The following is a 144,179-nucleotide window of genomic DNA, read 5'->3' as shown; positions in this document are numbered from 1 at the left end:
GCAGATCCTAATGGTGTAAAGAAAGCCCCAGGGTACGAGCAGTGGCACCTGATATAAGCTTTCAAGCTCCCCCTCATTTTTTTTTTTTCTACAATGGTCATAAACTTAACACTGCTTTACTGCGCTGGTTCTAAGGCACAGATCTTTCAATTACTACTATTCATTGTTTATGAATCCATTCAGGAAACATTTATGAAGTGCTTACTTGTATCTGACTGGGAGTGTGGGAATAAGAATACTAAAACATGGCTCTTGCCCGTGAGAGGCCATGGTCTGTTGGGAAACAGAAGTGGAGGCAAAGAATTAAAACACAATTAAAAACAAAACAAAAAAGACATGACAATAGGGATGAGGGCAAACGAGAGGGAGTGGAGACAGACTTCTTCAATTCAAACCAGGTCCCAATGTCTATATGTTTTTGCCTTTTTAAAAAATGTATTTTAATGTTTATTCATTTTTGAGAGAGAGAGAGAGAGAGAGTGAGCGAGTGGGGCAGGAGCAGAGAGAGAGGGAGACACAGAATTCGAAGCAGGCTCCAGGCTCCGAGCTGTCAGCACAGAGCCTGAGGCGGGGCTCGAGCTCACAAGCTGTGAGATCATGACCTGAGCGGAAGTTGGCCGTTTAACCCACTGAGCCACCCAGGCGCCCCAGTCCCAATGTCTCTTAAGCTGTGGGACCTGGCTCTCCAAGTGTCATTTTCCTCATCTGTAATAGCGCCTACTTTGCGGGGTTGCTGTTAAGATTAAGTAAGATAGTGTATGAAAAGCCCTGGGCATCGTGCGTGGCCCATAGAAAGCACTAAATAACTGTTTGCTAGAGCCCTTGTTCTTCGTGTTCAGTTTTTGTCCACTGTAAAATGAGGGTGGTAATTGCACCCATCTCATAGGGTTCCTTTGAGACTCGGATCATGAAATACATAGAAGGTGCTGAACACCGACACCCACTGTGCCTGGCAGAGGAAGCGCTCAGCAATTGTTAGCTCCGGTTCTCACTTTGTATAAAGTAAAAAAGAAGGGAACATAGAAAAGTATACAGGCATAATGTAGTAATGCCTACGGCTGTCTGTGAAGCACATCAAAAGGTCAGAGGAGTCAGGCAGACGAATAAAGGTCTGAAGAGATGGAAACAAATATAACAAAATCTTAATTGTAGAATCTGGATGGTGGGTACCTACGGGGAGGATCACTGGCCCATTTTTTTCAACTTTTCTGTATGTTTGACATTTTTCCTAATACAATGCGGGAAGAATAAAAGGGAGTGACTGAATGTTTGGATGATCTTTGATGTGGAATATGAGCAAGGAAATTGTGCACAAGGAACAAAAGACCTGGGGTGACCTGCTCGCTGTTGGCCCTTCTCTGCCTTGAGGAGACCAGGTGCCAAGGCTCAGAAACAGGAGGAAGGAGATAACCGCTGGGGGACCGCGAGTACTTCTGAGCTGAGCGGAGGGCAGAGGTTGTAGTGGCTAAGAGTATAGACATCAATTAGACATCCAATTCCAGCCCTGTACTCACTAGCTTTGTAACTTGCCAGAAGTAGCTTCTGTGTGCTTTGATTCTTTATCAACAAAAATGCAGATAACTGTCTATTTTATAAGATTTCTTTGAATGTTAGATGAGCCAGTTTCATCATCATCATCGTCACCATTTTCTTCATAGGAAAGCTTGTGCTCTCAGAACGCTTCAAGGCTTGGAGTCTTTACGGCTCCACCTCAACCCTTGTTGAATGAGACGCTTCTAGAGAGACTCTGTTGGAGGAAGGAGGGGAGGGGAGGAGGAAGGATCAGAGTAGGTGAAGTTAATCGTAGGAGGAAGAATTCAATGAGAGCCTGGGGTCTAAGGAAGACAGATGCTCAGGTACTAGTCAGATAGATGAACTCAAGAGGCCCGGGCTGATCGCTTGATCAGAGTCATGCACTTGGCTTCTAATGATATATTTAAAATGCTAGTGAAATTATAATCCTGTTGTAGTTCCTTTGGAGGCTCGTTCATCAACCTGGGCAGTGCGTGTGGCTGGAAGGTAGCCAGCATCATCCCCTGGCTCCCGCCTCCATATGACTCAGCACAAATCAGACACTTTAATAGCTTCGATTCCAAGTTTGAACTTGCTCCCAAATGAAAGCCCCCCCCCTCCCCCTCACCATTCTCTCCCTACCTTCACAACCTACTCCCCACTTTCAATTTATCAGCTAGTAAATTCTGAGTTGAACTTGGAGCCAGAGTTTCATTTAGGTTTGGCAAAGGCTCAACTTCTTCCAAGAAAAGAAAAAAAAAAAATGAGGGAAGGGTGGGAGAGGTTTAAAAAAAAAGTCCAGCTAAACAAAAAGGACTCATGGAAACAGCCCTGCTACATTAAGTAACTCAGTGCAGAGAGCAGTGCTTTTTGATACATTAAGTGTGAGTGAATTTGAAGGTGTTTGAAATGGTCTGAATATGCAGCTGGGGTTACCAACCAAGCCCAGATGGGTTCCTGGTTGGAAAGGTTATGGGGTCACCAGTCATTAGCTGGTGACTTCAGAACTGGAGAGCAGACTTGAAGGTGACCGTGGCACCCACACTCATTTTTAGTCTGGATCGTGTGGCTGCTGGCCATGTGACATCCCTGTGCTTGTGCATCACAGAAGACCTGTTGACCTAACACTCTGCCTTGCTGGATCTACCAGTCCCCCGAAGAGCCAGGAAAATTTCCATCAGTGTATAGCATCCTGAGTTATAGGAAAAGACATGAATAACTCAACCTCACTCATAATGGAAAAATGCAAACCAAATCATCAGACTGGAAAGAGTTCAATGCTGTCCATCAGCTTCGGAAAAAAATGTTTTTAAAATTCAATAGCATCTACTGCTGGAAATGGTATAGAAAAATGGCCGCTGCCTTACATTATAGGTAGGAACGCAAAGGATATTACCTTTGTGGAAGGAAATGTGGCAGTGTTTTTCTCCACTTCCTACATCCTCCCCCCTTGATTCACTTATTCATTCCACTTTCTCTCCATGGGGAGTTTCTGCTACATTTTACCCAACAATTACTCCAGTTCTGGAGTCCCCACTTGCCTCCAATTCCTCACCTTACCCAAAATAGAAAAAAAAGGAAGAAGCTGCAGGGATTGTGTACCTGTATATATCGCTTTATGGACATATATGAGGATTCCTTTGCTATGTCTCTCACTTCCCTATCTCTATCTCTGTCATCTCTAAATCATTACTTCTACATCCACATCTACACTTACGTCTGTATCTATATCCAGGTAAAGTCATAGTGTGAATGTGTTTAATTTGATTAAATGGTGCAGCAATTTGACAATAAGACCTCAAATTAAAAATTATACATACTCTTTGACTTGGCACTGTTAAAAATGTGCCCTATGGATATATTTCCTTATGTTTACCAAGATTAGCATATAAGGATATTCAGAGAAACACCATTCATATTCACAAGATTTTGGAAAGCGCTGGAGTGCCAGGGGAATATATATTTAGTAGTGTCCCTTTACTCTGTAGAGAGGGAGAGCTCACAGTCTCTGGGGAGCCAATTCATGCATTGAATCCTGATCCCAGCATTTACTGGCTGTGTATCTTGCACAGGTACTTATCTTCCTATGTCCCAGCTTTCTCAATGGTTTAAGGGGGACAAGGGCACATGTTTGTATCAATCAAAGTCCCAGCAAGAAACAAGCTCGACACTCAGTTGAGTAGTTTAAAGAGAGTTTAATAGATAGGACTATTTTCAAAGGTGTAGAGAGAGTAAAGGAAGCCATCAAGGACAATTCAGGGCTGGCCAAAGTGGAGAGCCATTGACACCACCCACCCTGAATTAATGAGAGAAGGGGACAGCCTCTGAAATGCACGGAGAGCTCTGTGGCAAAGGCCACCTGACTGGTGCTGTGGCCTGCACTCTGAGAATGGAGCAATACCAGATGACCATTAGGGGAGACCACATACTAGGGGACTAAGTACCCAACCGCTCTCTTCACTGTCCCTCCTATCTCTTCAGATGCCACCCAGTAGCTGAATCCAACTGGAAGTCAGAAGCAAAGGAGCCCTTGATGCTCTTCCTACAGATCAAATCCTTGGTGTAAGGATAAGAAAACAGAGAGGGTTGGGGAGGGGGCTGGGCAGACAGAAGAGACTCAGCAAAACACTTAATGTGGGCTTGGGGAAAATGAAATGAATAAATATAAGCAAGTGCTTAGAACAGTGAGTGGCACATCATAAATGCTTAATGGAGTTGTTATTATTGCTGTTTTATTGATATTAGTATTAATTCCCTGATTAAAACCATTGGGTTAGATCCAGACAGGCTGCAGTGGGCTTAGACCTCCAAGACATACACCAATGAAAAAGCAGGATGTGGCTACGTGTAAGAAGTAGGTATCCCTTGGGGTGACGGGGTGGTTCGCTCAGTTAAGCTTCACACTCTTTATTTTAGCTCAGGTCATAGTCTCATGGTTGTGAGTTGGAGCCCTGCCTCAGGCTCTGCAGGGCTGCTTAAGATACTCTGTCTCCCCCTCCTTCTGTTCCTCTTCTGCTTGCGTGCACGTGCACTCTCTCTCTCAAAATAAAAAATAAAAAATGAAGTAGGTATCTCTTTGTGTAAAAGATTCTTTAAAAATTGGTTAATGCTATTCAGAGTCTTTCTGGTTCCCTACAACTTTGAGTATTATTTGTTCTAGTTCTGTGAAAAATGTTGTAGGTATTTTGAGACGGATTGCATTGAATCTGTAGATTGCTTTGGGTAGTATGGACATTTTAACAACATTAATTCTCCCAGTCCCTGAGCATGAGATATCTTTCCATTTGTTTATGCTGTCTTCAATTTCATCAACGTCTGGTAGTTTTCAGAGTATAGGTCTTTCAACGCCTTGGTTAAGTTTTTTTTCCCAGGTATGTTATTCTTTTTGGTACAATTGTAAATGAAGTTGTTTTCTTAACTTCTCTTTCTACGACTTCATTATTAGCATATAGAAACACATATCAAACTCATCACCCAAAAAGCAAATAATCCAGTGAAGAAATGGGCAAAAGACATGAACAGACACTTTTCCAAAGAAGGCATCCATTTGGCCAACAAACACATGAAAAGATGCTCAACATCTCTCATCATCAGGGAAGTAACAATCAAAACCACAATGAGGTACCACCTCACACGTGTCAGAATGGCTAAAATTAACAACTCAGGAAATGACAGATGTTGGCAAGGATGCGGAGAAAGACGAACACTTTTGCACTGCTGGTGGGATGCAAACTGGTGCAGCCATTCTGGCAAAAAGTATGGAGGTTCCTCAAAAAATTAAAAATAGACCTACCCTATGATCCAGCAATCTCACTACTAAGTATTTATCTAAAGGATACAAAAATGCTGGTTGGAAGGCCACATTCACCCCAATGTTTATAGCAGTACTTTAATAATAGCCAAATTATGGAAAGAGCCCAAATGCCCATTGGCTGACAAATGGATGAAGAGAATATATATATATATATATATATATATATATATATATATATTCATCTGCATATATCTGTATATCTGTGTATATATATATATATATATATATATATATATACACAGATGAACATGGGGAAGGGAAGGAAAAATAAGGTAAAAACAGAGGGAGGCAAACCATAAGAGACTTTTAAGTACAGAGAACAAACTGAAGGTTGCTCGAGGGGTGTTGGGTGGGGGGATGAACTAAATGGGTAATGGGCATTAAGGAGGACACTTATTGGAATGAGCGCTGGGTGTTATATGTAAGTGATGAATGACTAAATTATACTCCTGAAAACTTAAAAAAAAAGACAAAAATAAAAACAAAACAAAACAAAACAAACAGCATACTTCTTTGTAAGTAATCCTTGGGTCAAGGAGAAAGTCTCAAAGGAGATTAAAAAAATTACATGGCAGCCTTGTTCACAGAAGCCAAACCTGGAAATGACTCGTTTGTCCTTCACCGGCTACATGGTTAAATAGACTTAAGTAATCCACACCATAGGCTACTTCTCAGCCATAAAGAAAAGAAAGTATGGATATGCAACTACTTGAATGAACTTCAAGGAACAATGTTAAGTAAAAAAAAAGCTAATCTCAAAAGTTATGTAGTATATTATTGAGTTGAAACACTATTTTTTGAAATAATAAAATTATAGAGGTGGAGAATAAATTAGTAGTTGCAGGGGAAAAAAGGAACCCTACCAATTTCTGAGTATCATTTTTGCATCCTGCAACTTTGCTGAATTTGCTTATTTCCTCTAGTAGTTCTTTTTTTTTTTTCTTTTGGTGGGTTTTCTGTGTGTAGTATCATGTCATCTGCAAATAGTATATAACCAAATATTTGTTTTTAAAAAATTGGTTAATGGCCATTGTCTCTGCAGAGAGGGTCTGAAGATTCCATGGGAGTGGGAAGAGGCTTTCACTTTTCATTTTCTACCTTCTGTCATAATGTTTACACTTTCAAACCATGCACATGCATTACTTGTATTTTGGAAAATGTCAAAGATGTTACCTGCATGGTGTGTTCATGGTACCTAGCTTTCTTTTTTCACTGACATTTTTAAGTTTAAGAATGAAGTACTCACTGAGAAGCACATTGTGCTAGAATACTGTAAGTATCAAAATTGGCCTAAAATAGTATTTTTGAGAATGTGAAGCATCTGGTGTGCTCATTATTTATTACTGAAAGGTCACCTTGGCTTCATCTTCCCTCCTTTTCTTAGTTTTAGAATCTATGCTTGGAACGAATGACTTCCAACAGTCTTAATACAAAGGGGACTTCATTCCACAAAGCAAGTTCTTGCTGAGTGGTAAGATTATATATATCATATAAGATTTATACATGTGTATACACACACACACACATATATACACATATACATATACACACACATATATATACACATATATAAATCTTAAATGATACCTTATAGTACATACATTTATAGACACTTTATAGCTAAATAAATTATTTCTCTGGGATTTTAAGGATGTGTAAATGTGTATTTTATGGATATGTACAATTTTTTTCTCTCAGTATGGCACAAGTGTGCCATAAAGTGTATGCAACTTGACTTTGAAATCACACTGCCTTGATGATAATTCTGGCTCTGCACTTACCAGCTCATAACTGTGGGCAAGTTACTTAAGAAATTTTTTTAATGTTTATTTATTTCTGAGAGAGAGAGAGAGAGGGAGAGACAGAGAGAGAGAGAGAGAGAGAGATTGCACGAGCAGGGGAGGGGCAGAGAGAGAGGGAGGTACAGAATCTGAGGCAGACTCCAGGCTTTGAGTTTGAGCACAGAGCCTGACGCGGGGCTTGAACTCATGAACTGTGAGATCATGACCTGAGCTGAAGTCGGACACCCACCCAGGCACCCCTTAAATCACTTAGATCCTCTACACCTTAGTGTTCTTACTTCTGGAATGGTGATTGCCACCTATTTCACAGAGAGTTTGGAGGATAACATGAGATAATCATGCTTGGCATTTTAGTAATCACTCAATATATGGTGGAAGTTATTTACTGTTACAAGTGACAGTCCAAACCTGCTTTGTCTAGTGAAGAATTTTGTTTTATTGCAATCCAGTTTCTCTAACTCACCTACCAAAGGTTTCCCTGATTGGGAAAGGGATGGACTGTGTAGAAGTCAGTATCTTCAGACACGCAGCCCTACAGACTTCTGAGATCTTTGAGCTCAACTGTCCTTCTCACGTTGGCCTTTTCATTTACACCAATGAGGAATACAATGTCCGTGGAAGTTCACTGATCATCCAAGCTCACAAGGCTGTGACTTTAAAACCCGATGTCCTGGCTTCCAGCGAGGTACCCTTGAAGTATTGCAGCATGCAGAATGGAGCAGACTCCAGCAGGCCATGACTGTGACCCAGATGTCACCTTACTTGCTCCTCGCAAATAAGATAATCCTCTTTGTAGCAGAAACCCAGGTTTTCAACTCAGATGCTTCATGGATTCTTTGAAACTGGCATCACTATTCATTGTCACTCTTTTTAAATCATATTGTCCAAAAGACCGGGCATTTTTAGTGTCTTCTGAGCTGGGCCTCAAGCCCCATCGCCCTGAAGGGAATTCTGCTGTGGTGTGGTCTCCAGGATAAAGGAAGCGTTATCTGAACCAATGTCACGACTGTAATTGTCACAGAGACTTTGGCAGATGCAGAGCCCTGGGCATCACTTCAAGCTAAATGACTTAAAATAAAAGTCCCTGCCTTCTAGAGCCTGGTATGTTTTTGGTTCAGTTTTAAAGAATTTCTCATCTTTAGAGCTGTCTGGAATGAAATAGCAAGTTTCTCCTCTTTGAAAATATTTAATCAGAGACTGACATACCCCTTGACATAAATATTGTAGAGGAGTTAGATGATCTCAAAGTCCTTCATTCTAGGGCAAGGCATTATCTTTTCCATTAACCACCAAAGAGGTGACTAAATGAAGGGAACCCCCCATAGAGTTAGGGGAAATTTCATCAAATTTCCCATACTACAAATTGTTTCTGTGACAGGAAACCAATGTGGTGAATAGGACTAAACCTTGGACTTGGTGTTAGGACATCTGGCCAGGATCTATCCCCCCACCAAGTAGCTTTCATGCTAGGTGATTCTGCTCTCTGGGTCTGTTTCCTCACCTATCTCATCAAAGGATGGGGTCCTAGAGGCGCTCAATTTCCTTGTGTTGAGGGCTTGGTTGGGAATTGGTAATTGGCCAGAAAACAAAGTTCAAACATCTGTATGAGATGAACATATGGCAGGTCTATGGGGAAAGAATAGAACCCACCGAACTTTCAGTGGTGAGCGTGTCATTATTCACTTATGCTCCTGGCTGAGAGAAGCACAGATTCGGGAATGAAATGGAAGGGGCCTTGAAACTTGCACCAGTACTGCTCAACTCGGTCATGGAGGCCTGTCCACCAAATGAAAGCTCTGGTGTTTGCAGCTTGTGCTTCAGACCACAGTAAAGAGAATGTCCATGTTTTAAATTCCCAGGAGCCTTGGCTTCTGCAGGCTAGGAAGATACTTCAGCTTCCATCTATGCTAGGACTGCCAAAACAAAAGTACCTCAGGCTGAGTGGCTTAAATGACAGAGATTGTTTGTCTTACAGTTCTATATAGGCCAGGAGTCTGAGGTCAAGGAGTCTTCAGGATTGCTTCCTTCTGAGGGCTATTAGTACAGAATCTCCCCCAAGCCTCTCTTCTTAGCTTGTAGATGGCATCTTCTTTCCATGTCTCTTCACATTGCCTTCCCTCTATATGTGCTTCTGTGTCCAAACTTCCCCTTTTTATAAGGACTCCAGTCATATTGGATTAGGGCCCACCCCAATGACTTCACTTTAACTTGATTACTTCTATAATGACCCTATCTCCAAATGAGGTCACCTACTGAGGTGCTGAAAGTTAGGACTTCAACACATGAATGGGAGGAGTACAATTCTCCTCGTAACACAATCCTTACAACCGCACTCACTCCACTGCACATCGTAGGTCATGTCACAGTTGGCAGGATGGGGAATTGGTAGTGAGTCATGAAAATGACCACGTTCTCCTTTAGGCCCATCCATCTCATTTAGCCTCATTCCTCCATTCATTCTCCCCGGTTATTTAAACCCGTCTTTGTTTCTTTTTTTTAAATTTTTTTTTTTTCTCAACGTTTTTATTTATTTTTGGGACAGAGAGAGACAGAGCATGAACGGGGGAGGGGCAGAGAGAGAGGGAGACACAGAATCGGAAACAGGCTCCAGGCTCTGAACCATCAGCCCAGAGCCTGACGCGGGGCTTGAACCCATGGACCGCGAGATCGTGACCTGGCTGAAGTCGGACGCTTAACTGACTGCGCCACCCAGGCGCCCCAAACCCGTCTTTGTTTCTTATATCAATATTCCCTTTGATTTGGTGAGTGGTGTGTTTGTGTGTGCGTGTGTTTGTGTGAGAGACACTAGCACATGGCTCCTCTCAGTGCTCCTGCTCAGTAGAGAGGTGGATCATTTGCCGGTAGGCTGTATATGGGTCCAATTCTAACCACATAGCTAGCTTTGGGCTCTTGTCTCAGGGTTTCTCTGGCTGCAATGTTGACATGCGAACAGTAAATCTCTGACTTCCTGGGGTGAAGCAGCAACCTCACATCCACACCAACAGGAAAACAAACTCAGGGTAAATCAAGTCTCATCTCAGTAATTATCTCACCATGCATTTATGTTGGATTGGGTCCCCCCTCCTACCATGATAGCCATCATCTCCATTCTGGACTCCAATGACCCACTTTGCCGTTGACTTCATCCTGGAATCCCATCAGGAGGATGGGAGGAGGAAAGTCTGCTGCTGTGTCTTCTGGCAGCAAAGGCTGGGGCCACTGGACTTGGTGGTGTTTAGGGTGGAGAGACTGCCTGCCTGATCAATGTCCAGCAGTCCAAGGACATCAGCAGCGAATGGCTTCCACGCCTGTGTTCCCAGTATCTTCTTGACCTTCCTTTGGGTTCATCTGCCAAAATTAATCCATGATCTTATTCACCTTGTGGCTGGCTAAGTATTTAAGCTCACTGGGAAACAGTAATTTATCCCCATACCCCCTAAAACAGTTCCAACTTCACGTGTTGAATCTTTACAAAGTATGTGAATGAAGCAGAAGCAGAAGCAGCTGATTTTGAAGAGGCAAGAACTCATGCAGGGAAGGCTAATAGCCTGATTCTCATCTTTAGGGACTCACTACATGAAGAGAAAGACTTTAACTCCTAGCTCCCAGTTGAGATCCCATTCCAGCAGACAACCCCACTGTCTAACGTGACTCAACTCTATAAAGCTGCTGGATGAACGTTCTAACGCTGGTAGATGAATATTCCATTATCCACTCTTCAGATCTGTTAACCACGATAACACTGGACCTTCCCAATTTCCAGGGTTGGAGAGAGCTTTCTCATTCGAATGCGGCGTGGGTGGGTCTGGCTGGGGAATGCTGGTAATTAACAGCATGAGTTTTACCTATGATCTGGAAGCAAGCAAACAACATAAGCAAATATGAGATGGACGCATGGAGGCATAAGGAAATGGTCAGAAACTCGGGATTCTCCATCCTCTGAAGATAATTGAGTTGGTAGGAAACGGACCAATTTCAGAGTTAACGCTAATAATAAGTCACATTTATCGGGCATATATTACATGCCATGCATTGTGCTGCGTGCTTGTACTTGTTCCCATTGAATTCTAACAAAAATCTTTGGCAGGGACAATTTCTAGAAGTGGGGAAGATCAAATGTGCTACTGTGTATAAAAGTGCTTAGAAATGATGAATTGTCATAAAGCCACAAAGATTCAGTACATGTTAAATGACCCATGAAATTCCTTTCAGTCTAAGACTTACGTAGCGAAATAGTAGATTCCTGAAAGATATGTGATACAGCCTTATCATGTACCACAAAGCGTCACCCAAAGAAGTGACATCAGCTTATTAGAGACGGAGAGAAATGCTGTGTGACCTACTCAGGGAACCACAATAATGTAGAACCTTCCTTCTAAAACCATGAGGGCACTCGGGTCAAATAGGTTGGCGACCAACCAAGACATACACAGTGTCACCCATAGCCCTGGTTGAAAAGAAGCCAGGTTTTGCACTGTCTTTTGATGAGTGGCTTTGCTTGGGAGTATAAAATTTCCAAGGTTTGATCTCTGCTGGACTCTGTTTTCATATCAGTGGAATGGGGATAATGTTTCACATTTATACTGATGCATTAAATGAGTTGATGTATTTGAACACATCTATCAAAGTGCTGACATACAGGAAGTAATAAAAATAATAATTAAACACCCACTGTTCTAGCCTGGCTGGGAAATGAAGACTCAGAATGGGTAGGGTTCATGCAGGCTGACACATTCTATAAAATGGGTGGTGGTTAAAGGAAGTGAGTCCAGAGGCATGGAGTATACAGGCCCTTTGGGCAAGAGCCTTGTTTGTTCTTATTCATACAATGCCACCCACCTTGTCAGTCATTTACTCTTTGTTGGCAATTGTTTTTTCTAGAGTGTGGAGGTATGTGAAGGAGTTTGTGTGGGGACACCGGATGGTTGTCTTTAATCCCATTGAGAAATATTCAGCTAGAGAGGCTAGGACTGAAGCTGGGGACATTCAATCAGCTATATGAATGAACACCTCAGGTAAATAGCTGTGGTGTTAAAACAGAGGCTTAGGAATTTGACAGACCTGTGTGTTTGTGGGCCAACTCCTGAACTTCTCTGATCTTAAGCTTCAATAATTAGGTGTGGTAATTCATGTAAAGCACTAGGCCAGTGTGTAATCGATGTTCCATATCATTATTTTCAAGGCAGCTTTATATACATCATCCTAAATTATTTCACTTGAAAGTAAGGTGACCAGGGTAGGAACTAGAGACAGAGATTCCCAGGTGAATCGGTTTCTTAGTACCGTCAGCTCTGTGTTCTAGTTGTGGCTCTGGCAACAACCCAGTCAAGCCACTGTTGGTTTGCCTTCTGATCTCTGATGGAATGACACTAAATCATCTTCATGCGGTGCAGTTCAAATGACTGCACAATCACATGTGTTTGTGAAGTGGGAGATGAACTCTGTCCATATTTGGAAGTTGAGGTGTGGGGCAGAAAGAGTGGAGAGGTGAGATTTAGATAATATGGCCACCATTCAGTCACAGGTTCTTTTGAAGGATTGGCTGGTGAGTTCTGGAAGACGGATCATCCCCAGCACTTCGGCTTCAGAGTTGCGGACGCAGGCTCCCAGATGAAGGAATTCTTGGCTCTTTCCCGTGGCCTGACTTCCCTGCACAAAGTTGGGGGCGGTGTGGGAGGGGGGCGGTTGAGGGGAGGTCTGGCAGGGGCAAGATGAAGGGGATGAATGGAGATATGGAGCTAGGTAGCTTGGGTAACTGCTGGTGACTGAGTTCTTGTTGGCTACAGCTCATCACGGCTAAAGCCCCAGACACCCCAGATGGAGGTTGGCTTTGGTCTGAGAAGTTTCCTTATACACAGTTTCCCCCATTTAAACTTAGTGCGAGGGAGCCTGATCCACAATGCCACTGTACTCTGAGGGCTTCTGGTCCCAGCCCCGAGCCTGCCTCGGCAACCTCACTATGGATCAGAGGGAGTGGGCGGGTCCCACACTTGGGGGGAGGTAACATCAGCAGAAGCACCTGGGATAAACTTGCCTGTTCATTGGCTCAAGCTCCCCATTAAACAAGTTCTCAGGCAATGCTGTTTGTCCTGTCCTCCCTGTGCTCAGTGTCCAAACTCCAAAGGTTTGACTGCAGGAAGCCAAATGTAGCCACACTGGCTCAGTCCATAATAGCAGGCTTTTTAATTTTATGTGTATTCAATGTGTCTAGTTGGATGACTTGTTTAGGACAGAGTGCTATACTTTAAAATAACACTCTTCTAACAGCAAGGATCCTGTACCTCAGGGTTATCCTCCAGAACTTGGAATTGTTCCATAGGTACATGTCCTACTCTGCCTATTTGGTGGGTTATTAGGTTATTACTCAAAATCTCTCTCTCTTTTTTTTTTCCTTTCTTTTTTTTTTTTTTTTTTTTTTGGTAGGGGAGGGGGCAGAGAGAACCTGGTCAGAGAGACAAAGCCTGATTTCAGGGGCTCTGACAAACCTTTATTCTTTGTCACAAAACAGTCTGAGATTTTGTCCTAGAAATGGCAACCGGTAGAAATTCTTTTCTTAAGCTTGAGGCTTTGTTCCCGGGAACATGCTAGAAAAGCTCTATAGGAAAGGACACACACTGCTTCTTATCTCTCAGTTACAGTTTAATAAGGATGAATATCAGCTTTTACAGAAAATTAATTTTGCCAGGGGAGGGATGAGGGTTATTTGACTGGGTCGGCAGGGAAAGAGTGGGGGGGTTGCGGCTGGGAAGTGGGGTTCCCTTTAAGAAGACAGGGGAGGGTCACCTGGCTCAGTCGGTTAAGCGTCCGACTTCAGCTCAGGTCATGATCTCAGGGTTTGTGAGTTTGCGCCCTGCATCTGGCTCTGTGCTGACAGCTCAGAGCCTGGAGCCTGTTTCGGATTCTGTGTCCCCCTCTTCCTCTCTGCCCCTGCCCCACTCATGCTCTGTCTCTCTCTGTCTCTCAAAAATAAATTCATAAAAACGTTAAAAAAATTTTAAAGGACAGGGGAACAAAAATAACTCTGCAACAATGGGGTGCTTGGGTGGCTCAGTTGCCTGAGCATCCAACTCTTGATTTTGGCGCAGGTCATGATCCCAGGGTCATAGGATCCGGTCCTGCATCAGACTCCATGCTCAGCATGGGATTCTCTCTCTCTCTCTCTCTCTCTGTCTCCCTCTGCCCCCTCCTCCATTCACATGTGGTCCCTCTCTAAACAATAAAAATGAAACAACAAAAGAAAACTCTGCAATGATACAGAAGCAAAACTTTCATTTTTCATAATTTGGAGGAAAATCTATCCTGCTGGTGAGGATCTGGGAACACTAAGGTGCACTGTATTCTCTGCTTCTCTTCAGCCGAGTCTTTGTGGAAGGGTGCAGCCCCAGTTCTCAGGCATTATAAAACGAACACGTGTCAAAAATTTTATATAGCTCAGTAATTAATGAGGAAACCAGCAAGGTGTTACTACTGGTTTAAAGGAGAAGTCAAAGTACTCCACAAATACAGACCATGCAGAATGCTAAAATCAGTAATAAATGGTGACATTTCCCGAACTTGCCCAATCTTGAATGAAACACCCTATCAACAAAAGCCTCTAGAGCCTTCTCTACTGACTGCAGGGTTTGATGTTATCTCCAATAGTACAGCTTCTAGTTTTTTTGTGTGTGTGTTTTTTTAAATGTGTATTTATTTTTGAGACAGAGACAGAGCATGAACGGGGGAGGGTCAGAGAGAGAGGGAGACACAGAATGGGAAACAGGCTCCAGGCTCTGAGCTGTCAGCAGAGAGCCGGACGCGGGGCTCGAACTCACGGACCGCAAGATCACGACCTGAGCCGAAGTCGGACGCTTAACCGACTGAGCCACCTAGGCGCCCCAGCTTCTGGTTTTCGAAAGCAGTAATAAAAACTTGATTCTGGTGTGGTTAATTGCAGGGAATTGTTACAATGAGGGTTTCCCAGGGTTGACTTGCAATCCTCCAGCTAATTCCTGTAGAGGGGAAGGCCCTGCCTTGGAAATGATTACAGAGATGCAGAGATCTTTCTTCTTCCCTGATGTCCTGTGTGATCTAAGGAGATCCACATCTCCGTTTCCTGTTCCCGTGAAAACGGATGATGATACCAGCTTTGACTTACTTTTCCAAAAAGCTTTGCATCAAAGCCAGGAAAATGACCGTCAAGTGAATTTAAACGACCCCCTGCCCAGCACCCCGGCACACAGAAGTTGCTTAATTGAGCTCTGGCTAACGCACCCAAGTAAGGGAGGGGAAGACCTTCCGTGGTCCTGCTCAACCTGATTGGTGGAATCCTCCTCAATGCGCACAAACATCCTTGTCATTTCTCCTGGCAACCCTCTCCATGCTGTTTGTTTGCAGTGACATGACACACTGGCGCCTGGAGACAGGGCAGGGCGGGGAAGGCTTTGGACTCTGCTCAAGCCATTGCCCTCCCCACCCCCGCAAAGCTTTGTCCTCAAGCTCTGTCTCTGGGGCCCGTGGATCAGATTGCTTGCTTCCAGGTGCCAGAGAGACACTTTTCTGTTTGCTCTCCCACCCAGGCTGCCCTCGGTTTGTCCTTCCTCTATGTGGGGGTGGCTAGTGACAGAGGCTGTTTAGAAAGGAACCTTTCTTCTTTCTACCCTCTCTTTCTTCCCCCGACCCCCTCAAATTGCGCGAACATTTTGGCTTCTTGCCCTCCCTTGGGGCTCGCGTTGGAGATTTGAATCTGCTCTTGTTCCCTGGAAGTAACCCAGAAGTTCAAGTAGAAGTGCAGTCTTCACAGGTGAGCTGTTCATGGTGCATAAGCAGGAATGCATAGAGCTGGCTGTGTTGCTGATAGATTCTCTTTTGAGCCTGGCCCAGTGCAGCCTATAGTCTCCCCAATATGTGTAGCCTCATCTATGGAGCTTTGCCACTGGCTTATTTTCTACTCCTCCCAGGCATAAGGTATTACCGAATTTGAGCACCTCTTACGCCCAAACAGCTGGCAAAGATTCCGCATCTTGCTGTTAACCCCTCTGGCCTATGCCTCCTTCCTAAGGTATGTTCTTTTTGAAAAGGGAACTTACTGGCCATTGAGATGGCAGAACATCTACGATAGTGAGGGAATTTTATGTTGCAAGTGGATAGAAACCCAGCTCAAACCAGTTTCAGCAAAAACAGGAAGGTAACGCCTCACATAGCTGAGAAGTCCAGGGGCGTCGATGAATGCAGAGATTCAAAAGCCAGCATCAAGACCAAGGCTTCCTGCTGCTCAGGTTGCCATATTTAGCAAAGAAAACTACAGGACACTCAGTGGAACTGAATTTCGGAGAATAACAAGCAATTTCTTGGTATAGGTTTGTCCTCTATTGCTTCCTATATTTGGTCTGGCCACCTCTCCCTGGCACATGATGTCAGCTTTCTCCTCCTGCTCATGTTGGGATTACTCTGAGGCAGGCCCTAGTGATGAGGTGATTGAATAGCTGTTGGAAGCCCTACACTCACATCTCAGAGCTTAGGAACCGTGGAGGAAGGACCCCCTTTCCCCCAAGGTTCTAGCGCAAAACCCAGATTTATCTCCTTGATCTAGCTTGGGTCTTGTGTCCATCTCAGAAGTACGCACTCTTTCCAAGGGAATAAAACCCTGGCTAGGTCTGGGGCATGTGTCTACTTCTACTACTGGGGTATCAATATAGCCACCTATGAACCACTTGGACTCAGAGTTGGTAGGAGAGTCCCTCAGAGGAAAACCGGAGGGCTGTTACTAGAAGAAATAAATGCGAGCCAGATATCAACTCTGTGGTCCAGTGGTGGGCATGCACTTCGTCAAGGCTCCTTGGAACCTCTCACCATCACACTTTGGCTTCTTAGGGTCTGATGCAGATCACAGAGGAGTGGGCCATGGTTTTCTCCCCACAGGATGAGTGTGGAGAATGGATGGCAATCTAGGTTGCTCCTGAACCGACAGCAATGACAGTAGAAAAACATTTCTTTAGTACCTTCACTGCATAGCCTGTGATACCCAGAATGCGTCCTACATAAAGATAAAAAGGAAGGTATTGCTGATGTCCATGAACTTACCTTCTAGTGGCGGATATCATCATGTTGTACTTTGTTCTAAAGTCTCAGGGGCGCCTGAATTGCTCAGTCAGTTGAGCGTCCGACTTCGGCTCAGGTCATGATCTTGCAGTTCGTGAGTTCGAGCCCCGTGTCGGGCTCTGTGCTGACAGCTTGGAGCCTGAAACCTGCTTCGGATTCTGTGTCTCCCTCTCTCTGCCCCTTTCCTGCTCATGTTCTGTCTCTCTCTGTCTCTCAAAAAATGAATAAACGTTAAAAAAAAATTTAAAGTTTCATAATACTTTCTTTGTTTCTATATATAAGTCATTATGAGTATGTAAAGACGGGATGAATTAATTCCACATAAAGCTTGCTGGAGAAGATGCATTTAGGCTGGGTCTTAGAGAACTGGTAGAGTTTAGCCAGGTAGATATGGAAGAAAGAAAGAGGAAAAATTCCAAACAGATGAACTAAGAGAAGCAAACCTGTTAACCTCATGTTGCTGCTAGCCCGCAGGAGATGGCCTTGCCTTCCAGACTTCACTCAGGGACAGACAGACATTAAGGAATCCCAGGAAAATGAGTGCTTGGTCACTCTGAGCAAGCTAATAACTTGGCATTCCTTCAAATACTTGTTCATAGTTAATTGAAAAGAGAAGACTGAGTGATGGCACAGGGGGGTGGGGGTGGGTGGTGAGTATTAGGAAAAGAGGGACCCCAGCTGGGGACACTCAGCTCCTTTTCTATTATCCTTGGTAGTTCCATTCTGGCTCCAAACCTGCATAGTCCCCTCAGCAAAGGAAAGACCCGCAGTTAAGCGGACTCACCTTCCTTAATTTTCAAATATTGCACAATATTAAGGTTGCAAATATTAAGGTTACTTAAGTCTAGCCCTGGGAGGAAGGAGGGTTTTAGCTCTTTGGCCCTAGGAGACTTAATAAACCCTCTCCATATACCTTTTTCTTGAGGTATGCTCCGATAATTTTTATTTTCTCACATTGCCCGGATATCTTATTCCCCTGGCGATATTTAGTGTGATGACCTGCCTCTTCTTCCAAATCTGACACGACTCCAGAGGGTTGAAAATTGGAAAACATTTTGCCCCTGCAGTCCACAGCTGCCTGAGCGTGCTGCTCAGAGGGATCTGAGTGTATGTTGCTGGCTTCCTAAGGCAAGGACCGCAGAGAGTGTGAGGTTTTCCCATGGAGAGGCCATTGAGGGCAGCAGTAGAGGCTGGGAGCACGGACAGTGTACCAGTCAGGTGAGATGCCCGAATACTCCATTCACCCTATGCTGAGCGGCCTTGGAAATGCCGAAGAATTGAGAGGCCATTGTTCACCTGGCGATGCTTTTCTAAGGACTTCCATCTTCAAGGATGGACATTCCTTTGATGGTAGGACAGGTATCCAGGCCTCGAGCCCCCGGCCTTTTCTACTCATAGACTGCACTAATCCCTGGCCCCAAAGTCTCTCTTTCACTCATGCCTCCTATTGATATCGGCCTGATCAGGATTCTGACATGAAAAGCTCTGAATTAAATTTTGCCCCCCAAATGTTCTCGGTTCAAGTGTGTGTCCTTGGGCTATTTTTAGAAGACAGATTCCCCTGTGTTATAGTGAGGATCCCCCAAAGAAATAAGCCGGACTATGTGGCTCTAAAAAAAAAAAAAAAAAAAAGATAGCAATAACCAACAGCAACAACAACAACAAAAAACTGTCCAGAGAAATAATCAGTTTTGACTCATTGTAGGGCCAAGTTATACTTTTGACACAATGATTAGACATTGAATTAAACTAGACAAGAAAAAAAAGCAACGTAATGGAATAATACAGAATGGAATGGAAGAATAGATCGAAATGGTGTTGTATCACAGTCCTGTCCCCAAGAGAAATCGTCCCTACCCTCCTGTGGGAAAATTGAGACATATTCTCCACCAGGGAGGAAATGGACCAAACTTAACTTTATTTTAGGGCTGAACCATCAAGTTAGTCTTTGTGGACAAACTCAAGGTCTTCTTGGCCCCCAAAACCCTATCATCCCATGGAGCGAGTGTTTATTTGTATCCCTGCCCTTCACCACATGGACGCATCACTCCTTTTATCTTGGGATTTCCTTCTCCAGAGTGGGTTTGTCCTTTGTCTCTCAGCTACGGGGTGCCAAAAACAATAGCTCAGCCTAAAATTTGTCTTTTATTTGTTCTCTTTCTCCTCATCTCTCTTGAAAGGCCCTATTTTCTTAACATTTTAACAAGAAGTGCTCCTCAAGGAGCCTTAAAGGCACATTAAGTGAAAGAAGCTGGTCTGAAAAGGCTGCATATGGTATGATTCCAACTATATGACCTTCTGGAAAAGACAAACCTATAGAGAAAGTAAAAAGATCAGTGGTTTGGGGGTAGGGGAGAGGACAGTATAAATCCGTGGAGCATAGGGAATTTTTAGGACACTGAAAATATTCTGTATGCTATCATGATGGTGGGTGCACAACATTACGCGTTTGTCAACCCGTAGTCTGTATAATACAAAGAGCAAATCCTAACGTAAACTACGGTCTATAGTCAACCATAATGGATTGCTATCGCCAAATGTACCACATTAATGCAAAGATGTTCAAAACAAGGGAAACTATGCCTGGTAGGGAGGAATTTATGGGAACTCTCGGTACTTTCTATTCAATTTTTTGACAAACTTAAAACTACTCTTTTAAAAAGTTCATTAATTTAAAAAGAAAAGAAAAAGGTTTTCTTACCCTGTGTATTTTCCCCCTAGTTCCCCTCTCTCTGAGTCTCCCTTCAGGAATGTTTGAGTTGAAAGGACTTAGATTTACTGAGAGCCAAATTTAGATCTCCAAATACCCCTGCCTCCTCAGCACTTCAAATTATTTCATCAAAACAAAACACAAATTTATGTTTCTGTGCTAATCACAAATAATTGGCACATATTCGCTCAAAACATGAAGCGGAGTCTTGGGCGAACTTCAAGTTAACAAGATGTTCTTGCTCCCTTTAATTCTGTTCTTTCAGATCATAACGTCTTGGTCCTTCCTTTCCCTGTGCCTTCTCGCTGACATAAACACTGCCCCTAAGAAATTAATGCAAGGTGCTTGTGAGCAGGGATCCTGCATGTAACTTTACAAAGGTCCTTTAGTCTTGGCCTGATTGGGAAGAACTTTATCACATCCCTTGCTGACCTCTCCTGACCATCTTAGCATGACTCATAAGAGCCAACTGGGAAATCCACTGAGTTTGACTTGACGGAGTGGTTCATTATCTTAAAAACTCTGGTCACACGTATCTGGGATGATCCCTGAAGACTCTCCAGATATTTATTTAATGAGAGCAGCAAACCCAAACAGAGAACTCTGTGGTTACAAAAAGAATTTTAAACAAAGTTCTTGAGTAGTGTTTGACCCCTCTCTTCTATAAACAGGCCCTCTCTGTCATCACGCTGGCTATTCCACAGGGGCCGGAGGTATCTGTCTTGAGACACTGAAATCACGGGGTACTGTACTTCCTCAAGACAGAGAAAATAGCCCCAGACCTCAGGGATGGAGGCTCACAGGCAAATGTTTAGTGGGGCTGTCCTGGGAGCCAGAATATTGTCATTTCCCCACTTTTGAGTCCCAAAGGTAGGGTTCCAGTCTGAGAAGTAGAGAAGGAAGACTCTTTTTGGGCCCAACAATGTGTCAGGCACCATGTTAGGCATTTTATATGAGCCAGTCCCTTTAGTCTTGGAGGTGGGTATTAGGTTTCCTCAGTTTATAGATGAGGAGAATGATGGGTGGGGAGAGAAAGGAACACATCCAAGATGAAATGGCAAAATCATCCCTCTAGGGCAATGCTATCCAATGGTAATGGAACACAAGTCACGAATGGGAGCCACAGGTATGATTTTAAATTTTTCAGCAGCCATGTTTTCTTCAAAATTAAAGTAGTTGGCTGAAATTAATTTTAATAATATATTTATTTAGCCTGATACGTCCAAAATATCATCTAATATCATTAATATCATATCATAATTGTTAATGAGGTTATTCCCCCTTTTTTGGTTGTATAGAGTCTACAGAATCTGGTGTGTATTTTACTCTTAACAGTCATCTCAATTCAGACCAGTCACATTTCAAGTCACCTGAGGATCAGAGCCTCTATATCAGTGCATTCTAGATCTTTTGTTTTTATCTTTGGGTCCAGCAGCAACGCGCTAGGTCTGTTTCGCCCCAGCCCTCCACTGACTTGTGTTTTAACATGATGTCCTTGGCTTACAGTGAAGAGCACAGCTGTATGCTCCCTACAGCCTTACGTTACATAAAGGAAATCTTTCATTGTTGTTCTTCTGAGCTGATATGCCTCTTTCTTTTCCATAATGGGCATTTTGTAGCTGATTCTGTGTTTTGTTTTGCATTGGCTACCAGGAGGTTCAGGGCCAAACTGGACACGATTTTAACTATAGATGGATTAGTGATTTAGTCGGGCAAAACAATAACATATAAATATTTTGGACTTCATGAATGTGCATAATATGCTCACAGTAAAGTTTTCTTTTTGGTAATGGACTGTATCTGTTTCCCTGCCCAGGCAAAAGGTGTTTTATATAATTTAATATGTGAACAGCCCTGGGGAATCTGCTGCTAAGTTATGAGACATAAGCATGGATAATTTTTTTATTTTAATTTACTTGTGAGGCTTTTAGCAGGCTTTTTCTTTCTTGGAAACTCTTACACTATGCTTCCAAACTTAAGTAAACCATGGAGTACTATTCTCACTTTCCTTTGTGGGATATAAAGAAATACAGAAAAGAGAGAATAAGATTTTTCTGAATGGTAGCGAGACTTTCTTACCTTTGTAGAAATGATATATAGCTAAAGATCTCTTTCTGCTTCTCCCCAACTTCGGTGAAATTTGCAGGGGTCTGGTACCATTCACTCTATTTCATGAAGCCAAGACAGAGAGGTCCTCACAGCTGGTTCTGTTGTGTTGCTGGCTCTCTAAAAGGCATTTGCAAATGACTATCAAGGGTAAGATGGGTCTGAGCCTTTTAAGTATTTGGGGTCATCCAGTGTAATCTCTTTATTTTACAGATGAGGAAACCATGGGCACATCCACTTGCAGGGATAGTGACATTTGCAATGGTGTCATCTTTCCTATTTTTCAAGGAGTGGGTGCATTAATGGACCCTTCAAGAGGAAAGGAAGGCCATCTCAGAGACACAGGAATTCATGGGATGCTTCTTAGCATCCAGACTCCAAACTTGATCACTTGAGCTTGAGTGCTTTTTAATTCCTTAATGGCGTCACCCTGTCAACTGAAGCCCAAGCCCTCACCACTTAAAGTAAGTTCGTTTCTGCCTAAGAGTCATTATGCTTTTGGTTTATGCCATCTTCGATGGTTTGGACCACCATCTGGAATTGGAGTGATTGTGTACATATGTATATGTACCAGGCATCCACCAAGGCCATGCTGGTGGGCACACAGACAAATAAGATAAGCTTACATTCCCTACTTTTAAGTATGCAACGAAACTCTTCCTCTACGTCCTTTTCCCACTCGACCACAAAGTCTTTTTCGATCTTAGTCTCCTCCATCTTATGAAATCTGCCATACTGCAATCAGGGACATTGGCCCAAACCAGGGGGGTCATCCTTGATTCCAAACTGTCCCTTGCCAACATCCCAGATTCTCATCGAATTGCCATTCCTGTGTTTCCAGCTCCGAAATACGGCTCACTCTATTTCTCTCCATCTGCACTGCCATCAAGTTGGGCTGACGCCATCACCTCTGTCTGAACTCCTAGAATGTCCTGGTTCCACTCTGTCTCCTCTATAATCCATTCTTCGTAAAGCAGCCAGCAAGAACTCGTAAAGACCAAATCGTATTATGTTACCTCTCTGCTGAAAGCCCCTTAACGAAGTTTGGGGTACGTGCCTACTCTTGGGGATGGCCTATGGCGTCTAGCCCCTTCCCACCTCAGCAGCCCCATCTCACTCTACTCCTTTCTTCACTAGCAGAACTCTGGCCACACTGGGCCCCTTTCATCCCCTCGGTTCATTGTCTGTAATTAACCTTACTGCGCTTCTGTATAAACAGTGAGATGTACCTGTTAACTGAGTGTACAGGTCAGCTTCCATCCAGGCTCCAGGGGGAGTTAGATGATATTTAAGTCACCCTAATAAAGAATCCAAGCTCCAGAAATGGCTTCAGCAAGTGCTTTAAATATCAATTTCTAAATCTGCGTTAGATGGTATATTAATTAATGTTACAAATCATTTTTCATTGAGGAAATAAGTGATAGTCATTTATTTATCTTTTGCGTGAATAAAATGTGAGAACCCAACAGGCCCAGCAACTCAGAACTTTCTGAGTGACATCTGTGGTCTGGAACTCCATTTGGCCTTGTGTGCCTCTACTTGCTGGATGACCTTGACAGTACATCCTGCTGTCAGAATATTGTTGCCTCTACCTCAGGTTCACATTACAGACAAGGTACTTGTGGGAGCCCTGAAGAACAGAACAGGTTGTATGGCTGTCTTTCTATGTGCTCACTAATAAACATTTGAACATCTGGTGGAATTTGGTCCGAGGCTCGCTTCCATTGCAGTGTGCCACCTGGCACATGGTTGTGGAAGAGCCATGTGGTTAACCTCCTACTCTGATTATCCAAAGATTATGATAGTTAGGAACAGCCAGATTGGCTTGGGATGAGTTCCTGCCACCCCACAAAAGGCAGAGATCTTTAACACCTCGGGAACTTCCATTACAATTCTCTTTGCCAGGAATGCTCTCCTTCCACGTCTCCCTTGATGGTCATCTAATTTAGCTAGTTGAAACACATTTTGGTTTTTCAGAGTGGCCGTCCTTGGCCACTCTTTCTATGTACGTCCCCCTGTGTCAGTCACCCACCTGATTGCTCTGTGCTCCTTTCCATTCCACTGTGAACCACAGGGAGTGGACTCTGGCTAGATTTGGCCAATGGGGGGCACTAATTGCATACCGGAGGGGGGGATAATGGGAGAACCCAAGGCATTTTTCTCTCTTGCTCTATCTGAGTTGGCATCTCCAGTAGATTGGCCCTCACTTCCAATTCTTACTTCCATGGAGAAATGACCCTTCTATGATTTTAGCTTCTTTCCATTGTGTATACAACCGATTCCTTGTATTGAATCCCCTCTGATTATGATATCTGGATGGCTTCCACTCCCTGATTGAGCTGTCTTCTATTCTACCCTGTAATAGCATATTATGTCACCCTGCTTTGTTTTTTCTCCATGGTGTCTTTCACAAGTTATAATTATTTACTTGTTTATTTGCTTATTACTATCTCATCTATTTCCCACATCAGACTACTATCTCCATGAGAAAAGATTCTAAGATGTGGTTACAGCATATCCTCAAAGTCTTCAGAATCCTAGGTGCTCAATAATAATTTATTAAGAGAACAAATAAACCTAGTGCCTGGGTTTTAAATCTTGGATCCATGGGGCGCCTGGGTGGCTCAGTTGGTTAAGAACCTGACTCTTGATTTCAGCTCAGGTCATGATCTCATGGTTCGTGAGTTCAAGCCCCACGTTGAGCTCTGCGTTGACAGTGTGGAGCCTGCTTGGGATTCTCTCTCTGCCCCTTTCCTGCTCTTGCGTACTCTCACTCTCTCAAAATAACTAAATATAAAATCTTGGATCCATGAGCCACTCAGAGGACCCATAGATGAGTTTCAGGTAATAAGTAAAACTTTGACACTGAATGCAAATGTCTGCATGAATTTGTTTGTGTGTTCACCCTTCATTGACAAGAGGTCATAACTTTCATTAGAGTTTCAGCATAGTAAGACATGAAAGTTAAAAGGCAGCGCATCTAGAGGGAGGGATAGAGAAATGTGCCATGGTTATTAGAGTTTTACCATATTGATATTAACAAAAGCACATGGGAGCACAGAGGAGGACTGAGAGCTCCTCTTTCTAGTTGTTGAAGCCAAAAACTTAGGAGTCATCCCTGACATCTTATTTTCCCTTAGTTTTCACATCTAATCCACCGCAATTGTATCAGTTGGCTCTACCTTCAATCCACATCCAGATTTCAGCCTCCACCATCATCACTCTGGCCCAAGCCACCATCATCTCTTTCCTGGACAGATCCAAAATGACTCCTGTCTGCTGCTGCAGGCTTTCCCCTTAAATAGTCTATTCTCAACACGGCATCTTGGTCTGACGGAAGGCAGATCATGTTAGAGGTTGCTCCAAATTCTCCAACAGCTCCCATCTTACACAGAATTAAAGCCAAAGGCCTACCAAAGCCCTCCGTGATGCAGTTTCTTGCTGTCTCTGTCTCTTTCTATCTGTCTCTCTCTGTCTCTCACTTCCTACCTAACTCCTCCATGGTCCAAACAATCTGCCTAGTTGGTCTTTCTTCTCCTACCATAGGCAAGGCTTTTGCTCTGGCTGTTTCCCCTGATGACATGCTCTTCTCCCATACAACTTCTTTTTTGTTCCTTCATCTCTTTCAGCTTTCTGACCACACGACAAATAATAGCCCTATACCCCCATCTCTCTAGTCCGCTCATTCTGCTTCACTTTTACTCAGAGCATGAATACATACATTCCATGGTCATCAAACACATCAGAGATCATCACCTAACTCAATACAGATCACATCTTGCACAACAGGGATTGCCATCTAACACAGCAGGGATCCCCCTTGAACACACCAGGGACCGCCTGCTAACACAACAGGGATTACCTGCTAACACAACACAGTAGGAATCACTGTCTAACACAACAGGGGACACCATCTAACACAACAGGGACCGTTATCTAACAGCATGAATCCCCATCTAACAAAACATACATTATCTCATAAGGCAGCAGGGGTCACCATCTTACCCAGCACAGATCCCTATATAACACAACGCAGACACCATCTAATATAGCGTGGATCGCCGTCTATTTATTTACTTGTTTATGTATCATCAAACTTTCCCAGTGAGATATAAGCTGCTAACAGGGCAAAGACTTTGTTCAATTCAAGCTTGGGACAGCTTGAATGGAACAGTGCCTGGCACATGGTAAGTTCTCCATACATATTTGTTGAATGACTGTGGTGGGTCATAGAACCCTAAAAGATAAGTCTGATGCGGAAGGGCAAAGAACGTTGGGTGACTGCGAAGGAGAAAGGTAAGTGACAGGCATCTGTCAAGGCTGGGTTGGGATATGGTTCTCTCTTTGTGAATATGTTTTAGTTTCAGAATTTTTCATTCACCCATTCATGGGGAAATTCACCCACTTCCCCTCTCCAAAGGTCTGTCCTGGATAAATTCATAGCTAGAGGGTCTACCTCATGTGGAGAATTGGCTCAATTTTTGTTTGTTTATTTATGTATTTATTTATTTATTTATTTATTTATTTATTTATTTATTTTTGCTTAGTCCATGGATATAAGTGGCAGAGGTCAACTACTGGCTTAAAGGAAGTCAGGCTGGAGAGTCCAGTTAGCTATTGCTGTTTCAGGGTGAGTTCTTGACATCACTGACAAATTGGTGACTAATGCAACAGGTGACTGGGTTAGGGGACAGGAATTGATGGCAGAAGTTGAGCACAGTTAAAAGGACATGCATGTATCTTACATGTGTAAGAGCGAGAGGGAATGAGAGGGAGACTGAAGGGAAACAAGACCTGACTGAACAGTGGAGGAGTTTCAGGTCATCCAAAAACTCTTGTCCAACCTCTCCATCTGTCGTCCTGAAATGCCGGTGAGATTGACTTCAAGGAACACAGTCAACTTTTGTTTTTGGAGACTGCAGGGTAAATATTACAGATCTGGAACTGCTGGCTCACAACTTCAAAGCCTTAAATAAAGCTGCTGGACGATTTGGAAGCCACCTGGCAGGAAATTTAACTTTTGCAGTTTGGGGTATTTTTTTCCTTCCCATTCCTTCATTCCTACCTGCCTCCCCCCCTCCTCCCCAGCTCCAAATTAGCTATTTGGATGCCATAGATGCAGTTTATAGCTGGGTGCCAGCCAAGGTCATGTGGCTCACTATAAGAAGTGAATGCCAGCTGTGTTTCAGACAGAATCTTCAAGGCCAGAGGTGGAGGGAGGGGGATCTGGGCTTCCTGATACTTGATTTTCCTCTCTCTTTTGTACACACACACACACACACACACACACACACACACACGTTATTTCTTTCTACTTTTAATTTCCTGCTTTTAGAAAGAATGGTGTGGTAACTTTCTGCCCCTCTTCTATCTGGATCCAGTCCTTCTGTCTTGGCCCCCTCTCCATGGATGCACTAACTTTATACTTGAAAGAGGAAAACATTGTCAGTAGGGAATCAAAGAAACAACAATAATAAATAGACCAGAGGGGTGTCCAAAATTTAACAAGGGCTTTTGAAACTTAACTTCACACTCTGGACGGAAGCAATAAGTATAATAAACTGTGAGAACCCAATTCAAACAAATATGTGATTACAATGATCAGGAATCATATAAACACGGTTCTGATTCATGAGTTTGCTAATATTGTCACTGTTTTCAACGCTAAAACTAAGTGTGAGACTTCCCTCTGGAGTATTATGTGTAGCAATAAGCTATGTCTATGTACCCATCTATAGCTATATAAATAAATACATATTTACTCTATTTCTCTAATGGCTCAATGTTTGCACTCTGTGGTCAGTTTACATTCCACAAGCATGTACCTTGGTGTGACCCACAGTTAGTCTTGGTTTCTGCCTTCTAAATGCTTAAAATCAACTCTGTTCTTTATGGTGTTGACCACTGTACCACAAAATTCTGAAACATCATCCCATTAAAATCTGTCTAATATGAAAAAAATAAAAGCAAAGAATAGGCTTAAGATATGCATCCTAATTAGCTTAATGGAGACCCTCCTTGTGTATCATCATAAACATCATATTTGACCTGAAGTACCTGGTCCATACCTTGGCTCCTTTAAAACCTGAAAATATTTTATTCAAGCAGTGGATTTATAAATGTGAAACATTACCTCACCAAGCATTTTTTTTGGGTGTCTGATATGTACCAGGAATGGTGTCAGACTCTCAGGATACAGAGTTAATGAAATGGTCTTTGCCTCAAGGAATTCACAGTGCCACGGCGATTCAGGTAACAATAATCCAAAGCAATAGGTGCTGTGATACAAGGATAAGGTGGGAACCACCAGGAAGTATACCTGAGCTCCAAGATATTCTCCAGGAAAGGGATCCTGGGAGAGTTAGCCAGGTGAAGACGAGGCAGTGGGAGGACAGAGACAGTGTGTTCAGAGAGTGGGGTGTGCAAAGGCGCAGTCTGCCTGGAAAGACATTGTGCCATTGGGACTGTTGTGCCTACTGTCTCCAGGGTGAGGGTGTGAGGAGATTCAAGGGAAGCTGGCTGACAAGATGCTGAATGAGAAACAACATCTTAATGGGTTAAAAGCAAAGGAATGAAGGAGGAAGGAAGGGAGGAAGGAAGGAAAAAATAAAAGAAAGAAAGAAAGAAAGAAGAAAGAAAGAAAGAAAGAAAGAAAGAAAGAAAGAAAGAAAAAGGAAGGAAGGAAGGAAGGAAGGAAGGAAGGAAGGAAGGAAGGAAAAGAATTCAGGTACAATGTGATCCAAAGGCCACACTTAGATTTCAGAAAAATCTTTTCTTCCTTAACTCTAGCCCACCATCATTTCAAGAATTGGGCCCATGTTTTACCAGCTATGAATATAGCTCCTGAAGAAATCACTTCTTAAATTAGATTCTGTAGAATAATAAGCACCAATTAAATGCAGAGCCCAGATCAAAGAGAATAGTTGAGTATAACATACCTTAATTTTCAGAGATATAATCAATGTTGTCACTACCAGATGTTTATTGCTTCATTAGGGTTGGTCAACTTTTAAGGATTGGCAGGTTTTAAAAACTCTTGGCAATGTAATGCTAAGAGATGGTGGTCTTTGCGGACTCCAAGGCAAGCCCTAGAGTGGGAGGTCATCTTGGTTTCTGGCCCTTGCAATATTAGATGGTAGAAAACGAAGGAACTCTTTCAGGCATGATCTCCGTGAGAGACCATGTTTCCAGGCTAGGGATGGAGAAAGTAGTTTGGATCCAGTCTGAAGGTTTGACTTGGGGCTGAGCGGACACCTTTGGAGCTGATGGGTGGAATCCCGGCTCCCCTACTTACTCCTCAAGGCTCCTTTTCTGTGTCTCTATCTCCCATCTGTCATATAAGGACACTTAACCACAGTCTACCGCTTATGGCAATGTGAGAACCAAATATGCATGCTAGTGTGTGTCCAACACTTAGACCCATGCCTGCAGGGTGAGAGGTATAAAGGAAAGAATACAGTCAGAGAGGCAGGGGGTTGGTTGGTCCCCATGACCTATTGGTGATCCACTCGGTGTGAAACCGTGGCTCTCTAAGCAGAGCCAGGGGCTTGTCCTTGGTACGGGAGTCTTTGGCTGTATCTCTGCTGAGCCCCCTGCCCTGCCCAGGGGAGGCACACGAAGCAAAACTTAGCCTCTGGGAAAACTGCATCCTTGCCAAGGCTGGAAGAGTTCTCTGTGCCACTCTGTTTCCCATTGGTTTTGGATTTTCTTCTCCAGTCCAAGTGCATTTGTGTTGTTCTCCAAGTCTGACTGAGGCTTGAGGGGATTCCATGTAACCCCTGGGCTGGTTTCCTGTGTTCCAAACATGTGCACGCACACGCATGCACATGCACACGCGTGCACACGCATGCTCACACTTCATTCTCACCGGGGTCCCCGGAGGTGAAAAGCCTACTTTAGAAGGTGCCAAGTTGAGGCTCTGAGGAGCCCGGAGATTTCTCCATGAGTACAATGGCTCGATTGTGCAGGCTTGTCTCAGTCCTGTGGCAGGTCGGCAGGCCGGCTCAAAGCTCATCTTAAATAGCCACTTCAGACCTTAAACCCAAACACCACGGCTTCACTCCTGGAACCAGGTCTGTTTTCCTAGAATATCTGGTTACAGCATTTTAAAAATGAGCAATCTCATTATCAATAGTGTTTCTGAGAACCCAGCATTCTTTAAGAAAATGTTAGCTCTCCGGGGCTGGCAAGGGCTGTAGGCAGACGGCTCGCCTGCCTCCCCTCCCTCAGGCAGCATCCAGCCAAACCCAACAGGCTGGCTTAGCAAAAATGAACACCAGGACTCCATTCCAGCTGAGGAGCTGGGGTCCTGGGTGACAGGGGGAGGGAGCGGGATCTCCTTCCCCCAGAAGTCTTAAAGAACAAGAGAGACTTTTTACTTGTGCCGAGTCAGCATCACATTAGCAGCAGGAACATTGGAGTCGAACCTGGGTTTTGTTTGCCATCTATAGTACATACAGTTGGGTAACCTCCAACAGAGGTATTGACATTCTCCGAGCCGCAGTTTTTCATCTGTGAGATCATGATTATTATGAGGACCAAATGACATAATGGATGGAAAAGTGCCTTCCAAATTAGAAAGCCTTCTGCATTTAAAATGACCCTATTCCTCCTAATATGGTCTTTCGTTGTTTTATACATATGTGTATACGTATGTGTATGTGTATACAAGTGTGTGTGTGTGTGAACACGTGGAACTTTCTTATCCCCTTCAACTAGGTTACAAACTCTTAAGAGTTTTGAAGGACAAAAATTAATTTGAAAAATGTTTAACATTAAAACTTTTGACATAATGCAGGGCAGAGTGAGCATAAAATAAATGTATGCAGGATGATTACATCATGTAGTTCATCATCTCCTATTTAAGAAGATAAGGAGGTATGCAGTGAGTTTTTTAAAAATCCCTATCTATCTATCTATCTATCTATCATCTATCTATCATCATCATCTATCCGACTGTCATGTCCGTCGATCATGTGTATGTTTCTTTATCTTCAACATCTGAGTATCTTCTTCGAGAAGACGAGCTCCCAAAGGTTCCATGTGTTTGAGTCAGCTCAGTGGCTTGCACAGAGCATGGCATCTTCACTGGGAGATACCACTCAAAAGCCCTCCTCTTTGCTACCTGTGACTTTAGGCACATTACCTAACCTCTCTGAGCTTCAGATATGATGTCGGTAAATTGGGTCAATGTCACCCTCACTGAGTTGTGGTGAGGATGGAACGAGATAGTGTATGCAAAGCATCTATCATCATGCCTGGCCCTTATTACCTATTCAATCCAAGTTTGACATCCTACCAACATGGCTAATGGGGAAGGAGGTGGGAAGGGATGACTCATGCAGCAGAGGTCCGAGGGTGAGAGACAATGCCCCTTGGAGGTCTTCCTTACAGTACAGCCAAGCCCCATGCTGCCATAGGCTTAAGGGTACAAAGAGGATGAAATCAGAGTTTTGAGACTAAGTACATACTCCCATTGCGATGAGAGCCCTATGGTCGCTCAAGACTGACCTCTCAGGAGACCCACCCAAGAGGTATCAATGGTCCTGCCCAAGGAAACAGTTGAGGTTCTGACTCTAGGCAGGTGAGGAACAGAGATGAGAAGTGGGGAACTCATCATGAGCATCCTCTCTTTCTCCATTCTCTCCCAAGGTCATCCCACCCACCAAGTCTCAAGGCTTTAGGCATCACGTATGTGCTGACTACTGCCAAATTTGTATTTCCACTCCGGACATGTCTCCCAAACTTGAGGCTTATGAATTTAGTTGTCTACTTCATGTTTCTCCTTGTATGTCTATTTCATATCTGTATCTATATCTGTATCATCTATATCTAGACAGATATTGATATGGATTATAGGAAAAAAATACAGATAGCAACTTAAAAAGGGCAAAGCTCAGCTTCTGCTCTTCCTTCCTCTCTTTCTGTATAATTATCTCCTAATATCCCTTAGATCTCATGATTGAGTCTGTGGCTTACGACGTCATTTAAAAAGAAAAAGAAGAAGCATGAATAGAGCAATATATCTGAGGTTTCAGGGCCCGTGGTAAGCAGAGGAAACAGAATAAAACAAAGGATGGTCTCTGCCCTCAAAGTGCTCCCTAAGTAGTAGGGTTAGACAGTACATTGTCCTAAAAGTATTTTGTGTTAAGGCTCCGTGTTGCGGTACCTGGTGTGGAATAGAAAGGGCAGGGAGACGTTCACACACAGTGATACTGAGGAGATGATCTTTCGGGCTGCTGCTTGAAGGATAATGCGGAGGTTGTTGTTTGTGGGTATTGTCACGTTACTCTTTTCAATTAGTTATTCTCGGGCTATTTGAGAAGAGGACACATACCCATCTCGTCGATCAGCTTTGGCCACGTGACTGGCATTTGCCAAATGGAACGTGAGCAGAATTGTTGTCCACGTCCGAGGAGAAGCCTTAAAAGGAATCGCCAGGTTGTGTTGCCCTTTTCCTTCTTTTGCAAGAATAGCATGTTCCTGGGAGGGGCTTCTCCTCAGCCTGGATCTTGGAATGCAGAAGATCCATGGAAAAGAGCTGCAGCCAGCATGAAGGTCAGTGAGAAATAACACTCTGTTGTTGTAAGCCACCAAGATTTTTGCGTAGTTTATTGCTGCCGCGTAAATGACTAAAGCTGACTAATAAAAAATGTTGGTACCAGAACTGGAGTGCAACAGAAAACCCACAGTTGTGTGCCATTGGCTTTCGGGTTAAGCGTTCCAGCAGCAAGGAAACTTCTTGGTGTCTGGTGTTATTCACTGGAGAAACATTTGGTAAAATTGTTGCTTGCGGTATCTTGGAAGGCAGATTAGGGATCCTGTATGAGAGCTAAGTCTATGTAAAAATTCTGTGTGACAAACCACCGCAAGGCTCAGGGTACGCAGAAGCAAACGTTTCTTTATTTTTTTGTTCGTGTACCTGCAAGTCGTCTAAAGTTCAGCTGGTCGAAAACTGGGTCTGGCTGGGCCTGCTGCCAGCATTATATAGAGCTTTTCTACCTTCACCTGCTTCTCCAACTCCTTGGAGCAGTGGCTAACAGGCATGTGCTTCTTGGGATGAAAGATAGGAGCAGAGAGATGCATCCCTCCCATGGAGTGGGTCGGAGAGACAGTGGATATTTGCTAAACCATGACCTGATCTACCATAGTATCCAATGAACTTGTGGCTTTAAGTGAGTAAGTGGGAAAGAACATGGAGATTGTAGTCATGTGTGCTGTTTTATTTGTGGTCCAACAGTAAGTAGATGCTTTCCTTGGGCAAGCCACAATTTCTCTAAATCTCATTTAAAAACAGTGAAAAGCAAACCGTAGTTTTTGCAAGGAATGGAAATTCTAGCTAGCTCAAATAAAGGTAGTGATCGGGTAATGGTGTTTCTCATCAGAAAATTTTGTGGAGTCCAAGGTAAACTTAACTCTGACTGGGACTTAGGACAGAGGAGGAGGCAGCTCAGGGGGCCCTCTGTGCCCTGCAGATCTTCAGGTGATTGTTGTACAATTAATTTTTAACTTAGCTGAACCCCAAGTGTCTGTTTCTCTTCTATTGAACCTTAGTTACGTGTTTGTTTGTGTATAGACACACATGTATTACAATCTTACGTATACACAACACTCTCAACTCTTTATATGATATAGGAATAAAATTCATTTTGCTCCTTGGAGGGAGGGAGGTATAAAAAGAGAGCTGTTCAACACTCAAGTCTTCAGTAGAGTTAACTAAAAATATGGTGCTTGGTACAAGAATAGTTTTTCCTAAAAAATTGTCAAGTGGTGGCATTTCAAGTTTGGATTGGTGTGAGGCAAAACAGAAGTTGTATTCAGCTGGAGATTAGGGGACCATGAATACATAAACCCTGAGAAAATAATTGATGCTATATAGGAAGCTTTGAGTTTGGGGGGAATTTGAATCAAGCTTGCCGAAATCTGATTAGCTGTATCCCAGATCCAGGTTATCAGGGTCCTTATTCCAGGTCCTTCACTTCAGAAGGCTCCTTTCTGGCTCTCCTCCAGCTGGGACCTTCCATTTGGAGTAAGGAGTTTTCAGAGTCAGTGGTATGCACATCTGGGACACATGCCCTTCATGGGACTCTGGAGTCTCCTGGCCAAATGGTTTCAAGTCAGCTCCCTAGGCCTTCACAGGTCTCTTGCCTGGGACTCTCTCGAGAGTGGATCACCCCACCAGTATGTGTACTTTTAGGCCAAAGGAGTGGCTAAGGAGATTAGTTAACAGGGATGTCAATGTAAGTTGAGTGTTGGACCTTAGGGTGACTACATTCATACATGTGAGCCCCTCTTGGTGCCGGACGGAGCCTGGGAAGGGCTTAGACAGAAGCCCCCATTGGTGCTTTCACTCCAGACCCTGCAAATCTGAGAGGGAGGCTTATATGTGAAGGACACGGAGGAACCAGATGACATCCCATGTGGTATAATTTGAGGAGCATTGCAAACCCTGGTCTATAATACAGGGTATGCTTTAGGCAAGGCTGCCCTGAGAATTAACCACAAACCTCCTTCCTAACTGGTATGGTAATAAGGCAGCAAGAAAAATCCAGCTACAATTTTAATTTTCAAAAGCTCATTATGCATTATGGTCTTGTAAGAAAAATATTCCATATGCGGCCATCTGTAAAGTGAAATAGGCAAGACTTGGTTCTCAGACAAGGCAGTAATTTCTCCATTTGGAATGCTAGCAATGTTCTCTCCTTGGAAAGTTTATAGAGCTTATATCCTGCCTGTTCGCCTTTAATAAAGAAATGTTAAATATTTTAAAATAAACTTTCTTTAATAGGCTAGAAATACATATCCTCCCAGTCTTTTGCTTCTTTAAACTTCCCGAGGGCTATAAAATCCCCTGGGTTGGGCTGAGTGCCATGCCAGGGTGTGCCCACCTCACTTAGATTTGGGGGTTCTCTCTGGTTTATGGGGCTGCAGCTGGGGTGGGGAGAAGATTCCAGGCATCACTGCTCATTTATTTGAGTCTGTCATCTATCCACATTCTTCCCCCTGCCTGACGGAGTGAGCCGAATGCTTTCCAGCTTCTGTGCTTTCTTTCCTTGGCCTGAAGGGACATAAACTCCCCTCTATGTGTCCACCATCCACACAGGACTCTTCCCATAAAATGAGTGTTTAACATCTTATCCCCACTATACTTTCTTCTTCAGGATTCCACTGTTGAACGTAGACAGGAAAGGGCACTGGGCTTGGAACCAGATGACCAAGGTTGCAAATCCATGACCCTTCATTGACTAACTGGTGATGTTGGGAAAATCAGTTGAAATGCTCCTATTAGAAGGAAGCCAGGCATTCATTTATTCATTAAAAATTACTTACCCAGGACTACTATATGTTAGGAGAAGAGGCATCAGAAAAACAAAGATGAAGCACCCAGGTAAACAGAGAGCGTTTTCTTGCAATTTCTTGTTAGTAACACCTACCTTGTCTTTCTCCCAGGTGAGTAGTGGGGGTCAAAGGTGGGGCTGTTCTAACTGCTCTACAGAAACAAGCCATCAATTGTGGTGGAATAGGAGAGCAGAAAAAAAAAGACCTTATTTCAAATTTCTTCACATAGTTGGTGTGCAGTAACCGCCTGAGCCAAGTGAATCTACCTTTCCGGTATTTGTAACTGTTGTTTATTTTTGTAATCTCACCCAGAGAACTTCCTTTAAAAATACATGCAGGAGTACGGAGAGGTTGAAGCGAATTACAATAAAGTTTGTTTTGAGGATTTGAAAATGGGATCCCCTGGGATATTTCAAAACCGGTCTCAGGACCTCGGTCTTGGAATAAGGGGATGGTTTTTCACATTCAGGGGGAGGAAAGCAGTGGGGGATCTCCAGTCTAACAACAGAGATCATTGTCTACGGGTGGGGCAACATCATCAAGACTTAAAATGGGAATAATCTGAATACAAATCATGACATAGAAAAAAGATTTTTCCGTCTCTACAAACTCCATGAGCCATTGATTGGAGTCACAGATACTCTCTTCTCTCAGCAGAGATGTATTAAGACCATATGTGAAGATAAATATTCTGGTTGGAGCAAGATAGGGAAACAAAAAGCGAAGAGCACATCAGTGGGGTACCTCGTGAACTGCGGTGTTTCCACCCACAGTAAAGAATACTCAGAACCACAGGAGGTTTAGATCCTGTTCGCCCTTTCATTTGCTCATTTATTCGACAAATATTTATCGAGAGCCTGCTGTGGGCTGGGAATTCGGGAGGAAGCAAAATCTGGCGTGGTCCCTGATTTCATGTGTGTTAGGAAAGGACACTGACATTAGTCAAATAATCACACACACCATCTTGCATTGTAGCGGCGATGATTGCTAGGATGATGGAGCCCATGATACAAAGGAGGCCACGCCGAAGAGATTTGACTTCATAAGGGAAGACACAGTAGGCTCGGCAGAGGAAACGATGCTTGACCTCTGTTCCCATCGTCATGTCTCTTTTTCTGTCCCTTCTGCCCTTCCCTTCCATCTTTTACGGATCCTTGCGACTACACTAGGCCCACTTGGATAACTCAGAATAATCTTCCCGTCTCAAGGTCCTTAACTGAATCACATCGGCAAAGTCCTCTTTGTTACATAAAATAAAAGAGTCATAGGTTTGGGGCATTAGTACGTGGACTAGCTTTGGGGAGTCATGAATCTGCCCACAACACCAGAGCATCTGTATTTAAACCCGAGGAGGAATGAGAGAGTAAGTGTATATGAAAAGCCATTTTCAGCTTTAAGTGACTGGGGATCATAGCTTAACTGCATCAGGCTCAGCCAAAGAAAAGTGTAGGGAAGGTAGGCTCTCAGCAGGAACAGTACTAAGCAAATGAGATACAGAGCCCAGAACTTAATGCCTGAATAAAATGTTTATGGTGTATAAGGCTGGTCCGCTCTAAAGGCAAATAAAATTCTTGATAATCCAAGGGATTTGCGAATGGAGTTGAAAGCACATGGGTTCTGGCACTATGCCTTGCCATGTATATAGCAGGGCTGTCTGTGACAATCCCGAGGTGTTATTTCTCCAAATGCATCAACCCTGCCCTTGAAGGGAGTCTGGTTTCCTGCTCCTTTGAAGATTCCAAGTGTGCACTGTTTATTAACATCCCGATCCACCCCTCACACATACCTCTTTCCAAAGGAATTGACAGTTTAATCATGTTGTATGTTTCCCTAGTAGGAGTTTTCCAGTTCTAGTTTCCCAATTTGCTCTTATAGTCATTTTTTTCTTCCCTCCTCACCTTCCTCTAGCATAAAACATAAATGCACCCCTGCCATCCCTATGCCTGGTGGAAAACTCAAGGGCCTTTAGGAATAGAAATCAAGGGAGAGTAGAAAAGAGATTCCACTCCACACCTCCTGTGCCTGGTGGGCTCAGTGGCAGCTTCTGTTGGCAGTGCTTGGCCAATACTGACCCAAGGCCACCTTCCCCTGCACTGAGAGAGCCCAGGTCCTCTCCGGTTCGATACAGAACACCTTCCTTAGGGGTCAGGGCTATTTGAAGGTGGAGAGAAGTAGAGGATTCTATAAACAGGCAGGACCTTCTCTGGAAGTCTTCTCAAACCAGACAGAGACAGCAATGAAGGAGCACGATGAGGGGGTTCAATCCACGGTGGTCAGGGTCTCCCTGAATTCACTGTAGAACCAGAGGTCTAATGACCCTCCCCCTCAAAGACCCTTTCCTCTTCTGTCTCCCTTTGGAGATTCCACATATTAGCATTGACTGATTTATTCCTCAGGGGGAAGGAAAAATTAGGAAGTCTGAATATGAGCTCAAATCCTCTGAGTGTCTGCCTTCTCACTTGCAGAGTTTAGTGGAGGCTGAGGCTTCTTCTCTTTGCCACCCCTTTGCAGGGTATGGGGGAGAGACCCCTCGCATTCTCCTGACCTGCAAGAGGCAGATAATCACGTCCTGTTGCGGGAGAGATGATATGTGATAAGGTATGCAAAGCACTGACAAGAGGCCTGGCATCCAATAAGCTTTTAATAAGTGTTCACCAAGGGGCAGGATGATAATGATGATGATGATGATGATGATAGTGGTGATGATAGTGGTGATAATGATGATGGTGATAATGATGATTCCCCAATTGCTCTAACTCTCTCTACCAGTTGGGTTCTCAAGCTTCAAAGCGGGGGGGGGGGCACTTAAAAAAAACCTCTTACTCCTTTTTCCTAACTTTGTTGTATTGATGAATAAAATTCTAGCAACTTATTCTGCCCCTTAATTAATGGGTCTACACATACCATTTTTCTCAAATTTAGCTTTGATTCTTTGCTACTCCTGTCTTGGTTGGTCTCCATCGGTGATCATCTCCAAGTGACTGGTTGCTGTGCAATGCTGCCTTTTGGTTATGATCCTCGAGGGAGTAACTTGGGAGAGAGAATTCTCTAGCTTCCAGTTCCTTAGATCGCATTCCTCCCAAAGCGTTCTTGCAAAGTGTGAACTGTGAACCATGTTGCTCAGTTCTGGCTTAAATCATCAGGTACATGTTTCCCTTCTCCTCTTGGGTTAGACAGGTCAAAATGGGTTGTGAAGACGACCTGTTAAATGTTCTCCTTCCCCGCCCCGCAAATAGCCAAGTTGATTAGAGACAGACCAGCATCTCAGATGTTCCTGAAGACCCCTTCATGACCCTTCTGCTTTTTCATGCCTTTCCCCCACAGAGCCCTTTCCTGTCTCCCTCAGAGAGTCTAAAATGCTCATTTACAAGACTCACGGAGGGAAGGGGAAAAAAGAACACCAAGATGATGGTTCATTGTTCATTGCAGCCCCTGACAACAGATCTCCCAGCTTCCCTTCTTTGCAGCCCATAAACTGCTCTGTAAAAATTAAAAAGCGTGAATTTACAGGGCCCAAGAGGAGCTAGGAGGTAAAGACCCGTCTTCAACCAATGGGTCAGGCATACTGATGAAGCAGGAATATGAGGTCTTGCCAATTTCTGGCCAATAAAATATCTTCCCTGCCTTCCCAGATCCTTGACCTTCTCTTTCCCACGCAAAACTAAGTGGAGACACAAATGAAGGGGAAAGGTCAACAAAAAAGCAGCAAAACAAAGCAAAATACCCCAGCATTCCCTGGCCTTGTAGGGAAATAGTTGGGTCACAATGGCCTACCTCCTGGGCCCTCCTTTATTCCTCTGTGGATCCATTGGCCATCCTGCCTGCTGAAGTACCTTCTGATTTTCCATCTCAGGGAAGCCTAGGTTGGTCACTAACATAGACTGTTACCCAAATAGGTCCAGCTGAAAATAGAAGCCTAAGGTCCTGGGGAAATAGGGGCAATTGAGTGAATCCTATGGGGTGATAGAAGAGACACAGGAAGAGGCTTGGGAGATATGGCTGGACTTGTGAATGGCAAGAAACATCTTTGAGTCTCAGCTTCCTCATCCCTAAAAGGAAGACAGTGGGAGCTGGAATAGATCTTGAGATTTCTTCATCTGATATCCTCTAGTTCTTAAGCAGGTCTGGAACCCAGGGAAGATGTAGTAGTAGGGATTGGCATGGTGAACAAATGGGACAATACGGGACTGAATCTCTGAGCTTTTGCTCAACCTTCTGTATGACACTGTTACCTGCATGTTGCCCATTTATCTAACTCTGGCCTGGATTACACTGACTTGTGTTCACATGGCTGGAATCCTTCCAATTCTCTGAGTTTGAGACAAAGAGTGAGAGCAAGAGTGGGAAACAGAGAAGGGGAAAGAGATCAACGAAGAACAAGCTTGGGTTGGGTAAGAGGGATAACTCTTATGGAGGTACCAAATACTGGGACAGACAGAGCTATGATAACATTCCTTGGTTCTCATTTGAGGACAGTAAGTATCTTCTCTGTAATTTAAGGATGCAGCCAGTAACTGACCCCACACAAATTTCCCAAAGAGGCAATGACTTTGAATTACCATCAGTCATCTTGTGGCATGCTGTACATATGGGGCTTAAAGGTGGAGGAAATTCAGATGAGTTACTATTTGGGTAATGAGTTGCTGCACAATTGTCTGCCAAAACCTGAAACTGGCAAAAACAATATGCCATATCCTTGATTAGAATCACTGGAACACAAGGCAGTCATCAGTTAAGCCATCGGGTGGGCTCAGGCTGAAACTGGGAGCTAAACGTTCAAGGTTCATCCAGACCAAGATGCAGAGGTAGAACAGGAATAGTTCCAAATGAACTTTTCAGGGAAAGAAACAGTCAAGATAGCCTTCTAGAGATGTACAGACTCTAGGACGCTGTGACAATGAGAGACATGCCTGAGCTAGAAAATAGGCTAGTTTCCTCCATTGAACTAGACAATCTCCAAGGTCCAGAAAATAGTAGTTTATTTAAGGACACATAACTGGTTAATTGATGGGTTGAAATCCATACCCAAGTTCCTTCACTCCTTTGTCAATAGGTAACAAGTGTACCTGTTCTGGGTCAATCTCCCAACACCTGCCCAATTCTCTTCCCAGTGGATCATGATAACTTGATTCCTATGGAATGCTCAAAATTGGCAAAACCACACACTTCTTTCCTTGCCAGACCTTTCTTCTTTATGTGAAGATAATGGGATGGAGAAAAAAAGCATAGATGATAGATGTTTTCCATTTGGAATGAGAGTCAGGACCATGAGTTAGGGATGATGTCTTTGTAAGTTTTCTACGAATACTCCCAAAGTAGCCTGGGCTGCTTCACCTAGGCCCCCTTTACCAGCAAAGCAGCTTGGGGGGGTGCTCTGCAGGGAATCAGGGTACGTCTCAGAGCCAAGGGGACATACTCAGAGGGGATGAGCAAGTCTGAGCCTTGGAGAAGTGACTCAGAAGAGCAAACCTTTGCTAATGCCCAGTAAGTCAAAGCCCTTCTATAAATAGTATTTATTGCTTCTGTGGTACAGTCTTGAGTTTAGTGGTTATGTTTTTTTTTTTTTTTTCTTGCTCAGCTTCTTCCTTGGTCGTATATGACTTTTGCACTCAAAATGGGCTTTGGAGCTTCCAATATATACATCTGTGTGTATGTGCATGTAAGTCTTTCAACGGAGGGGGTCCTAGCCTTGTTATTTAGGGTAGATGGGGCTCGATGAGGTCAGCTGGGTTTTGGAGAGTTCAGGTCAAGGCTCCAACTGGCAGGGAGCAGTCACATCCTCCAAGCTTACGAGCCAAGTGCGTGCTCTCCTGAAAGTCACTGAGCTGAAGATAAACATATTGTCTGTAACAGCTTTTTCACTCGATGTCTTTTCTTCCCTGTTCCACACTTCAAGTTCCTTTGCCTCACTTCTGTATTCTTCTGGGTCTTTCAGAACAAATATTGAAGTAGGGGGGGAAAAAAGCAAACTGTTCTTTTCCCTCCACGCTTCCCATCCTTTCTGAGTGACTCACTTCAACTGGAACAATTAATCTTAATCAGGATGGTATGACAGTAAAACGAAGACATCCACAGCAAAGCCCCTCCGTGCCAGATACCTGATGAAGCAACCAGCTCTTTCCTCTGGGTTGCAGTGGGGGCAACGTGGAACTCTTTGGTTGCTTTAAAAATAGCATTTTGCAAAATTAGAGCTGCCCATATCTGCAGGATGGGCAGCAGGTCCAGGGTTGTGAAATGCCTGTGCTAACCACCAACTGTGAGCAGGCACTTTTAAGAGTGTTGGCTGGAAGGTGATACAGGCCACTGGGCCCAAATGATCAACTCCGCCTTCTCTGGGGGGAGACTGAGGACAAATCATTCCTCATGTTTGCACTCGTGTTTTCCTCTGAAGAACTCAGAGCTTCCGCGCATGTATTCTTAACCATTATCCTCATTTTCTGACAGGTACAATTACTCATCTCCTCTGCTCTCCTCTGTCCAACTCCTGTGTTGTTTTTCTCTGCATGGGTCACACTTTCCAACAAGCCAAGGCTACACCTGGTACCCTAGAAAGGCTGTGGTGAACAGAGAGTACTTCTCACAGACCGCTTAGCGAGTCCCGGAATGACCAGGAGGAATCACTTCTTCACCTTAAGAATGTGGTCACATCTTTTAATTTGCAATTAGCTGGTCAAGGCCTCATTAACAGGAAGACTACTATTCCTCTCTTGAGGTCCAAGAACTCCAGGGACATAGTCCAAAGTGCACAATCTTGCTTCCAGATACAGGGCTGAGAAAAAACTGGAGTGTACTGTCTACCCAATTATAGATGTGGTGCCTTTCTTAAAAGCTCTCCTGGTACAAACTGATTCTCTGCATTCTGTGCCCTTGGGGACCCAGGTATGAACACAGGCCACAAGTAGTGTTGAGGCCACACAGGGGCACGCAGGTTCCAGCCACAGTGACTCATGATGTCGGAAAGGCTGTATTAGAAGTGGTGAGGTGATGGCCTTTAGAGTTTCTTTATACCCTTTCCCCAAAGCAGTGGGGAAATATGCCTGCTGGCCTTTATATTCACAAAACTAAGGGAAGTCTAGTTATTGTCCCTATGATCTGCTCTCCAGCGTCTTGCTACCTTCTCTTCCAGAAAGAGTTTGACCTAATGATTTTCTATGTTCTGCCTCATCATACACACTCTTGTACTGGGAAGAAAAAGAAGATAGCCTTTGGTTGAATTGTGCTGTGTTGCATCCAACAGCCTTTGGTTATATTAACAAGTCATTGGCTGGAGAACGGAAGTCGTGATGTAAGATCAAACTCCCCTGCCATCCCTCCATATTGGGATTGTGTCAGTTCAGGACTGAGTTGATAACAACCTTCTCCAAAGTCTATTTTCATCCATAACACAGACGTTTCTTGAGCACCAACACTATGCCTGGCACTCATTAGGGATGTTGTGGTACAAGATAGAAAACATCGAAGGTATCTGCAGTGAGTATGTAGTCAAAAAGTTGGGGGTACGTCCATAAGCAACCATGATATACAGTAAAAAGTGATACGTTTGAGTAGCCTTGAAAACAGTGTCAGATGTAAAAACTATTGTCCTGCTTTTTTTTCATGGGGAGTGCAAACCCATGAAAGGAGGAAGGAAAAGAGAACAATTCCAAGAGGGTGTTCACCGACCAGGGCACTGCTTGGTAACAACTGTAATTGTTCAGTTGCGTAGGACTGTCTTCCCAGAAGTCTATGAACTACTGGGTCTCAGGAAAGTACGTGATGGATTGGGAAAGGAGAATGGAGAGCTTGTTCACAGCTTCTTGTCTCCGATTGGTCAGAACTTTGCTGCAGGAGGCATTAACTCCCTGCACTTACAGTGTGTATGTCTCATGTAACCCCCCATTAGGTTGAATGCCTCAGTAGCAATGGGGATATACCAAAATGGAAGGTGAGGGGTTCAAAACTTGAAGGACACGAAGGAAGTCTGTGTTCATATGTGGTTGGTCAGAGGCCATACAGGGCTGCTTGCCTCAGTGACAACAAGGGCCCCTGAGGCACCTGAGAACTGGGCAAATCTGAGGTGATGCATGATGGGAACTTGGTCCAGTAACAGAAGTAAGGTTTACATGAAGTGCTTTGGGGATTCAGAGAAAGAATTGTTTCTTAGAAGTGAGGTGGGGGACTGGGAGTTGAGGGAAGATTTTGGAAAAGGTGGACTCTGAGTGACTGTAGATGGCTGAGATGGGGGGTTAGAGTCATGTGGGATGGGGCTGGGTGGAGACATCCCGGAAAGAGGACACGATGATTACAAGGGCAACAAGGGCAGCACTGAGAATGAGTAGATAACAGGGCCCCACTTAGCCAGGGGATGGGGTATGTGAGGGATGTTAAGGGGTAAGACTGAGAATGTAGTTGCAGCCAGCTGGTAGGGCCAGGGGGAGGAGCTTTGATTGGAATCTTCTGACAATGGGACCCACTGGTGCTGTTGCAATAAAAGTTTTGCTTCAGGAATCTGAGTCCCTCTTCTTCGCTAATTCTGTTCCCTATAGTCAGCCACTTGTGCACATACTGGCATTTTGAACAAGAACATGATGGACAGGAGTTTTGGAATTCCAAACATCTATGGGACATACTTAGAAGCTCAGTATGCTGTCTTTCCCACTTGTCAAAGGAATACATTGAGACTTGCAATGCATCGTAGTCATTGAGATTCTTACTTTTACTGGTTCTTGTAATTGGAGGCCAACGGGTAGATCTGGCTCAGTCACGGGCTGATGCTGAGCTCAGATACGTGCGCGGCACTCTGTGCACTCCGCTTCTTAACCGTTCACCCACCCTCCTGTCCTGGCGCAGATAAGGGTCATCAGTGGTTCTGGGTTTACCAAGTTCCCGAATTCACAGTGATTGGAGGAATAGAATGTCCCATAAAAATAAAAAATAAAAAAATTAAAAGGACGGATTCTAGCTAGAACATGTGGAAATGAAAGACAAGGGTTGTCAATCCCCAGGATCAGAAATGTATTGGCTTTGTTGAACTTAGAACCTAATTCTCAACTAAGCTGTCTCTGAGAATCACTGATGGAGAGCTCAGGGGTGGGAAATAGCCATTACTACCTGTTTTTGTAAAGGTCCGTGGACGAGATAGCTTAGATTAAGGTCTGGACTCACTGAAAGAAGTCCCGTTTGTTGTGTGTGTGTGTGTGTGTGTGTGTGTGTGTGTGTGTGTGTGTGTGTTTAAAGAGATCCTAGCTTTTTAAAGGAGATCCAGACACTGTATATGCAGTGTCGCCTACTTCAGCCTTTTTTTCTCCTGGGGAACTGAATTGGGAAGCTTTCCCTCTGCATATTCCATGAGGGGAACCCGGGACTGGAACGTGGCCTTCACTCCCCAGCCTTCTGAAAGGGAGCTGGGGTCCTTGTATCTGAGGGGATGACTTACAGAAATAATTGTCATAGACAATGAAAGATGGTGTGTACCCATTTTGGGTTTTTGTTGCTTTCTTTCTCTCCCCTACTTGAATTAACATGAAGTCAAAACCAGATCTTAGAGCAGAATTGGCTGCCACATAATTTAGACATGTTTGCATAACATTCCAAAAATAATTCAATAAGAATAGGTTTTTCTTGGAAGTTATCACTGCCTGGCAAATGAGAGCCCAAACACAACAACTCTGTGCTAAAAAGGCATGAGACCCAGCAAATGGAAACGACAGTGGCAGTGGGAGAGGAAACCCGACAGCCAGTCGACTTTCATTATCCATGATGATGTGAAGCAGAAATAGAAAACATGAGGCAGGAGCAGGGACAGACACAGCCTGCATTTCAGACTCCCTGTTTCATCCAGGGCTCGGCCACAGCTGACAGGCCAAAGTGGCAAGAGAAGGGCATTTTAGGTCTCCCAGAAATGGTTCTGAGAAATTCCCTCATGCTGTATTTTTCTGAATCTTCGGCTAACGATTTTTTTTTCCTTTTGGGATCTGATGGAGAAGATCCACAGTTTCTGAAAATCATAAAACTGACATGAACATATAGAAACTATAAACAGTAATTTATGAAGACAGGGACAGACTGTAAACCTAAAACAGACGATCTGGAATGATTTCAGGCTCTTCCATTCTCATGGGGACACGCAATGTCTCCCCTTTTATTTTATTAAGTTGATTTTAAGTTATTTATTGAGAGAGAGAGAGAGAGAGAGAGAGAGAGAGATCCCAAACAGAATCCACGCTGTCAGCACACAGCCCAATATGGGGCCCGAACTCATGAACTGTGAGATCACGACCTGAGCCAAAACCAAGAGTTGGACCTTAACCCACTGAGCCACCCAGGTGCCCCTGTCTCCCCTTTTAAAATGAGGGAGGATGATAGGTAGCTCTGATCACAGTGAGAATCGTTTTTAGGGTAGTACTTCACAGCTTCAGGACATTGAAAACATCCACACAATGTATACAGGAGACCTCAGGTGTAACTCCGGTCCCTTCACAGATGTGGGTTCCTTAGGTACCACCGCTGGTAGACTACAAGTTAAAGTCCTTGTAGGGCAGATGATGTGCTCTGACCACCTGCCTGGGGGTCGGTGTGACCTTTGGACGTTTCCGCACTCGGGACCTTAGTGACTGTGAATGCTGTGGACAAAGCTACTAGGTCTCTGCTACCTTCATGTTGGTGTCCCCAAGCGTCTTCTCTTCACACTCTTCCCCATCTCCCTGGTCACCTCCTACATGCGGTGGTGGTACATGTGTTCCACAGATGCATGGCCTGGAATTCATATCTTTCACCTAGATTTCTCTTCTGACTCTCGTTGTCTATTTCAGGTCGCCATAACAGAATATCACAGACTGGGTCGCTTCAGTAATAGACACGTCTTTCTCACAGTTCTGGAGGCTGAAAGTTTGTGATGATCAGGGTGCAGGCAGATTTGGTGAGGGACTTCCACCTGGCTTGCAGATGGCCACCTTGTTACCGTGTCCTCACATGGAAGTGAAAGGAACCTCTGGTGTCTCTTCCTCTTCTTATCTGGGCACTAATCCATATGGGGGCGCCCCTATCGTGACCTCTTCGAAATCAAATTGCCTCCCAAAGCCCCCCCACCCCTGCCGCCCAATACCATCACACTGTGGGTCAGCGACTCAACAGATGGATTTGGGGGGATCACGAACATTCAGTCCATAACACAGAGTGAATGATTCTCTTATCACTTTAGCTGCCTGCTCAAGCCGGGCACCCAGAAGGCATCCTTGCCTTCTCTCTCTCCTTCACTGCTTCACTGCTTTAAATATACCAAGGTCATTCTGGCTTCTGTCATTCCTCAAATGCGATGGTGACATCACTGCCACCACCCTAGTCCAGGTTCCTGTTCTCTTGTTCTGGGCTATGGCCACAACCATCGTATTGGTCTTACTGTCTCCAATCTGTTCCCTTCTAATTCCTTCTCCATGCTGTAGCCAACGTGATTTTTCTAAAAGGCAAATCCCAACATGTCTTTTTTTCTACTTCATGCTCTTCACTGGCTTCCCCTTGCCCTCAGGATAAAGTTTACATTCTTTAACATTATTTACAAGCCTTACCTCCTCAGCTTTCCCCACCCCTGCCCTCCCCCTTATTTAGTGCCTTACATGCCCTGTGGTCTCTGCGAGACAACAACCTGAATCTTCATACAGGATGAACAATCTAGTCTGTGCCTTTGCCAGGCACTTGCCCCTCCTTCAGTTAACTTTTACTTCCTACAGGAAGCCTGCCTGGATTCTCAGTCTTGTTTAACTCCAAAGAGGAATCTCCTAGTTTCAAAGTAGAACCAATACCAGGTTCTTTTCCTCCGAGTGGCTTTTCTACAGAGAGGGGAGATGCATCAGGTCTGAACAAAACAAAAAGTGTCATTACTCACCTCTGGTGGACCCAGCGAAGGGGGATTGAGAATCCCTAGCCCATGGGAGAGGAGATTTAGACTGCTGGACAGAATGCAACCACTCAAGGGTACGGGCATATGAGATCTCAGCGCTTGTAGGTTGCCATAGGGTTTGGGGTCCAACTTGCCTAGCTGGGGGAGTTTCAGCAGGCTCACCAGTAGGTTCTGTCAGCTGTAGTAGCAATGGCATAAACAATGAGTGCATATGCTCCGTGACAGGAGCAGAGGCCCCTCTCAGATGCTAAACTCTTCCAGAGCAGCTAGGATTCATGAACTAAGTCACCGTTTGCAAATAATCACACTCTTAAATATTATACTGCTAAAGCCAATCATGTTCTAATACATTCAAAGGTAGTATTTGGGCTACTACACTCTAAGACAGATACATCATCTTGTCTATAACTGAAGGCTATGGTTTTTACTTGATTTAGAGAATATTCTGGGGACCAGAAAGGGTCTCATCACAAGGTAGCATTTTCCTGAGACAAAGGTCCTGAAAGGGAGGATTTTTCTGGAGAGTCCTATGAAGTAACCTTCTTAGGTGGAGTTAAATACACCTTCCTGTTCTGGGGTGCTGTGTATCCCCATACTTTTCCCATCATATCTCTTGACTCCATGCCAAAGTGGCTTATTTCATACTTCTCACTCCCATCGGACTCAAAACTCTGTAAGTGTAGGGACCTCCCATGACTTTTTCAGTGCTATGTCTCTAGTCCCTGAGACGAACTATGTGCTTAGTAAATTATGGTTGAAGAAGTACATTTTCTTTTGCTGCTGCTCAGGACACTGGCGGGAATGAGGAATGTGGCCTCTGTAAGTACACCGACTTCTTCCGAATCAAACTGATCCGTGCTTTTATTTCAAGGCAGAGTGTTCTGTTAGGGAGGCTGCTCTGTCTTTGGGTTAAGAGTAACAAACAGAAAGAAGCTTGCCATTGTACCAACCATAAAACAAGGGGGGAGGGAAACAGAGAGAGGTGACATTAGAACCCAATAAAGCAAGGAGAACCTCATGTGTAGGGTCAGAGGGGCTGCAAGTAGGGTGGCAGACAATTGATCGGTTTCTCTCGTGTCACCTCAGGTCTCACCAGCAATTAGACTGATGGAATATGTTCCAAATCCACATACCTCATGTCCCTGAGACTCTGGTGGTCTTGATGAATAACCTCCATTGTGAGTCAGGCTGAAGGCACTGCCCCGTCTGAATATAAATCATGCCTTCTCTCCCTTCACCCATTCTACCCATCTCACTCCCAGTCCTAACCCTTCCACTCCCTTTCATGCCACAAACTATTAGGAAGACATTAAGTAAATCATCCCAGTATGAGTAGGACTGCAGGAGAAACACCTCATTCATAACCACCTCACCACTCCCTTTGCAAAAAGCAGGGTGAAACGAAGACTCTTGGGTCCTTTGGAAAAATTCAGCATCTGGGAAACATGAGCTTGGAAAGACTATGTTTCTTTATCTCCCAATCTTCAGCAGGATGGATGACCACACTGTGAATGGGCAGGGTGCAGCGTTGGGGAGACCATACCTTGCTGTCCTCACTTGGCACTGCTAGGTACCCCTAAGATGGACTATGGTGTTTGGTAAGGGGGAGGAGAAAGACCCACAGTAAACTAAGGCACACCTTAAGATCTTGTGGCTCTAGATCCAGACTACCAAAGTTCGAATCCCGCTTGCACCACAGCCTAGCTATACGGTCCTGAGCAAGTTTCTCAACTCTTGTGAGCATCATTTTATTTCCTGAAAAATAAGGATAATAATTTCACCTAAGTAAAGGTGTGATTGGGTATATTGAGTAAACTGATGTAAGAAGAGGACTTAACAGAAGGCATAGCACCTAAAAGTCCTCAGGAAAAACAGATATCATTAATATTGATTCTTCGTAAATCATTTAAGGTAGCATGATTAAATGAAATTAATATGAAGATTTTTTATAGAAATATTGAGAGAAAATACAGGGGCGCCTGGGTGGCTCAGTAGGTTAAGCCTCTGACTTCGGCTCAGGTCATGATCTCACAGTCTGTGAGTTCGAGCCCCACGTCAGGCTGACAGCTCAGAGCCTTGGAGCCTGCTTCGGATTCTGTCTCCCTCGCTCTCTGCCCCTCCCCCGCTCGTGCTCTGTCTCTCTCAAAAAATAAATAAAAAACAACAAAAAAAAATTAAAAAAATAAATAAATAAAAGAAAATACAACTTCCAGGAAATTTCCTGATTGTATCAAGACACCTGAGGTTATACTCAAGATACACAATTTGCTTCTCTTTGTTATGAAAGGGCTTAATTGGAAAGTTTTTGAAGCCTTGAGTCAAATCCTCTCCCAACTCTATTTATCTGTCTGTCTCTCTTTATCTATCCATCCATCCATCCATACAACATCCATTTATCCATCCATCCATCCATCCATCCATCCATCCACCTTCTGTCATCTATCACCTGTCTATCATCCTCTATATGAATAATTTTGTAGCTATAGATAATAAAACTGAAGATCTAGGAGAACACTCTAAGCTGTGGAACCAGAATCAAAACCTAGAACCCAGGGTTTCTGTTCTTTTATCCTTTGCTGTTTATGCCGATACTCACAGTTCACAGCGAACTTCCGAGGCGCACAGGTGGGGATGGCTATTTCCATTCCGAAACCGAGAAAACAGAAGTTTGGATAAGTAAAGTGAGTTGACTTGACGGTCATGGTGGCACGAGTCTTTCAGCGGTTGAAGAGCTCGGATGTATCAGTGGCCTGACAAAGTGCAAGGAACATTGCATTCTAGCAAGGGGAGGGGGGTTGAAAGCAACGAACGAGGAGGGACCTGTGATGGTCTGTCCACGGGTATCCTGAACATCCAAGAACAGTGCCTGGCACTGAACAGACAGTCCGTAAGTACTTACCAAACAATTCTATGTAAATAAACAAATATTAAACATAGGAAGAAGCCAATTGAAAGAAACGTTTTTAGTTTTTAATTTTAAAACTCATAAAAAAGCATTTACATTACTGGTTTGTCTCCATTAGCATGTTATACTAGTCCTCTTATATTCTTCAAAGGTAATATTTATCGTTTCTATTATTTATAGAAGTAACAAAAATTGGTAAAACCCAAAAGGCATAAGAAAAATTACACTCCATACCTCAGAGATAATAATATACTCATCTTTTCAATATGAAAAAATCTCTTCTCCCCTAGATTCTGTGTTATCAGCCCTCACATGCTTCTGAAATAAAATCAGCCCTACCTTTCTGAGGTTCACCATCAGAGGGTTGATTTACCATCACAATTTCCATTCCATCCTCTGTGGGGAGGATCCTTGAGTATCCAGTTTGAGTTTCACCCTTTCCCTCAAGCTCTGGTTCATCATTTTGGTGCTTGACATGTCAGCCTCGATGTCTTTTTGCTGAGAAGAAATGGAAGAAATTCTCTTCTCTTAATCTGGCATGCTTATTTCAGTGAAAGACCTCACCATCTTCCCAGGCACTCCATCCAGAAACTTCCATCATTAGTGACCCTCTCTCCCTTTGACTCAGTGCATCCAATCAGTCACCAGATCCTGCGAATTATATCTCCTTGTTTCAGTCCCTATCTGTCCCTTTCTTTCTTTTTGTAATTTGAGCGCGCGCGCGAGAGAGAGAGAATGAGCGAGGTAGAGGCACAGAGGGAGAGAATCTCAAGCAGGCTCCACTCCTTGCTCAGCATGGAGCCCAATACACAGCTCGATCCCACGATCCTGGGATCATGACCTGAGCAGAAATCAAGAGTCCGACCTGCAACTAACCGAACATGCAGGCATCCCCCTCTCTGGCCCTGTCTGAGACTAGTGCAATCATCTCCACTTTATACACTGTTGTTTGAGGAACCATCTGGAAGCTCAGCTGACACCACCTTTCTTCACTGTCCATGGTTTCCCGTCACCTGAAAAATAATTGGAGAACATCAAGACCTCAGTATCTGACCTGAACTGTTTTACTAATTTCCTCCAACTCTCCTGTACATGACGATACCAGCATTTCCAAATTTTCAAGACACGCTTAACTCTTCTCTGCCTCCGTGTTTTGCTCATGCTGCTTCCTCAGCCAAGAGGCTACCTTTCTGCTCTTTTTCCTCCTGAAATTTCTGAGCTTGGATAGAAAAGAATGGTGCAATATACAAACATTGCCTCTATGTCTACTCAAGTATCCAGAACAGGAATTACTGTCTATCCCCTGAGCCCTCAAAACATCATATTTTCATATGCTCCTTTCACATCCAAAGATGTATCGCCATTTTATTTTATTTTTTTTCTGAAGTTTATGTATTTATTTTGAGAAAGAGAGAGAGAGAGCACATGAGCAAGGGAGGAGCAGAGGGATCGGGACAGAGACAGCATCCCAAGCAGGTTCCATGCTGACCTGACATGGGGCTCGATCCTACGAACTGTGAGATCATGACCTGAGCCAAAATCAAGAATCAGATGCTTAACCGACTGAGTCGCCCAGACACACGATGTATCACCATTTTAGACGAATATACTTTGTCCAGCCTAATAGCTGTGAGTCCCTTAAGATTTACACCTGGTAGGGGCACCTGGGTGACTCAGTCAGTTGAGCATCTGACTTCAGCTCAGGTCGTGATCTCACAGTTCATGAGTTTGAGCCCCACATCAGGCTCGCTGCTGTCAGCACAGAGCCCGCTTCAGACCATCTTTCCCCCTGCCTTTCTGCCCCTCCCTCCTTCTCCCTCCCCCCCCAAACATACTCTCTCTCTCTGTGTATCTCTCTCAAAAATGAATAAACATAAAAAAAAAGATGGGCATGAGGTAAATGTTGTAGAGGAACCAAAGGCCAAATTTTACACCTGTAGCAGAATATTGGTTTTTACCCCGTCTCCTCTTTTCCCTCCATTTTCTTCCTTCCTGAAGGTGGTCTTTGCAAAGATATAGTAGGTGTTAACATAGCAATTCATCAAAGTTATCCTCTGAGAAGCAAAGTTTATCAGCTTAAGGACTGGTTCTAATAGTTCAGCACTGCGGCAGGGGTGGGGTGGGGGAGTGGGGGCAGAGCATGAACATGGAACTCATGAGAAAATGGAAATCAAGAGGTTCTATGGGAAACAAGGACACTTAAGGTGAGGTGTGGTGACTGTGATGTCATGAATATAGTTTCTAACGCTATGCACTGGTGGGTGTTTCCCCTAAGGATGGGGGAAATCACCTACTGATGGGTATTTCCTCTAATTCTCATGAGCCGTGCATTGGGCAGCCGTTGGAGACTGATTGTCTGCTGGTAAAGCTGGAACTGGGGTTTTTGTGTTCTCTGAACCATTTAGAAGTATGTCTACCTAAAAAGTCACAGAAATCCTATTCAAAGATGTAACGATTTACTTTTCTCACATAGCAAGAAATCCAGAAGTAGGCACACCAAAAGCAGGTGTAGCAAGAAACACAGAGGTGGGCATACTATGGGTCTGAGATCCATCAGGAACACAGGCTCTTTCTCTGTTTCATTCCTCCATTTCCAGCACATAACTTTTGCCTTCCTGGTCACAGGGTGTCTGTCGCATCTCCCAACTCCACATCTGTGTTTTAGGCTTGAAGAAGGCTAAGTGCCAACAGGTTTTACTTGAGGCTTTAACTATTTATTCAGACATTCATTTATACCATGTTGGCCGGATTTGTGTCACGTGGATAAGCCAGGCTGGACGATGACTAAGAAAATCAAGTAGTTAGCTATCTAGCCTCTTTTATAGAGGCCAGCGAGTGAGGAGTTAGTTAGAAATGATTTTTAAGTGAGCCAAACTATTTTGGTTACTATACCCTCTGACCCTCCTCTACCACACTATTATGGTCTTTGGAAACAGTAACGTGCATTTAGATTACATATTAAAACTGCATAGTAAAAACTGGATTGTGGGACATGTATGTATGTATGTATGTATGCATGTATGTATATCTTTGCATCCTTTCTGTAACACTAGGTGTTTTACTTGTGAACCCATTGGTATATACTATGATAATTCTATTTCTATCAACTTTTCTCACACATTAAAAATAAGGACATAACTGGGGCACCTGGGTGGCTCAGTCGGTTGAGCGTCCGACTTCGGCTCAGGTCATGATCTCACGGTTCATGAGTTCGAGCCCCACATCGGGCTCTGTGCTGGCGGCTCGGAGCCTGGAGCCTGCTTCAGATTCTGTCTCTCTCTCTCTCTCTCTGCCCCTCTCCCTTCATACTCTGTCTCTCAAAAATGAATAAACGTTAAAAAAAAATAAGGACGTAAGAATTTGGCTTTAATCGATCCAGCTCTGGAGACCCTAAAGGAATTATCCCCGGTCCAGCGAGAGACTGTAGAGGCTGAAGGAACACTGTCAAGGAATACAAAAGCCCTGCTGTGTAGACTAAGCACCATCTCTTTTTTGAACAAATGGAGAAGATATTATTTAGGATTTAATTTCTGTAGTCTTTAATTTAAGAATATTGTCCTTTTAAAAAAAAAAGGATGTTGTCCTTCAGTTTCTTTGAGTTATGATGTAAAGGGGGATTTGAATTTTTGACTTTAACTGCTCCCTGGCAGTTTAATACTGGGAGGCAGTTCAAATTCAAGTTTGAGTTACTTTTATTCTGCTGTCATCATATTTTGGATTGTATTGCTGTTAAGTTTTGTTGTGTTGTATTGGGCATCTTGGCAACTAACAACCTGAGATGGGACATAGACAGGGAAATGGATTTCAAGTCCTGGGTATTTAATTAAGATGCCATTCATACCCATTTGAGAATGTTCCAGAACGAAAGTAAAACTTTCCTCCATGATCCAGGGAGTCTACTAGGAGAGACCTCACAAAGCAGGGAATAGAACTTCTCTAAGGGACCTTGAGGGAACAGTCTAACTCCTGGTGGAGCACAAGTTCCATTACAACCAATGGTTTAAAAGAACAAAATCTTGAGAGTGTTGGAGGAAACATGCTCCATTCTTCATGTTTTCAAAAAGGGGAGAACGTTTCTACCTCACTACTCAGAAGGGAAAAGTAAGGGTGCATTCTACTTTCCTTCTCTACCTTTGTCTTAAGTGATGTGTGATTGGGTTTTAGGATTTAGAAACCTGTGGCCCAGTCCCTTCTGAGTTTTCTTTTTCATGGGATGTTGCCCTTTATTACTGAGCTCATGAAGGCCAGGAGCCAGGCAGGACTAACTACTAGAAGTTGTCCAGAAGACAGATTTCTCTTGACTGTTGGGGCCTGGTGGCTATGAGAGAGTGAGTATGAGGAAGGGACTCTTCTCAGCAGACCCTCACAATCCACTAAGAATAGGTCCTAAGGTCTAGATCTGAGAACTGAGAAGTATTGAGAAGGTCAGTTGTGGCCATGGATCCAGGCCATAGTTTCCAGAGGAGTTTTATTAGCCACCAGGCTGATGTTTTTCTCTCCCCATAGTCTAAATTCTGTGTCTAAGTTTCAGTTGGTGCCAACGTGAAATGGAAGAGATGACATTAACTATCATCTCTAAATCCCCAACAAATATTAGCAGGAGAAACATTTGTTGGTTCAGTAGAACATTCTCCCGGAAGGATCTGACCGATCACACTTCCAGGGTGAAGTCTGGGTGAATTCTGTAGGGGATGGATAGAGTTGCACAAAGACGGGCTGGGTCCTTAGGGAAAGGAAGGAGGGACACTTGAGAAAGATGGGATTTCAGGTTGTCCCTGGGGAAAGACTCCGTGTAGACTGACTCAGGAAAAAGCAGAGGAAGGTTTTGTACTGGGTCTGGAGGTACCTGCCATTTGTGAATGTCTCATCATAACATTTCTTTTCTGATGCTGTATTGGACCTTCGTAGCTTTCCAAGTATCATGAGAATTACTAAAGGGATGCATATATGTGAGACATTTAAGAAATACCTATTGAATACATTAAATGAAGATGGGGCTCTCTGTTTCATAGAATTAAATAAGAAATCCGGCACACTAAAGGGATACATGAAGAAAAACAAAAACAAAAATAAAACAAAAAAGACAAAACAAAATCCCGTCTCTCCAAGCTAAAGATTATAGATAGGACGCACACCAACACTTAGCAGGAATAAGCAGGTGTGGAAGGAGGAACCACTAGTAGGAAATGATTGGAAGGAAGGAAGAGAGGGAGGAAAGAAAGAAAAGAAAAGATTATGTATGCATGTACAGTATTCAGTGGCTATATTATGCTATCAAGCTGACCTGACTCCTTTATATTAAATGATACTTTCATATTAAAGTCTTTCTTGCAAATTGATTCACTGTCACTTCAAACTAAGCCTGAGGACAATACCCTAGAATGACCCTAGGTGAGACTGCAAATAAAGGAAAATTCAAAGTATTTTCTCTGTGTTAAATGGAAAATTGTTAGGGTCACAGATGGCAGGATGAAGGATGGAAAACAGAAACAAATCTAATCAGGAAATGCGAAAGCTAAGGTTTTAGCAAATTAACTCACCCTGATGACTCATCCCAGATGTATTACGTTTTCACATTTTACAGCCTCTTCATTGAAAATACTAAATACCATCTGTCTCCAGCAGATGAGTTAATGTTGGTCTTCAAACCGTAAAGTTCACATTTCCTAATTCTTTTGTTTGGAAATAAATAACCTTTACGTTGCAATGGCATGGTCTTGGGAATGTAGTTTCTTTGCCCAGTTGGGAGGAAGAAATACAACAATTACCAAACTGAGATCTCAGGCTGTGAACTGTGCTGTGGGTCAAAGTTTGGCTCTATGTACAAGCTGCCTCAACTGGATCTGTCCCTGGGATTCTTTTTAAGAGTACGTTCCTTGCCTTTTCAGCCAAATCTCAAGTCTTCATTAAAGTTGAGCCCACATGCAAAGCAGGAAATGGGAAATACTGGCCCAGTCCAATCATGATCCTTGGAAAGTGCTTTCAAAGGGCAAGCAATGGCCCTTCCATTTATCCCTACCCTTTTCCTCAACAATACTGGGGGTTTTTTTGTTTGTTTGTTTGTTTAAAAGTGGAAAAGTACTATTTGATTTGCATGAGTATATTTGGCTTTGTACATTTTGGGTGCTTCAAGTAGGAATGGGGAAAGGTATAAAGAGAATTCCCCAAAAATCTTTTTCATACAAGTATAAGAAGGATGAGATGCACGTGGGTGGCTCAGTCAGTTAGGCATCTGACTTTGGTTTCGGCTCAGGTCATGATCTCACAGTTCATGAGTTTGAGTCCCATGTCAGACTCTGGGCTAACAGTATAGAATCTGCTTCTGATCCTCTGTCTCCTTCTCTCTGCCCTTCCCCTGTTCTCTCTAAATAAATAAGTAAATAAATAAATAAATAAGCTTTAAAAAAAATAAAGAAGCTGCCCTTAAAAAAAAAAAGAAGAAGAAGGATGATAAAACACAATTGAAGGGAAAAGAGGCTGGCTGTGCTCTTGGGATTCCAGAAACCCAACTACAGACACAAAGTTACACCATGAATTTAATGGGGTTAATGACTGGATCTCATTCTAAGATTCAATTCTGGTTCCAGGCTAGTCACTAACTTGCCAGTGACCGTGTGCAGGTACCCTCCTGCCCTGGGCCCCGGGTTTCCCTTCTTCAAGTCCTGGGGTAGGACTAAGATGGCAGAAGGCAATCTATGATCACACTGAAGCAGAATGCTTGAGTCCAAAGGGAATGAATTTATGTACAGACACATGTTTTTGGGTAAGCTGTGTCAGCAGCCCAAAGACAAATGCTCTGAGATCATTTAGGATTTTTCTTTGTCCTAGGCTCTCTGCACTTGAATTCTGGCATTCCAGGCCTCCCCAGATCGGGCCCCAGTTTACCTTTCCAATTTCTGTTGCCACTTTGTTCCTGTGCATGGACTTTTTCTGCAAATACCTGCTGTGTTCCTTTCCCTACTGTTTATGCGGCTCTCTTTACTATTCTCTACCTCTCTCTAAATCCCACTTCATCCCCTAATCACAAATGCATTTTTCAGTATGTCCTTTCTGACATTCCCCTTGCTTAACCTTGTCTAACAATTTGATAAGACTTATCTTCCTATAACCCAGGGTTTCTGAACCTCAGCACCATTGACATTTTGGACCAATACTATTTTGTTGTAGGAGACTGTCCTCTTCATTGTAGGATGTCAGTAGCATTCCTGACCCCTACCCACTAGACGTGAGTAACGCCCTTTCACCCCATCTCCCAATCGTGACGATTGTTTCCAGAGATTGCCAAATATCTTCTGGGCTTGCAAAATCACCTTTGGTTGAGAATCACTGCTGTAACCCTTCAGCCTCCTTGTGGTATTAATGAGTTCAAAGTCATGAAGAACTGAATTTGAAAGCTGGCTCTGTCACTTCTTACTCTGTGACCTTGGGAAAATTACTTAACCTCTCTGGACTTCAGTTTTCTTATGTACAATGTGAGGATATATGTCAACATATAGTACTGGCATCGGGAGTAGAATTTAGTGATTCATCTCTCCCCTACGACACCCAGGGCTCATCCCAACAAATGCTCTCCCCAGTGTCCATCACCCATTTAGCCCCCCCACCCCCACCCCCACCAGTCCCTCGGGCAACCTTTCATTTGTTCTCTACAGTGAAGACTTTCTTACGATTTGGGGCACCTGGGTGGCTCAGTCGGTTAAGCGACGGTCTTCGGTTCAAGTCATGATCTCCATGGTTTGTGAGCTCGAGCTCCACTTCAGGTGAGTTCCAGAGCTGCTTTGGGCTCTGTGCTGACAGTTGGGAGCCCGCGCGGGGTTCTCTGTCTCTCACCCTCTCTCTCTCTGCCCCTCGCTCATGTACTCCCCCTCTGAAACAACAACAACAAGACATTTAGAGAAGTCTCTTCCGGTTTGCCTCCCTCTCTGTTTTTATCTTATTTTATTTTTCCTTCCCTTCCCTGAAGTTCATCTCTTTCTGAAATTCCACCTACGAGTGAAATCATACAGTATTTATCTTTCTCTGACTGACTATCCTGGTACCATTTAAACCACCTTCCATCTTCACTGGCTGCAGGGCCAACCTGGCTTGGGACAGTCTTCTTCACCGTCCCCACTGTAGGGAAGTAATTCTAGCAAGTAGACAGCAAAACCGTATTTACAGAAATTTTCATTAAGCGTTTCCTCCTCAGCAGGGAGGTGAGTGAGGTAGCCTGAGGGCCATCTCACACTGAGCTTTCTTCTGGTGCAAGATGCTGAGATGATGTCAACGATGACAGCTGGAACTCAGGTACACTCCTGTACTTAAGACCCCCTGCGCCCTCTGGTTTTCCATGTTGATGATTGGGTTTGGGCCATGTTAACGCAGACTCAGCCACGGGCAATATCGTATCTTTTACTCAAGTAGACTGCTTCAATTTTATTCAAATGCACATAGTATGACAACAAAGAGTCACGCTATTATCATTAACACAAGTCACCAGATACTTCAGGCTCTCCACCTTCCGGGGGAATGGTAGGATTGCGCTTCCTGGTGCTCTGCGGCTTGGGGTGGCGTCACGTGACTAGTGCTGGCCAATGCGTTCTGAGTATAAGTGATGGCCGTCACTTCCGTGCTAAAGCATTGAGTGGCTTGTATGTAACCATTCGGGGCTCTTTCCCTCTGCTATAGTGACCGGCAGCGCTCCAGATGGCCATTGCTTCAGGGAGATGGATCCGGTGGGGAGGAGGAGATGGGACAGAACTTACACCCAAGACACTAGGGAGGTGTAGCATGAATACGAAATAGACGTTTGTTGTGTTAAGCCACTGATATGGGGGGGGTGGGGGGTGGGTTCGGCAGGATTGTACCACAGCACAACTTTGCCCATATTGAATGATGCATACCATGTAGCTTAAGGTCTAACACTGCCTGGGCACCTTCTATGTGCCATGTGCTATGTTAAACTTTCAGAGAAAGATACGAAATTATCAATCCCAGAACTTAGAACCTAGCCATCTCTCCCATTCCAATGAAATCCCCGAAACAGCTCCAAATTCTGGAAAGCATAATTCAAAATCTTTTATTTTTACTCTCCCATTTACTTCTAATTTCCGCTGACCACACTGTAGTTGCCTAGATATTAGAGGGTCTGGAAGATCTTCTGTTCTCAGTGTGCATCTACCCTAATGCATCCAGATGCAAGAGAGCATGTGTTTAAAGATGACAGAAGCCCTGGGGCACATCCAGACCGCTGGTGTCGGGAACCTCGCATTATACCTCTATTTGCATAATGATACCTTACTAGGACACAGTGATTTTTATTTACTTCAAGGCACTGTCATATAAATTATCTCACTCAATGGGCTGGTAGTTTTAATCTGACTGACTTGGTTTTCATTACAAAAGGAAAGGTCACACAGCTCGCTGGTAGTGAAGAGCTAGAATCCTTCCAGATTTTTTTTTTTTCACTCGACGCCAGCTACCGTAACCCAGGGCAAATGGAAAATGTGGAAAATATGTACAGGTTTCATGCTTTGACACTTACCACGTACCTCTCAACAGATCGTCCTGCTTGACTTGCACAAAGTAAATAGTGTCTATGAGTGGGGAAAAAAAAAAAAAAAAGGAAAGAAAAGCGAAGGCCATCATGTCTTATCTTAGTATTTGGAGTTTGTTCATCTTAAAGCTGACCTTTAACCCCCATCTTGCAATCAAATGATAGCCCAATCCGATCTCTTATAAAATTCATGACCAAAGTGTCCATGTTCATGCTTTTGTTATAAAATTGAAGAGCTCACTTCAGATATTTATAATAGAATTTTGACTTACTCTGCTTCAGTCATTTGAAAAACCGGCCCATGCATTGCCAAACAATTTTTTCTTCGTTTTTGCATTCTTCCTTTTTTCCTTGCTCTGTCCCTCTGTTCCTGCTCATCTGTTTCCTTCCTGCTTCTCTCCTCCTCTTCACTCCTGTTATCCACATCAAGGTCCCTAAATAGTTTTCTGGGCCACAGCAGGATTTGGGTTCGGAAACGTGAGCTGAGCCAATCTCCCACTTAGCAACAGGGTCCCTTTCACAGAATTCTTGACAGAAGTATTTGGCCACTGTTTCAAGTGTGCAGTGCTCCTTCGTTCCCAAAAGAGCTCATTCTAATGATTGATCGTTTTTGTAATTACATAGTTTTCCAGCTTTTAATATTAGCGAGATCGGAAAAAGCATACAGGCTGTTCTGTGTGAGACTTTCAGCTGCCTGGTAACTTCACCATGTTATTTTCCAGGAGTCCACGGGCAGAGTGAGGAGCTCATGTGTCTCCCCCTCCTAGGCAATGGCTCTCTGATGTTTGGAAGCCACAAAGGCTCAGTGTCTGAGACCACTCTTGAGGGCTTTGGTATGCATTCTGAGTTTCAATAAACTAAAGTGATGTGGGCCCTAAATTGAGTGCGGTGTGCAAGAGAGGGCAAGTCTCAAACCCTGGGAAAAGGACAGTTGGCGGCTGTTCTAGGAGATTCCCTGCTTCCCCCAAAAGAGTGCTTTTGATGACCTATGAACTCCATACACTTCTGCTCACCGGCCTGCCAATATGCCTGGTCTCTCCACATCAGTGCTTCTGCTCATGCTGTTCCCTGTGCCTGTAACTTTCCAAAGCTTCTCCTGAACTACCAACCTGAACTTTTCTGCCTTATATCCAAACGGTGATATTTTTTTAAGCTTATTTTTATTTATTTTGAGAGAGAGTGCAAGCAGGGGAGGGGCACAGAGAGAGGGTGATAGAAACCCAAGCAGGCTTTGTGCTGTCCCGGGGCTCGAACTCACAAATCATGAGATCGTGACCTGAGCCGAAATCAAGAGTTGGATGCTTAAGTAACTGAGCCACCCGGGGGAAGGAGGGGGGGCTGTCGTAGAATTGATATTCTTGTCTCCACTCCCTGCCAATCTCTTAGTAATACAAAATTCTTGTCAACATGAGGGCAAGAACTAGATATGACTTATGTTTTTAAATCCTTACCCAGCACCCAACCCAGTGCCTTGGGCTCAGAACGGGTCTGCAGTACCTGGAAAGACGGTCCCTGTGCAATTTATGGCCTGATTTATTCAAGGTGAGGTCGCTCAGATAGGAATTTCACTCGAAGAAGTAAGTCCAGCCCATCACTCACTGTGACAAAACCACAGCTCATGAATCAGCCCGGACATGTTGTCCTTCCAGAGCAGAAATGTTTAGGCGGGCAAGCCAAGCTGCCTGGCCGAGCAGGTGCCATGCGGGCTGCTGAGGAGGGGCCGGGAGGAAGTCATTGCTCGAACTTCCCCGAATCGTTTAGGTCACAGACTTGCCAATGCATTGGCTTAAAAGGCAAACTATCAAACGACCAAAAACTAACATGCCCGGGCCTAAATCCGATCCTTCCCCAGACAGACAGGCACACTTGACTGCAAGCCATGCCCAGCCTGTGCCCCTGGGATGACCTCAGAGGGCAGGGCCAGGGACAAAATCCTGCCTAGGGAGGAAGAGAGCTTCGTAAACAGTCCCCCTCCATTCGCGAGTGACACCGACGTAATGAAAGGGTGACAGTTACCTTCGTCTCTTGGCTCTGGCGACAGCCAGGGAGGAAAGCAGGGCAGGACGGACAGAAATGAGGGTAGGCACGTTGCTGGTGTGCAGGACATTCTCAGGCGGGTTGGGGTGGGTGTAGTTGCCGGGACAGTCAAGGCAGCCCTGACCTGACAGTTTCCCTGCTCAGTCCCTGAGAAAATGCCACTGGGCCACGTGCGAAGGTCGAGTGGGCAAGACGCTGTCGACATCCCCGTGCAATATCATCGTGTCACTGAAGGAGTTTTTGGTTTCGTTTAAAACATTTTTTTTCGTTATTATTATTATTTTTTTATTTTTTTATTTTTTTTAATTTTTTTTTCAACGTTTATTTATTTTTGAGACAGAGAGAGACAGAGCATGAACGGGGGAGGGGCAGAGAGAGAGGGAGACACAGAATCGGAAACAGGCTCCAGGCTCTGAGCCATCAGCCCAGAGCCCGACGCGGGGCTCAAACTCACGGACCGCGAGATCGTGACCTGGCTGAAGTCAGACGCTTAACCAACTGCGCCACCCAGGAGCCCCTTGTTATTATTTTTTTAAATATTTCCTTCTGAGAGAGAGCGTGAGCAGGGGAGGGACAGAGAGAGGGGAACGGAGGATTCGAAGCAGGCTCCGCGGTGACAGCAGCAGGCCTCACGTGGGGCTCCAACTCGTGAACCGCGAGATCATGACCTGAGCCCAAGTCGGCTGCTCAACCTACTGGGCCACCCAGGTGCCCTCGTGTTTTTGTTTTTGTTTTTGTTTTTGTTTTTTAATGACAGTTGTCTGCTTAAATAATTTCTGGAAAAAGAAAGCTGTGCCAGGATGTGGAGTCTCAGCAGCCCCACCTGACGGTGCGGGGGGCGGGGAAGCTGTGTGCCCGCCTCCCGCTCAGCTCCATCATCTCTCATTCTCCCTTGCAGAAAATTCTAAACCCACAAGTAGCACATGATGATATGTTAGCTTATTGTATAACTGTCCGTAATTACACAATTCACATAATAGCTTAATCTTTTAGTAGTTCGAGATAAGCCTTTTTCTCCCTAAACTGTTGCCAATGTCTAGAAGGCTTTCTCTGGTTCTTCAGTGCCCCATCATGGTTGACATAATTCTGGGCACTACCCAGTGGATATTGGTGAACAGGTTCATTAAACAGCTTTCTTATCTGACGTTGATAGAATTCTGTAATTTATATTAAACCGTGACACTAACAAGTCTCCTAAGAGCTGATAGCCAAATTGGGAAGGAGCATTAGCGTGTAACTCTCTCTGTACACGTACAGGGACAGGCGCGGTGGTGCGGTTACAAAGATGTGCACCAGTGGCTCAGGGCACTGCATTTGTCCAACCCCTGAGGGCATGGCCAGTGGTTAACGTAAGCACAGTATTAATAAGAACTCACGCTTACTGAGCACTTACTACGTGCCAGACGTGTCCTAAGCTTGGTCCTCAGAACAAACCCTGTCATTATCCCTGTGTCAGAGATGAGAAAGTCTGAGGAGAGTTGAGCCTGCTGGCTACCTTGGAATGGCAGGTCCGTCTTCGAACGCAGGGAGCCTGGATTCTAAAGCAGGCTTTTAATCACTGAGCTGTACAAGAAAAATATGTTCACTCACATTTACATCATATCTCTTCATCTGGTTTTTTTGTTTTTTTGCTTTTTGAAAGAATTAGTTTTTATTTTAAAGTAATACATACTCATTAAAAATAAAAATAAATTGTAGCCCCATCAGCAATGATAATCAGAACAACACTGATGGCTACTCTATTTTTGTCATGTAATTTATTGTCAAATTGGCTAACATACAGTGTGTGAAGTGTGCTCTTGGTTTTGGGGGTACGTTCCCGTGGTTCATCGCTTACATACAGGGCCCAGTGCTTATCCCAACAAGTGCCCTCCTCAAGGCCCATCATCCATTTTTCCCCTCTCTCCCACCACACCATCAACCCTCAGTTTGTTCTCTGTATTTAAGAGTCTCTTATGGTTTGCCTCCCTCCCTCTAATCATGCCGTTTGCAGCAACGTGGATGGAACTGGAAGGTATTAGCTGAGTGAAATAAGTCCGTCAGAGAAAGACAGATATCATACGTTTTCACTCATATGTGGATCTTGAGAAACTTAACAGAAGACCATGGGGGAAGGGAAGGGGAAAAATAGTCTTCATCTGTTTTAAAATAGATATGGGAAAAATTATTTTTATTCTATTGCTGTGCGGGGAGGTTTTCTTATATTTTGTTCTCTAAACTGTAACGTTAGGCCAAGCACGGGGCTGTTGTTGGCCCTCAGTTTGGCATATAGAGCTACTGATGGGCAGTTTGGATCCATGCATGCAGAGATCATCCTTGGGAAGGGATATAATGATTCAAGATGAAATGAGGCTAATGTACTGCTCTTGGGAAAACATGACATGCGCTCACGATGAAAGAGTAGACATGACCATGATTAATGAAATAATAATCACCTTTAGGCTTAAAAGTAAAACCTGATCAGTAAGACCTGATTCTTGGAGTACAAGTGTCTTCATCTGAGGAGAGCTGGAAGGACCCCTTGGCCTGAGGTACATGATCAGGAAAACGGTTTCATCTTAGGGTTACAGTTATGTTTGATCAATTTATCTGTCATTTCCAGAGAGCTTCTGAGGCTTTCTTCTTTCTGTCTTTGTACTTTCGATTGGTTTTCATCAGAGGCAAGATGCTGATTCAGTTTCTAGTCTGAATTTATTCAGCTGGGGCAAAGAGTCAGGGGTAGGGTTACATTTACATTTTTATCACTGTCTCCTAAGCCTGAATAATTGATCATGTTCTTTCTAGCCCCCTTTCCCTCTTCATTCTACAGAACCAGAGTGAAGTTCTTGCTTTGGGAATCACATTTATTTGATTAACGATATGCCTGCCATTTCTCATGGACTTCATACACCTTCTCTTCTCCATCAGGGTGAAGTTTGGGGAGTTGCTTCTCAGCCTTTTGGCTAAAATAAACGTAGGGCAAAGTTTGAAGGAAAACTTTTTTTTTTTTTCCTACTGATTGATTCATGTTAGATTTGTCAGAAATTTCTTTGTATGGGTTCCCTTTCGAAGTGTGGGGATTCTGCAATGAATTAACTGGTAACTAAATGAAGGATTGTGGAGTACAAATCTGATATGTTCCTTATAAATCATTTTTTTTAATGAAGAGATCAAAAAATGACAGTAAACTCCAGAAACATAATCCAATAGACTTCTGCATGGGGACTTCTTTCTTGGATAATTTCACTTTTCAAAAGCGGAAATAAAGAGTGCCTGGGCGGCTCCATTCAGGATCCAACTCTTGATTTGGGCTCAGGTTATGATTTCATTGTTCAAGCCCCACATGGGGCTCTGTGCTGACTGTGAGAAGCCTGCTTGGGATTCTCTGACTTCCTCTCTCTCTCTGCCCCTCCCCCACTCTCTCTCTCAAAATAAATAAACTGTGTTTTTTTTTTTTTTTAAGTGGAAGTAATGGTCCTTATATAATCAACAAATTATTTTCATGGAAATCAATGCTTCTCACTGTGCCAAACCTGAGACCTGAGACCTTATAGCTTATATATACACAGACGTGCCCAGGCTCACACTGGTGTAATAGACCTGAATGAAATTACTGTATCCTTTGGTCAATTAAGAAACAGGAATGAGTACACATGGGTACACACACACACACACACACACACACACACAGCTCAAGCCAAGACATTTAGCGTATGGCATTAGAAACACGTGAAAGGCTTCCTCAAACTACAACAACAAGAAAATCGCTGTTTAATTTATTATTTTGTGAAAAAATTCACCTTAGGTTCATTAACAAACAATCGCTTTTGAATATTTTAAATGAGTGTTGAATTACCAAAACCTGGACCTACTTTAGGGTGAAAGTTTATCAGGATTTATGACCCTAAGGGGGTACTAAAATATTCAGCTGAATTTAGCTCCTGTGTTTCCTTCCCCACCTCTCCCCCCACCCCCCCCACCCCCCCCCACCCCCAGGGAACAACTTCTCCAGAGGCACTGAAGCCTGGAGCGCATGTGGTGACAGAGATTCTCACTTCCCACCTCTAACAGGTTTCCAGGTGTGAAATTATAATCCTTTCTGGGGGTGATTAATAAATGGCCAACAATGGTACGGTGGTTAGTGTAGCCATCAGCTGGGCTAGGCTACAGTGCCTAGAGGTTTGGTCAAACACCAGTATAGATGTGGATGGATGTGATGAACATTTAAATCAGTAGATTTTGAGTAAAGGAGATGACCCTCCATAATGTGGGTGGGCCTCATCCAATCAGTTGAAGGTCTTAAGAGCAAAGACTGAGTTTTCCCAAAAAAGAAACAGGTCTTCCTGAAGACTGCAGAGTAGAAGCTCTGCCTGAGTTTCCCCACCTGCCGTCTGTCTTGAGGAATTCAGGCTCAAGATGGCAATATCAACTTTTTACCTGAACTTCCCGCCTGCCAGCCCCCACTTCAGATTTTGTATATGCCGACCACCATAATTATGTGAGCAATTTTTGAAAATCTCTTTCTCCCTTCCACCTTTCCTCCCTCCATTCTGATGTCTCCCTCTTTCTCTGTCTGTCTTCTATCTTCTATTAGTTCTGTCTCTTTGGAGGACCTTGACCAATACAAATGGCAATCAGTCCTCCTACTCACTCCCCAGGGAAGGGACATCCCAGCCCGGTATAGCCTGCATTCCCTGTAACAAAAAAACGTTCGTGCATTTTCTGTGGTCAGAACCAAGCTGCAATTTTTGGCAGCTGGTTTGTAATGGTACATTGTCATTTCCTCGACTCCTGACATCCTTGGACTCAATTCACAGGCCACCTCTTCCATGAAACCTCCCCTGAGTACACTCCCCTCCTCCCCCCCTCCTGAGGCTGTGATAGGCTCTGTTCTTGTACATTCCCATGACCCCTTCCATGTATATATCTCTTCCGCCATGTTTAGCACTCTGCATTGTAATTTTTTTTAACATGTATTTTTTTCTCTCAGTAATCTGAGCTCTGTAAGACTGGGGTTGGATTTCATTTATCTTTGTATCCCTGGTGGATAGAGCATAGCATCTTCATGGTGTGAGTGTGCGTATGTGTCGCTAAATAAATGGATGAAAAGACAGCTTTGTATGAATCATTCCACATTATCTCTAGAAGATTCTCTCTATATCCTAGGGTGCCCGGAAAGAGTATAGACATGAAGTCAAGCACTTCTCTCCTCTGTTCTAATTCCCTCACCTTCTAATCTTGGGCAAGTCTACAATGTCTTTGGCATCTTTCCTCATCTGTAAAACAGAAATGATAAGCGACACCTCCTTTGTGTTGTATTGTCATGAGGACTAGATGAGATTCTAGTAAGGAAGAGGCGTCTTTTCTCCCCCATATCACCAAGCATTTGCTCCAGCACCCTCGCTCTAAGCTCTCTGGAGGTGTATTTTCGGAACGTACCCGTCGTCTCTGGCTATCCCCCTGACCTCCCTCATCCCCCTTCCCTTGTTAAGAGGAGAGTGTGACCACATTGGGCCCCGACTTAGCTCTTGTTCAGGATAATCCCTCCCTCTCTCGCTCAGTCTCACCAGCTCAGTGCAGGCAGTGTCTAATTTTAGAGGCTGGGGAATTATTTGATATTTGCTCTCTGAGATTCCCCCTCAATTAGTGTTTCTCAACTAGCAGTGATTTTCTTCCTAGGGGACATTTAGCAATGTCTGGAGATATTTTTGATTGCCACAACTGGGGTGGCTGGAAGGATATTGGCGTCTAGTGGGTAGAGGCTGAAGACGCTATTCAACAACCAGTGCATTGAAGGCAAAGGGCATCCCTTGGCAACAAAGAATTATCTGGTCCTCAGTGTCAACAGTACTAGAGTTGAGAAACCCAATTCTAAGTAACAGAGAATGGACACTTCCCTCTTCAATACATAAAGGAAGACCCAAGTCACAACTGTATGTCGGAAGAAGGTTCTCCTGCCTCTCAACATTAATACATTTCTCCATCCATCTTCCCACTTCCCTTCCAGACTAGACTACTATTTACTTATTCTCACTCTACACTAACGTGATTTTTTTTAACGTATATTAATATAAATATGAGTTTCAGACGGAGGCTGGGCCACAGTAGAGATTTATTAGCGTCAGGAGGTCACGTAGAATAAGAAATGAAGTGACACGCTCTCCACACCTTCCAGCTCTATTAGGGGATGGAGACTTTCAGCGACACAGCATGTCTCCACCCAGGCTGCCCTGCCCTGCTGTCAGTCCCTGCTCTGCCACACACAGGCTGTGTGATGTTGCCCCAGTTACCTAACCCCTCTGTGTTTTGGTTTCCTCACTACGCAGTGGGAATAGCACCTGCCTCATAGAGTTGTAGAGATAAGTGACAGAAAACAAGGAAGCAGCTGTCCTTCCCCCAGCTCGGCAACTTTCCAGTTATGTGATTCTGGACAAGTAATTTACCCTTTTTAGGTCTGAAGTGCTTCACCTATAAGATGCAAATGTTAATAGTACCTGTTTCACAGGGATGCTGTAAGCATAACATGGGGTCACCTATGGAGCATGCTCTCGTGCATAGTGAACCGTTGCTAAACTGTGATAGTCCCTCTTCCTCGAACAGCTGCTGCACGGGGGCAGCGAGATGAAGCCTGGTGATTGCTCACTGGGTGAAAGGTATGGATTGGTCCAGGGGGACCCAATGATCATCCATGGAGGTCACTGTCCGGACTTGCTCTCATCCCATCTGGGCCCAACATGGTAAGGAGGAGCCATCCGTAGAAAATGGGGTTGCAGTTAAGCGAGAGTAATTTCAGTAACAGAACTTTCTTTTTAATGTTTTAATGTTTATTTATTTATTTTTTTTTAATTTATTTTTTTTTCAACGTTTATTTATTTTTGGGGACAGAGAGAGACAGAGCATGAACGGGGGAGGGGCAGAGAGAGAGGGAGACACAGAATCGGAAACAGGCTCCAGGCTCTGAGCCATCAGCCCAGAGCCCGACGCGGGGCTTGAACTCACGGACCGCGAGATCATGACCTGGCTGAAGTCGGACGCTTAACCGACTGCGCCACCCAGGCGCCCCAAATGTTTATTTATTTTTGAGAGAGAGAGAGAGAGAGAGATGGAGAGAGAGAGAGAGAGAGAGAGAATGAGTGGGGGAGGGACAGAGAGAGACAGACACAGAATCGGAAGGAGGCTCCAGGCTCCGAGCTGTCAGCACAGAGCCCAACGTGGGGCTCGAACTCACAAGCCATGAGATTATGACTTGAGCCAAAGTCAGATGCTTAACGGACTGAGCCACCCAGGCGCCCCAGTACTTAAACTTCTTTCTTTTTTTTTTTTTTTTTTAATTTTTTTTTCAACGCTTATTTATTTTTGGGACAGAGAGAGACAGAGCATGAACGGGGGAGGGGCAGAGAGAGAGGGAGACACAGAATCGGAAACAGGCTCCAGGCTCTGAGCCATCAGCCCAGAGCCTGATGCAGGGCTCGAACTCACGGACCGCGAGATCGTGACCTGGCTGAAGTCGGACCCTTAACCGACTGCGCCACCCAGGCGCCCCTAAACTTCTTTCTTAAAGCTGAGGAGAAGCACAGGCCATCGAGAAAAGAATTCCTTCTCCCGTTCCCACTACCAGCAACACATTTACATTCCCTTATTCCAGTGATGCTCTTCGAGTTCAGTTTGGGAGACTGGCTTAGTAACAGAGTCAACATTGGTGGTAATTTGGGGAATAATCTCTCTTTCAATTGGCAATAACTACTTCTAAGCTAAACCCCTGGGGCCATGGTCCTGTCACAGAGGGGCCAAGGTCCGAGTGATGTTTACCGTGGCCTTGTGGGTAAAATCTGAGCTGCAGCCTACCCTAGGGCAGTGATGTGAATTGTGTCTAATTGGTTGGGGGGAACAGCTGGGGGTCATTAATCTGTCTTTGGGTTTAGGCTTGCCCCAGGGCCATGCTAGGCAAATTAAAGACTAATTCCATAGATAAATGACATCAAGAGAATATCCTCCTTGCCTGGTAACTTTTGTCAATAAGACCTGCTCTGTATCAAGGAAGAAAATGAATGGGATGAGCTCCAGAATTATATTTTTATTAAGGGATTATTATTAGTGCTAACAATTCACAGAGCGTCATGCCTTACGTTATGTTGGGGGTATGTGAAATCTGTGGGGTGGTGGAAATTAATCAGAAAGCATCTAAACCGCTAGAAAGAAAAGGAGGTATTACGAGTAGGTCCCATTTCAGAACCAAAACACACCCTCCATAGCATGCAAAAGCCCAGTGTGCTTCGTGGGACCTCTGGAGCAAAATAAACCAAGACACAATAAAGATGACCAGCCAGATTTGAAAAAGATGCAAATGGAATATGAGAATTAAAAAAAAAAAAAAGTTTCCAAAATTAAATGCCCGATGTATGGGAAAATAGCATATTAAGCACCAACTTAGACATTATTACTGAACTGAAAGAATGTATGGGCAAAGTACCCAGAATGCCACACAAGGGAAAGTCTGGGAGGGTGAAGAGAGAAGAAGATAGAATGAGGAAGTGGCGAGGGAGTGGAGGAAAAAAACAGAAGTCTAATACCAACAGAGCCAAAATTAGTGAACAGGGGGATAGTGGAAGCGAGTGCAATTATATCAGTAATCTCAATGCTCTGACCGGGCAAAACCCAACATTTAAAAGGCAGAGACTCTGGGGCGCCTGGGTGGCGCAGTCGGTTAAGCGTCCGACTTCAGCCAGGTCACGATCTCGCGGTCCGTGAGTTCGAGCCCCGCGTCGGGCTCTGGGCTGATGGCTCAGAGCCTGGAGCCTGTTTCCGATTCTGTGTCTCCCTCTCTCTCTGCCCCTCCCCCGTTCATGCTCTGTCTCTCTCTGTCCCAAAAATAAATAAACGTTAAAAAAAAAAATTAAAAAAATAAAAGGCAGAGACTCTGATTACTGGGGTTAAAGAAGTATCCAGTCATGCTCTTTACAGGAAACAGAAGGGGATGGAATGCCTAAAAAAAGAAAGAATGAAAAATGAAAGAATGGGAAAAGACAGGGAAGAAAAAAAATACCAGAAGAAAACTCTGGTAACCATCAAAAGCAAAAGGTATTGTAACCATTTGAGAAATAATCATTTAAAATGTTTGCATGGTTGAATTTGTTGATCTATAGTGTTGTGTGTCTTTTTTAAAACAACTTTATCGAGATGTCTTTAGCATATAAGAAGTGTATAAACTGAAGGTATACAACTGCATAGAGAGAGTTAAAAAATTACCACAATCAAGCTAAATAGTGTGCCCATCGTCTCTACACAATTACTACTGTGTGTAGGGGGTGGGGGGGGGTGTGTTGTGAAAACGTAAGGTCTATTCTGTTAACAAATTTCAAATATACAACACTGTTGCTAACTGTTGTCACTTTGCTGTCCATTTGATCTCCAAAAGATACTGTTAAAATTAAGACCAGTCACAGACTTGGAGATGATTTGCCACACACATAACCTCTTCCAAACTGATGGATATTTTCAGCTTGGAGGACACAGTCCATTGGGAGAATAGGAAATATCTTATTTTAATATCTAACTCCATAATATCCATAAGCATAGCTGTATATTTGCAAAATGTATATAAATGACACCATATTTTATTTATTATTCTGCAAATAAAAAGGCCTTATTAGTGATAGAAAGGGTTACTTAATTTCATAAGAGTTGTTAAATACCAATTATAAATTTGTAAACAGTTAGCTGTGCTTAACATAAAGAAAAGAAATTTGATGTACCTGGAGAAAAGTGCAAATCTCCTGTCTGCACGGGAAATTTCAACACACATTTGTCAATTACTATAAGTCAAGAAATAAAGTAATATTAATAGTGACTATGGTTAGCATATTAATAAATGAATATTGAATCAACAAGCTTGACTTAATAACATATAGAGAAGTCTTATCCAGAAAGGCATAACATAATCCATTTGAAGCACATTTGGAACATTTATGTTTTTGAAAGTTTAATTATTTATTTTAAAGGAGAGAGAGACAGTGTGTATGGGAGGGGCAGGGACAGGAAGGGAGAGAGAGAATCCCAAACAGGCTCCTGCTGTCAGTGAAGAGCCTGACACAGGGCTCGAACTCACAAACCAGGAGATAATGACCTGAGGCAAAATTAAGAGTCAGATGCTTAACAGATGGAGTCACCCAGGCACCCCTGAATGTGGAACACTTATAGACTGACCATATTCTAGGCTATGTGAGTCTCTACAGATGTCCCACACTTAGATAGTTACAGGGAATGTTCTCTGACAAAGTGAAATTAAAATAGCCATCATTAACAAAAAGATGAATTAAAATATAGCCATATATTTGTTAATTTAAAAAGTTCTAGGAGCGCCTGGGTGGCTCAGTCGGTTAAGCGGCCGACTTCGGCTCAGGTCATGATCTCACGGTCCGTGGGTTCGAGCCCCGCGTCGGGCTCTGTGCTGACAGCTCAGAGCCTGGAGCCTGTTTCAGATTCTGTGTCGCCCTCTCTCTGACCCTCCCCCGTTCATGCTCTGTCTCTCTCTGTCTCAAAAATAAATAAATGTTAAAAAAAATAAAAATAAAAAGTTCTAAATATGAAATGGGTCAAAAAAAGTAATGAAAGCATTTTAAAAATGTTATTGCTAATTGTACAATGGAATACTACTTGGCAATGAGAAAGAATGAAATGCTGCCATTTGCCACGATGTGGATGGAACTGGAGGGTATTTTGTTAAGTGAAATAAGTCAGTCATAGAAAGGCCGGTATATGTTTTCACTCATATGTGGAACTTGATAAACTTAACAAAAGACCATGGGGGAAGGTAAGGGGAAAAAATAGTTTCAAATAGAGAGGGAGGGAGGCAAACCATGAGAGCCTCTTAAATACGGAGAATAAACTGAGGGTTGACGGAGGGGCGGGGGGAGAGGAGAAAATGGGTGATGGGCATTGAGGAGGGCACTTGTTGGGATGAGCACTGGGTGTTGTAAGTAGTGATGAATCACGGGAATCTACCCCCCAAACCAAGAGCACACTGTATACGCTGTGTGTTAGCTAACTTGACAATAAATTATATTAAACAAATATTTACAACTAAATGAGAATATATAACTTTTAAAAGTTCAGTGAAAATAGTACTAAGAAGGAAATTATAGCCTCGTCTAATTATATTCGACAATAAGATGAAAAATTACTCTTTAGTAACTGAAAAATAATGAGCTGACAATCCAAATTAAGACATTAAAAAATAAAACAAAATAAATCTCAGGAATTAGAAGTAAGGAAATAATAAAGAGAAGAATATAAATTAACAAGATGGCAAACAAATGAAATGAACAAATGAAATAGACCAACAAAGCAAAACTTGTCTTTCATTAATGTTTTCGGAGAAACAACTTCTGCCAAGATTGACTGAGAAAGAGATAGCACAAATAAAAACACGGGGCATGAAAAAGAAACATAACTGTAGACACAGCAGAGGTATAAAAAACAAGAAAGTGGCATAAAAATTTTGTGGCAATACATTTGGAAACCTACATGAAATAACAAATCCCTCCTAAAAAAAAAAAAACCCTCAAAACTGACTCAATAAAAAAATAGAAAACCTCCAGGGTTCTATAAAAATTAATGAAATTCAATCTGTAGTTAACAATAATCCTGTGAAGGAAACAATAAGTGCAAATTATTTTATAGGCTAGTGTTTTGCAAGACGTAATTTAAAATCATTAACAATGAGTATAGTGTGTGTCCTACGCAATCATGTTCAATGCTGGTCATGAACAGTCAGAACACCAGGCCACTGTGCTCTTACCTGAATGTCAGCACAAAACTTCCAAGAAAATGAGCATTCTAACGTTCCAAAAACTCTTTAGAGATTAGAGAAACTTTTCCTCAGATCACTCTATGAGGTCAATATAATTTTGATTCCAAAATTGGGCAAGGACAGAAAGAAAAAGGAAAAGTACAGGTCAGTCTCACTCACAAACATGCATGTAACATTGTTAAATAAAACATTAGCAAACTAAACTGAATAGTAGGTAAAATTAGGATACACTGTAATGATTTTCAGTGTGTTCTACAAAACAATAGCGGTTTCACACTAGAAATCTATAAACCTTATGAGCTGAAGGTAGAAAAAAAATTTATATATATATCATCTCTATAGATGCCAAAAAATCATTTGATGAAATCCAACACATATTTTATAGATTTGAATATATATTGAAACGTGTATTTTATATATGCTTATGTATAGATGTCTATAGATAATTATATGTTATATAAATATCCTTATATAATTTTGTAAGTATATTCTTAAACTAAAATGCATATATGATATATACTTATATAAATGTACATTTAGATATAGATAGTGTATATATATGAATATAAATACATATATTTACATACATATATACTTACATGTGAATAGAGGTATAGATACATATCATTATAGCTCCTTCTTCTATCTAAATTTTAGAATAAAGTTGCCAAGTTTCTAAAGAATCAGTTAGGACTATTTTAATGGGAATTATTCTGAATGTAAAATCACTAAATATGGAAGTAATTTTAGCTTTATGATACTTAGGCTCTCCATTCATATAGATCTTTTTTTCTGTTAAAAAACTGAAAATATAATGGAAACTATTTTTATTTTCCCTATCCTTAAGATAGAGATCACAGAAAGGTTAACCACAAAGAAATGATTGTATATCTAACTACAATAAAAATTAAAATTTCTTAGGGTGCCTGGGTAGCTCAATTGGTTGAGTGTCTTGATTTTGGCTCAGCTCACGATTCACAATTTGTGACATTGAGCTCTGTGTGGTCAGGCTCCACACTCATAGCAGAGCTTGCTTGGGATTCTCTCCCTCTCTCTCCGCCCCTCCCTTGCTCTCTCTGTCTCTTCCAAGGACGCGTGCATGCTCTCATGTGCTCTCTCTCTCTCTCTCTCTCTCAAAATAAATGAATAAAGATTAAAAAAATTAAAATTTCACTGTATTAAAAGATATTATAAAGAAAGCGAAAAACAAGTCATATATTATGAGAAGATATTTTATTGGCCCAAGAATTAACAATGCCCTTACATATATGGGCAGCTCCAGCAGATTAGCAAGAAAACTATAAACAATAGAAAAACAAGCTAATCATTTAAATCAGCATTTCACAGAAGAAAATGTAAGTTGCAAATAAAAACATAAAAATATAAAATGTTTGTTCTTATTCATAAACAAGAAAATACAAACGAAGATCAAAATTAAATACCCTTTAAAGCTTCTCAACGGGCAATATCAAGAAATTTGCAATGCCAAGTTTTGGTAAGGAATCAGGTCAAAGGTAACTCATAGGTTGAGTCTATGTTAATACAACTACCCGTGGAAAACAATTTGGCATTCCCTGTAAAATTGGATATTTACATTCCTTCAGACACAGTAATTTTACATTTAGGTGTATATTCCAGAAAAATCCTTGCCTATGTGTGTTAGGAGACATGTAATAATGTTCACAGCACCATCGTTCATGATGGTAAAAATGGTAAAGAACTTAAGTGTATATTGATCAAAATGGATATTTATTTGTGGCATCTTTGCACAATAGAAGAGCTTGAGTGGAACTGATCGATCTATAGCTACATGAAGAAACAAACACCAATTTCAAAACTGTAAGTTGTGTGGGAAAAGTCAGGTGTGGAAAATTTTGTGGTGTGCCATTTGTATAAAGTTTCAAATTTAGCAAAAGTACACAACTTTTTAGAGGAAGGGAGCATCGTGATTAAATACAAAAAAAGGCAAAAAAATGATCACAGCTGAATTTATGAGAATGAGTAAAGTAAGTGATACGGAATAGAGAGACAGAATGGAGTGGGTAATGAATGGCCTAGCTCTGAAATTGGAATATAGGTGCATGAGTTCATCTTGTAATCGTGGGTCAACACTTGACAAATATTCTTTGGGATGCATCAGACAGACATATGTAGACAGAGCTATGTGTACATAGTATAAACTGTGCTCCTGACGGCTGGAATTGTGAGAAGTTCTAACTCCTACTAAATGAGAGAACTGCTCTTTGATGACATTAAACACATTAGGTGTTAATATAATTAAATTTTCCAAATATTTAGAATGAGAGTGGGCGCCAGTCATTTGAGACGAATTATTGAAATGAGGGCTCCTTGAGGTTTCAAAGTGGATGGGTGGTGGAGGATGCACCCTAAGGTGACCCCCATGATCCACCCTATGTGAACAATCCCCTTGAGGGTGGTCAGGGCCAATGACTTGCTTCTAACCAAGAGCATAGCAAAGATGATGGGCTATCAGTCCCGTGATTAGGTTACATTATAAAGTAAAGATGTTGGAATGTCACTCCCTCCATTATGTTTTGTTATATAAGACTTTGCCTTAGAAGATGATAGAACGAAATTCTCCTGTCCTTGAGGAAGCAGCCAACAGTGCCATAAACTGCCCATGGAGAGTGTCATGTCACAGGAAACTGTGGGCAGTGTCTAGGACCCGGGGGCCGGAGCCACTAAGGAGCTGGCGCCCTCATCCATACAAAGGGAATGAAGTCTTCTAACAACCGACTTGAGCCTCAAGTGGATTCTTCTCTCCAGCCCAGTTTTTGGGTGAGAAAGCAATTGGGCGGATACCTGACACACAGCCTGGAGAAAGCCTGAGCCAGGGACCCAAATATGCTGGGCTGGAACTCGGGACTCCAGAAACTGTGAAGTAATAATACATGTGTGATGTTTTCAACTGCTAGATTAGTGGGAATTTGTTATGCAACAACAGAAAGCTCATACATCAATGTATCCAACTGTCTTTGTATTCCTATCACACAACAGAGTGCTTAACTCCTAGAGAGCAGAATGTCAGTTTCATTTTATTTTATTTTATTTTATTTTATTTATTTTATTTCATATATTTTTATTTTCATTTATTTTATTGCATTTCACTTATTTTATTTCATGTTTTCATTTTATTATATTTTATTTCATTTCACTTATTTTATATATTTTTATTTTATTTTATTTTATTTATTTTATTTTTAATTATTTAATTTCATATATTTTTATTTTCATTTATTTTATTTTATTTTTTTTTTCAACGTTTATTTATTTTTGGGACAGAGAGAGACAGAGCATGAACGGGGGAGGGGCAGAGAGAGAGGGAGACACAGAATCGGAAACAGGCTCCAGGCTCTGAGCCATCAGCCCAGAGCCCGACGCGGGGCTCGAACTCACGGACCGCGAGATCGTGACCTGGCTGAAGTCGGACGCTTAACCGACTGCGCCACCCAGGCGCCCCTATTTTCATTTATTGTATTGCATTTCACTTATTTTATTTCATATGTTTTCATTTTATTATATTATATTTTATTTCATTTCATTTATTTTATTTTCTATATTTTTATTTTATTATATTTTATTTTTATTTATTTTATTTCATTTCATTTATTTTATTTTCTATATTTTAATTTTATTATATTTTATTATATTTTATTTTTATTTATTTTATTTTATTTCATTTTATTTATTTTATTACTCCCGTGTGTGTGTGGAAAGATACATGGATGGAAGAAGTAAAACAAACCCCACCTTTCCAAACCCATCTACCAGGATGCTGAGCAAATTCTCCTGGCAATAGGGGAAGGCTCCTGTCTTGGGAGGTGGGTGGCGATGAAGCCAAATCCACGAGTTGGTAGGCAGGGATAAGGGAGGGTCTGGCCCCAGACTGTTTTCTCAAGCTCCTAACACCTGGAGAAACATTTTGAACCGCAAGGACAGCTCTACCAAGAAGCTGCTGAATTTAATAAGCCTCAGGGCCTCTCCCTAACACCAGCTTCTTCCAAAGTCCTGGGAGAGTACCAAGCAATTTTGTATTTGTAATTTTGTAATCATTTCATTTAGCAGGACCTCACAGACTACATAAACTGAAGGCAACACAAAACCTGGATCCACCCCCCCCCCCCCGCCGCCATTAAACTGTAGGGAACAGGTAGCCTAAGGGTTCACCTTTGCCTGTGCAGAATATCAAATAGGATGTTTGCAAACAGAGGTGTTGAGTAAGCAGTTGACCGGAATTGCTAAATTCCCAGAGCAAAAATTTCTTTCATCCATTTGTCATCCATTCATCCATCCATTCATCCATTCATTCATTCTTCAAACTAGAGTTATTGATTGTATATAGTTGTTTATACATTGTTACAGTGTAAAGTTGCTACTCTTTGTATGCTTTGTCTGTGTGGTTAAGCCCTCTACATCCACGGTGAAATGCTCCTGGTTTCTTGTTTGACCTCTGCCTCTAGGTTTCCTTGAGCTTGGCAATTTCTTTAGTGATCCGGTCCGGAGGCAGGGACTTAGACCAAATCATCCAGTGAGGTCTTGTCCAGGCTCAGGATCGTATCATGACCACTCTATCCAATACGGCCCAGTGAATAAAACAGTGTATCTTTTTTTGGCTCCTATTGGTGTACCATTTGAGGACTTCACACATGATCAAGTGAAAGCCAGGGTAGATATCTGAGTCACGAAAACCAGAAAATGTACGGCGTCCCTCTTTTTCTCAGTGGGTTTCTTCCTTTCCTTTCTGTGATTTACTGGTCATCAGATCTCTACTACTTTGCCAAGGCCTGGGGTCCTATTGTGTGGATGTTCTGGAATTCTCTATAACTGCCAATCCTCTGAGAAGTGATCTACAAGTCAAGCCATGGTTCTCCAATACTTTAATGAGAGTATTTGAATAATGTTCTTCCACAAAAAAAAAAAACCAAAAAACCAAAAAACAAACAAAAATAACCAAAACATCCAGCGGTCATCTCCTCCACCCTCTCCTTCAATCTGTCATGACCGGGAGAAAGACTTTCACAGAATCTCTGGAATGTTCTATCCTCCTTTGTTCACCACATCCTTCCTGCTCTCTTATGTCTAGAAGTGTCATTAAAACTTTGTGTCGGGGCAGCGAGACTATGTAAATGCCCCATTTTCTTCAACATCTCCCAGAGATTCTGACCCCCTCCACTCCCACCCCTACTTCACCACTCCTTTGAGCTTCCCGACTTCCACACAGACTACGTAAGGCCTTGCAGGCTTAACTCTTACTGCCAGACTCCAGGCAAACCCAGGCTCTGTCTTTGTTGAAACCGCTCAGGGCCCTAGGTTCTTCTGCGCATGTCCCTAGGCACCTGCCGATTAGTTCCCAGGGCCTCAGGTCGTACCTTTCTCTCCCACGGACTCTTGCTACCACTCACGTTTCTGCGACGTGCATTGATTGTGCCATTGACATATGGGGGGATGGGGAGTGATGTCAGTATAACATGGAACAACGGGGTGAAGGAGAAAAGTCCCCAGTGTGGCTCCTTCATACCCTCGAGGGACTTTTCAGCTGTATTTTCAGAAAATTAGAGCTTTCTTGTTACGCTCAGGGCTTCCTCCCCAGGACCCCACCTTATGGCAAGTTGCAGGAGCTCTTTGGCCACCTGAAGAGCAACACCAGCGGCTCGGAGCTCCACAGCAGTTAGCCCTGCCCTGCACCCATCAGGCCTGCTTTAAATAAAGCAGGCTGCCCACAGATCCACTGGGCAGTCATTGCACATTTTTAGCATCCAGTGACACCGAAGTTCCAATTATTTTTGTTCGTGCTCTGGTCACTAGGCACGTTGGGGGGAGTGGGTCCTACCCCACTTCTCCATGGCTCCACTGTTTGTAGTGCACAAGGGTTTTGAGATGCCTGCCTCCTGTAGGGCAGAAATGCACCTCCACCGTGCAGAGCCGCTTCTCCAGCGGGTGCCCTGGGTGCCCCATCAGCCTTTAGTTTGCCCGTTATCCTAATCACGGTGGTATCTCACGTTCCACACCTGGACCTTCACACTGGCCACGCTTGTTCCCATCCTCTGAGCCCAGCGAGCAGAGACCTTCTTTCTCCTAATTGCGTCAGCTTCTCACCTGTCGCAGGCTTTCCAGAAATCACACCGTGCCCGAGTGTCTGGGGATCGATGCTGTGTTTGCTTTGCAGGGGGAGGCCGAAAAGCCCAGTGAGACTATATAGTTCAACACTGCCAATTTCCCCCCAGATCTGTTAATGCACCCTGGAGCTGAAAGTCATAGGCCACAACTGCTGCACGTTGAACGGATAAACAAACCATAAATAACTCTGTGGGCACGTCGTAAGCGTGGGGCTGACCTGCCTTTCCTAGCCCGTCTGTCTCTGAAGGCTAAAGGGATAATGCAAGCGAAGGGGCCTCCTTCCCAGAGGCTTCAAGCAACGTGAAGGGATCCAAACTTAAACCAGAAGTTTCCCTCGTGGGAGGGGAGACGCTGGGCTACACCTTTGTGAAAGCCAGACTGAGGAAGGAGGCCGCCGGAACTGAGGGAGAGAGAAAGTCTAGAGTAGGGGAGGAAGTGAAAGACCCGAGACCTGATTCTAAGAGGGGTGGATGGTCTTTCTTTGGGAAATACTTAAAAATAAATCCTTTTGCCAATGCATATACATGAACACGCACGCACACACACACACGTACACACACGCACACTTCTGCATGACTGGAAGACGGTTTTATCCTCACCTGTAAAAAGAAAATTGTAACCAGGGCTACAATTAGGCAGAAAGCAGGTCGAAACCGGCCTGCATTTTATGTTCTCTTCAGTTCATGAAGGCTTGTAAATATTTGTGCACGAAATGCCTTTAGAAAATGTGTGCATTCTACAACTTGCTGTAGTCTCCACCACTCCCTAATATCACCCCAGACACTCCTCACTGTGTCTGCTACCTCTCTGGCCTCTTGAACAGGGTTTTCTCAACTTTGACGCTAACAATTCTTTGCAGCGGGGGCTGCCCTGTCCATCATGATGTGCCTAGCAGCACCCCTGACCTCTGGGGCTGCCCTCTAGAAGCCAGGAACACCCTCCCACTCCACACCAGCCTGTTGTGACAACCAAATATTTCCACTTGTTTCTTAGAGAACAGAATTTCCCCCAGTTGAGAACACTGCTCTGGAAATACATAAATTTACCACCCACAGGCTAGAGGTTTTCTGAGGAGGAGAGAGGCAAAATGATGTATTTGAAGTTCTGTGGCTACTTAGCGCCAGTCCCGGGGGGGGCCCTTGGAGTTCACGCTCCTATCACAGTGTGCTCTCTCCCACAGTGTGGACAGCGAATCTCCAAATCCCTTACTTTCCTATTAAATAAGAGTCCCCTGAGTCTGACAAACCGCATTTACTGGAGGCAGGTGACTTGGCATTTTCGAAATATAGTTTGGGGTAAAATGGCCAGTTCTATAACGTTGAAGTAGTTACCGCATCTCTGAACCAAGGTTCTTCACCTATTGGAGGGAGCCATAAGTGGTCCCTGGCATGAAGCCATTGTGTACTAGTACGGCCAGAGTGGTGGCTGAGGTGGGCATTTTCTGATTGGTTGGTGGTTGTGACATACTTGTCGCTAATTATTTCGAACATCATCCTATCCTATCAGGTTACGGTGAGGATTCAGTAAGAAGATACAAATAGCAACGGACACATTTTAAACTCATGACACCGTTCGCTCTTATTTTTATTGCCCAAAGTCACAATCAGGTAGAAGGGGGAAGCCGTCTACCTCTTTGACCTTATGTCCTACCCTGCTCCTCTCCTTAGCCTGCCCCAGCCACAGCGGAGCAGTCCTGTCGTTCCTCGACCTTGGGCTCATTCATGCATCATGCATCGGGGCCTTTGTACTTCCTGTGCTCTCCTCCTGTTGGTCAAGATCGTTCAACTGCTAACAGGCCTCAGGGATGTGACCTGCTTTAGTCCTTTTATTCCAATGTCAACAACTCACTATTTCTGAGGGTTACCCACTTTTTCAGGACCGTCTATAAACTAGCACACAGCCTTCCCTCCTTTTTGTTTCTAAAAAAAAAAAAAAAAAAAAAAAGCAGGGGCGCCTGGGTGGCTCAGTCGGTGAAGCGTCCAACTTCGGCTCAGGTCATGATCTCGCAGTCGGTGAGTTTGAACCCCGTGTCGGGCTCTGTGCTGACAGCTCAGAGCCTAGAGCCTGCTTCCGATTCTGTGTCTCCCTCTCTCTCTGACCCTCCCCCATTCATGCTCTGTCTCTCTCTGTCTCAAAAATAAATAAACATTAAAAAAATTTTTAAGCAAAAAAAAAGCCAAAAACAAACAAAAATAAAACAAGACAAAAAAAAAAAAAAAAAAAAAAAAGAACCCACTCTGTTCATCGTAAGGATCTAAACATTATGTGTAAGTCGATAGGAATAATGTAAGCAATAAACACAGGGAATCTTATGGATGTCTGTGGATCCTGACTCATTTTCTTAGGGGGTGCATTCAAGGCCCTTCGTCTTTGAAATCAGTCTTGTTGGCTTTCTCTCCAAGGTGCCAAACAGAGGAGCTTTAACTATAGGTTAGCAGGTGGCTGTTTTGGTAGGATTCTCAGCCTTCCCAGAGCTCACATTCCGATCAACTCTCCATATACATACACACTCCTGGAGCTGTGGTCTGACTTTTCTTAAGGAGGCAGAGGCTACCCCTTTTTCCAGCCCCAGGAACCCTCCCCCTGCAGTGTGGGCTGCTGTTGAATGGCTCTACAGACACCTCTATCAGTCTCAGTTCTCACCCAAAAGTGCACTTTGTCTTTCCAGATTATCTCCATTGGCTCCACCGCCTGGGCAGGTAACTCAAATTTCTGGAACAGAATTTTGACCAAAGACCTGAAGAATATGTGTGGAAAGATAGCACTCTGTGGAGCATCCAGGCTCCGTGCATGGAGGAAACATTACCCATCCAGGGACCTAAACAGCAGGACAGCCGGATGTTTGCATAGAAATTCAACATCAGAGCAAATCTCTTTATAGTCACTCAGTCTGCCACCTACAAGAATGGCCACTCTTCCCTTGATGGGACATTTTAGAGCCAACTCTTGTTACTTCGCCCCTGCAGTCCAAGCTATTCAGAGTTTAGCAAGGACACACAAGATTCATGGCTTTCAGACTACCAGGAATATAAATGCTAATGGGGCACATGAGTTCGCAGTGGTCAGTGCAGTGTCATTATATTATTTTAACACCAATGAACCTTGATATTACTGTGGTCTGGTCTTTTTTAAAGAGAGAATGAGAGGGGGCCCGGAGAAAATATTGAAGGTCTTCATTTTTTTTTTTTTTTTTTTTTTTTTTTTTTGCTGAGACTATAAAAGGGATACAGACCTGCTTTTGCTCCTGCCTGCTCAGACACAACTTCCAGCACCCCAGGTATTTTTGGGGTGCTTCCTGGAATTTGCTCATGTGTTCACCAATCAATCTTTCTGTCAACTGCAAGTCACTATGTACTTTGTTTCTGTATATTTTCTCTCTCCTGCTCTGGTCCCCTGATCATTGTCTCCAATTTCCAAAACCACTTAGAGGACTTTTAGTGATGCCAATATTTATACCAAGTGGATCATCACCCCAAGTTGTCTGTCAGGCATAGTCCTATGGACCAGGCCAACGTAGGACAGTGACACAGTTCTCAGATCTCTGTCACATGTTTTTCAAATGAAATGTAGTGTTTTTTCCTAAAACTTTCAATAAACACTCTTTTTTATTCCTTTTCATCCCCCAAAAAGCATTTTCAGTGAATGATCCCCATTCCTTTCCATAATTATAGTCAGGAGCCTGAAAATCTTGATTTGCCCCTTTCTATGGTCCCCTATTGTGGTTAGAATGAAGATTTTCAGAAATCTGAAGGCTGCAGGGATCTTTGTGATAAAGACACTGGAGGGACACTGGAAGGACTTGTGAAATATGACCTCATAATATTAATAATTATTATATAAAGTGCCCTCAGTAAAGTATTTCTAAAGCATGTGATATGTCTGGTTCAAACTAGGGCTGAGCACATTTAAACATTTATTTTAATTCATTTGTGTATTAATTTACTTACTGTTCACTTTGTTCTCAAACTGGTTTATGATGAGAGATCTAATTTGGATTTGGTTCACGAGATAAAGGCATTAAAGGTTATTTAACCCACAAATTCAATGTGGTCCAAAAGTAATAACCTGTTGGTCTACACTGGGTAGACTCTGTCTGGAGGGAAAGATTTATCCCTGTATATAGCACCTTTGGAGGGCGAACAGAGATGGAAAAGAGACCAGAGTATATAGGATCAGGTAGGGTTTATATCTTCCACGTATGAGGAATTCTCCAAGGGCTCAGAGATATGATATTAGGTCTTAAAAAGACCATTCTTCAATGGGTCTGTGTCTGAGAAATGCTTTCAACTATCAAGAAGTTTTAAATCAGCAGGTGGCCCTGCTTTCTAATGCTAAACCAGGATGGATACCCCAAAGCTACAGTGATGCAGGGGTGCCTGGGTGGCTCAGTCGGTTGAGTGTCTGACTTTGGCTCAGGTCATGATCTCACGGTTCGTGGGTTCAAGCCCTGCGTCGGGAACTGTGCTGACAGCTTAGAGCCTGGAGCCTGCTTCAGATTCTGTGTCTTCTTCTCTCTCTGCCCCTCCCCTGCTTGCTCTCTGTCTGTCTCCCTTTCTCTCAAAAATAATAAAACATTAAAAAAAAAAAAAAGCTACAGTGATTCTCGTGCAGTAAAAGGAACAATTTCTCAGCAAAGATTTCTAACAGAGAGCACCCTGTCATGTGAGGCTGCATGTTTCCCTTCGCCAGTGAGGCTCAGGTAGAGGCTCAGTGGCCACCTGCAGTGATGTCATATGGAGAGCTTGTCCTCTCTGGTCCTCCAGGACATGGGTCAGAGAGAAGGTGTGGCCTCGATGCTGAGCCAACCCAGCGGCACCTGCTACTGGGATAGTAGTCCTAATAAGTTCTGTGTCAGGAAAAGGGATTCAGACAGTAAACCCAGGGGTGATGCAGAAGGACAGAGAGCCAGGTGTGCCGTGACTAGGTCACCAAACAGGAAGGGCAGAACAATCAGGAAGTAAGATGAATATAGTAGGGGTGGGTGGAGACAAGTGGGATCTGATTTCATGAACTCACTCCATTGGTAGTGGTATTTTACCAACACGGAAGTTGATTTATTTCATTGACCCAGGTGGTATTTTTTAAATTAGACATCCACGCCCGACAAATTTCTGCTTTAGAGGGAAGTTAGATTTCTAAATAATATTCTAGGAGCCAATAAGTCAATATGCTCTTTTGCTTGGCTTTTGTATTTCTACCAACAGAGTCACTACGAATAAGCCTATGACTTCATCCATACCCTCCAGCTTCTTGTATCTTCTCAACAACTGAGTATTAGGTTAGGAGCTGAATACCTTACCTTAACTATCCTGGTCTTCAGATTCCTTATCTGTAAAAAAAAAAAAGAAGGACCTGTAAGAAAAGAGAAGCTGTAATTCAAATTCTAAATACCAGGAAGTGACAGTCATTTGTTAATTCTCTTTTATCATTTGCATATATTTTTCCTTGCCCCAGGCATCATATTCCAAAACACATATTAGCTAATACATTTTTTTTTCTTGGCCTCCAAGTACATTCTTCTGGTTCCCAATTGATGTTACAATCTGGTGAACCATTTAAAACATGACTGAATTACTTCTCTAAAAATACTGGCTCTGAGCGTCATGGGACTCTGGAATGTGGAGATCAGACAGAGCCCAAACAAGATGGTAGGAAATGGAAGAAAGTCACAAGTACCTACACATGGGAATATGCCTTCAGGGCCTGATTTTAAAGAGTTTTGTAGAATGAGAGCAATGCTTAACTCCATTATTGTGGGTTCTCCCAAAAGCAGAGTCTGAGACAAGGCAGACGTGTGAGTGGTTTATTCAGGAATGTGATCCTAGAATGCGCGTGTGAGTAACAGGAAAAGCGACTTGGGAAGGAGGAAGAGTCCATCCAGAGTGCATCATTGGGTTGGTAACCACTAGGAGTGACTAGTTACTTGACCCGTAGGACTGTCTGAGAGGCTTTATAAAACGCCTTTTAGAACTACTCCCCCAGTGGGGGTGGGGGACGGGGGTGGTGGAAGGACATCTATCCATTAGTTCTCATTTCCCATTTTCAAGGGTTACTCCCCAAGTGTTAGCCCTCCAGCTCCTTAGAGCTGTCCATGGAAGTGTTGAGAGATTACCATAGGCTTCCCAAGCTGTGACATTAGTGAAGTTTTGGGTGTGAAGCAAGGAGATGAGGAATTATCAGGTGATTCATGGCTGAGACTTGACAAAAACCTTCAGGGAACTGGGCACCACAGCCATAGGGGAAACAGAGTGAAAAAATAGATGTGTAGTAATACACAAGGGTTGCCCAATGTATATGTAAAACCCACATCTCTCTAAATTTCGTCCTTCAGGGCATGCAAATGCAGTGACCCTAAATTCACTGCCTCTCACTGCTATCCCAAAACTGTACTTCCCAGCTGATAATTTCACATGTACTCTGGAACAAGTCTGATCAGCTCCCGAGGGGATCCACTGAGCATTCCTACTGCTTCTCTGGAGACCGTTGGTCCCTTTGGGTGCTGCTACCTCTACTGGGCATCACTTTTACTTCTGCAAAGAATCGCCAGATCTGCCCCTAGATGCCATGCTGCACTTAAAATCCTTTCTCCCCTGCAACTAACCTCAGGGCTTGATTCTTTGGCTGAACTTCTTATTCCCAACTCATTCACTTTGATGAATCCTTTCCCAAGAGACCTCTCAGTCCCTCAAGAAAATAGATTTTATAAGAGGGGCTCTAGGTAGCCCATTGGTGAGTACAGATTAAAGTTGGGTGTAAACTTTACCTGAATACTAACTTGAACACTTACTGTAGACATAAAACTGATGTCATTTATGAGAACTATTCTGAGTAGTTCAAAACAGTTGAAGCTAGGAGTGGAGGATAAAGAGAGATGATGGGTGGGGGAGGAAAGGAGGGAGGGAGGGAGGAAGGGACATGGAGAGAGAGAGAGAGTTGATGCTCAGCTAGAAAGCAAAAGAAGTGAGCATTCTAAGCCTCCTGTATTTTCCATGTGCTACTATGACAATGTCATGTCCCTTGATGCATGAAAAGTGATTAATGGTCTTAGAACAAATGCTTTTCTTGTATAGATTCTGCAAGTTATCTCCTCCATGCCTCTAGGTCATGTTCTCAAGTTTCTAAGATTTTCCAGAGAAGGTATTTCAGGAACTTCTGTTACCCATCAAATGCTATTAAATTGTGCTCACTAGCTACAGTTGCTTGCAAATGATTACTCTAAAACCTACATCATATCCCAAGTTCATTTCCAAATCCATCTCCAATGGAGATGGAGAAAGACTGCTATATTCTAGGTGCCCTATGGAGTTTACGAATATACTCTGACCGATTCAACTAGGTGGTTACCCTTCCCTGCATCTCAATGTCTCATATTTTTTTGACAGCCAGGGATCAGTTGCTACTCAGTCATCGTAGTTCAGCTAATCCCGGTTCCAACAGAAAATACCAGGAAAAACCATCGATTAATCTTTTAACCTGCAAAGACTTTTCCTCTGGGCGCCCCCTGTTCTCAGTCAGAACGTCCTAAGGGCAAGTGGGGCTGGGTCCCTTTTCAAAGTCCTCTAAATCCTGGTGAGGATTGAGTTAGTTTATCTTCTTATAGTCCTTGTTGGAGGATGTAAGTGAGATAGAGAAAAGGGCAGAGGCAGAGAGCCGTGAAGAGTCATCTTCAGGGTCAGGGAAAAAAACTGTCAGGAAGGAGTGACAAGATACAGAACATTGGAGGGTAAGATAAGTTTTCTACATAAACTCTTTTCCTGTTTCTTTGTAAAGGCACTGATTTCAGCTCAGCCATTTTTGTCTTTTCGTCATGGTTTCTGAGTTTATAGACATTGACACACAGAAATGGACCCATTACCCTCATTTTATATATGACAAAATGAAACCAAGGATCTGGATGTTAACCATTTTTTCCAGCATCATGCACCTATTAGGTGGGAGGGTCAGGATTGAAACCTAGGATTTAAACCAGTTTTTAAACAGTTTTAAATCTCGCTTCACACAGGTCTGTCTGACCCCAAAGGCCCAGCTCTTAGCTACAAACTAAGACCTGGCATATATACTTTTCCTTGTTTGCTTTGAATGGTAGCAGGTAGCACTCTGGTTTTTTTAAGGCACATAGGTAAAGAGCCGGCAGATTCTTTTTGTTTTCTGAGAAGAAAAGACAACAAAATAAATCATTAGAGCGTGGAGGAAGAGGTCTACAGATTCAGATAAACCACTATTGAAACAGAGCAAATGAACGACGATATAAAGCACTGTAAGCATTGTGGGAATAAAGGATTTAATTAAGAATTAGTCCACTGCTTGAGATTTATGGAAAGGACTCTGGGCTCCTCATCGGTTCTCATTTGCCAGAAGGATCCTTGATTTATGTCCTATGGGGTTGTGAATCCTTCCTTGGCACTTCTGTTCATATTGGGGACCATCGCCTGATTTTTGCGTAACTAGCTATTGGTAGAAATGTCACCAGAGACCGGCTATGGTCACCTAGCCAGACCACCACATGCTTCCTCTCCGGGTGCCCATGGCACTCCTTAGATGTTCCATTTATATTTGCTTCTCACACAGCTAGTTCAGCATGCATCCCCTGCCGGTTTGGGCATAAAAACTGGGAAAATGCAGTAACCTGCTTTCCTTCACCATACAAAGGAGGCCTGGGACATTGCCTGCTTTCACTGAAGCATTCAGTCTTTATGAGGATGAATAGAATTGTTATTTCAAATAACGTTCAATCATTCAATACTGGGAGATTTGAGTGGGAAAGGAGGGGAATTAAAGAGTACGGTTAAAATTAACAATTAAAATGTTAAAAAATGATGGTTTTCAGCAAATAATGTAGAAGTGATGGATGAATGAAGGAATGCGGTCAGATGTTGAAGAAGCCCTCTGACGTGGTGGCCCCAGGAGAGCATAAGCTCCACTACTAGACGAGAATTTGTCCATTGCTGTTCTCACAGCCAGCGCGCTGTTTCATGGAGACGCTCAGTGGCAAGGCTTATTCAGGGAAGGAGTCAACTGAGTGAGGCTTGGATCTTAGGAACTAAGCAAAATTAAAAGTAAGTAGAGAGAGCGGACTTGCCTCTGAGTCCGTTGACGTCCAAGTGCTCTTGGCAAAATGATTCAGCCCCATCAGAATAATGTCGGAAAACGTTGGCATGTGGAAACAGTAGAGCCTCACATCCCGATCACCAGGCCTTTTTCTCTTCTCGGAGCCTCAGTTTCCCCCATCAGTCAATAAGATTGGATTAGATAAGACTTCTTTGAGCCATGCGATTAGACAGACTTAGGAAAACACAGAAAAAGTTAGTATCCATGTGGGAAGGTGGCAAGGAGGTAGAATATATCCAAAGATGGGAAGGAAGATGTGGCACCTTTGAAGGGCCCCCATCTTTTGTCTCCATCTTGCCCCACCTTCTTCCCCTCCTCTCCACTCTCAAGGGCATGGGCTCTTTCCCTGGCCTCTACTCTGCCTGGTTGGCATCACGGTTGGCAGGCACCCGTTGGAACAGAACAGAAGAGGCATCTCTGAGCAGAGCGGATGAGGACAGAGGGCACAGACCTTGACACGGTGCAGGGCTGAGCCAGGCTAGAGTCAGAGGGCAATCTGTGTCCCAGGCAGAGCCAGGAAGTGGCCGAGGCAAGCCAAACGAACACCCTAGGTCCCTCTGGACTCCGACCAGCCCTGGAAATTTTCACGAATGCTAACTCCACTTGCTACTTTACAGGAAAACTGACCTGTGAGCCATCTTTCCTTCAGCAGTTCCAGTTTGTTTTTCCAGTGACCTTCTGCCTTAGCCATCATTGCAATCTGCCCTTGGGCATATGGAGCTCAATTGACCATCTTGTTGAACACCCAGACATTCACACTCACACACAGACAGGAGTGAAATCACATGGTCACAAACACCCACACTCTCCCATAGGCCAAAACACATTTGTGTGCTTCCTGGCCTCACCCCCCAAGTACATTTCTGGTCGTTGAAATTTAAAGAGAACCACGAAAATTCCAAAGCAGAGTTTTTTTGCCATATGAATACCTAAATTCAAGACCCCTCCTCATTCTATCTCATCCTCATCATGATTAGTTTGTAAACTAATTATAGTGACGATAAACTTCTTTTGGCATTGCAGATTTTTATTTTCTAAGAATTTCCATGGAATCCATCCATTTCCGTGACCCAATGATATCATCTGGCAGAGACTGGAAAGATGTGTACAAGTCAATACTACTTTCCGGATGATCGTTGTTACTGTTATTTGTGTTATCAGTCATGACAAACATAAGGATTGTGCTCAAACATGAGAAGTGGTGGAAGAACACCGGGCTTGGATTCAAGTCCTTAGCTAGCTATGGACTAGATACCTGGTTTTAAACAGATAGCATAACCTTCATTAATCTGAAGGTTTGAAAGCCCATATTTCCCACCTTGGTTCTGTTGATAACTGTTGTTCAAGATGACATCTGTGAAGCATTGCATGATTTTGGTGTGTTCCTCGAGGAAGCGAATCAAGATGAAACCATATGGCTTTTATACTGCAGGGATTACCGATTTTCAAGAAATTAGCAGACAATAAAATAATTTGTGCATGAGGCAACGCTCAGATTTCGGATAACAAATGCAGCCAATTAACCAGGATAATTCAGTCTTACTGACCCAACCATTTCCATGTAAGGAGCCACACCTGCCAAACGCAGAAAAACAGATCCTTTGTGATTTTTTTTTTCCTGGAGCTCTAACGTTGAAGAGCTGCCATGGAGAAAGGAAATGCCCTTGAATTCCTTTGACCCATATTCATCAAGATACTGAACATTTTTGGAATGGCTGGACTTCTTCCCTCATTCTCTACCCTAGCCACTCTGCTACCTAGAGGCTATTGAATGGGGCACAACATGATTCACTTTTCTCTGAGACACTGACCAAGCTTTCCTTTGAGTTTAATGCCCGACAAGGTTTGTAGCCTTAATTCTTCAGTCTCCCATTTAATGTCTAAAAGAATGTGTTGAGATTTCACGCCGGTTGCAGAAGCTTCTGACCAGACAGTCTGAGAGGCGCTTAAGTGACCCGTATTCTCCCCGCAGCCAGGCTCCTATGTGGGACTGGGCCTCAGCCGGACAGGAACCAAGTTGGCTGGAGGAATATGTGCATGGAGTCTTCGTCATTGTAGGGGCAGCTCACACCTAGAAAACTGGGGTTTCCACACCCTTCTGGATCAGCAGGAGATGTTGAGCCCCCTCTCAACTTCCTGTCAGTGTCTGGGCTCCCTTTGAAAGACAATCCAGTTATTATCCTTTGACTGAGCTGGATGTAATCAGGCAATAATTTTAATTTTTTATTTTTTTTATTTTTGAGACAGAGAGAGACAGAGCATGAGCAGGGGAGGGGCAGAGAGAGAGGGAGACACAGAATCCGAAGCAGGCTCCAGGCTCTGAGCTGTCAGCACAGAGCCTGATGCGGGGCTCGAACTCACAGATTGTGAGATCATGACCTGAGCCGAAGTCGGACGCCCAACCGACTGAGCCACCCAGGCGCCCCTAGGAAATAATTTTAAAAAGTGACAGATGACGTGCTGTGAGGGACAGAGACATCTCCTTCAAGGAAACTCTTCTGTCTTCCTAGATACAAAGAGAGACAGGAAACCCTACCCTCAGTGAAGTTTTCATTTTTTTTTTTTTTTTTGAGTTGGCACAGACATACCTTTCTTTAATGAACATGCATGGAGTTTAATTTTCTAGAAAAGAGCACAGTTTGCCTTAAATGTTTGAATTTTGCATCAGTTCTTACTGTGCACAAAATGTAATAATACATTAGATTCAGTTTTAGGGAGACACAAACAACTAGATATAGTCAGGCATCTCAGAACTTTTAAACATTTATTAAACCTTGTCATTCAGATTGATAGCATTTTGGAGGGATTGAATAGATATATTTCACCTCCCAACTTTGTAATCCTATATCAACTACCTCAAATGTAAAAGAACCTAGACCCTCTAATGTTGAGATCCAATAACACTTTGGTTTGTAGTTCTTGTAGTTAAAACACAACAAACACGAATCCGACTGGAGAATCCACATTGTGTTATCCAGCCTGATAATCTGTGCCCTTTACTTGGAGAATATAGCTTATATTTAATGTAATTACTGATATAATTGATACAATTGAGTTTATACCTGCCTTGTCCAAATTTTCCAAATTTCAGTTGGTTTCTATCAACTTACTGCAAATTGAAGACTACATTATTTAATTTCAGGAGACATATTTAGCGGTTATTTCAACCTAGTAGGTTCCCTAGTAGTCAGAATACCCCAAAGCAGTCATTCCGTAGGAGCATTATTAAAGTTTTATTTATTTATTTTTTCTGAACAGACAGGTTGAGCAACTGTTTGGAATTTTTTCCAATGGTAAGTAATCTTGGCAAAAGCTTCAAAACGAAGCACTTTGAGAAATCAGTCGAGCCCGTTCATGTGCTGAAATCTTACCCAAAGTGCCTGTGAGGAGATGGCAGATGGCAAGCAAAAAGCCTGGGGAAACTACTCAACCTTCCCATCAAGATCTGGAGTATGTGAATCTGCTCTCAGCCATGTCTACAAACGCCAACGATTCAGTCCTCATCGAGTGCAACCTTGAACTGTCTGCTATTTGACATCTAACAAAAGCTTGGCTGACAAGAGAGATTTTAAAATCTGTTTGGTTCAAATTTGCTTATCTGAAAGAATGGACATTCCGAGGCTTTAAAAAAAATGTTTAGTTAATAAGAATTACGTCACTTATGCTTTGTGATGCCAAAAATCTCAGGGGCAAATATGAACTCTTTTGTTATATTTATGCTAGCCGTTATGGTCTGTACATCTGTTTTCTTCCTTGTCATGGTCTGATTTTCTACTTCTCCGTTCTTCTTTGTTCTTGTTTAGTCTTTATTATACTGAGCATATTTGTTCTTTAATCTACCTCAAGTCTTTCTGAGCATGAGTTAGCATATAAATACATATATAAACTGAATGTGAATTTCCTTGAATCTGTAGCATCTTTACATCTCTGTGATGCCCATCAGTTTGGACTGATGTTCAAATGGCACAGGTATCTGTTTACCCTAATCCTCGCTCTAGTGGGAACTATCTGGATTAATTCCCCCTTTGAATGATCAAGAAGATTCTACATTTTTTCTGAGCTTCTAGTTCTCTCCATGCTTCTTTATTTCTGTCGGGATTTGTTGTTATGGACACTATGGTTTTGAGGTTGCCTAGCCCTATACAATATAGTCACCAAATCTGTATACGTATCAAATACACAGCAAGGATAGACCTGGTGAACCAAGAAGCAGAGACTTGGGGCTAATCATGCCCTCAGGACTTTATTTGCATGAAGTCTCAAAATGACATGAGAAGGGGAATATAGCATAATGGTAAAGCCCGAATGACTCAGTTGGTTGTGTGTGACTTGATTTCTACTCAGTTCATGATCTCACAGTTCGTGAGATCAAGCCCTGCATTGGGCTCTGCATTGACAACCTGGAGCCTGCTTGGGATTCTCTCTCCCTCTCTCTGCCCTTTCCCTGCTCATACTCTCTCTCAAAATAAATAAATATTTAAAATAAAATAAAATAAAATAAAATAACCATAAAACTCCAGAATGATTAGGTACTACTCCCCTGAATACCTATGAGATAAGTTCTGATCCAGATACAGAAAGAAGGTGCCAGTAGGAACTGAAGATGCTGTGTTGGTCGAACCCTCTTGACCATGATGGGCTGTGCAAAGTGATCCTTGAAAGCCAGATGTTAAAATTTACCCCAGAATTAAACATGAGGCCAACTCTTCCATTTCGGTGCAAGGCCCATTGCAGGGTGAAGGAGGGAGCACCACAGTGGGCTAGCAGAGGACCAGGAGAGCAGTGTTTTCACCATGGCACCCACAGCAGCAGAAGTGGGGAAGCACTTCCCTTGAAAGACCTGTGGGTATCGTGTTGCCATGAGGAGACCAGAAGAGAAAATAATTTTTTTTTTGAGGACATATCAAAGAACAAATGAAAGCAACAGGAAATGACTGGGTTCTGAATGCAGAGGAGGGATCTGCAGAGGAGGGATTCCCTGATCCTTCATAGAAACTACTAGGGGAGACTTCAAGAAGAAGCATCCACAGCAGGTGTGAGAAGTCAGTACAAAGCTACGATCATCACTGGTGAGAGTTAGAAGGCAGGTGCCTGGTGTTCTCCCTGGCCAATCAAAAGTTAGCACTGATACTTGAGTCAAATGGGATCAAAACATCAACTTTATTGTCCAGCCTTTAAAAAAGCTTCCTGAAGACAGTTTCGGGGATACAGACTAAGCAGGAGGCCAAAACTGGGCTTTCTATCCTCCCCTTTTGAATTGAACTAATTGGCTTCCACTAGGACACGCCTCTCCCACTTTCTCACCAAGGCGCTGGTAGAGAAGCAAGAAAAGAGACAGCAAAGATCTTGTCACTTACCTACTTAATGTGCCGAGAAGTGCAAAGCAAGTCCACCACAAATAAAGAAAGTGTGCAGGAGAGAGACAGTTTCTTGGTTTTAAAGCAAAATCACCTTACCTAGTAATGCAGGCACTGTGGTCCACTGCCAATTAGATCCTCACCAGTTAGATAATCACTCCTCCTTTTTAAGAGGAGAGCTAGTAAGGGGTGGAAAGAAAGCCTGAAGAGGTGACAAGCGTCCCTTCTCTGTGGGTCAAGGCAATCATTTGGTTAGAAAAATAGAAGGCTTACTTCTTGTATGAATGTTACCTCATTTGAGCCCATTGGCTGGTGGGACCTGGCAACATCTGGGTTATATGTACACAAAGGCAAGTTTGTCACCAAGTGTCTCTAGGCATATCTATGGGGACAGTGGTTACAAGGTCAAGAAGGCAATGGCTAGCCTGGCTGTAAACAATTGTCCAGTGGTGCTGTAGCTCCGTCTGCTATAACCAAGGCCCTAGTGGCCAGTGTTGAAAAGTGGGATCTACGCCTTTAACCTAATGCTCCCCTTCTTTGAGCTATAGCCTTTCGGGCTCTGAGTCAGGCTTTGTGGTGAAATTCTCTGAGTTCTCGATACAGCCAATTCACAGAGGGAGTTCTTCAAAGTCACCTTATGGGGATGGTAGTGGAGAAAAGGCTTCTGAGGACACCCTGGAAAGGCAAAGGCACAGAGGCATGATGCAATGAGGGTAGGAATGGGGGAGCTATGAGTACGACACAGTGCACTCTGGGCGTTTGGGACACGTAGATGCCTTGAAGAAGTCCCCCAGTCTAAGTCAATGCCATTGCTTACAAGCATCTCCATCTGTCTTGGAACAAGGTCCTACTGAGAAGGAAGCACTTCAGATTCAGTTTGAATCACATGAACTAACAGTGTGATACTGGGGAAAGGACAGAGCTTGATAGTGATTCAAATTCCTGCCCCAGAAACGCTACAGGCTACCCTGTGTCTTTCAGGGTCGCTGGCAAATGGACACAACCAGGGACTGAAGGTCTACAAGTGATAAGAGTCATTGGAGATGAGCAATTAGGCCGGGAGGGTAGGACAGCACGTGAGCTCAGCATAGGGGTAGTCACAGAAGGCAGGCATCGGTCCACTCTCTTTCTAGAGGAAGACCTTGTCCTGAGACAACATGGAGTCAGGAGAGACCCTGAAGCAGGGCCCTGCCAGGAGACGGTGGATCACCTGTGAGTTGTGCGAGATGCGCCCTGAGCCTGGAAGGTGAAGGATGCGTGCGATCAAGGCGAAGCATTTTAGGCATCCTAATGACCCAAACTACATACTCCACAATACTTTTCTTCTACATTATTTACTTCTCTCGTGTAGACTATTTGCACAGCACCATTCACTTGCTAAAATTAGAAGAACACTTGGATAAGGTGGTAAGCGTTGTTTTGCTTACTTGAAACCCCAAAACCAAATCTGGCTAATAGTGGCTCACAATGGCCCAGGTATTTAGTTGGTTGTTGCCATCATCCATTGGTCTTGTTTTCTGTTTATATTTGTTTCTCGCTTGGCTTGGTTTGGCTTAGTTTGATTTGATGTGATGCTGGCCTTCCTGTTGGCAAAGATGTTTCTCTGCCATCCACTGTCTCCATGTGGAACCCATCCAGCCCAGGCCTGTCCCAGCTCAGCAGCCAGTGCGGACCCAGAGTCCTGTCTTCTGGGTCCCACAGAATGTGTCTTCTCTTCTGGAGAGTTAAGTGTTAACAGTGTCTCGAAGGCATTTGCCTTTCAGGAAGATTAACGGAGTTCAGTGTGCCGCAGATAAGCTCCTCGGGGAGGAACAGACCAGAGCTAAGCTGTGTCAACAGAGCCTAGGTCAGAGAAGAACCAAATTGATTACGCAGGCTGCATAATTGAAGGGCTGCTTCAAGTGCTAGTCCTTAGGAGATGCTAAGATGTACCTAGAAATGCAGCAGAATAGACAAAATTGGGTTTCCCAGGGAGAACATTCCGAGGAGTTGTCAAGGATGGGGGAGGGGATGCAGGCACAAACAGATGACGTGAGACCTCCAAGGAACCTGCTTGAGGGCCCTTTCCCTCAATTCATTTCCAAGGAGGGTGGATCTGTTGAGACTTTTCTTTTCCTGAGAGAGGGTTATGCAAATTGTTTTTCAAGAGGAGAGGCAGAGGGCCTCTCCCCGGGTTTCCTCATTTAGCAATGACTATCACCTCAAATAAACTATAAAATAAATATTCAAAAGAAGGCATCCAAAGGATTATGCTGCCAAGGACATCTGTAGAGAATTACATCTCCAGTGTCTTTTCAGCTTGGGGACCTTCTTCTGGCTTCTGAAATAGGTGGGAGCAGCTTTCGGACAGATATGCCATTACCTTCCTTCCATATAGTAATGACCTCTGCAAGGTGATCATGGCTTTAAAACTCCTCCTTCCCTGAGATGCCCCTAGTTGCTAACATTTGGAAAGCTTCTTCTCAACACTTCCCCTGGGACTTTCTCCTGTCTCTTAAGAGTCTCTGTGTTTAAACGACGCAGTGGTGGGGTAGCCGACTTCAGGGAGGTTTCTGGCTCTCCCTGACTCAATGAGAGTGGGAATAACCATTTCCTAGCTGTGAAGTTTGAAACTAGCCGCTTCTTGGGCCTCCATTTTTTCTTTACAAATGCATCAGTATCTCAAGCTATCCAATTTAATTCCCTCAATCACCCATTCTTGCAGGATTGTCATAGAAGATACGTAACGCTGACCTATTAGGTAAACTCAGCTGTTGTTAATACAACTGCCACTGCTAATACCAATAATGAGAACAATAGTGGTCATTTTGCCAGCATTGTGGGAATTATGAAATACTACAGGACAATGACTTAGTAGTTCAAGATATACAGTCATATATATATTTTTTTCTAAAAGAAAGTGGTGTTATCTGCCTCCTTCTTTATACCTCTTTTCAATATAGCCCTTTATGAATGGTTGCTATGGATTAAATGTTTGTATCCTTCTTACGCTGAAACTCTAATCCCCAGAGGGAAGGTATTTGGAGATGGGGCACTTAGGAGGAAATCAGGTCATGAGGGTGAAGCCCTCATGATGGGATTAGTGTCCTCATAAGAGACACAAGAGAGTTTGCTTTGCTCTCTGCTCTCCAAACCATGAGGACACATGGAGAAGACAGCCATCTGCAAACCACACATAGTACCTGCACCAGACACCAGATCTCTAGAGGCTGGCACTTTGATCTTGGACTTCCCAGCCTCTAGAACTGTTAGAAATAAGTGTCTGTTGCCTAAGCTTCCCAGTCTACGGTAATAAGCCAAAGTGACTACAGTGGTCGTTATGTGCCATAAGATATCATGCAGCGAGACGTTCTGGCTGACTTAAGGCCTGCAGCAAAGATTTCACGGGAAGCCTTTTCTCCGTTCCCCCTTCCTTACTCTCCGCTATACATACAATTTTCTCCTGTGGTTCAGTGATCCTGGAAGGCGGATCTGGGTGCCCTCTTCCCTTTGTGTCCATGCAGCCATGGATATACAAAGGGGTGGGGGGGTCCTGATTGTTGTCCCACCCTATGTCTGCTGGATTGGGGTGTCCCCAGCTGAGGACGAATCTCAGGATGGGAGAATAGATTCGAAAGTAGAAAATTGCTGTGAGGGACAGGGTAGTCTGAACTTGAAAACTAGACACAGCACCAAGGTCTAAATCATGAGAAAGAAGTAGGAAAAATAGGCACAATGTACTACCTGAGTTGGAACTTCCACATCCAAATGGGCACGTGTGTCCTGTGATCACAGGCCTGTGCGCATGATACGGTTATTTCAGTGTAAACCCTAACCCTTTCATACTCAAGCAGTGAAATGAAAGACAGAGGGGCACCGTCCTTCTCATTGTACGAGGTCTATAAGGGAGACCTCTGGCTTTGGTGTCTCAGGTTCATCATCACTTGACATGGCCGATCACCTGAGTTACTGTCACCTGGGCCTCTAGTTTCAGAGTCTTGTCTTGAAGGGAGCATCCGTGTTCCTTGCTTATAGGAGATTGGATAAGATTGATTTACAGTCATAAGATATTCTCTGTGATAGTAGGCCAGAAGAATCCTGAAATGAGCCAGAAATCCTAACTGGTGAAAAAGATGTAGTTTCAGTGCCTGTTAGCTTGGGGATAAAAACACGTGAGATCTAATGAGTATTTGCTATTTGAAGAATTCTATAACGCAAGGTGGCCAGTTCCCTAGTTTGCCCAGGACTGAGGGACTGAGGGTTTCCCAGGATGTAAAACTTCCCATTTTAAAACTGGGAATATACAATAACTCCAGCATAAAAAGATATATGTGTCTCCACGTACATAGATGTAGACACAACAATAAAAATAACTAGACTATATGCGATACTATCCAACGCTCAGTTTGTCTGGGAAGGTTCGTCTTCCTCTTCTCTTGACATGTCTTGGGCTCTACTTACATTGAGGAAATGCCCACCCAGATCCTCAGGTGGGTTAGTCCGTAGAGCTGACCTGGAGGAGGAGGTGGACTGTTTGAGAGCCCATCTGGTGAAAAGATGGATTCCCAACAGCAAAGAATAGGACTCATTGTGCAAAGTCTCTCGCACCTGGAATTGCCCCCCTCCTTCCCATTTCCCCGGCACAACCTTCCTTCCTCTCACCAGGATATGGCAGAGTGGATTCTTTCCAAAAAGGAGAAAACAGAGCCCCCAAGAGAAGCAGGTCTCAATTCAGGGAAATGAATGTGTTCTAAAACTTTCTATGTTGCCTATTCAGAAACCCTCCAAAAGGCAGGCCGATTCTCTCCCTTGCAGAAACCATCACTATGAGACTTTAACGCAGGACCCCAAGAAACTCCCATTTCCAACTTGAACAGTTTATCTTGTAGGTGGGATTTTGTTTTCTTTTCATGCTGCACCTAAATCTGGCATCCTATGGAAGTTTTATTGCACGGCATTACTTGAGACCTCAGCCAAATCTCCCGATTCAAGAATGGCAGCTGGGAAAAGTTGAATGAATGGGCTATTTTTTTTTCTTTCTTTCTTTCCTTCCCTTAACTCCATATGTGTCTCAATTTCTGGCTCATAAATTTAATTAAATAAATATTTTTAAATGTGGAAGATGGAGAATGCGAGAACTTGATAAATACAAAACAAGCTTCTAAATCTATAGATGTCCATTTGGGGGCCTATGCCATGTGTTTAGGGAGACAGGTATCACAAAGCCCTCAGAGGGAAGATGGGTTAGGATTTTTCTAAAAAGAAGAAAGATTTTGGTATTGAAACATATAGATAGAGAAGCCATGGGCATATGGAGAGCCTTAGGAAGTAACGCTCTTACTATAAACTTGCAAATATATTTGCGGGAATGGGGATATTTCTATAATCTATTTGCTGGATTAACTTCAGGGGAGGAGGAGTAAACAAGCATGTATTGTGTATTTACTTGGTGTTTCCTAGAGACGTGTGTAGACTCCAGGAGCACTACCAGGGTGCCAGGAAGAGATGTGCATTTATTTTCGAGGTAATTAAAACAAGGTTTCAGGGCAACATCTCAAAGGGATACCCAGGAGAGGAAGTAAGCCTGGTGCTCTAACCTGATGCTAAAGGAAGAACTAATTCAAATATTCTTTAACTATATGTGCTTAGGCCAAACAATGAAAGAATTCTGAACAATTGTTGGGCTTGTAGAGCGAGATTTGCTTTTCCCAAGAGGCATGGATTAGCAAGTCTGAAACTAGTCTGGGTGAATTTTAGTAATGATAAAGTAAGTAAATATAGTAAAAATAATGGGATCCAGTATCCTTGTTTCCAGAAAAGGAAGTAACACGATAAGGAGAACGGATGAATGAATCGAGTAGTGTTGGATTGGAATTGGAGCTCTCCGTGGGAACTCATGGCATTCATTACAGAGAGAGAGACAGAAACAAAGACAAAAAGAGAGAGACAGAGAGATGGACGTGGATATAAATATAGAGATATACGTGGGTGTAGATATGTGTGTGTGTGCATATGTGCGTGTGTGCGTGTGAGTGTGTGTACATACCTCTATTTCATAGCTCTTTTCTCTTAAGGGGCATAAAACCAATAAATCCCAGTAGTATTAAGCACATATGCCTTCCAGATCTTGGTTTCTCAATACCATTCTCTACTAAAAGGAATTAAGACTCTGAAGAAATGGCTGATTCCATGGCTAGAAGGAACCAGATGAGTCTGAAATATCTGTTTGTTTCATAAAGTAAGAAGGTGCCCAGTGAATGAAGAAGAGAAGTCAAAAAGAATATAGAAACCACCTTGTAAAAGCTTCCAGTGGGAAGCTCTGGGACAGTTTGGACATTGAAATAAATTATGATGGTGAAGGAGTAAAGCCTCTTGAATAAAACAAGAGTCCACTGATGAATTCAATGAGCAGAAGGGAAAGCTCTTCCTTACATTAGGAAGTCAACTAACAAATATAGAAGGGATGATGAAAATAGAAAAACACCACTTGGCAACTATGGCAGACAGAATGGGGAGCATGTCTGTGGACAGTAAGCCCTTTCAAACTTGTTTGCAGGATCTCACTGGGCTTGCTGACTGACCTTGAAGAGGCAAAGAATCTGAATTTTGCAGCACTGATTATATAAACCTTGACAGAGACCCGTCTCACTATTGAGTAAGACTGTGTTAAAAGCCTACCATTTAGGATGATGTGTTGGGTGTGGAATAGGGTCCCTCCCCTGCCAGGGACACTGGTGATTTCACCCCACGTTCAGACTGATCTCAAGTTGAAGACAAGTGCAAAAGGCCTTCCATAGCCTAGCCAAGCCCATTGGCTTGGAGGGACACTGCTCCACTCAGAGGGAATAAAACGCATCTTTGTATCTCCTGCGTGGCTTTGAGCAGTGTGGTGCACGTGGAGAGACTTAACAAATGTTTGTTGAGTGAATGAATGAACAAATAAATAAAATGATGGGTGAAGTCAGGGATGGGTCTTAAATTAGTCATTGACAAACCTTAAAAAAGAAAAAGTTTTAATTTAATTTTACTCCGATAGTAAAATTTACTCGTTTGGAGCCCAGAGAGATTCAAATCTTTGTATCCCTGTTCTTTAATTCCAACTTCCCTTGAATTGATGAATGACAGAGAGCATGCTGTGTGAAATACAGCCTTTGTAAATGCTTCCTGAGTTTGAACATTATGTTGCTTTTTGATTCCTTCCACCTGAGGTTCCAAATGAGCCCGAGTGGATTTGCTGGAGTCCTTGGATAGCTGGAGAAGCAGGGCGATAAGGCACACACACACCATACACAAGCACACATAGGCCAACAACGTAAACAGACACTTAACTAGAAGCAGCTGTGCAGAGCTATTGAGGAGCTGGAACCAGCAGGATTGGGTGGGAAGGAGTTCAAACTCCCCCCATGAGGCCTTCCTAAGGCTTTGCAGGAGGGCAAGAACAAGGTCGGGGAAGTGGGGAAATGGAATGGCTCATCCTGTCCTCGGCGTCTCAGTCCCTGCTGACTTCCCAGTACTGCTCATCCTTGCAATATCACACACTTTTATTTATGTAACATCCAGGCAGAACGCAGCCTGGAGCACTCTGGGGGTATTAACCGAGAAGAAATACAAATCAGATTTGACCAAAGGAAAAAGAAACCTCAGACATCTGAATGGGAATACGAAGGATGTCATATACTACTTTACCTAGACTCGTTCTGGCTCAGGAAAGTCAATGGATAAATGATGAAATTTATGGCGTGTGGAGGGTTGAGAAGCAAGACTTTCAACAGTTGAGTCCGAGTTCCTGACATGAACATAATGTTTCCACTCTCCCTGAATCCCCATTTTCACAGGAATCTGGACCGTCCCTAAATAGCATCTCCTCAGTCTCCTCCACGCTCTGAAGCGGGGTTGTAGCAAAGTCATGTCTTTATTTTGAAGGTGAGAAATTTGCATTCTTTTTCGGTAAAATTGTGTCTTCCGAGGAACAATATATAGTAGAATCACAGATTTCGCAAATTGGAAGGATCATGGAAACCATACAGGCTAAGCTTCTTATCACAGAGAAGAAAACTGAAACATGGAAAGAAGAGGGAATTTTCCCAAAGTCTCAGAGACACTAAGCAGACTTGGCTTGTGAGCAAGAGCCAAACATCCCCATTGCAACCCTAAAAAGATTAGGTGGCACGCATTACCTTCCATCTCTGCGACTGAATCCTCTTGCTTTCTCATCTTCGGTTGCCATCCCAAATCACCCGGCTGGATCATTCATCTTAGTCATCTGTTGCTTCAGAGCCAAATAAAATTCCCATCCAGCAGCTACAGGAAGCAATCCCTATTCTGTCCAATTGCCTCGGGGTTGTCAAGGCTCTCGATTTGATGAGAGGGATTTCCAGTAAGGTTTTGAACAATGGTGGTATTGTTGGGAGAGGCGTGTTATTCCCCAAATGCATGAGTTGTAATGGCGTGTTACGGTGGTTTAAATTTAGAATTTGGATATTGGCTCTGCCTCTTGATAGCAGGGTGAATTTGCACGAGCTCTGTACTGCCTACCTCATAGGATTAAATGAGAGAATGTGTGTAAAGCACTTAGTGTAGTTTCTAATACATTAAAATAACTAGCATTCACTTAAAGTGTAGTCATATTACCTTAGCACTTATGTTTCTGGAATAAATCTAAGTCAATGTTTTGGTAACTTTTAGATACCAATATGTGTGGGAGCTTATCCTCTGCCATCAAAGCCGTGTGAAGAAAGCTGAGCTAGCCTGCTGGAGGACAAGAGACACGTAGGGCCATCGCCCCCATTGCCCTGACTGGCAGCTCAGCAACTGTCAGATTATGTGAGCAGGGCCATCCTCAGTCATCCAGCCCCCAGCTGACCCTCTAGCTGATTATAGACGCATCGGCAAACTCAGGCAAGGTTAACTGACCGGGGCTAGACCAGAAGAACTGTTGACCCAAAGAACTGTGAGTTAAATAAATGGTTGTTGATTTAAGCCAATAATTTTTGAGACATTTGTTTGTTATGCAGCTCAAACTAACTGATACAGGGCCTCGATGTGATCATGCCCCCAAATGAAGGAGGGATGCTATATGTGAAGAAGATGCCTAGAAGTTTCTATCAAGAAAATTCTTGTTTCAGCAGACAGGACCATTTTGCATGGAATTATCCCCACACACTCTCTCTCTTGGCCCCTCCTTTCCTGGTGAGGAGTAGTCTGTGATCCCAGAATGGAGACTGCTGGCTGGGTGTGGTGGGGGACCAGGGTACGACCCGGCCTCGTTAACACCGTGTTCTAACCAGCTGAGCCAATCAGCCCGTCTCTGTTCTCCTGGAAACTTTTACCACCCACTGTCTCCCAGACCGGAGCACTCCACCCATTAGTCTTCCCTGAGAAACAAAGATGCGTGCGAGCACGTAGTGGAAATGCCAGGCAATGAAACTTGGCAGACTCTTGTTTCCCAGCACTCCGTGTTGGGGTTCCATGAGGGCAGATTTGCCACATTGGAGTCACAGGTGCCAGGAAGGCCTTGCTCCTGGCTACAACCGTCTCCTGTGGGGGTGTCTCTAGAAAGAGAAATTCCACTTACTCAGTAAACTCATTCTTACTGTCCCAGTCCCTTTTGGGAAGAAGGTTCTTAGTAATGTTGTTATTTTAATCTATTTTCTTTATCTTGATCCCAAGCGATATCAGGCTCCACCTTTATTAGCATTTAATGTTTCAAAGAAAAAGCACTGGTGAATTGAATAGGTCTGTCAAACCCTAAGAGCCTGTTCTTTTCACCAGCATCTAAGGGTACAAGGAGAACCAAAAATTAAGTCCTCACCTAAGTCAGTTTTAGTGGTTTCATTCATTGTTGCATTGTTTCATTCATTGTTGTCTACTTCTACTAATTTCCCGTGGGATCTTCGGCTCTTGGTCTCTTAAAGGAAACGGTACATACCAGAGGGTGATTTTGGCAACTGCCCCAGGACCTACCTTCTCTGCCCTAACATGCTTATGTCTTCAACTCTCAGATTCTGACTGCCATTTAATGAGCTTGCCAGCTGTTCCCATTTTCCTACCTGGTTTTGGTTTCTGATCATTCACATCTCTGATTTTGGCATTCTGTAGTGAGTAAGTGAGAAGCCTGTGATCTTGACTTTAGTCTCATGGAGCATCACTCCATCTTGGCCAGGACCCACCCACCACCCACTACAATTTGTGACAATCTGAGGACAGGCCCTACTGTCTTTTCCTCAAATCAGTCTACCTCTCCAAAATCAATGTCTCTGAACCATTACTAATGCTTGAATGCCCACCATTAGGGAATCTGTGCATTAAGTCAGGAGCCAGAAAACTTTTTCTATTTAGGGCATCATAAATATTTTAGGCTTCTCGTGCCACGTATGATCTCTGTCACATATTTTTTCTTTTTTTCTTTTATTCAACCGTTTAATAGTATAAACACCATTCTTTCCCCGAGGGTTGTACATAAACAGATGTGAGCTGGGTTTGGCCCATGGTTTACCAACCCCTCCTTTTATTTATTTGTTTAGTTAGTTATTAAAAAATTTTTAATGTGTATTTTATTTTTGAGGGAGAGAGACAGAACACAAGCAGGGGAGGGGGAGAGAGAGAAGGAGACACAGGATCGGAAGCATACTCCAGGCTCTGAGCTGTCAGCACAGACCCCGACATGAGGCTCAAACTCACGAACTGCCATTATGACCTGAGCTGAAGTCAGCACTTAACTGACTGAGTCACCCAGGCGCCCCTGCCAACCCTTCCTTTAAATTAAGGCAGAGTCTACTTTTAAAACACACATATAACTGGAAACGGCAAGTGAACAACTAATAACTCAGAGTGAATTAGTTCTTTTTCTTTGTTTCTAGTTCCAACTGAATGAACCAACTTTTGAAGAGCAGGAGGGAAGTAAGGATACTTCAGCCAATCCTGTTTTGCAGTTAATGGGAAGAATGGAAACCTTGGACGCTCGGGCAAGGAGGAAGAAAGAAAAGGACACTGAGTCAAAGTGTTCTATTATGTGTTAATGGGGCAAGGGATGGTATTTAAGGTATGTCACAACTGATAAAGCATGGGCACTGACCAAAGAAATAAGACATCAGGCAGCCTTTGTGTGGGATCATGAACTAGAGCTTTCTGCGTCACCAAGCATTAATACTTCGGCTGCTAAATCATGCATGGGGAGGGCCAGACTCATCTTGGGACTGAGCCTAGGAGGTAAGAAGGAGTGTATATTGCAAGGCCTAAAATTCTTGTACTGCCTTGACATCTTTGAGCCTCATAGGGCTCCAAAGGCCTAAATATGAGTTATTCTGTTCTTATCAGATGCTCTACACTCCACAAAGACTCCTCACCTGGCTAGTTACTCTATCAGCTAGATCAACTGAACTGCCACCTAATGAGCTTTAGTTCCCTGCTAGTCCCCAAAAGTATTCAAGCAAACAAATTGCATCCTCCTATGGGAACCAGGGGGCACTCCCCATCTTGTTACTGCAAAGCCTGCTGCTGCATAGCTCCTGCTAGTTCACCCTTTCCCCAAGTGCAACTCCCATGTGGTCCTGTAAGGCATGTATGTCTTCTTCTGGGCTGTGAGTGTATGTGACTGATAAACTGCTGTGAATCTTATCTCCCCAGTGTTGGGTGTTATGTGTTCAGCCACCTCAGACTACTTTTTGTGTGTTTGGGTGTGTGTGGGGGGGGGGGTTAGATCTGTCCCTCACAAGTGGGTGAATAAGAGGTGATCAGAACAGGGTGTCACTCTGGATCCTTGGGATGGTGAAGGATCCCTCTTTACCAACCTGTAAAGAGGCATTTCAATTCTAATAACCAGTTCAGCTGTATTTGAACAACTGGTAGGGTTGTAATGCATTTGGATCCCTGCTACTCCCCTCCTTTAGATTCGCTTGTTGGACGATGCCAATCTCTAATTAAGGAGCCTATGAACTGATCCCAGTACTTTGGAGGTGACCTGGCCAGAATGGATTAGAGAGCCTACCACATCATGTTCAAAAGTATACTTTTCTAGACATCTCTCCAAGGAAGAAACTTGTAGGCTTCCAGCACATTGTGAAGACAATTCTTGTGTTATTGGGCATTGGAGAAAATAAGGTGGAAGTGACATGTAAGGTCATCATGGGATCTCAGGACCAGAAGGGAACTCACAGTCATCCATTGCAGTCCCTTCCTTATACAAATAAGGGCAATGAAGTCCAGGGAAGGGAGGTGATCTGCACAAAGTTACCATGGGAAAAGAGGTTGGGAGAGGAACATCCAGGAGAAAACAGAAAGGGAGAGGGCAGGAATGAGAAAGCAAGATGGGAATGTTGTTGTATGTAGTTTTGGGTTGCCCAAGAATGGGGAAGTGAAATTAGAACCCCTCAAAGAAAAACTTGTCAACTGCTTGCTTTCTAGCACCAGCCAGAAGTAATCGTTTCAGTCACAACAAGTAGAAATTTCATTATTAGTCGAATTTCAGATGTACCTATGTTAACTTACTTACTTGCCATTGTTACCTACTCTGTCGGATAGGCAAGATGCAACTCTTTGATTTTTATCAACATCATGCTTCATACTCCAACATCATACATCCTGTGACTTTATCCCAAGTCATGTAGCAAAGAAATTCTGACTCCAGGTCTCTGATTAAGTTAATGCCTTATTTTGGGGAGGGGAAACAGTCCACACTGGATAGATCTCACTCTTTTAGATCAGTTGGTTTCTCTGCTGTAGTGAAATCCAGACGCTTACTGAAAGCAAGTGCTAGATTCCAAGTGAAAGCAGGCATCAGGAAGAGCTCTCCCAACTAAGAACTGGAAGAGGTGTATTCTGGTCAAGGCTTTGGCACTGACCAGCGATATGATCTCGAACACGTCATGCCTGTCATTGTAAAACAAGGAGTCTGGGCCAGATGACATCTGAGATGCCATCCAGCTCTGCCATTCTGAGGTTGTGATGGTCAGATAGACCTTCCTTCCCAGTCAGCTGGTGAATGTACCTGATCCCACAGGGAGATATTCAGAGGAAGGCTCCTGGTGGAGGTCTCTTGTTAAGGCACCTCAGAACACAGAAGAGTCTCACTTCTTCTTAGAAGTTGCAGTGAGTGATCAGAATGAGCCCTGGGGTCTTTTTCTCTAGGGTCATCCAAACTGTAGACCTTGAAGACCTGTGAAAAATCATGACATTTAATTTTTTAAATTTCATTTAAATTCAAATTTCAGTTAGTTAACATACAGTGTAATATTGGTTTCAGGAGTAGAATTCAGTGATTCCCCCACTTACATACAACACCAGTGCTCATCACAACAAGTGCCCTCCTTAATACCCATCACCCATCTAGCCCATCCCCCACCCACCCACCTCCCTCCTCAACCTGCAGTTTTTTCTCTGTCATTAAGAGTCTCTTGGGGTTTATTTCCCTCTCTCTCCTCTTTTCCCCCTCTTTCCGTAAAGTATCTGTTTTGTTCGTTAAATCCCACATCTGAGTGAAATCATGCAGTATTTGTCTTTCTCTGATTGACTTATTTTGCTTAGTATAATACATTCTAGCTCCATTCGTCTTGTTACAAATGGCAAGATTTCATTCTTTCTGATGGCCGAGTAATATTCCATTGTATATTTATACCATATCTTCTCTAGCCATTCATCAGTCGTTTGGGTGCTCTCCATAGTTTGGCTAGAGTTGATAATGCTGCTATAAGCATTGGGGTGCATGTACTCCTTCAAATGTGTATTTTTGTATCCTTTGGGTAAATAGTAGTGCAACTGCTGGGTTATGGGATAGTTCTATTTTTAGTTTTTCAAGGAACCTCCATACTGTTCTCCAGAGTGGCTGCACCAGTTTGCATTCCTACCAACAAACAAAGGGAGCCCTCTTTCTTTGCATTGCCTTTTCTCTGCATTGCCAACACCTGTTGTTTTTTTGTGTGTGTGTGTTGTTAATTTTAGTCATTCTGACCAGTGTGAGATAGTATCTCATGGTGGTTTTGATTTGTGTGTCCCTTATGATGAGTGACATTGAGTATCTTTTCATGTGTCTGTTAGCCATCTGGATGTCTTCCTTGGAAAAGTGTCTATTCATCTCTTCATTTCTTAACCGGGTTATTTGTTTTTTTTTTTTGGTGTTGAGTTTGGTAAGTTCTTTATAGATTTTGGATACTAATCCTTTATCAAATATGTTATTTGCAAATATCTTCTCCCATGCCATAAAGAAGCTTTTTATCTTGATGAAGTCCCAATAGTTCATTTTGCTTTTGTTTTCCTTGCTTCCAGCTATGTGTCTACTAAGAAGTCGCTCTGGCTGAGGTCGAAGAGGTTGCTGGCTGCGTTCTCCTCTAGAATTTTGATGGTTTCCTGTCTTACATTTAGGTGTTTCCTACCTCACATTTAGGTCTTTCATTCATACACCAATAATGAAGCAGCAGAAAAAGAAATCAAGGAATCAATCCCATTTGCGATTAGATACCAAGGAATAAACCTAATTAAAGAGGTAAAAGATCTGTACTCTGAAAACTGTAGAACACTTATGAAAGAAATTCAAGAAGACACAAAGAAATGGAGAAGGATTCCATGTTTATGGATTGGAAGAACAAATACTGTTAAAATGTCTATACTACCCCAAAGCAATATACACATTTTTTAAAAAATTTTTTTTCAACATTTATTTATTTTTGGGACAGAGAGAGACAGAGCATGAACGGGGGAGGGGCAGAGAGAGAGGGAGACACAGAATCGGAAACAGGCTCCTGGCTCTGAGCCATCAGCCCAGAGCCTGACGCGGGGCTCGAACTCGCGGACCGCGAGATCGTGACCTGGCTGAAGTCGGACGCTTAACCGACTGCGCCACCCAGGCGCCCCGCAATATACACATTTAATGTATTCCTATCAAAATATCACCAACACTTTTCACAGAGCTAGACCAAACAGTCCCAAAATTTGTATAGAGCCACAAAAGACCTCTAATGGCCAAAGCAATTCTGAAACAGGAAAACAAAACTGGAGGCATTACAATTCTGAATTTTAAGCTATATTACAAAGCTGTAGTCATCAGGGCAATATGGTACTGGCACAACAACAGACACATAGATCAGTGGAACAGAATAGAAAACTCAGAAGGGGACCCACGACTATATGGTCAACTCATCTTTGACAAAGCAGAAAGAATAGCCAATGGAAAAATGACAGTCTCTTCAACAAATGGTATTGGAAAACTGGACAGGAACATGTAGAAGAATGAACCTGGCCCACTTTATTATTCCATGCACAAAAATAAATTCAAAATGGTTGAAAAATCATGACATTTAATTACATACTATATGGGCAAAGTTGGAGGGAAAACAGACATTTCCCATCTGTCACTTATGGAAACATACACTGGTGCCACCTCACTGACGGACACTTAATGGTGTCCTTCATAGTATCTAAGGCAATATCCATCAAAAGAACAAACACATATCCTTCCAACCCAGCAATTCACATCCAGGAATTTGTCTGATAATATACTAACATACATACTATGTTACTCATCACTGTACTGATTCTAATGACTGAACTAAATATCCATTAACAAGACACTGATTAGTAGAATGACTGTTCAATAGCATTCTCCGTAACTGTAAGTTCAATGAGAAAGATTTTAGTAGAGGATGATTTCTAAAATGGATTATTAAATGAAAAAAGTAAAGGGCAAAGCTAAGAACCCACAATGGTTATGATTGTATTCAAGAAACACAGGCATTAACTGAAAGAGTTCTCAATGGCCCCAACTGGAACAATTTGAGGAACAAAATAAATAAAGTAGTATTAGATTATGCCATGGCCTGAACTATGTCACTCCTCAATTCGTAATTTGGAGCCCTAATCCTCAGTGTAACTGTATTTGGAAATAGGGTCTTTGGGAAATAATTGAAGTTCAGTGAGGTCATACAGGTAGGGTCTTGATCTGATAGGATTTGTGTCCTTAGAAAAAACCCGAGGAAGCTTGTTCTCTCTCTACTATGAGGACGCAGTGAGAAGGTGGATGTCTACTAGCCAGGAAGTGAGCTCTCACCAGAAACCGAACCAATCCACCTTAACCTTGGGTGTTCCAGTCCCCAGAATTGTGAGAAAATGAATTTCTGTTGTTCAAGCCACCCAGTCTATGGTATTTTGTTGTGGCAGACTAATCTGACTGATCCAGATCATCATACAAACTATAAAGCAAATATCCATGGGTCCTTACTACTGTAGATAAATGACTGAATAAATAAATGGAGGAAAGGAGACAACCCTCCCGTACGGAATTCCAAATAATTTATTCACATATTTTGTCCTCAAGGAAGAGGTACGGAGTGACTTTTTTGCAAACAGTGCAGGAAGGAAAAGAAGGAAAATGAGTAAATTTGTGGTGGAGAAATCTGACAAACACTCCATCGACCAGGTGATCAAGGTTAACATCAGGAATGCCAAGTTATACTGATAGGTTATACTTTTCATATGAAAATGGCAGTTTATTTCTGTGGCCTTCCTCCTCAAATCCATAACCACAGCCTGGACATGAGAAAATCATCAGAGAAATCCCAGCTAAGGGACTTTCTACAAAAATACCTGACAAGTACCCCCTCTATACTGTCAAGGTCGCCAAAACCAAGGAAGTCTGAGAAACGGGTACAGCCAAGAGGAGCCTAAGAAGACAGGACAACTAAATGCAATGTGGTGTCCTAGATAGGATCTTACAGCAGAAAAGAGGATGTTAGGTGAAAGCTAAGGAAATTTGAATAAGGTATGGACTTTTATTAACACTAATGTATCAGTGTTGGTTCATTAATGGTGACAAAGGTACCTTACTAATATTAAGATGTTAATAGTAGAGGACACTGTGTGTAGGGTTTGTGAGAATTCTCCATACTACTTTTGCAACACATCTATACGTTTCAAACTATTCTACAATGTTAGAGATTATTAAGAAAAAAATGCGGAGCAATATATTTTTCTATGTTCCCATTTGTGTGTGTGCGTGCGAGTGTATGCGTGTGTGTTTAAAGGGCAACCAGGAGGCAGAAGATTAGAAAGAAGACGGAAAAGGGGGGGAAAGCAAACATCTCTGAAGAGAAGACACAACACTAAAAGAAGTTCAGTAGACGAGACTTTTTACTATGTTCGTTTTTGTACATTTTGATTATTGTTTTTAGGAGAATATTTTGATTTATTTTTAAAATTTTTTTTTCAACGTTTATTTATTTTTGGGACAGAGAGAGACAGAGCATGAACGGGGGAGGGGCAGAGAGAGAAGGAGACACAGAATCGGAAACAGGCTCCAGGCTCTGAGCCATCAGCCCAGAGCCCGACGCGGGGCTCGAACTCCCGGACCGCGAGATCGTGACCTGGCTGAAGTCGGACGCTTAACCGACTGCGCCACCCAGGCGCCCCTATTTTGATTTATTTTTAAAAAATATTAAATGTTTAATGCAATGAAATATCTTGAATATTTAATGTTAAACATCATTAAAATAATAGAAATCCCAGCAGGAATTGCACTCCCTAGTGGCACAAGAAGAGAGGGGATGATCTGCGAACTCAGGGTGGTGACGCTAACTACAGGTGGATGTGTCCATGTGGCAGGTGCTTCATGGGAAAGAAAAACAGCACATGGAACAAGATGCCATAGAGGTGATTGAGCTGCAGAGACTTAATGAGCTCGGGACATATAGGCGTCAGCGTCTGGAGAAGGGAGTTGAGGGACTACAGGGGCAGAAGGAAGGTCAGTGCAGCTGTCCATCTGGTCCTCACTTGTGTTCAAGCTTCTGCACGCTCCTGTCCCCAGGAAGTGATGTGACAGGAGTGCTAACTGGAAATAAGGATGTGGATGCAGGAAAGGAAAACACCCCAAGCCTTTGCCCAGCCCTTGACCCAGGGCTCTGGGAGGTGCTAAGAAAGTTTCATGAACTTCTTTTGTTGTTTGTTTTAGATATACATACATATTTGTGTTGTTTTTGCATTTTTGTTCCTTTGGTTGAACGTGTCCCAACATTTTCTTGGCTCCAGCCCAGAAACCTTAGTTTGGAGAATCCCGTGGACAAAGTCATAGTTCTTTCATCATCTGCACCATATATTTGGGCCCTGGTTAATTAAGCACTCAATGCCATCTGTGCATTTCCCTGTATCGTTCTCCAGGGAAAGCAAAGTGTAAGTCTTGTGTCCTATGCATAATCAGCCAACTCCTTGGAGGAATCATGTCTTATATATCTTATACATCTTGTAGCCAACTCAGAGTTGGATCCACTGTTTCATGCTTCTAGACCATTCTCTTACTGGTCTGTTCCCCAACTTCTGGGTTAGTGTTGTCTTTCTTAGTGAGGGGGGGACATATCATTTATTGTTTCAAATCAGGACACTTTTGAGAGTTAAAGTGTGGTGGTATTAGTAATACTGAGAGACATCGGTCATAAACTGGGACTGTCCCAGGACAAACTGGCATATAAGTTTAGGCGCACTCATAGTATTTGCTGTCAGGGGGGAGAGTACAATGGAAGCCCACATATCACATCTAAATATTTAAAATCTATGCATGAAGCTTAGAAAGTATTAAATAAATATGTACTATCCTTCTATATAAAAATAGGCCTTTGTAATTACAATACTCATGTTCACATCCTTATCCTCCTTTCCAATTAATTCAGAAATCCACAGAAAAATATCTGTATTCTGTGTGTGTATATATGGGTAGGTGGAGGGGGTAGAAGGAGACCCTTTTATCTCCTACCAGTGGTCTTCCTGAGCACTTCCCTATTTCCCCTCTCTAATCCCCCCATCTAGATGCTTCCGGAAGGGCCTGAAGGCAGTGATCTCAAGCTTTCTATTTACTCTACTCAGTCCAAACTGGCAAACGCTGTCTGCAAAGCACCCTAACCCACCAGCCCCACCAGTAAAGGCCTTTTAAGTTTTCCATAGAACACCAAGGCCAGAAGGCCAGGCTCAGGTAGAACTCTCAGACTCCTCAGAGTATCTTGCCATAATATGGTGGCTTGTGGCAAACTGCCCTCAGCCCTCGACCCTGACCCCTGGGTCCTGGTTTACCCACTTGCTGTTTCCTGCCCAGACTCCTTCCCATACCTTGCAAAGACGTGTATGGGCACCCCAGTGCAACGGTTCCAAGCTGTGTTTCTGTTCCCCACAAATAGCTGCCCCTTGGCCACTCCCTGAGTGAGAGGCATGGCCCTCCCTTGGGAAGGAACTTCTGGGGTCCCAGGTACCCAGAACATGGTCCAGAAGGTGGAATATCAGCTCTGCGTGGGCATGATCCCATGACCTTTCAGATTTCTCATGCTCTGAGGAGGGGCTCAACCCGAGGAAGGCTATCCAGTGTTGCCCTCTAGAGTGTGGGACTACAGGGCAGGGCTCCTCTTTCCTGAATTGTGTTGTGGACTGAATTGTGTACCCCCACCCCCACCCAAATTCATTCAAAAATAGGTTGAAGTTCTCATCCTCATTGTGACCGTATTTGGGGATAGGTCCTTTAAGGAGGTCATTAAGGTTAAATGAAGTCATGACGGTGGGGCCCTAATCCGATAGGACTGGCGTTCTTATAAGAAGAAAAGACACCGGATATATCTCTTTCTGTCTCTGTCTCTGTGTTCACACAGAAAATGGCAGATGAGGACATAGTGAAAGGTAGCTATCTACAAGCCCAGGAGAGAATTGTCACCAGGACCCAACACCATAGACACCTTTATTTTGGACTTCCGGCGTTTGGAACTATCAGAAAATCAATTCTGTTGTTTAAACCATTCAGCCCATGGTATTTTGTTATGGTGGCCCTCGTAGACCAAAACACCTGGGAATGAGGACAGTCCTGTGCAGAGTCCCCCTATCTTAGACATGCTCTCTGCCTTCCAAGTGTAATGAGGAGGGAGGCTTAGATTAAGGAAAAGGGAGTGAGAGGTGGAAGAAAGACAGCTGATGGATGCAGACCATGAGTGTTACCAGGAAGACTGTGCTCCAAGGGGCACTGTTCTCCTGTTCCCATGTTCCCTTAACAAGTACTGAATTCCCACTTGCATCAGGCGTGGGCTAGGCAGTCGAAATGCAGTTTGAACAAGATAGAAAAGGCCCCTGTTCTTGACGTACCTATTTTATAGTAGCATCACTGGCTAGTGGTATTAGAATGGCCCCTTGAATCCTAAAGAAATGGATGGGCAGCACCCTTTTAGAGATGCTTGCTGGCATAGGGGTCCCTTAACCTCATTCTCCGTATGTTCCTCGTCTGAGAGGGTGACCCAGGAGGTGGGGGAGGGGGTCCCTCTGTTGCCTTGGTGATCACCTCTCCCCGACACCTCTGGAAATTGGAGGAGGATGGGTGTGATAAACCCTTCCAGCCTCTGAACTCAGCTGGACTCCAGATGTGGCTCTGGGGAGCTGTGTTGGAAGGGGAGGTCGCAGAGAGGTGAGCTCAACAGGTGGCCCAGTTCCTGGCTCTGTAGGAAAAGGTTTGGTCGATGCAGTGACTTCAGAGTGCTAGTCCCCTACCTGTCAAACAATCATTGGAGTAGAAATGTCCTGATCTCCCTAGGTTCCACCTGGGATTAGCCTCAGATTTCAGCAGCCGAAGAGGGGTGTCTCAACACGTTTTTACTTTTTCACTAAAGGAAACAGGAAAATGAGACTTCCTTTCTCCTCTTCCCCATACTCCTTTCCCCTCCCCAAATAGAGCACGGCCCTGACTTCTCAGGTTCTGCTCAGCATTCTACGGATGGCATAATCACTCTGAGCCAGATAATTTGTGATTTTCTCGGCCTTGAAATAAACTTGATCTGATTGTCACTGATCACCTAAAAAAAAGAGAGAGAGAGAGAGAGAGAGAGAGAGAGAGACTTGTTTATTTTCCCAGGGAAGACTTTTCTTTATTTCCTCATCTCCTGTCTGTATTATCAGCTCTTTTCAAAGCTGTCATAGAAATGGTGGTGCCTGGGCAGAGAAAGCCTAAAATTCGTCAGTTATAACTTCCCAGTGAGTGAATGAAAGAATATCAGGTTCCACTCCTACCTTGACCATGAGACTAGCCTTCAGAATGCTCTGAATACTGCTTTGTACTTCTCCAGCTGTCTTTTTGAACACTTTAAAGCAAGCAAATCTTCACATTAAAATGAATTGGAGGGCCACCTAGGTGGCTCAGTTGGTTAAGTGTCTGACCCTTGATTTCTGCTCAGGTCATGATCTCATGGTTCATGAGTTCAAGCCCCACATTGGGCTCTGCACTGACAATCCCAATCTGCTTGGGATTGTCTCTCTCCTCTCTCTCTCTTCTTCCCCAACTCATGTGCACATTGCCCCCCTCTCTCTCAAAATAAATAAATAAACATTTAAAAAAAATAAATAAAATGATTTGGAAAAAAAAAAAAAAAACACTTCCAAAATGCCAAAAGGAGGGTGAAATCTCATTTTTACAGCCAGCTTTACCTGGAGAGGCAAGCAAGAGTCTGTGGTTCTGAATGGTGTGCTTAGTCACTTGTGCCCATTTTTATTGAGTCTGTCTGCCTGTCTGTCTTCCTCAATTCTTAGGGTGTCTCAGGTCACCTTTCAGTACTAAAAGGATGCGTGTAAAAGGGGTATGCAAACAGAGAAATTCTGCTTCTGAAATTGAGGAAGAGATTGGCGGGAGTTAATACCTGGGTTTGTTAGACTGGAAAGATCTCTTCTGCTTTTCCCAGATGTTCAAACACCTGTGCCTATCACTGCTGCCCCTAGTTAATGCCTGTCACATGGGACCTATTAAATCTCCCACTCATATGTTCCTGGAGCATCTTAGGTTTCAGCATGTAGCCTTGGATCTTCAGAGACCCCCAACCCAGATCCCACCCTCCCATCTAATTCCCCACTCAGTCTCTGGATCTAAAATTATCCCATTACCCAGAGTGCACAGCCTCATCTCCCTGGCTCTTCATTGGGTTGCGTTCCTGGCTAGCAATGCAAGAACAGAGCAGAAGCCACCATACCAAACAGGCTTCCGCTCTTCTCTAGGTCCCCAGGAGGCTGTGACGTAGCACAAGTATCCAGCGAGCAGGAGCCGTTATTACCGATGTGTCACCATATCCTGACTTAGCTGGGGGATCCTGGCCCTATGCCCCCTTCCCAACCCTCAACAACTCGTGAGATTTATCTTCCCCACAGAGCCCTCCCAGGAGAACCAAAGGGAAAATGAGAATGTGAGACCCTCAGTAGTTAAATGTGCTCACCCTCAAAATACGTGGCATAGGTCATTATGGGTTATCTACTCAATTGGCAAGACTGAACATGTGCGACAGACATCAACTAAGCATGAAATGGCCAGAAAATAAACAAGTTCATCTCTGGTGACCTCTTGAAGAATTTTGCATGCAAAATATCGAAGGGAAAAACTGTTTTCATTTCAGTAAAATTTGTAAGTCTTGTCCTTTTTAGTTTGGTGTTATTTTAAACGTCACATGAATTATTTGTCCGTGCCTGGGGTCTCCTAGCGTCTTCTCTGACCCCACATATGGTGGAAACAGCACACAATCAGGAGTCCCTGCAGAGGAGGGACCAGCAACCGGGTGGCCTAGCTGGTTGTGTAACCTTGTTCATAGTGTGTAACTTCTCTGCACTTCCGTTTCCTAATGTAACAAAAACTGATCTCAACGTTTAAAATCACTGTCAGTTCTAAAAGTCCACGATGCTACAGCTTTACAGTAATTTAAATCCCTATCCATGAACCAGTTGAGGTTTACAAAGTATAGTCAGTTGATTACTGTCATCATGGCTGGAAACCTTGGAAGACATAGCTGACCGTAGGGCATAGATGAAACATCAGCACGTGCTTTTGAACAGCTGCTTCTTTGGGACATAGCACATAACCGTGTGCCTCGAAGTATGATGGAGAATGCACCCTCCCTGAAACAAAGGTCTCTTTAGGGTCTGGATGTCCAATGCAAACTGCAAACCAGAAGAGATCATCATGTTCCCATGAAAGAGGCTGATGAAAAACAGATCCTGGGCTCACAGTTGCACCGTTCCCAGGGATCGTTCAGCTCCTGGGCAACATAGTGCTGTGCTCTGTCAGTACCTGAGAAAATGGAAAGGGCCTTGTCTGGCCCCGTTTCCAGACCCAGTCCGTCCACCCCCCAGCAGAATCCTGATCAGAGTGTCCCCGGGCAGTGACCTCTTGGGGAATGTAGTAAATCCTACCCGGTAGGTAATCTTTAAGGAGCCTTCAGGCTTTGGTGCCTTGTGACTCAAAACCTGGGTCTGAGGGATAGGAAGTGGATGTCCGGGGAATTAGCCACAGCTAATTCTGCAGCCCAAATGGCTCTAGGTCATCAGCTCTGCCTCGGATGGGGAAGGCCGGCTGCCCAAAGTCGAAGTGACCAACAGTAAAAGAGGAAACTTCACAGCACTGATGTTTCATGAGTGGTTTGCAAGGAGGTAGGTGCGGTTTCTGCAGAGAGAATCCAAGAAGGCTTCCTAGTGGAGGTGGAAGTCTGGGAGTATTTTAAAAAGGGAGGAGGAAGGCAGCTTGGTAAATTTGAGATTAAAAAGGAGGCCTTCGACAGGCAAACCCAAGCCGATTAGCTGCCTGAGTGCTAAAGGCTGTAAACTCTGGGTACCCACTCAGTGGGTGCTCTGTGCCATTGTGGGAGTTGCCCACAGACCCCCAGAAAGTTGTGGGCTGTGCTGCCCGGGTAGGGCTGCTGTTACTGCTCCCTTCAGCCTGGGGCAGGAGGCAGCCACCAGCCTAGGCCTGACAAGGACACAGAGCAGAGGCGAAGTGGGGAGAAGTGATGGACGTGGAGGATGGTGGTGGGCCGGCTATCCAGAAGCCTTCACTGTCTACCCATCTGCCCTTCTCGCCTTCCCCTTCCGGGGCCTTCCAGAACAAGCGCTTTTCCCGCCAGATGTTTTGAGTTTCCTTTCCCGTCCTAATTAAAGACAGCTTTTCTTTCTGCTTGAGAAGGAAGGGGAGGAATATGCCCTGCAGCCCTTTCCCTGCTCCCCCCTCTTTCCTCTGGGGTGAGAGGCTCTCCATTTCCAAGCAAAAGGTGGGGTCCGATGGTTCACCCAGCCCCTTCCCAGCAGCAAGCTGGTCTCTGAAGGACTCCAGCTCTTTTCCCGGTAGGAGAAATGTCACCCTCACCACATCTCCGCCCCCTCCTCCCCTACAGCACTCACCTCACTAAGATAGATGCAAAGCCCATTTCCCCCAGAGAAGCTGCGCTTTCCAGCTGTCAGTGGGGGAACAATGCCTCTGCCTCAGAACAGACGTCTTTCCCGGGAGAGAACTGTGGCCAGTTAGAGAAATTATTCACTTTTCTCGCCAAGTACCACTGGAACCACTCAATTAGGGAGAACCGTGGTTCAGCATCAGTTATTCCCAAGGGCGGCCATTTAGCATCAGAAACCCTGTCCAGATGTCCCCGGGGGTCTGCGCGGTCAGCGGGGCCAGCCCCGGTGCTTCTGTTGGTCCAGTTTGATACGCTGTAATTCTGGGCCTCATAAGGCAAGGTGAAAGGACCCAGGCAGAGGACGGTGGGGGAGCCCCCTTTCATTTGATGAGATCCCCCCAAGCCTGAGGAGGAAAATAGGATCCCAAGAACAAACACCGATCTCTCCAGGCAGCTACACTCGTGTTCTGTAGAACTTCCAGCTCCCTCTCAAGTCTCCTTCAAGCAGCCCTGAGTTTCTGTCTGCCTCGGTGTCTCATCAGTAGCCTCAGAGCAGAGAGGGTCCCTTACAGGCTCTGCAAGACAGTCCTGGGGGCTACCGCGTGACATCTGGTGCTTTCTTCTTCTCCCACCCTGGCTCATTTGGGGTAATGACTCCCACTGCGGCTGAAACTCTGTCACTGATGTCTGCGTTTAATTCCTGCCTGTATCCCATGTCAAAGTCGCCGCTGTGTATGGCAGGGCATCCTCACCAGTGACAAGGGTAGATGCTGGCACCGATTCTGCAGGTGCCCTGCATGCTAGTATCCCAGCCCTTCCGTCTTTACTTTGCTCTTTTACCGGCCCCGCAAAATCTCTCAGTGACTGGCGTGAAGGAAAGGGAATCTTCTCCTTCCTCTAGAACTGGTGGGCCCATGTCATGAAAGCACACGCACGTGCCCTGACACTAACTGCACTCCATGATCCCTTGTATAAATAAATACCTGGCACATTTACCCTATCAGCCCTTCACACATCACGTATCTCCTAAATCCCCAGCCCTCGGATAGTTCTAATTCACGCTGAGACGGATTCAGAATTACTGTGATGGTGGTAGTTAAGGGTTTGGGTTGGAATCCTGGCTCCACTGTTTGCCAGCTCTGAGCTTTAGTTTCCTCATCTATAAAAGATGGATGATGATAATTATGTCACAAGGGTGTGTTAAAGGCAATGCACGCAACTTACTTCACCTGTCGTGTAACATGCGGTCAATAAATAATGACTATTACGATTTCTATCAAATTTTTCTTTTCTTCTAATGTTTATTTATTTTTGAGAGAGACAGAGACAGGATGTGAATGGGTTAGGGGCAGAGAGAGAGGGAGACACAGAATCCTGAGCAGGCTCCGGGCTCTGAGCTATCAGCACAGAGCCCGACGCAGGGCTCGAACTCACGAGCTGTGAGATCATGTCGGACGCTCAACTGACTGAGCCACCCAGGCGCGTCAAATTTTTCTTAATGCAGAAGGAGCTGAGGTCGAGTTGGGTGAGGTGACTTATCTACTACACAACCGATGAGAGGCAAAGGCAAATCAATGTGCTTCCAGGCATCTGACTCAAAGTTCAGTCTTCTGGAATAACATTATCTTTCCATAACTCCATGGGTGAGTTTCCACCAGAACTGTATTTGGCTGGCAATATTTTTTTCCCCATTTAATGTCACTGATAAGTCCATGCTGAAAAGACTCAGTAAACAAACAGACTCATGGGAAGGCAGGAAGGAGACAAAGAGAATGCAGACTGCAAATTCTGGTAAAGCAAAGGGAAATCATCCATGAGTCACTTGATGGTGACTAGCATCTTCAGCTCCTTGTTTTAGGGGGGAATTTGGAAGACAAGACAACTTTAAAGGAAGAATGTGAGGCTTGGAGACTAGTAAAGCTGTGTTTAACTCCTGGCACATTGACCAACTGTTAGTTGGAGTCCTTTGATAACACATTGACTAGCATATATGAGGGAACAAGAAAGGACCTTTGGTAATGGTTGCCTTATTGAAAGAGCTCAAACTTGAGAATTATGAAGGGAATGGAACTTTGCCAAGGAGACACATCCAAGGTGCGGGCAGAGCTGGAACTAAAGCCCAGGTCTCATGAATGTTTTGATGTGGTCTGAATCTAGAATGTTTCCCCAAAGGCTCCAGACTAGGCCCTGAGAAGGGACACATTTCCCCACGTGTCAGTCACATGCAAGGCTGCTTCGGTAGAGCAACCAGGCTTATTAGGCTGCAGACCAGACACAGACAGCCAGTAGGAGGCCCTTACTCTTGTATTCTTCTTGCTGTTGAATCTCAAGCGCCTAGGCCTTGGTAGAAAGAATGCTCTCTAACAGGCTAGTTTTGCCCTTTAGTAAAATAGGTAGCTGTTTTCGTGATGGTAACTCAAGGGAGGAAGGTTAATGCTCTGTACTACCTATCTATTCTTGTATAACAAATTAAACTTAGTGGCTTAAAATGATACACTTTTATCAGAACTTCTGTGTGTCAAGAGTTTGAGAGAGACTTGGCCGAGTGGTTCTGGCTTGGGATCCTTGATGAAGTAGCTGTCAAGATGTCAGCTGGGGCTGCAGTTTTCTGAATGTCTGCCCAGAGCTGGGGGATCTGCTTCCAAGATGGCGCACTCACACAGCTATAGACCGGAGGCCTCAGTTCCTCATCACAGGAAGATCAAGGGCCAGTCCTGGCAGCTGATGTCTCCCAGAAGGAGTTAGCAAGAGAGGGACCAAGGAGGATGCTGTAATGCCATTTATGATGAAGTCTCAGAAGCCACAAACTGTCATTTCTGCCATATTCTAATCCTTAGGAGTGAGGTGCTAACTCCTTTTCACACTAACAGAAGGGGAATTATGCTTCACCTCTTGAAGGATGACATCACAAGAATTCATGGGCATGCCTTAAAATCATCACATGCTCTCTCAGCCTGAGTATTATCCATTTGCTTCAAATTTCACCACGGGTGAACTCAAGAGAGATTTAAAAAAACAACAACAACAAACCCCATTTTCATTTTGCAAATGATTTACATTTATGTCGCTGTGAGTGTATGGGATGGCACTGACCAGCAGCAGGAGGCTCAGGTTCTATTTTGCACGCTGCGTCTGGCATGCCATAGGCCTTGGACATGCTGCTTCTCTGGGCTTCGGTTTCTTCCTTCGTAAAATGATTTACACGGACTATATTTTTACATAGTCCCTTTTGACTCTGATGTTCTCTCTCCCAATAGTGTTTTTTATGTGTTAAAGTCCACTTATGACAATATTTCCTGTGTATGCTACCGATTTGTCCATACGTGCATGTATGTGTGTGCGAATACATATGCATATATTTACCATGTGTTTATGCATATATTTTAACAGGTGTCTTGTGCCTCTATGTGTCAAAAGTCTATTTAAATAAATCTTTTATGGCCCTTTAGTTTAGTTTTAGAAGTAAGGTGAGGCTGTTTATGTTACAGGAACATAGTTTTTTTTGTTTTTTTTCCCCACAGCAGCCAAAGCACAGCATGCTATTTCTATAAATGGGGCATGATGATGTTTTGTTATGAAATGCCTTTTGATGTAGGACAGCCACAGTCCAATGAATTCCAAATATATTTCAGCCTACTGTAAAGAATAAAATGATAGATCTTCTCTTGGCCACAGGGTCTCTGCACACATTTCCAGGAACTTGAGACCATTTACTGAATCCAAACAGAGAAATATTGTTTTAATGGTTATAGATGTGTCCACTCAGCTTTGAACAAGTTCCCCTCCTGCTCCTAGCCCCTCATGTCTGAGGCCCAGCATGAATCAGTCAGCCTGGGTCACAAAAAAAGTGATACGCCCAAGTATGTCTTCCAGACAAGACCCAGCCCTCCAGTCGTCCCACAGACCGCCTGTGACTCTTCCGTTACCCGCCATTCCACATATAAAATATCCATTAATCACGGGGTCTCTTTATTTTCACCAAGGACTACCCACCTATAGAACAAAATGTTTAAGAGGACAAATCTTTTTTTTTTTTTTTAATTTTTTTTAACGTTTTTATTTATTTTTGAGACAGAGAGAGACAGAGCATGAAGGGGGGAGGGGCAGAGAGAGAAGGAGACACAAAATCGGAAGCAGGCTCCAGGCTCTGAGCCATCAGCCCAGAGCCTGACGCGGGGCTCGAACTCACGGACCGCAAGATCGTGACCTGGCTGAAGTCGGACGCTTAACCGACTGCGCCACCCAGGCGCCCCAAGAGGACAAACTTTTAAAACAATCGAGGAACTGAAGAAACTGAAAATACTGTTTCAAGGGCTTCTCTAGTCTCTGGGTCTTCCCTAGCAGTCCCACTGTGCATATATATCCCAGGGAATTATTCATACAGGTCTGGAAGAGAGTGTTGCTCAGGGTATTCAGAGTGGTGGTATCTGTAGTAATGGGAGTTAGGTTCAGTTGGGTGTCCACCTGCAAGGACTGGACAAGTACATGTAGTAGAAACATCATATGGATACTGTCCAATGATTAGAAGTGTATCAGTTATCTATTGCCGTGTAACAAATTACCCTAAACTTAGGGCCTTAAAGCAACAAACATTTATTATCTTGCAGTCTCGATGGGTCAAGGGCCAGCATAGTCTAGTTGGATCCTTTGGTTCAGGACCTCTCGTAAGAGGGCGAGCAAGGGTTATCCAGAGCAACAGTCATCCCAAGGCTCGACCGGACTGGGGGGGAATGTTTACGTCCAAAGTCACTCACAAGCTGTTGGCAGGATTCAGTTTTTTGTACTATTAGATTGAGAGCCTCAATTCCTTGCTGGCTGTTGGTTGCAGGCCTCTCTCCAGCCCCTGCCATTTGGGATCTCAGCATTTCAGCGGGCTTCCGTCAGAGCCAACAAAATAAGAAAGCAAGAGAGAAAGATGGAGGTTTTGTGTAACTGAATCTCCTAAGTGACATCCATCATTTTTGTCACATTCTGTTCATTAGGAGCAGGTCACTAGGTCTGGCCCACGTTCGAGATGAGGTGATTGCACAGGGCATGAATGCCAACAGGCTAGAGCCACTTTAGGAGCTGCCCATCACAAGAAGAGACAAATTCAAGGGCCACACGGCATTAAATACAGTAGTTAAAAGAAAAAGGTAAGAGTTGGGATGAAATCTGCCATGGAATACAACTTGTGTAAATTAAAATATAGAGGAAGCCATGCTACATGTTTTTTTTTTTTTTAATTTTTTTTTTTAACGTTTATTTATTTTTGAGGCAGAGAGAGACAGAGCATGAACGGGGGAGGGTCAGAGAGAGAGGGAGACACAGAATCTGAAACAGGCTCCAGGCTCTGAGCTGTCAGCACAGAGCCCGACGCGGGGCTTGAACTCACGAATGGCGAGATCGTGACCTGAGCCAAAGTCGGACGCTTAACTGACCGAGCCACCCAGGCGCCCCGCCATGCTACGTGTTTTAAAGGATACAACAAACTCAAGAGCATATGCCAGTTGCATGGTAATGTTTGCCTGCTGGGCATGGAGAGTGGAGGAAAAACGAGAATAAATAACTACATAAATCCAGAATGGGACCTTGCAGACACAGGAGAAAATGGTGGACTAGGAACTCGGGACCAAGTTTGACTCTGCATCTGAGACTCAAAAGGGAAGGAAAAGAAAGGAATGAAACAAACCCCCTAGGTCTCCCAGTATTCACACCCTCATAGAAAGTTCTCACCAAGACCCAACACCCCAGTATAACACTGGATTAAAGTCACCTCAAGGGCTCAGAGACTTCTACCAAGTAAAAGGGGAATCTGTGTCATTGTGACTTAATTTGGAGTAATAGCCTCTAAAAATTTAACATGCAAAAGATGGGCTCGCAGGGTAACCAACTGTCCCAGGACCAAACGACGGTCCTGGGAAAACCGGGATGAGTTGGTCACTTTAACAACCTGGGGAGCTTGTGAAAAATGCAAATTGCAGCACTTTCACAGAAAACTATGATTCAGTGTGCCTGAGCTACACCAGAAATCTGCATTTTAAGCAGCACCAGAAGCCCTTCTAATATAGTTGGCCCATGGATGACCCTTTCAGAAACACTACTATGGAAGGGTCCTTTTGAAAGGTACTGCTGGTGGCAGGAAGGCTCTAACAATTCTCAAGTTTGTGATCACAAATCGTATGCAGCCTTCTGAGAGCGGTTCTTCATTACCTGCTGATAATCTAAGGGCTCTAATTCTCAGCTCACTGATTTCTAGAATGTGTCTTCCACATAACCCAGACTCCACGATCCAGGAGGCAAAGTTCAGGAAGGGGTCAAGACAGAAGTTTAGGGAAGACGATTTCCCTGACTGGCTGTGACCAGAAACCACACCCCCATGGCTGGATTAGGCAGCCACAGAAAAGTCTCCTGAAAGTCACCCACGCCACAGCTGAGGAATGTGCTAATGAGATTAGGGAAAGGACCTATAGGTCTTCAGGAAGCAGCCTGCTTAAAATGTAATCCCTGTAAAATATTTTCCATATTTGGAAGATAAAAAGGTCACACAAGTACGTTGAGGGGAGAAAGTGTGATGAGGTAATGAATGCCCAATGGGATGTAGCTGAAGAAGGGTGAGGAGTCCTGCTGTCACAGGGGTGTGGGTCTTGAGTGGCTGCAGGTGTACTTAGGTAGATGCGTCCTTATGAGGAAGGGTGTGTCAGACCACAGAAGTTTGTCAAATACCTCTAGCGACCAATCAGTTGTTCTTGCTCTATTTTTACGTTCACTAAACAACCTTTTAATTTCCCTTTATTCTTTGTTCTCCAAATGTAGATTGAATAACGTGTGTGAGGGGAGCATAGAGGTTTAGAGTTGTTTGCATCACGGTCTTAATTTTTTAATAGGATTTTAGGTCTAACGAAGGTAGACTCGAATTACCAGAAGACACATACAAGTTTATTGGTTTCGAAAGTCATCTCTAGGGGCGCCTGGGTGGCGCAGTCGGTTAGGCGTCCGACTTCAGCCAGGTCACGATCTCGCGGTCCGTGAGTTCAAGCCCCGCGTCAGGCTCTGGGCTGATGGCTCAGAGCCTGGAGCCTGTTTCTGATTCTGTGTCTCCCTCTCTCTCTGCCCCTCCCCCGTTCATGCTCTGTCTCTCTCTGTCCCAAAAATAAATAAACGTTGAAAAAAAAAATTAAAAAAAAAAAAAGTCATCTCTAAAGTCAAATCTAGGGGCGCCTGTGTGGTTCAGTCTGTTGAGAGCATCTGATTTTGGCTCAGGTCATGATCTTGTGGTTTACGAGTTCAAGCCCCATGCCAGGCTCTGTGCTGACAGTTCAGAGCCTGGAACCTCCTTTGGGTTCTGTGTCTCCCTCTCTCTCTGCCCCTCCCCTGCTTGTGTTCTGTCTCTCCCTCTCTCAAAAATAAATAAATATTAAAAAAATAAAGTCAAATCGTAAGTTTTAGATCCCTAGTGAAGGTGGCCTTGAAATAAGGATTCAAGTACAATTGGTTTATTTGGGAGGGAATCCCAGGAAACACACGTGGAACACTGGAGAGTAAGACAAGGAAGGAAGGAAACTGTTAAAAGGTACATATCAAGCCAATTACCACTACGGGTAACTGGGGTTAGAGTCTAGTTGGGAATTCTGAGAGACACTATAGACAATATACTGTCCATATATAGAATACACTTCAGAGTTATTCTAAACATGGGGTATTCATCCACTAATTCCCCATCTGTCATCAGTCGAGAGCTGCTTCTTAGGGGATTAAGCCTCAGATACTTCTGCTGTGTCCTATGTGAAAGCTAAGCATGTTCTCATGACTGCACAGAATCACAGATGTTTTCCATAAACAGCCTTGAGACGGCAGAGATGAATACCGGGGGGATATGGGTGGGCTATCAACAACATCTGCTATAATAGCTCAAATTTGCTGCATGCTTATGAGATTCCATGTGCCAGATTAAATATGTATCATCTCATTTAATATCTGATGCATATTCCCCATTTCCCAGGTCAGGAAACAGATGTAGAGTGCAAAGTGACTTGCTTGTGGTCGCACAGTCAGCTAATGGTGTAGCTGGGATTTGAACCAGATAGCTGGTCTTTGAAATCCAAGCTATTGACCACTTCATTCTACTGGATCCTAGAAAAGTTTATATCTAGTTCAGGGAATAGAAATAGATTTCAAGATGTGGGTGTACAAACCACTTGCTTCACGAAGTATGGATTGGATTTTAGTTTTGGGATCCATCACTGGTCTCAAGTTTGGGCATATGGATCAAGTTCAAGAATCGTCAAGGGTCCTATTTGGCTGCAAGAGAAATCACAGGTAGTTGAGAGCAAGCAATATTGGGGAGGATTTTGTGGTTTTTGTTTTTGTTTATGATTTGATATAGAGTGTGAATGAGGGAAGGGCAGAGGAAAGGGGAGAGAGAGACTCTTAAGCAGGCTCCATGCCACAGTGCAGAACACAACAAGGGGCTCGATCTCATGACAGTGGGATCATGACCTGAGCCAAAATTAAGAATCAGAGGCTTAACTGCCTAAGCCATCCAGGGGCCCCTTGGGGAGGATTTTGAATGGCAAGGTAAGGAGTTTACCTGCAGAGATTGGACAATAAGGAAGTCTTGAGGCTTTTTGAGCAAGGGCATGGCAGGAGGTGGGCTTGAGTAACATTAAAGACTGCTAATAAGAGTGCCTGTGGCTCAGTCGGTTAAGCCTCCAACTTTTGACCTCAGCTCAGGTCTTGATCTCAGAGTCGTGGGTTCGAGCCCTGCGTTGAACTCCATGCTGGGTTTGAAGCCTGCTTTAAAAGAAAAAAAAAAAAAAAAGAGTGCTAATAATATAAAACAATGTTAATAAAGTGACACTGAGAAGAAAACAATGAATTTACTGGGACCGAAGAGAAGAGAAGATGGAAAACCAGGTAGGAGCCCTGGCAATAATTCAGCAATTTGAGGATACTTCTTCCAGAGGCAATGTGAATGGGCATGGTAGAAAAGGTGAGAAGAGCAGTTCTGATAAAGACTTCTAGACCAGATCATAGACACTGAATGTTAGAGGACTCTAACCCTAGACATCACGGTCATTAGTGGAGCACAATGGAGAGAGGGACCAGACTAGCCAGCTTGGACCTGAGCATGGTTGGACTTTCTAGTTCTACTTTGGCGTCTGGTCCTAAGCTTTCCTATTTAGAGACAGTTTAATCTTTTCACTCTGTGTTGACCAGACTCCATGTGAATTGATGACTCATTTTACCGAAGAAAAAAGATTGACGAATGCTGGTTTGATAAATCAATGCGCCATGACATTCACAATAGCTCCTGAAATACTTAGGTTGAGAGGTTAGTTGATGCATTGGCTTTCTAGAAAGGGATTCTTGTCTCTCTCCAGACCAGAACCCTAAAGGCACACCTAGTCCTAGATTCTATATTCACCTTTTGTCTTGATATCTTAATTCAAACTCTCAACTATGCCTTTCTGCAGATGACTTTCAAATTCATATCTCAAAAACTAATCTTTTCCCTTAAATGTAATTTCCAGCTGCCAGTTAGATGTCCCCACCGGGATATTCTGCTAGCACCTCAAACTGAAAATGGTCAAAAGTTTTGCTTGTCACGCTCTTCCACAAACAAGTTTGTCTCCCCACATCATACTAATGATCCTATCATTCCTCAACTTGCCATGACTCAACCCTTGGAACGGCCTTTCACTCCTTTTCAGTTGTCCATTCCATCTAATGGATGTCAAAACCTGCTGATTTTATTACTTTAATTTCTCTTAAAATTGGTGGGCCCCTCTCTCTTCATAATACGACAGTAATAGTAATTAGTATAGTATAGCATAGCTATAGTCACAGCACGGTAATTACTATAGTATAGCAGAGCAATTAGCATAGTATAGCATAGTAATAGTATAATAATTGGTATAGTATAGCAATTAGCATAATATGCTTATAGAATAGTAATAGCATAGTAACAGTAATAGTATAGTATAATAGTAATAGTATAGTAATTAGTGTAATATAGTAATATTATAGTATATTAATAAGATAATAACTAGTATAGTAATAGTATAGTATAGAAATAGTTTAGTTCAGGTGTTCATTGCCTAATACATGTGTATTCCCATTTCTTCTACTGTCCTCCCTCAAAATAAATAGGACCTCACCTTCATAGTACTTTTCTGTATATCATCAATTATCATTGATAATTAACAATGATTGGCCACATTTCAGATAAGAAAACTGAGCTACAGAGAAGTGAAGTGACTTTCTCGAGATAACTTAGTAAGTGACAGGACGAGGATTGGAATCCAGATCTCTTCTATAAACAAAGGGCTACATGGAACCGCTTGGCTTCTTTTCTAGATTTTGATCTCCTCAAAGTGGGGATTGTTTTATATAACCCTGTGATTCACGATGCCTTACTGATAGTAGCTACTGCTTGATTTGTTGTTGTTGTGTTTTGTTTGTTTAATGAATGAAGGTTCTGCCTGATGATAGCATTCAGGGGAACACGGAGCTGGAAATCATCTGGTCCTGCTGTTGTACAAAAGAGAGGTCGTACCTAATCCAGTCTGATGACAGACTTTAGCCATATTAGATCATTTAAGTAACATCCGGCTAGAAGAAGAGACCCAAGAGAAATCAGGCTGCAGACTATGTGAAATCAGACGCTGGGCTCAAAAGCATGTGCTAAGCTGGACTTTCTTTGTTGTGTACCTGGAAACTCACACTCTTCTTAACCTAACAAAAGAAGAGTCAGAATTGGGGACTTAAAAACACACAGTGCATGCAAGAGAGTGTTTGCAAATGTAGGTGGGGCAGCAGCTCTCTGGGAGCCCCAGTAAAATTACTTTCTGGCTGAATGAGTTTGCAAACCCTTTCTTGAGGCTGAGCAGTACTGTTTCATGCCTCTACCACAGGCATTTCTCTCTGAAAAGTCAACGACCCGAGAAAGCAGTTGGTGGTGGGAGGAGGGGGAGTCCCTGAGCTAATCCGTGAGGTTGAGACAGAAACACGGCTGCTTTGGATTGAGCCTGGGGAGATCAAGGGAAAGCATGACTGCTCTGTTTGGAGAGGCCCGTCTGCAGCTGGCACCATCGTGAGCACTCAAGTTCTCTGTCAATAAGCACTTTACAGGGGAGATAAATGGATTTGAAGCTGAGGATGGGAGGAGGGTGTCTGGGAAAGAATAAACACATTATCTGAGCCCATCCACCCAGCCCCTGCACTGAAATGCTCAAGGACTCAGACCATGTGCTTAGTAGGGGCTGGGTGGGAGAAAGGGACGCTCTATTCCTGTGGGTGAGGGAAGAGGCAGAGGTCTGGTCCAGTAATCATAGACAGCATTTGAAGACTGGGGTCTGTACTTTGCTTCACCCTCACAGGGGTGCGTGGTACTGTGCTATGGGATCGAATATCAAATGACAACTCAGCCACCATCTTGACAGCAAGACTAGAAATGATTAGCTTTCTTGCAAAGAGAGAACATAAATATTCATTCTAGATGGGTAGGTGGGGGGCAATATCCAGCAACACGGAAGGTGAAGTCAAATGCCTGGGCAAATTCAGGAAAATTGTGACTTTTTTTTTTTTTTTTTTCTATAATGGCATCCCTCCCTATGTATTTTTAAAGGACCAAGAAAAGTCCTTCCCAAGGAAGTATAGGTTTGGAGAAGGGTAGTTCCAGACACACTTAGGTTTTGAAACACCGAATTAATCATTATTGGCCTTATTTTATTAAACATGACCTCCTCACAGAGTACAGGCCAAAGAATCAGGCACCAATATTCAGTATTGAAGAATATGGTTCTGAAAAATGATATTATGTTGTTCGATTGTCTTACAGTGCAAACCCGGCCATTCCTAAATCCCCTAGGAAATCCCTGTCCTTTTAGTAACATTACTAGTAACGTCATCATGAGATAGAAGTGGCTCCCTAGTTCTAGTACATTCCTTGTCCCAACACATTTGCTAATATGGTGCATTCACATTCTATTTTGTTGCCCTTCATCCTGTGTCACCCTACATACTTTGTGATCTGGCAGCTACATATAGCTCTGGTTTTAATATTTGTTACCTCCTCTAGCACTCCAGAGTAAAGAAATTCTTCTCTTCTCTTGTCTTCCCATTACCTCCTATCTCTCTCTTCTCTTTCCTACTTCTTGTTCCCATCACCTCTGAATTGGACTATGGCTACGACATGCTTCCATCTCTTTTCCACACTACCTCCACAGTAGATGAAAGGAAATAGGAACTAGCCCTCTTACCCCCAACACCACTCTCTTTCCCCTGCCTGACCCCAGATCCATGTAAGTAGAAGACAAGGAAGGAGTGAAGGGAGGAATCATTTCAGTGACTTGTAGGCTGGACGGGGACTGCAATATGTTCCTCTTTCCCAAGCCAAGTGAAGGAGCTACCAAGAGAATTACTCTTAGAGACTCTGGATGGTCCAAGAAATAAAGACAGGGATTCTTGTCTCTCGTTAGAAGTTTGCAGCACTCTCAACAATAGCTAAATTATGGAAAGAGCCTAAATGTCCATCAGCTGATGAATGGATAAAGAAATTGTGGTTTCTATACACAATGGAATACTACGTGGCAATGGGAAAGAATGAAATATGGCCTTTTGTAGCAACATGGATGGAACTGGAGAGTGTCACGCTAAGTGAAATAAGTCATACAGAGAAGGACAGACTCCATATGTTTTCACTCCTATGTGGATCCTGAGAAACTTAACAGAAGACCATGAGGGAGGTCTTCTAAAAAAATGGTTAGAGGGGCGCCTGGGTGGCGCAGTCGGTTAAGCGTCCGACTTCAGCCAGGTCACGATCTCGTGGTCCGTGAGTTCCAGCCCCGCGTCAGGCTCTGGGCTGATGGCTCAGAGCCTGGAGCCTGTTTCCGATTCTGTGTCTCCCTCTCTCTCTGCCCCTCCCCCATTCATGCTCTGTCTCTCTCTGTCCCAAAAATAAATAAACGTTGAAAAAAAAATTTAAAAAAAAATGGTTAGAGAGGGAGGGAGCCAAAACATAAGAGACCCCTAAAAACTGAGAACAAACTGAGGGTTTATGGGGGGTGGGAGGGAGGGGAGGGTGGGTGAGGGGTATTGAGGAGGGCACCTGTTGGGAGGAGCACTGGGTGTTGTATGGAAACCAATTTGACAATAAATTTCATAATAATAAAAAAAAAGAAGTTTGCTTGGGTAGCACACTTGATGAACTCGATGAACTTTCTTGCATGAAGCCCTTTCCAACCCCCACCTTTGCCCCAGCAGGGAAGAAGAAGACTGGATAGAAATGAAAAGAGTCTGCATCCTCTCCTTTTATGTTGCCATGGAGACAGGAGATTTCTCTGGGTCAAATGCCCACCACAGAATGGAGCTGGGTTCATGCTGTGTGGCTGTCTTTCCTGGGGAGGGTGACCAATGTGCCCTGGCATCCAACAGCAATAGGTAGTGACACCGAGGAGGTAGGGAAAAGTGCTGTTGGAAATAATAAGCTGGAAGCCAATCTTTCTAAATCAGGCAACTGATATGCCTCTCCTTCCTCCAAAGGGGTCAAGGGGAAGCATTTGTGTGTCTGCTGACAGAAGGCATCTACTATCAGCCACATTAGTGAGAAAGGCAGAAACAGCCGCTGGAAAGACAGCTACAACAGAGACTACTCCTCAAGCAAGATGATCTTATTTTTTTCTGTCTCCCAACATCTTGCATGGGCTAGAGCCTTGAATAGGGAGAGGCAGAGGCAGACCTGGGGCAGACCAGTTCTCCATCTCAAGCCCTAGGCTGAAGAGGAGAAAATAAGTCAAAGAGTAGGCACCCCCTCTTCTGGTCCCTTCAATCACAAATAGGGAAGAGGAAAACCTTGCTTGGAATATGAGATTGCCGTTTTAAATGGGATCATTTCTAATAACTAAAAAAGACCCCAAAATGGCCACCAGGAAGTTATGTTCAAGATGGCATTACGCGGCCAGAATGGCGTGGCTGAAGGCCCGAGCAAAGCTGGTCCAGACTGCTTCCTGTTTGCAGCCACTGAGTAGACAACATACAGTAAATGAGCTCTCATAATGACACGCAATGACACGCATGACGTCCATCATGTCACCCTGCTGGTGAAGAGCTCCCAATGACTCCTTATTTTTACCCTACAGGATAAAAACGTATTCTTTGCATGACTCACAAGGCCATTGGTGATCAAGCGCCTTATGCCTCCATGGTGTTATTTACCTCTTAATTCCAGGTTTGACACTTACAATTATCCCGGCTCACCAGGCTCTCCCACCCCTCTGTGTCTTCGTGCACACAGCTGCCTCTACCAGGAGAGCCCCTTTCCCAAAGGAAATTCCATCAAGTCTTGGTTTAATCCTGGTGTCTTCTGCAAAGCCTTTGCTAATATTTGGAGGCAGAACTACTTATTTCTTCCACCATTTTCTCTTTGTACGTAGAACTCAATTACCTTATTGAGCTCCTCCTCAAGGCGGTATCTGTGTGTCTGTTTTCTCCCTAGACTCTAAGTTCCTTGAAGGCATCAGCTGTGTGTTCTCCCTTATAACCCCATGTGTGGGTGGGGAGGGGACGGTTTGAAGAATAAGTTAGAGCCTGTGCCAAGAACATAAAATTTGCTTCAAAGAGACTGCCTCAAGTCTGTGATGATGTGGCCTTTGGGCTGACGGAAAAAAAAAAATCTGATTTTATCTGTCAGGGTTCTTTCTATTTGATATATGCTCCTCTTAAAGCCTCTCTATTTGATGATATATCATGTTATTTCTAGTTGTCTCTCCCTGGGTGGAAATCCAATTTTATTTAGATTATGAAATTCTAGAAGGCAGGCCTTATCTTGCTATGTATTTCGCATGGCAGAGACATGTTTAATTCTATAAAAGATTTCCTAAAGTCTTATATGTGCCAGACTCTATGCCAAAGTAGCAGATATCAAATGAGGCAGTCATGGCCTCTGCCCTTCAGGGCTCCGCAGAGGCTGGTCCTTCTCTGTCTTGAAATTTTGCCCTCCTTGGCCTTGAAGGAGGTTCCTGAGGGGCCTATAGAGCAGCACAGATAGAGAAGGGTTCCAAAGCAGTTGGGTCAGGCCATTAGGGGATCTACCCCGCAAACACCGAGGTGACAAGTGTCTCGTCCAAATTATCGTCACAGCCTTTCTTGGTTCCAACTCCGATGACCTTTTCATCTATCATACTCAGTGTTGACTGCATAGTAACTGCCACTAGAATGTGAAATAGTGGAAAGAGAGGGGTCTTAGAATCAGAAATGATTGAATTCAGACTCAGCGTAGACCAGACTGAGCTAGTCAGATTTGTCACTTATGTTTCCCATTAAATTTTAGCGAGGTGGACCCACCTTTTGCAATCCTAATATAAATAGAAGAGGGTTGTTGGGATTGAGGTATACTGTTCCGGATCATTTCCTTGCCCTTCCCCATTCCCTCATTGGCTGCTGCCCCATTACAAGTGTGCCCAACACATATGTACTTACACACACACACACACACACACACACACACACACACTCCTAATGGTCCCTTTCTCTCACTTCTCAACTAACCCCTCTCCTTTTCCCCGCAATGATTAACATATGTTTCTGAAATTCTAAATATAAGTAAGTCTGGCTTTACATTTCTTTGGTCTTGGACATAGACACGTACATATCTAGTGTAAATACAGAGAGACTGGGCGTGCGTGTGTGTCATACATGCATGTATGTATATAAGCAGACACACTATTCGTGTAACAAATGCAAAGCGGAAGTGTATTTTCTACCTCAAGCCTTTCACTGGCTCTTTAGTCTCATCTCTTGGACGAAAGCTTTGCCTCCCCCACAAGTCCCCAGCCCCACACCCCATTCATTCTTTAAACCTAGTTTTATCTGGATCCCCTCAAGGAGTTGCACTGTTGCAACCCTGAGTGTTGAGGCCCAGCCTCCAGGCTAAACTCCGATGTGTCTTTTAGTTACTAAGGACATAAATCTTCCCCTTAGCTCTCTCCCGGGCATTATTTAAATCGGTCAGATTGAGAATCCATCCATTTCTTTCAAGCCCAACCCATGCAGAGCTGTTAACACAATGCCAGAGTTTGAGGCATTAAGCGTGTACCTGCACGCACTTCGAAGTTCTTCATTTCCTTCCCTCTGGGAGTGCTTTCCAGCAGACAGGGGGAGAGAGAGAGAGAGCAGAGCCTAAATAAGCTGATTTATCTGGAAAAGCATTCCTCTCCATCTTTGCCATTTTAATAAAGCTCAGCTTGGGGAGAGATTTGGAGCCCTTCAGGAGCAGGCCCGTTAAAACAATCGAGGAGTGTGTAAAACACAGCTCAGGCCCTGCCTGCCGGTCTGCAAACTGACGTCACCTCATAAATCCACCGGCTGTCCAATCTGCGAGGCACAGCCCGGACCCATCAGTGAGCCGCTTTTTCTGGAGATTAATTATATGTTCAGACAGAGGTCAGGTGTGGGGTCTTGAAAAGATTGCTTCAGTGTTTTGCTCCCCTCACCCCTCGTTCGGGTAAAAAAAAAATTATATATATGGATGTCCCTGTGTAGCCAAACTGCTGAAAGGAACACAGCGGCCTAGGGGCCAATCCACCGAATCAGAAGGGATGCAGGCATCATTTGACCCCCACTGCCCTGACCACCGAGGAGGGCCTGAGAGCCAGGGTGGGGAAGGGGCTGTCCCTTTCTTTGGTGCCTCTTACCTTGCTGCCCTAAGGCCATAGGTGTCTGATCTGCCCCCAGGGCAGTCTGTGGTCAGATTGGAAATGCGATGAATTGAGACAGGCACAGGCTTAGGACAAGCCGGCTCACAGGGGGACGTTGTCTGGAAACGTGTGCATCCAAGGGGCCCGGGATGCTGTCGGGGGCCTCTGAGCTCTCTTGCCGGGATGAGCTGGGGTTCGCACATCATCCACCTGGATGTCTCTCTGGGGAATCACTTACACACGCTGAAGAAAGAACAGCAGTCATTTAACAGAATGTGGAAAAGGGGAGAAAAAGGTGAGCTGTAGCAGTTGTCAAAGGTAGGAGTGTTTCCAGAAGGGAGAGAGTAAATGCAGTATACTCTGAGGGCGAGATATGGGGGAATGGATTTTTTTTTTTTTTTTTTTTTTTTTTTTTCCTGAGACAGAACAGGGACTGACGAAGCTGCGGTCGATCAAAACGTTTCTTAAATCTTGTTCACAAATTTTAGGAGCGTGGCAAGCAGTGATTTGTTGATAAGCGTTTAACAGTTGTCTCTCCGGGAGACAGAAGTGCTGACTTCTGCGGTGGAAGGACGCTCATCGAGGCCGCTGATTTCAGATCCCAGTGTCAGGCCTCCGAATGTGGACAGGGGAGTGGACAGCAGTAAGCTTTTCCGAGCTGGTGAGAGCTGGCTCGGGTCCACGGCTGGTTGTAATGACCACAGTCAGAAGTCACTAAGCTGCGTTCTCAATCCTTGTGCTGTAAGAGGCTTCCCGGCACAGCTGAAAAAGTCGGAGCCCAGCGGGAGGGTCAGTCCTGGCCCGCCACCCACTCCTGGTGGTATATTTATAAGTTGAAACATTAAAGGGCGAAACCTAAAGAAGTCTCCCTGTCCCTTGCAACTGTGAACATGCAAGATTTGGTGCCGCCATTTCTCATCATTGCTCTGATGGTCCCCGCCTTTGGTACGGCAGGGGATTGGATGGCATGGTAGGCGGGTGAAAAGGGTTTCAGTCTGCAGCTGGTGTGTGGTCCCCTTTTTGGGGAATTGGAAAGAGAAAGCCTAGCTTCCTTCCAGGTAAAGGGCCTGATTGACATAGCCTGATGGGACTCATGGAGAGTTCTGGAATGCAGCTCCGTTCATAGCCCCTGGCTCCCGTGCGTGCCCCAAATAAACACAGACTGTTGATGGTGGTTTCAGATGAATCCCCTTGCAAGTGCTGGCATAGCTGTGTGGCCACGGGGCCTTACCCTCCAGGGAGGGAGCCCTGAGCAGGACTGTGACACAGGGGATGCTGTTAGAGGGGGCCGGAGAGGTGAGGGGGGGGGGGATGTCCCTGAAAGCCAATCACTGCGTCCTGTGGTTTGGCAGTTGGCCTGGGAGCCCTGGGGCCTTCTGGGGAAAAGCCAGGAAGAGAGGACAGGGTGAGGCAGAGAGGGAGGAGGACGGGGGAACCTGCTCTCACAAGGCAGGGCGAGCTGTGTGTGCCTGTCAGGCTCACAATTGCTGGCTCTTTCCTGGAGTGACTTTCTAGAAGGGAGGAAAGGAAACCAACGTGCCCTGGGCAAGGCACGCTCACCGTCTCTTTTCGACCTCGCAACAACCCTGCAAGGCAGATTCCGTCACCGGTTCTCAGATGGGGAAACTGAGGCACGGACGAAAAGGCCTGGCTCTGCGCCCCACAAAGATTAAACGCTAAAGGTGAGATTCAATCCACCCCGATCTGTGCCCAGGGCCCTGCTCTCTTTGGTCTTACGCTCCTTTTTGCCATCTCTGGGTCAAACCTCTGGCGTCACCAAACAATCTCATCCAGCACGTATTTGTATGATTTTCCTTTGCTTCACACTCTCTCTTGGCAAACAGCTCTTTGGTTGTTGGACTGAGTGACCAGACTGATGATAGTGGCCTCTGGCAACAATAGGGAAGGGACGCTTAGCCTGCAGCTTCTCTGTAGGGGCACGTGCTTCCGGCATCAGCCCCAGAGACTCTTAGCTGGCTTGGCACAGCCAGGGCACCAGCGCAGCCCTCCTGCCAGCAGACCGCTAATCGCACCAATGATTCCTTCGGCTTCTGGCTTTGGAGCTCAGCGACCTGCGTTCAATTGGCCATGTGTCCCCATCAGAGCGTTGACACTTGTCAGCTGCTCGCTCGAGATCCAGGCAGGACTCTCTCTGTCCATCGGTCCTCGCGGCCACGTTCTGCCCTCCAAACCCTCCTTGCACAAACATAAGACTCACCCTGAACTCCTCCCCACAGGGGCACTCACCCCTTGGCTCTCGTTCAGAATAAACAGGCAAGTCTCTAGACGCTAACACCCTGCCCCGAAGTGAAACAAAGCCAGCAAGGCCACCTGCCTCCCCTCTCCCTGTCCCCATCGCATCTTCTGTGTCCCTTCTGTGCCCCACTGACGTTTTGTGCCGACTCCTCCACTTGAAGGCAAGCACCAAAATCCCTAAATGCTTTCTTTGAAGAACTTTTGTTGAGTTTTTATGGTTTAGATGTTCTCTTTTTCCCCGTTGGTAAGGTGGTGAGTTTTGCTGGCTGGGAATAACAGCAAGAGCTTTTACTGAGGTTTGAGCAAGGCTCACTTACTGTCTTGCAAACAGGAATACACGTAACAGATCTTCACAGATGGCAATGATAACACCACCCACAATGATGGTAACGGCAATTAACGTTTATTGAACACGTACTGTGTGCTGGGCAATCTATTAAGTACTTGTGAAGATTACGTCTTCAGTACTTACAACAGCACCACGAAATAGAATCTCTCAATTTTTTTTTAATTTTCATATGAAGAAAATGAGGTTCAGACGAAGTAGGTTAAAATTTACTTAAGTTTTCAAATCTGGTAAAAAAAAAAAAAAAAAAGTCTGGTGCTAGAATCTGTGTCTTTGCGAAATGTTCTATACCCTAGAATAGGTATGTGTGTGCATCAAGAATATTAAACTTAGCCACGCAAAATGGCCATTTGGTAGATCAGAAACTAATATAGGCAACTTTATAGAGGTTCAACCTACGACAGCAAACCCAGAATCCCCTTATCGTCATCATCAGACTTGATTATCTTTGCATTTTGGTGCCTTCCACAGAACAAGCCCTGGATCTGTTAATGTTTTCCGAGTATAAGAGTGAGGGATTGAATGTGTGTGTGAGTGGGAGAGAAAGATTAATTACCAGAAGCAAAGGCAGGTTTCAATTTCAGCGGAAGGAGCCTGGGGGCAGGGCAAGGGATGTTTGTGTGTGTGTGTGTGTGTGTGCGCATGTGCACTCCACACACATGCATCTGAGCCACCGATGGGGAGGGTCCACGCCCCCTTACAAAAGCTCCACCTTATCTCTACCTTCTCTGTGAAACTGCCTGACCACTCGTGTTTCTCTCCCATATTTCTCACTGCCCTCACTGAGGTCTTTTCATCCAAATGTCAACCCAGTACCTCCAAAAGAAATGACTGAACAGATGTCCTTTTGAAGAATGTGTTACATTTTAATGAACTCCCCCAAACTCCTTTCTAGCATCAATTGTCTGGGGTAAGAAAGTACTGGTTTCAGCTGAATGGAGCGGACTTGAGAGAGAATCATCCTGTGGTCCAAGCCCTGGCATCAATCATTTTCTCATGTCACTTGTGCCTTCTCTCTCTTCTCATCACAGATCAAAGTGATGTAAAGCCAGTTCTTTGTAACCTTCAAAGCCACAGGAGGACCTCATAGCGAGGGGAGGGTGAGGGAGCTCCATGTGCCTTGGGGTGGGAACTAGACCATCAGAGAGGAAAGTGGGAAAGGTCAGAAGCAGCTTAACCTTGCTAGAGGGAAGGGTCAGGGTACTAGAGGAACAGGGACACCAAACCCTAAGATCCAAGAAACGGGAAGCCAAAGCTTAGGGCATGAAGCCCTTGGACATGATTCGGCACAAAGGAATGGAAGGAAGGACACATGCCCAGGGGAGCACTATAAGGAGAAGGATGAGACACAGGAAGACAGGGCTTCCGCTTGCCCTGCAAAGCATGGCCTCCGTGTGTTTTAATTTTTCATTGCAATCCCACTCAGTGAAAGTGTTTTTACTACCTTCCCAAATAAACACGTTTGCTGATTGCCAATTATACTCACTTGTTACCGTACCGATATATCATGTACATTCTGAGACCGACACAAAAATATAAATCAAAACAATGGAGAAGATAAAAATAAGTAAGAACGGAAGTAACATTTTCTTTCTACACCCTCGAGGAATCATTTTGTGTTTCCCTTGGGGTGAACTCGTGCCATTTTGGAGAACTCTGGGTTAGAAAAGCTCTGCCAAGAGAGATATAATGTAAGCCGCGTATGTAATTTTTTAGTAGCCTCATTTTTAAAATGTAAAGAGAAATCCATGAAATTAGTTCCAGGAACACATTTTATTTAACCCAGTATATCCAAAATATTATCATTTCAGCGCCTAATGAATATACAATTTAGTAACGAGTTGTTTTGTAACTAAGTCTTTGGAATCTGGTGCGTATTTAACACTCATAGCGCATTCCCCTCTGGACAAACCACGTTTTAAGTTATCAGCAGCTACATGTGGCTAGTGGCTACTGTATTAGACAGCACGGGGATGGACGAGTGTGACCTCGGGAGGAACGGAAGTCCTAGGGAACATACGCCTGCAGTCAAGGCTGAGAACAATAGAATAAGTATGCTAATCTGCCATTTTCCACAGTGTGAGCTGTCATCTCCCAGTTCCTTTGACTAGACAGCCTTCATGCATGCATATCTAGTTCAGGGTCATATGTTCCCATGTAAAGAGAATTACACATAAATACATACATGCACGAGTGTAGTAAGAATGTGTACAAATACACAACAAACAGTGAATATTGGACACTATGGAGATATGATATTGAAAAACAGTAGTAGATTATTAAAATTTTCTTTGTATGTGTCTATATAGTTTGAATTGTCAAAATGCATATTTCTTTTAAAAATAACTTTAGGGGAACCTCGATGGCTCAGTTGGTTGAGCGTCCAACTTTGGCTCAGGTCATGATCTCACGGTTCATGAGTTCCAGCCCCACATCGGGCTCTCTGCTGTCAGGGTAGAGCCCGCTTCAGATCCTCTGTCCCTTTCTTTCTCTGCCCCTCCTGCTCACATGCTCTCTCTCTCAAAAATAAAATTAAAACATAATAATAATAATTTCAAATGACAAAAATTTTTGCAAGGACATGTATTATTTTTTATTAAGTATACAGTCTTAATTCTTATAATATAATATTTATTCCATCATTAAGATCTGGAATTCCCCATAGAGTCACTGTGTTTCTCTTTATGAAGAATAATTTTGTTTTGTTTTGTTTTGTTTTGTTTTGTTTTGTTTTGTTTTTGGTGGAGAGAGGGTTGGAAGAGGGAGGTTGAGCTTAGGGTTGCCAGATAAAATATAGGGTGACAAATTAATTTGGATTTCAGATAAACAATAATTAATTTTTAGCATAAGCAGATCCCACAAAATACTTCCTTGGCATTATCCAGGGATAAACTCAACATTTACATGGGACATATACACTTCTACTAAAAAAGTATTCATTGTTGATCTGAAAATTCAGATTTAACTAGGTGTCTTATATTTATATTTACCAAACCGAATAACCCTATTTGGGCTGCCACGAGCACAAAGGAGCAGCAGTGGTCTTGAGAGCAGCTTTTCTCTGCACATGGAGGAAAGTGCTGTTTCCCAGAGGATTATGCCCATCAGTGGCTCCCAACCGAGATCCGGTGGGGAGGTGCTTCTAATTCATCCCGCCTTGATACAACAATTATGAAAGCAGATTCATCTCCCAGTCTCTCTTCTCCTTGCCCTAATTTTCCTCCAGATAAGACCTTAAGTTTTCCTAAATTTGAATTCCTCTTCTAGAAGTGTTTTTAGAAACTTGACTGCGCAGAAATATTACAATTCTTCCATGTCCCAGATAAGCACATTACTCACCAAGGTAGGTAAAGATACCTGTTATAGTTGGGCTCTCAAAGAATTGATAAGATCTTATGAAGGTTCTACTCTACCGTTTTTATTACATGTCTATAAGCAGCACACAGTGCTGGGATCATGGTGAGGCGTGTGTGTGTGTGTGTGTGTGTGTGTGTGTGTGTGCTCACGTGCACACCTACATGTGTAAAGTTAGAAATCCGCACCTTATATCCAGGCCTTTCTACTGCTTGTTAATTTCTGGTATTCAGATGGACATTAACTTACATCAGGCTAGCAGAAAGCCAAAGCCCGTGAAATTTCGCACAGCCTCTATTCATCAAATTCAAGTTATAGATTCACCAACGAAGGTTTTATTCTTTTCTTTAGATGATCCAAAGATAACCTCAGGCTCAAAATGTTTCTGTAGATCCACCCCCAGATGCAAATCTTTAAGAAATTAGCCAGGGCACCTGCCTCATGAAGCCACAGTATTCTTCTCCTGGGGTTTTAATGATGCAAGAATCCTTTGATCCAGAACTTTGGTTGTCTAATGTCTAATCCATTAGCAGAATTGCTTTTTCCATCACATCCCTCTTCACCGGATTTAATTGGTTCTGTCTATAGAGTTCATGCCACAGATAGGAAGACAGACACTTGCCCTAGTCTCCAAGTATCCCTGTGTGCATCTTGAATGTGAGCCAGGCTAGTGTGACAGTCACATTGGCTTTCCTAAACTCATGCCTTCATCCTACCCTGTCCCTATCTTCTCAAGTGCACAGAAACTGCAGGCCAGAGACTTGGGTGAATGCAATTTCTAGAGATGTGTCACATGGGGAGGAAATCCTAATTCGAAGCCTGCAATGGTACCACAAAGTCATGTTGCCCATCCTCCTGTTCCTGGAAAACAGCAGCAATCATTGTAAGGGCAAATTCTTGGATGAAAGGAAACATACTAAGAGCGTCTGAGTGAGAGTGTAAGAAAACTGAAATTGAGATAAAGAAGGTTAATACATCGAAAGGGCAAGAAAAACAACATATGCACTTCTTGAGAATCTTGGAAGAAAAAGGATGCTGCTATTTTGAATAATTAGTATTAAATGAGACTAACTGCAAACAAGAGACTCTGGATTTCCGGGTCCCAAGGAATACTGTCCCCATCTCCACCATGGGCTGTCTCTCCTGTCCCTGCACCTTCTTCTATTCCTTCTGTTCAACTTCTTATATTAACTCTTTTTCTTCTCTTCTCTTCTCTTTTCTTCTCTCCTCTTCTCTCCTCTCCTCTCCTCTTTTCCTGTCTTCTTCTCTTTTTCTCTTTTCTTTTCTTTTCCTCTCTTTCCTTTTCTTTTCCTCTTCTTTTCTTCTCTTTTCTTTTCTTGGATTAAGTTCTCTGTTGTTCTAGAGACAAGGAGCTGGGCCCCTTGACAGTGCTCGCCCTATGGGCCTGGGTTCCAGAACACCACAAAGGTGAAGGTTCTGCCATGAACTCATTGCACAGAAAATTTTTCATTTGCACACTGGACATTCTTGGTAAAGACAAATGTATCTTCCTTAAAAAAAAAATAGGTCATGAAACCCATGTTGATAATGCATCTGAACCCGTATGACACCCCTTCTCTGGAAATTTTAGATATCAGGGAAGGATTTGCCAGAGGTTCCCCCCCCCCCAATTTCTCTAAAAGACCCAACAGCAACTAAGTCATCTTTTATAAATATATGCAAGACCGTGAGCTAAACTCAGCTGATGATATACCTCAGTCAAGAGCTATTGAAGGATGGATGAAAGAACGAATAATGAATGGATTTGCATATGCTTTGTGTTCTGCTAGCAAAAGATTAAATTCACGTCCCAGAATAAGGTGGTGGCAGAAGAGAGACTTTGATCGTTCTAATACATCACAGGGTTTGCCTCATACACATCCTATATCCATACTGTGTAAATTTTATGGAAGCGACTTCAGATTTCTGAATCACGGTTTCCATTGTTATTAGGTAGGGATAGTAGCATCTGTTCAGCCGCCTCCCATGGTGATTGTTACCAGTGATACATGAAGAACTCCACGAATGTAAGGGACTCATATTACTAACTCCCTAAATTTGAAAAGCGGACATATATATATATATATATATATATATATATATATATATATAATTTAGAGGAAAAGGAATAAAAAGTATAATTTGAAAAGTTCAACCTCAGGTGTACTCAAGAAATAAGAGTTGCATTGAAATAATGTATTTTAGGGATTCATACATTTGGCTCCAGCCTTGGTATGCTCAACAGCATCAGCTTTTCAGCTCGAGCTTCTTTCTTCTTCAATATCCATACTGCTATTTCTCAACCTGTGTGTGATTCAAATCATGTGGCCTCGTAGGTTTCTATCAGAAGTAGTCCACATAAGAACATTAGTAGTATGAATGTTACTTATGCATATGCAAAATCAGGTAAGCCTCCTAAGTGTAGCTTTCCGTGATGATTTCTCTGTGTGTTATGTGTTGAAATTCTTTGTTATTTGAAGTAGACATGTATATAACTTATTGAAAGAGTAAAATGTTGCAATAATTATAATGATCATGAAAGCTGTTGATTTCATGAACATAAAAGTATTGCTAAGAATTGTCAATTGGCAAAATAAATAGGAAGCTACATTTCCAGTTAATACTATTGTTAAGAGAATACGTTAGCTTGATAAATTTAGAAAGAGCATGCTTTTTGAGGTAATACACATAAACATTTCAATAATAATGAGTCAGAATAATAAGCTATCTTCCTGTGTGGATAGGCATACGTAGATCATTATTTTGATCTTTGTGAATTTTTTTGCTTACTTGCTTCTGTTTATTTGTTTGTTTGTTTTTGTATGCTTGCATTCATAAGACAAAATTAATGTGAAGCAAAATACAAAATAACCTTTTAAGCATTACATTCAATTTTTAGTTACTGTATTAGACTTAGGTCATGAATCACTCAAAGAATATATAATTAATTAATTGTCTAAGTAAATAATGAAGCGAGGATAAAGGCAGAATGTTTACTTCATCATCTCAAAATTTATTATGAGCAAAAGATCAAAATCCTTGATACATTCAATATTGGCATAATAAAGGATATTAAATCTGAAGAAAGAAAACGTTACAGAAAACTTAGCGCTCCCCAAATATCTTGCGTCACCATAATCATAAATGGAAGAGAGCCTATTAAATATCACACTCAACCCTCAGTAATGAGGGCAGGAGCAGAATGACACCTGACCGTTCTGGAAAACGCTCTTCTTGGACTATCATTCCAAGTTCAAAAATTTAACTTAAATGGTTCATAATAAAATTGATCATTATAATTACATTTTTAAACAATTTCAGGATATCCT

The sequence above is a fragment of the Leopardus geoffroyi genome, chromosome C1, assembly GCF_018350155.1.
Source record: "Leopardus geoffroyi isolate Oge1 chromosome C1, O.geoffroyi_Oge1_pat1.0, whole genome shotgun sequence".
Lineage (NCBI taxonomy): Eukaryota > Metazoa > Chordata > Mammalia > Carnivora > Felidae > Leopardus > Leopardus geoffroyi.
Note: the sequence above shows the minus strand (reverse complement) of the source record.